This window comes from Trichosurus vulpecula, chromosome 8, assembly GCF_011100635.1.
Source record: "Trichosurus vulpecula isolate mTriVul1 chromosome 8, mTriVul1.pri, whole genome shotgun sequence".
In the NCBI taxonomy this organism is placed as follows: domain Eukaryota; kingdom Metazoa; phylum Chordata; class Mammalia; order Diprotodontia; family Phalangeridae; genus Trichosurus; species Trichosurus vulpecula.
The window spans coordinates 173,218,811-173,362,989 of NC_050580.1; the positions used below are offsets into that span (position 1 = coordinate 173,218,811).

The following is a 144,179-nucleotide window of genomic DNA, read 5'->3' on the forward strand; positions in this document are numbered from 1 at the left end:
ATATATCTTCTATGTACAGCCTTATTCATACGTTGTCTCCCCATTAGAATGGAGGTTCTTTGAGGGTAGGAGACTTTGTTGCATCTTTAGTACTTGGCACCATGCTTGACACAGAGTAAGCACTTAAAGATTTGACTAATTGACTTCAGAAGATGGTGGCCGAGCTGAACCTCGAAGGAAAGCAAGGATCCCAAAAGGCAGAATGGAGAAGGCAGTATACTCCAAGCACAAGAGATGGCCAGTGCACAAGCAAGGAGATGAAGTATTGAGAAGCAGCAAGAAGACCACTTGACTGGACAGTAGAGGGTAGGGAGTATATTAATGTGTAATAGGGCTGGAAATGTAGGATGGAACCAGGTTGTAAAGAGCTTTATATACCAAACAGATTATTTCGCATTAGATTCTAGACGGGCCAGGGAGCAACTGTAGTTTATTGAGTATGGATGTGATATGCTTGAATCTGTGCTTTAGGAAAATTACTTTGGTAGGCATGGTGAAAATGAATAGGAGTGAGGGGAGACTTGGGGCATGGAGGTCCTTTAGAAGACTATTGCAGGGGGCAGCTAGATGGCTCACGGAGTAGAACACCCAGCCCTGCAGTCAGGAGGAACTAAGTTCAAATCTGGCCTCAGACACTTGACACACTTACTAGCTGTGTGACCTTGGGCAAGTCACTTAACCCCATTTGCCCTGCCTTCCCCCCTCAAAATAAAATAAAAAATTTTTTAAAAAAAGAAGACTATTGCAATGGTCCAATTGATGGTCAATGAGGGCCACAATGTATAGTGTCCATGTCAATACAAAGAAGGGTATGGATACGATAAATGTTGTGAAATGATTCATTATCTCTCCTCCCACAAGGGTGCTTTCCAAACATACAGTGGGTGTCAGCAATTTAGTTCAAACATTCCCAATTCATTTTTTCCAGGAGAATTTTCCCAGCCTTATCCCTTTATTCTTTCTCATACTCTGCTCCAAGAAAGATTCCTAACTGGGATCTGTCATTATCTTGGTATATTACCCAGCTTCTGAGTAAGATGCCAAGAATACCTTTTTCAATTTGGTTCCCAGGGCAATCACATAGATGTACTGTGCTTAGAGCATTGATATGATGTTCAGTGATGCATAGTCCTTTCCATTCTAAAGGCAAAATTTGACTATTTTTAGAGCAGCAAGAGAGAGCTAATCCTTTCCTGCTGACAACATGAACTTATAAGAGATGCTCCTAGAGTGATTTTATTAGGGCCTGGGACCAATGCTCAACTAAAACCACTAGCTTATACTTAGTTCAGGTAGGCCTTAACAGGAGGTAGAAGTTCATACCATGTGATCTCAGCTCCAAAATGGTCTTTTAGTAGACCTATGGGGTCTACTATGTCTAGGATGGCAGAGGAAAAATAAAACAGAAAGACTTGGAATACTTGCTGTTATATCAAAATAGATAACAGTTGCCAGGGAACCTATAATTGTTCTCTGAGCTTGCCTAGAATGTAAATTTGCACCTATATATGGCTAAGAGGCATCCTATCAGTGATAGAGAGTTAGCCTAATAGTCAAGAAGCCAACAAGTCAGCAACCATTTATTAAGTCTATGCGCCAAGTACTATTCTCCACAAAGCCCTGATAAATACAATAAAAAGGAAAGATAGTCCCTGCCATCAAAGAGCTTAAATTCTAATGAGGGAAGATATCATATAAAACAGAACTGGCAAAGATGTGTGGGGTGTAGTTTGGAGTGGGGGTGAGGGTGGGGGGGAAGCAAATCCAGAGAGTCAGAAACAGAGCCAGGAGAGAAATGAAGGATGGCCGCCCTGGCTCCTTCCTCAAAATAAGGATTCCAGAAAAAACTCACTGGTGGTAGAAGGGGACCACGGAAGGGGTCTGAGGGGTGTTTTGGGGTGAGAAGACCTGGGTTCAAGTCCTGCCTCTGACACAAAGTGGTTGTGTAACTCTGGACAAATCACTTAACCTAGAGATGTTCTAGGCAACCCTCTAAGACCTTAAAATGGCAGAGCAGGAGCTGATCTATATTGGTAGAGGGAATATCCTCACTGGGAGTTTCTTATACCAATGAAATGATGGGTCTTTTAAAAAAATGTTCCGAAAGATAAAAAGAAATGAGACCAGATTGAATAGAGACTGAACAACAACACTAGAGGAGACATGATGAAATCATCTCTTTTTCTATGTCCTTTGGGGAGAGAAATCCATGTCATAAGCACAGATAGCAGAGGGATAAGGATTGGGGTCAGAAAAATTTAAAATCATTTTCCCCCCACAAGGTCGATCTATCTTATTCTTAAAGATGGCCCCAGATTCCCTCAAGAGCCTTTTCCCAGTGTTTTGCGGACAGGAAATTCTTCCTTATATATAAGATAAATCCCCCTAGCTGTCATTTAAGTCTATTTTGTGTTGCAGCACAGGATGAAACATTGGTAAAGGTTTTAGAGATAGGGTAAGGTAGGAAGTAGTGATAGAGATGTTGCAGGGAGGGTGGGAGGGGGAAAGAGTGGTGGGGAAGCAGAGTGACATTCATCTCTTAGTGACAGGGAGGAAAGGGTAGTGTCAGATTCAGACCCGTGATAGCATGCATGAAAGAAGAGGAGACAAGAGTGTCTCCAGCAGGGAGGTGAGAGAGAGAGGCTAGCCTGGAAGATAAGAGGCTGGATGTATAAGGCTGAAGTAGTGGGATCAAGTTAGAAAATGAGTTGCAGAAGCAGCTCTGACCTCTCAGGGGATTCTTCCAGGGCTTTCTTTCCCTTCAACTTCCAGCAAGGGGAATGAGGAGATTCTGCTGTTCCCTGTTGCCCACCTTCCCTCCTCCCCCAAGGTGATAATGGCAGCTTACAGCAGAAACATATGAAACCCTGAGACAGAATCTCGAATCCCTGGCTGTCTTCTTGCCTTTCCTTCCCTGAACCCACATGAGTAACTAACTTTGGTTGTAACCTCATGGGTGAGTAACTAGCTTTGGTGGTAACCTCATGGGTGAAGGGTTCCAAGTTCTGGATTCGGGCATCAGTTGAACTGAGGGAAGAGATTTCCACAGCTACACACAGAGGGAGGAGATCACCATTGCCAAGGACATCCTGTAGCTCAAATGACTAAAGGTTATGCCTTGGTTGACAAGGACAACGGGATCTCAGATCGTTAAGACAGATTAGGGCTGAGGGGAAAGGGAAATATCTGTTTATCAGGCCTAGAAAGTCTCCCCACCACCTCCCCCTGGGTGGGAAGAAGGGAGGGGGAGTAAAATGAATTTAATAGTTTGTTTCAGATGTTTACATCTTATATATTTATTCTTTTTATTTTTTTATTCTGAATTTGAAAACCAAAAAACAAACATTTCCAAATACACAGAACACAAAAAGAGGATTATATAGGAATCTCCATTTCATACCATTTGCTTTTCAAATATTTATCATTCAGTCATTTTAAGTCATGTCTGACTCTTTGCAACCCCACTTGAGGTTTTCTTGGCAAAGATACAGGAGTGGTTTTCCATTTCCTTCTCTAGTTCATTTTACACGTGAGGAAACTGAGGCAATCAGGGTTAAGTGATTTGCCCAGGGTCACATAGCTTATAAGTGTCTGAGGGCAGATTTTAACACATGAAAATGAATCTTCCTGACTCCAGCCCAGGCACTCTATCTACTGTATCACGTAGCTACTCCTGTGCCACCTATCTATATATCAAATTCCACATGTTACTTTCAAGGTTGTCCTGTTTGCCTATGCTTCCTTCTGAAGTTCCTTCTTTTCTATTCATTTATTTTTTTTCCACTGGCCCTCTTTTTTGGGGGAAAGGAACATCACTATTGATAATCTTCTTTCCCTCTAAAACCTGTCTCAAATTAAAGAGAGAGAGAGAGAGACAGAAAGAGAGAGAGAGAGAGAGCATACAAATAATCATGATCAATAAAAATCAGATCGACACAGTGGCTATAATCCAAAATGTGTCTTTTTCTGCACCTTGAGTCCATCACCTCTAACAGGAAGGAGATGGGCAGCATGTTTTATTATAGGTACTCTGGAGCTGTGATTGGTTATCGCTTTTTTCTGAGTTCTTAAGTCTTTCAGGGTAGGTTTTTCTTCACAATGTTTCTGTCCTTGTATAATTTTTTCTAGTTCTTCTCACTTCACTCAGCATCAGTTCATCCTTCCCAATGTTCTCTGATCTTATCTTTTTCAACATTTCTTACACTGCTATGATATTATATTGCATCCATATGTCACAATTTGTTCAGCCTACACCCATCTGATGGGAAATCCCTTAGATTCCAGGTTACTCCCTCTTTTGTTTTCCCTTTCAGGACCAGAAAATTTATTTTGCTTGTATCTGTTTCCTCTCTAATATTATTTTCCTTCTCAACTTCTCTATTCCCCTCTCTACATGTTTCCTTATTGACTTTGTTGTATTTCTAGTCCAAAGTCTGTGGTGTGTGTGTGTGTGTGTGTGTGTGTGTGTGTGTGTGTGTGTGACAGACAGACAGAGATAGACAGACAGAAAGAGAGACAGAGACAGAGAGAGAGAGGTTTTTTGGCCAAGGCTGGCTGGCTGCCTGAACAAAAGCAGGACGCCCAGCTCTCCCTTATGTACTCAAGCAAACTACCCCCAGGTCCTCTGTTTTTCTTATTTAACTCTCTCAGTGCCCCCCTTAAAAACTTTGCAGTTCTGAAGGGTCACTTGTTTCTTATCCCTCTACTAGAATGTTAGCCCTAAATCATCATTGCTGAAATAAATTTACCTTTCTAGTTTTCAAAGGTTCTACTCAGCTTGGGTCTTTTCATTAGAAATGCTTTAAAAGTACTGTTCTACTGATAGTCCATTTTTTCCCCAGTAGGATTATGTCGAGCTTTTCAAGGTAAGTTATTCTTGGTTGTAAGCCCATGCCTTTTGCCTTTTAGAATATTATATTCTAAGATCTCTCATTTACAGTTGAAGCTGCTAAATCTTGTGTGATCTTAAGTATGCTTCCTTGGTATTTTAATTCTTTCTGGCTGCTTAAAATATTTTTTCTTTGATATAAAATTATGGATTTTGGCTATAACATTTCTGGACTTTTCCTGTTGGGATTTCTTTAATGAAGTGATAAGTGGATTCTTTCTATTTTCACTTTGCCCTCTGGTTCTAAGGACAATTTTCATTTATGATTTCTTGGAATAGAATGTCCAGGATTTTTTAAAAATCATTTTCAGAGAGTCCAATGATTATTAAATCATATCTCTTTTTTTAAAGTTTTTTTTTGTTTTTTTGCCAGGGCAATTGGGGTTAAGTGACTTGCCCAAGGTCACACAGCTAGTACATGTGTCAAGTGTCTGAGGACAGATTTGAACTTAGGTCCTCCTGACTCCAGGGCCAGTGCTCTACTCACTGTGCCACCTAGCTGCCCCTAAATTATATCTCTTTGATCTGCTTTCCAGGTGAGTAGTTTTTTCCTAATCAGATCTTATTTTTTAATATTTTGGTTCTGTTCTAATATTTCTTGCTGTCTCATTGAATTATTGGCTTCTAGTTGACTTATTCTAATTTCCTGGGAGTTCATTACATAGGTAAGGTATACACCCTCTCAGTGATAAATTATTTATTCTCCTTCTAGTTCTTTCCTCCATAACTTTTATTTCTTTTTTCAGGTATTCATGTAGTCCTTGCAGAAAATCCTTTTTTTTCCTTTTGAGTCTCTGCCTGCAGTTATTATAGGGCCGTGTTCTCCTAGTTTGGATTTTTGTCCATCTCTGGATCTACAATAATTTCACATAATGGATGGTGTTATCTCTGGTCTGCTCATCTTTCCTGTGTTAGATGTGGAACTGGGGCTTTATGTTAGGATCAGATTGTCCCTACTATAGCACCTTTGGATGGAGTGGTCAGCCCTGCTTGTGCTTACCTTGGGTCACCTGGGTTCCTGCACTGACCTCTTTCTGCCATCGCTGAGGTGTAGAGTGATATATCTTCAGTGCACTCTATGACATCTCAGGTCAGGGTGCTAGGGACCATAGATCCAAGGACCTGGGATGTCCCAATCTGAGTGATGATCAACCACAGTAGTGGTTTGTACTCCTAATAGCTTCTAACACCCCCAAACTTGGTTTCTGATCCCCTCTGGCCCTTTTTAAGGAGTCTTCCTCATTTTCTGCTTCTGGACACAAAGTTCTCAAGACTACAGTATCTCTGGTTATTTTGGGAGGATGCAGGTTTGTTTGCCTAAGCTGTCTTTGCTAGTGGCCCCTTTCCTATTATCTGTGAGCTATTGACCGATTTTTTTGAGCAGTTTGGAAGTGTAGGGCATTTACTCTCGTTGGGTTTCTTGATCATAATTTAACCTGGTGTGATATTTGGGTTTTTCCTGGTATAGATGTGGGAGAGCTGCTCTTCCTATTTCCATCCATGTAGCCATCATGGACAGAAATTACTTCTGCATTTGTTCTTGCATTGGGTAGTCATCTTACACATTTTCTGTAGTGGAAGAAGTCAGCCACTATTCTACACCTTGTATCTATATTGTATATAACATACATTTTCCAGAGGGAACCTGGTTATGAGGAGATCCGAGACATGAGCCCATTTAAGCTTTATTTTAGGAACTTTCCCTGAATTCACTTCAGGGATGGAGACAGAAACAGGGAGAGGGAAATTTGACCTTCCTCTTTGGGGCCCCAAACCCTAGGAATGAATCCAATCTGTTTGTATCCAGAATCCTCTCTTCTCTGCCTTCTCTCCCCTAGGCGTCAGAGTACATCTATATCATTCATCATGTTATTCTCTTTGCTCTCTTGACATAGTTCAAATGCACAGGAATAATAAATTTGAAATTTAGAGTGGGTTTTTTCTTCTTTGTTCTCTCTCTCTCTCTCTCTCTCTCTCTCTCTCTCTCTCTCTTTCTCTTCTCCTCCTCCTCCTTTTTTGGGCCCATGTTGAAGTCACAGGTATGGTGGGCTTCTGTTGGCCTGGCGGTATATAGAAGGAAATTATTTTTTTCCTTTTCCTGCAAGATGGAAACTAGATCCAAAAAACCCTGGCTTACACTTAATGCTAAGCAGGCTAAGCTTAAGTTCTCCCAAAATAAACACATTAGCTTTAAAGGAGGTTATATGAGGCTCTAGAAATCCCTTATTTGCCTAGATGCCCACTTGAAGTAGAAATCCCTTATTTGCCTAGACACCCACTTTAAGTAGCACCCAAGTAACACCTGGAGAGCCTTTTATTTTGCAACTAACAAAAAGTAAGGGGATACCTTTAGTCATTTTTTTCTAGTGCAACTTGAATGGGGGAAGATTTCTAACTACATCTTTGGTGGAAACTAGAAAACTCCAAAGAGGGTGGAGTCTGAAAGAAAAAGCGCAGCAATGATTTCTAACCAAAACATAAAATATTATATTTGGAAAGGCCTGTTGAGAACCTTCTATTTTCTCAAAAAAGTTCCATTAAAAAAAATTCAACCAGGTGATACCAGAACATTAGAGAATATGTGCCTCTTTGGCATCTGAGAACTACCAGAGGCTTCTAGCTTCTGGAAGCCAATAGCACCATAGGGTCTACAACTCAGAAACCCCAGAGGTCCTGAGCCCCTGAGAGCCAGAGGCTTCATGAGCCCTCTGCCATGTCGGGGCTCAGAGCTGCTAAAGGTAAGTAGCTGAGTGTTTGTTGCACCTGAAGGTTTCTTTTAGCTGTGCCTCCATATTGGAATGAATATATAGAGCTAGGGCCAAGGATCGTGCCAGTTCACCTCTTGAGATTGCCTCTCTAGGTGCTGACTGATCTAGACACCAGACTTCATCTCAATGATAGTTTACCAGGGGTGGGGAACCTGTGGCCTAGAGGCCACATGCGGTCCTCTAAGTATGGCCCTTTGACTGAATCCAAACCTCACAGAACAAATTTGGATTCAGCCAAAGGGCTGCACTTGAGGACATAAGGGTCATATGTGCATCTCCCTCCCTGGTTTAATCCTTCTTTCCTTCTCTTCTTTGAATATAATGATAATTATAATAACAACACTAATAATATTGCTTTAAGATTTTCAAAGCCCTTTATAAATATTAATCCATTTTATCCTCACAATGGTAGGCCCATTTTACAGAGGAGGCAAATAAAGAAAAGATTAAATGACTTGTTTAGGGTCACACAGCTAGTGAATTTCCAAGGCTGGATTTGGCCTTAGCTTCCTTGACCGCAGGTCTAGCTTCTTATCTGGTGCACTGCCTACCTGCCTCTAAAAAGATACTTGCTGAATTGAATGGAAAGACAATGAATTATAAAGTACAATAAGTGAGCTCAACAACCATGCATTTCAAATTTCAAAACCATATCTAGTCCTGATTTATTAATATGTTTTAGAATTTAATTCACCCTTAACCAACTTATCAGCTGTCCACTAGTCTCAATTATTTAGCAAGTTAAATTGACACTTAATAAGTATGTAAATGGAAAGCACCCGAACCTACTACAGGTACCTTCCTAAGTGCCAATTATATGCCTCAACATTCCCTTCAATTTGAATGAGTTAGTAAGAATCTAATTACACTAGTTTATAGCTGATGGAATTACAGGAGAAAAAGATTTCTCTCTTACATACTTATTAGCCCTCAATAAGTGTTCCTTAGCAATCTGTTGCTATTCAATTACCAAGTAATAACTGTCTTAATGAATCTAATTGAAAGGCTTCTTTTGAGCACCTAATCACACACACACACACACACACACACACACACACAAAGACTTAACTTGAGTGTTTCTCATAGGGTTGGGCTGGCCTCGTTTGTTTACCCAGAACAAAGGAATCTTAGATCTTGCTTAAAATAAGACTGATGAGACCAGTAACTTTGGGCCTTATCACATCAGTCAAAAATTTGCAGCTCCCAGGTCATTTGTGTCCTGTAAAACAAGAAGAAGTAAGTGAGTAGAGCGCCGGCCCTGGAGTCAGGAGAACCTGAGTTCAAATCCGGCCTCAGACACTTGATACATATTTTAGCTGTGTGACCTAGGGCAAGTCACTTAACCCCAATTGCCCTGCCAAAAAGCAAAAAAGCAAAAAAAAAAAAAGTAGTACATGTGGTAGTTGTGTATTACACACTCACGCACAGACTCGGGGTTTGTGAGAAGTTACTTTCAGCCCATTTTTAAACCTGGCATTTTCTTTTTCTCACTTCATCAAACGAGTACCTTTTTATCACCTTCCTATTCTTGGAAACCTCGTAGAGATCACAGCTGCGTTCCTCAGGTTTTCATAGAGGTTCATGAAATCAGGCCGCTGGGAAGGAACTTCAGAGATCATCCAGTAGTCATAGGTCCAAAGTTTAGAGCTACGAGAGACCTCAGAGACATCCTAGTCCAGGGGTGAGGAGCCTGCAGCCTCAAGGCCACATGTGGCCTTCTAGGTCTGCAAGTACAGCCCTTTTGACTTAAGGGCCACACTTGAGGACCGAGAGGGCCGCATGTGATCTTGAGGCCGCAGGTTCCTCCGTGTGACCTAGCCCAATCCCTTCATTTTATCTATTTCTTCTCCCCCACACCCCATTTCTTCTGCCCTCCACTGCTATAGCACCCTCAGCGTGGTACAGTAGAAAGAGCATTAACTTTGGAGTAGGATCACACCTACTACCTATATGATGTTAGACAAATCATTAAACTTCCTTGGGAATCATTTTTCTCATCTATAAAATGACTGTTACACTAGATGGTCTCTAAGGTCCTTAAGGAAGCAGCTAGGTAGCACAGTGCTGGGAAGTCAGGAAAACCTGAGTTCAAATCCAGCCTCAGACACTCACTAGCTGTGTGACTATGGGCAAGTCACTTAACTTCTATTTGCCTTAATCCGTTGGAGAAGGAAATGGCAAATCACTCCAGTATCTTTTCCAAGAAAACCCCATATGGGGTCATGAAGAGTCAGATATGGCTGAACAACTGAACAACAATAACACAGTCTTTAAAAAGGAGGCATTTGAATTCAGGTCTCCCTGACTCCCAGTCCAGCACTTTATCTACAATGCTACACTGCCTTTTTAGTCCAGTGCCTCTCCTTCTATGAATGAGGAAGCTGAAGTTTGTATTGCTGGCCCTAGCTTAGTTAGAGAGTTAGTGTCCTAGATACAACTATAAGCCAAGTCTCCTAATTGTACATCAAGAAGACTTTTCTCTTCCCACACAGACTTTACTCAGGTATAAAGTTCCTAAGAGGTGCCCTAAGTAAAAACGCCTAGTCCATTCGAGACTTTTTTATTCAGATCAGCAGCTGGGTCCTTACATATTTTAATCTCAAACCTCATTGGATGCCACAAATACAGGCAGGGTGAACACTTGTTGAAGAAGTTGTTTAAATGACCTCATACCTTATACGCTTATAGGAAGAGACCTCATTGGCCATCTGATCCCACCCCTTCCTTTTATAGACAGGGAAACTGAGGCCCAGGTGAACTGACTTGCTCAAGTTTGCCCAGGAAGTTAGTGTCAGAGTCAAGAGACAAACCCAAGGCCCTTCATTCCAAATCCAGTGCTCTTCCCCTTCGAGGGAATTATTGTCTATGTATGGGTTGGACTAGATGGTCTAGGATTCTGTAAGTGTTTGCAGTGGCTGAGGAAGACTAAAGTTACTTGGCCTTAGAAGATGTACTGTATGTGATTTGTTTCTTGATTAACATTAATGGTGATGCATATATAACCTATGTTAAATTGTCTGCCGTCTCAATGAGGTGGTGGGGGTGGAGAAGGAGGTAGGGAGAGAATTTGGAATTCAAAATTTTTAAAACAAATGTTAAAAATTGTTTTTACACGTGATTGGGGAAAAATAGAATACTGAATAAAAAATGAATGGTGATGATGGGGATGAAGATGTTGTGGGGGAATGTGCCTTCTCTTTCTTTTTTGGAGATTTTGTGTATTGGGTTTTAATACATGCTTAAAATATCTATATATCATGAAACTCTAAGGCTAGATTTCTGAAAGATCTCTTTACTTGGGGTACCCAGGTTCATGAGTAATCAGAGAACTTTATAACAAGTTAATTGCGAGACCCAGCAATAACATTACTAGGCCCATACCCTAAGTGATCAAAAAAAGGAGGAAAATGTCCTAAGGGGACAGGGGAGGGAGGGAGTACCAATTAATTTAGAAGTGGCTGCCTAAATTATTGTAATGGAATAATATTGTCCTATAAGAAGTGCAGAAGGATATGGCTTCAGAAAAACCTGGGATGACTTACGTGGACTGATGCAGAATGAAGTGAGTAGAACCAGGAGACCAATTTATTTAACATAAATATTATAAAAACAAAGAAAGAATTAAGAACCCAGATCTAATGATCAACCATGAATCTAATAGATTGATGGTGAGGAGTACTATCCACTTTGTGACAGATGATGGACTAAAAAGCAGAATCACACAAACTTTGAGGGGAACATAACCAATATAGGATTTTACATGGATTTTTTACAATATACATGGATTTTGTTTACTTTTTTTCAGGTGTTTGGGAGAAAAAAATGAATGCTAGATAATTGAAAAAAAATAAAAAGAAAGTGACAAATAAAAAAGATTAATATAAATTTTAAGCTACCATCGGCGGAGCCAAGATGGCGGCTGGTAAGCAGGGACTAGCGTGAGCTCCATACCGAGTCCCTCCAAAAACCTATAAAAAATGGCTCTGAACCAATTCTAGAACGGCAGAACCCACAAAACAGCAGAGGGAAGCAGGGCTCCAGCCCAGGACAGCCTGGATGGTCTCTGGGTGAGGTCTATCCCACACGGAGCTGGGAGCTGGGAGCTGGGAGCTGGGAACGGAGTGGAGCAGAGGCCAGCCTGAGCGGCGTGGACCAACAAGACCATCAACCGGGCAGAGCATGCCCTAGCACCCTGAATCAGTGAGCTGCGGCAGTTACCAGACTTCTCAACCCACAAACACCAAAGACTGCTGAGAAGGTTAGTGGGAAAAGCTGCAGGAGTGGAAGGAGTTCCCAGTTCGGCTTCCAGCCCCGGTGGCAGCGGAGGTGGGGCAGCTATGGCTGTTGTTGCTTCCAGCTCCAGGCCCACCTGGTGGGAGGAAGTGGCAGATCAGAGCAGGAGTGCACAGCCTGCTGAAGATCTAAGCCGAGTCCGGGTTGGGGGTTCTTGGGGAAGGAGCAGTGCTGGTGCGGCAGAGCCGGCACCTCCCCTGCAAACGTGGAACATAGAACTCTCTAGTCTACAAGCAGTCATACCCCACTGAAAAACTCAAAGGTAAAGTTAGTTGGCTGGGAATATGGCCAGGCAGCGAAAATGCACTGAGATTCAGTCTCAGACTTTGCATTCTTTCTTTGGTGACAAAGAAGACCAAAATATACAGCCTAAAGAAGTCAATAAAGTGCAAGAGCCTACACCAAAAGCCTCCAAGAAAAACATGAACTGGTCCCAGGCCATGGAAGAGCTCAAAAAGGATTTGGAAAAGCAAGTTAGAGAAGTAGAGGAAAAAATGGGAAGAGAAATGAGAAGGATGTGAGAAAACCATGAAAAACAAGTCAATGACTTGCTAAAGGAGACCCAAAAAAATACTGAAGAATACACCGAAGAAAACAACACCTTAAAAAACAGACTAACTCAAATGGCAAAAGAGCTCCAAAAAGCCAACGAGGAGAAGAATGCCTTGAAAGGCAGAATTAGCCAAATGGAAAAGGAGGTCCAAAAGACCACTGAAGAAAATACTGCTTTAAAAATTAGATTGGAGCAAGTAGAAGCTAGTGAGTTTATGAGAAATCAAGATATTATAAAACAGAACCAAAGGAATGAAAAAATGGAAGACAATGTCAAATATCTCATTGGAAAAACCACTGACTTGGAAAATAGATCCAGGAGAGATAATTTAAAAATTATTGGACTACCTGAAAGCCATGATCAAAAAAAGAGCCTAGATATCATCTTTCAAGAAATTATCAAGGAGAACTGCCCTGATATTCTAGAGCCACAGGGCAAAATAGAAATTGAAAGAATCCATCGATCGCCTCCTCAAATAGATCCCAAAAAGAAATCTCCCAGGAATATTGTCGCCAAATTCCAGAGCTCCCAGATCAAGGAGAGAATACTGCAAGCAGCCAGAAAGAAACAATTTGAGTATTGTGGAAACATAATCAGAATAACCCAAGATCTGGCAGCCTCTACATTAAGAGATCGAAGGGCTTGGAATACGATATTCTGGAGGTCAATGGAGCTATGATTAAAACCTAGAATCACCTACCCAGCAAAACTGACTATCATGCTCCAAGGCAAAATATGGGTTTTCAATAAAATAGAGGACTTTCAAGCTTTCTCAGTGAAAAGACCAGAAGTGAATAAAAAATTTGACTTTCAAACACAAGAATCAAGAGAAGCATGAAAAGGTAATCAAGAAAAAGAACAAGGAAAAGAAATTGCAAGGGACTTACTAAAGGTGAACTGTTTTGTTGACATTCCTACATGGAAAGATGACAAGTATGATTAATGAGATCTCAGTATTAGGGTAGCTGAAGGGAATATGCATACATATATGTTTATGTATATATATGGGTGAATGTGTATGTATGTATATATCTATGTGTGTGTGTGTGTATATATATATATATATATATATATATATATATATATATATATATATATATATAGACAGAGAGAGAGAGAGAGAGAGGACACAGGGTGAGTTGAAGATGAAGGGAAGATATCTAAAAGAAATAAAATTAAATTAAGGGATGAGAGAGGAACATACTGAGAGAGGGAGATAAGGAGAGATAGAATGGGGTGGATTATCTCGCATAAAGGTGGCAAGAGGAAGCAGTTCTGTGGGAGGAGGGGAGAGGGTGGATGAGGGGGGAATGAGTGAACATTGCTCTCATCAGATTTGGCCTAAGGAGGGAATACCATACATACCCAATTGGGAATCTTACCCCACAGGAAAGAAGAGGGAAGAAGATAAAAAAATGGGGGGTATGATGGAGGGGAGGGATGATGGGGGTGGAGGTCATCAAAAACAAACACTTTCGAAAGGGGACAGGGTCAAGGGAGAAAATGCAATAAAGGGGGATGGGTTGGGAAGGAGCAAAATATAGTTAGTCTTTCACAACATGAGTATTGTGGAAGGGTTATACATAATGATACACATGTGGCCTATGTTGAATTGCTTGACTTCTTAGGGAGGGTGGGTGGGAAGGGAAGAGGGGAGAGAATTTGGAACTCAAAGTTTTAAAAACAGATGTTCAAAAACAAACAAAAATGTTTTTGCATGCAACTAGAAAATAAGATACACAGACAATGGGGCATAGAAATTTATCTTGCCCTACAAGAAAGAAAGGGAAAAGGGGATGGGAGGGGAGTGGGGTGACAGAGGGGAGCGGTGACTGGGGAACAGGGCAACCAGAATATACGCCATCTTGGAGTGGGGGGGAGGGTAGAAATGGGGAGAAAATTTGTAATTCAAACTCTTGTGAAAATCAATGCTGAAAACTAAATATGTTAAATAAATTAATTAATTAAAAAATTTAAGCTATCAAAAAGAAAAGTTAACTGAGGACAGGATGACAGAGCTTGATCTCATAACTTATCAGGGTGGTTTGATGGAGCGAGCACTGGATTTAGAGTCAGAGCAACTAGGTTCAAATCTTGGCTCTGCAATTTATTACCTCTGTGACCTTGAATGAGTCCCTTTATTACTCTGGGTCTTGCTTTTTCCATCTATTAAATGAAGAGGTTAGAATAGATGATGTCTATAAATCCTATGATACTGATATCTTCTGTACTGGTGAGCTTAGAAGCATTCCTCAGACAGCAAGCATGAACATGGAAAGTGAGCTTGAAGGAAGCATAGACTTTGAAACGAGAAATGGACAGTCTGCTTCTGACAGGTGACTAGAGCTAATACTATGTAAAAGGTAAAGATGGTGCTCCCTGTCAAGGTCATATTGTTAAATAGAAACTTGGCTAAGGTCCTAGGTTAGAAAAATAGGTAAATAAACCTAGTATTGGTCAGTTTTATTACTACCATGTTAAATTTAATTATTGTTATGTATAAATTATTATTTAATTTATTAGGCAATTTTGTTACTACCATGTTAAGTTTAATATGCACTTCGAAAACCAGAAATTTTTGGTTTTCTATACAATCTTCTTTTTTGTCCTTTGCACATTAAAATGTACATTCTTGTAGATGATAAATGCATAAGAAAAAGGAAGATTTTTAAAAGAAGTCTAGTATTATGGAAGGGTGAAACCAGCCTAAATAATGGACTAGTGATTATGCTTCAACATGAAAATGACACAGAGAAGTGGGCAAGGGAAAGGTCAGTCAATCAGTTGACAAGTATTTTTTAAGCAATCATTATCCATCAGGCTTTGTGCTAGGTTCTGGGGTTACAAAGACTGGCAAAAACAGTGTTCCAGCCCTCTAGGAGGGTATTCTCATGGGGAAGATAACATATAAATAATTATGTACCTCCAGGATGTATGCAGAGTAGATGGAAAGAAGGTAATGGGAAAGGGAGAAAGGAGATTGAGTTAGGGAAAGATCTACAGAAGTTTGATCTGAAACTTGAAAGAAAAAAGGAAAGCTAACAGGGGAGGTGAAATGGCGAAACGTTTCAAGCATAAGGGATGACAAGGACAAAGGTGCAGACTCAGGAAATGGAATGTCATGTGGGAAGAATAGCAGACCAGTGTAATGCTCAAAGGGGAGTAAAGTGTAAGAAGATTGACAAGGTGGAAAGGTCCAGGAACTATAGAAACTTAGTGGACAAGTGTCCTGTTAGGTCAAGACAAGATGACATGAAGCCCAGAAATGGAAATGTTGGTGCTCTGTAATAGCAATTTAGATTTAAAGATCTTTCCTACCCATTAATAAGCCATATGACCTGCTGACATCACAGGAAGCCCAAGTCACATGTGGTAGGAGGAGCTTCCTGACAGGAAAAGGAAGTCATGTCACAGAAAATGCTGAGAGGGGGAGAGAGAGAGAGAGAGAGAGAGAGAGAGAGAGAGAGAGAGAGAGAGAGCTGTTATGGCTGTTAATGGCCATTGTGACTGTTGGAGCTGAGGTAAAGCAAGTCGACCTCTGATAGCTGAACAGACTGTGACAGCTGTACTGTGAGTTTGTTTTTGGGAAGATGCCAGCAGGGGGTTGGAGAGGTTTGGGGATGACGAGGCTCAGGGTGGTGATACTATGTATCGAATGCTTTGCTGCTGTGATGGATTGGGTAGATGGCTTATGGGATATGGTTCTCTGGGGTCTGAGTAAGTGGTTTACTTCTTCTACCCTCTATGTGGTGAGTCTCATATACTTTGTGATACAGAACCACATAGGCATTTTGACAATTATCATCTACATTGTTATTATTGTCTTACTGATACATGCTCCCATGGAAATGTGCCTTCTACCACCAGGGAGGAGAGACCAGGTCAGTATCCAAGAAGGTCTAGGGTCGCTTCAGGACAGAGGCTCAAAATCCTATAGTTATGATCTGGGTATTACATGGGGACATAGAACTAAGAACAAGGTTCTAAGAGAAACTGAATATCCTATCTGTCCCAGAAACATTGATAGCTGAAACCTACCTAAGCTGAAAAATATATTACTTGGGTTTATCATCCAGACAATTCAGAAAACTGTGCTCAGTACAGATTCCTTCATTGTGCCTTTATCCGTCATATATAACTAATACTCTAGTCTGGTTGCTTTGCTTTGTCCTTGCAAATGCTTATGGATTTGTTAAGGGGAAATGGTGTTTCCATCCTGGGTCGGTATAGAGAAGGAATTAAAGTATCCCTGGTGTTTGTATATCCCCAGTGCCCAGCACAGTGTCTTGCACATAATAGATATTTACTAAATCTTGAATTGAATTGGGTTTGATGATGTTAGCAACTATGCTGGCATTGGAACATGGGGAATGTTGAAAGAAATAGGTCAGAGAAATAGAAAAGTCAAGCCAGATTCTCTGAAAGACTGTTAGCAATCCTTCTCTGGGAATAGGAATTGGACTTTAAGATCAGGACAAACTCTCCAGAGTATCCAGGCTAACATGACGCTGCCCAAGAGTATAACAATACGTTACTAAATTATATTCTTGGTTACACAGCCACCAGGGGGATATACATATATACATATATATCTATATCTATCTATATATATATACATATGTATATATATGTGTGTGTGTGTGTGTGTGTGTAACTTTCTTAGAAAGGTTAGTATTAGGAGCAGAAGAAAATTGGGTGGAAAAAATAAAGCAAAAGTGGAAAAAATACCATTTTAATAAAAAGTCATGTCATTTTAAAAATTAGAAAACAGAAATCTCTCACAACCATAGCTAGGGGCATTCTTAACAAATGAAGGATAAGGATGTTAAAGACAAAAATACACAAGATAAGATGAGGTAAAATACACAATTTTGGTAATACAGAACGAAAAAGTTTTTGCCATGAACAAAATCAATGCAACTAAAATAAAAAGAGAGATGGTCAATTGGGGGAAAAATCTTCCTAACAACTCTGAAAAGAAGACTGATATCCAAGATACATAGGGAATTGACATGAATATATAAGATCTGGAGGCATCAAGTAATGTGAATAAACAGTTCTCAAAAGAATTGCAAGTCATTAACAACCTATATGGAAAAATTGCTAGTAATAAAAAATACAAATTAAAACAACTCTGAGATTTCACCTCACACTCAGTAAATTGGCAAAAGATGACAAAATATAAAAATAATTCATGTTAAAGGAACTATGGGAAAATAGGCATGATAATGTACTATTGGTTGAGCTATGAATTGATCTAGCTCTTCTGGAAAACAATTTGGAATAGTTAGAAGTCACTAAAATGTGACAGTGTTATTGGGACTGGGAATATATACTCAAAGGTGGCCAAAGAAAGAAAGGGCCTATATATGTCGAAATGTTCATAGCTATACTTTTTGTGGAAAAACAAAAAATTGGAAACAAACTAATTGCTCATCAATCAAGAATGCCTTAACAAGTTGTTGCACTTAAATCTGGTAGGATATCATTATCAATCATTCAATTAAATACCTATTTGTCATGTACCATAAGAAATTATGAATATAAGGAATTAAGAATTCAGAGAAACTTAAAAAGACTAGTAGGAACTTATGCTGAGAAAAGAAAACAGAACTGAAAAAAAAAACTTTTAGTGATCCCAATACATGTTTGCATATACAAAGCAAAGGAACAATCAGAATTTGGAGTAATGTAGTGACAAATCGTGGTGCCAGAGGGCAGATGATGAAACTTATTTCTTCTTCTAATGACAGGTGGTCATCTACAGTTGTAGAATGCACATCTATATAGCCGAAACCAGATTAACATGTAATTTGGAAATATTTAACAAAATAAATAAAAATACAATAAAATGTAGATAATATTATCTTCTAAAACTACCTTGACAGATACAGTTGTGGGGAGGGGGAAGAATTTGTTTTATTTAACTATGTCTGCTATGAGGGAAGTTTCTATGAACAAGATAATTTTTGAGAAGTGACAAGTGATTTTTTTAAAAAGCATCAACAAATCAAAAATTTTAAAATAATTGTACTGTAAATCAGGAGGCTTAGCATCTGCTTCTTTTGTTCCTTTCTAACTAGCTGTCTGATTTAGATGGAGTCATTTTCTCTCTCTGTGACTCAGTTTCCTTAGCATAGAAATGAAGCCATTAGACTGAATATTTCCAAGGTCTTTTCCAGTTCTAATGTTTCATGACTCAGTGCACCCAATCTGGCCCATGGTTGGATGGCATTCCCTTTGAAACCAATATGTGCTTTTGGGGGAAGAGAGCTGAACATTCAAAGGTAGGCGAAAGAAGCAAATCATTCTCTCCTTTCCCATGTAAATATAAAGACCTTAGACGGTAAGCATCTAGAGGAGGGGACTATTTCTATGTATCTGTAGAACCCTATTTTAGGGAGCTTATTCTAACACCTCAAGAATCTATTATTTCAGTATTATGTGTATTCTATCCTCCATTACTTAAAAAATGACATGAAAATTGCCTGCAAAAATTTGCCCTCCAAACCTGGCCATAATGGAAGCTGACTGCGGTGGTGCATGAAGCAGGTACACCATGTAATCACTGTTGACAGGATGCACACATTAGGTGTTTGTAAAAATAGCAACTGTGAAAGATGAGTGGAAATTTAGGTAGAAAGGGATGTGGCACTTGAAAAGATAAATCTTGCTTCTGCTCTAGTTATATTTGGATGTAGTATAATGCAATGATTCACCAATTCAATTCAAAAATATATAGTGAGCATTTTATATGTGCAAGGCATGGTAAGAGATTCAAAGAAGAATAATATATGAATCCCTGTGCTCATAGAATTCACTATCCATAAAATCTGACCCATTTCAAGAATGTTGAGTCAATGTTGTAGACAATTTTTTTTGACATGGACATGGCTCTAAAGCAGAAGACATCAAACATACATGTGGCCCACAACCCTCCTGGATGCAGCCAGAACTAGATTAAAATGCAATTAAGAAATACAAAAGAAAATAAAAATGCAATAAAACACGGATAATATTATATTCTATAACTAAGTCAATACACAGCCCACCTGGATCCTTATGTTCAGTTTAATGACCATCATTTCTATTTCAGTTTGATACCCCTGCTCTACAGGATTCATGTTGTTTGCATTCTGATACTGAGAGCTATCCAAAAAGTGTCATTTTCTCTTTTGGCTCATAGCCTCCATCCAGAGTATACTGTGAGAAAATTTCCTAGTATAGCTTACATCTAGGTAAACACAAATGTGGATTCCAGAATTCCCAGATCTTGTGCAAGTAGTCTAGGTGACAAATGCATGATCAGTACAGGATAACCTTTATTTGATACCCTTGTCTTACCCCCTCAAAATGTATAAGGCTCTGAAAGAACTCATTGTAGTCCCCCTCATAAGGTACTAAACTTGACATTGCTATTGGGACAGAATTAGCATTTTGGTGGTTCCCTGGCTCACCCACAGTCCCAACAGACTCATAGTGTCTCCCAATGGTTGCATTTCCCTCTGCCAAAAAAAAGGCAAACACACTTTAGGGCTGTTAGATGGAAATTCACTTCCTATCAGATCTCCACTGCCCAAATAATAGGAGATGGTTAGCAACCTATATGGAAAAATTACTAGTAATAAAAAATACAAATTAAAACAACTCTGAGATTTCACCTCACACTCAGTAAATTGGCAAAAGAGGATAAAATATAAAAATAATTAATGTTAAAGGAATTATGGGAAAACAGGTATATAATGTAGTATTGGTTGAACTAAGTTATGGCTTTACCCCTCAGTGCTCTTCCAGTTGCTGAGGAATCTGGGCAAGGCTTTTCTTTCTCTAAGAAGATGCTACTCAGGAACTCCCCTTCTCTCTAGAAAGGCAAGACTTCTAACTCTTGAATAGAGGCTATTCTCCAGGCAACTTACAAGGCCATTACTGCCCAACAAATATCCCCAATCTGTCTATATGGCTAGATTCTAGAATCAGGCAGCATAGGAAACTGGTCCCACTCTACACAAAGGGCCAGACTTCAGGAACAATGTCCATGAAATACCACTTAGGCTGAGTGGGAAAACACATATCTACTTCTTCCATGTGCTTTTGGAGTTTTATCATTCCCCTTGGCTATTGCCATCTCTTGGGCTGGGAAAATCCACTCTTAGGTCTCCAGACCCTGGCCTGTGATAAGAAAGTTGTGGGTAAACACATGTAATTCCTGTGTGATTTTGTCCCAAAGCTGCCATTTTTCATTCCTAGAGGAAGAAACTATGTGTTAACACAGGTTCCCTGCCAACTTCCCTTTTCTCTTCTCCTAAGAACACAGGTCTTCTCTGATGCATTCCGGTATGTCCTCTGAACCTCCCCCACCCCGCCCCCACAAAAAATGAAAAAGAATCCAGAAAAAGGGCCAAGCAGATCTGTCAAATCACTTTTATAGTCTCTTCCAAGGAAGTGGCTCTTCCAATATGGATCCATCCTCTTGACCTCCAGGTAGTCAATCATTTCAAGGGGCAAAGTGAGTTACTAATACTCTAAGATGTATAACTCAGCTCCTGCTGGTCCTGGTGAGGCTAGTCCCAGATTTTGGTTACTATAGTCCCTTAGACATCTGTGAGTAGCCCTGAGTATTTGGGAGGTGTCTCTCCTAGGGCTATAACTCATAAGCCCCCACCAATATGCTTTTTCCCAACATTATCAGTTAAGAATCAATTTAGTCAGCCAGCCTTCAGTAGCTTTTAGAAAGCAGTGTTTATAAGGTGTTACAGTAATAATAGTTGTTACAATTTGTTATAATGCAAAACATCCCCTCAAAATCTCTGACACATTTTCCCAGTATATACAGAGGCCAAGTGAAAGTGGGCTCAAGGTAAGAGAACACACTTGGCAAAGTGGTAATTCACAACTCTTGGTTGCTGAAAGTGCTTTTCTATGTGGGTTACTCAAGAAGTTCTCCTTAAGCATAGGGTAGTTTCGATGCTGGGTTCTTTACAGAACTGTGAATCTGTGTCTAATTTGTCCTTGGCTCCCGATGCAGACACCACTGCCAGCCACTGCCATCCCATGGGGACTAGTGCTAGGATGCTGACGAGAAAATGGGAAGGCCAGAATCCTTCAGGCCCTTCAAAGCTTGAAAGGGCCTCCATCAGCCAAGTGGGTTAGGGAGTAGCAAAGAGGCCTAGGCTGAGGCCAAAGCCAAGGCTTCTCTTTCCTTCCAAGAAATTCTTTTTCGGGGGTTCTACTGAGATGTCTAACTTGATCCAATCTCTGGAATAACTCTGCTTCTCAAGCAGTTTGCTATTTTACAGATGACCCTCAGGGCATGACCTATCTGAACACAATTCTTGTTCATTCAACAATCTAAAGCAGGAGTTCTTCATCCCTTTTTTTTTTTGAGTCATTGACCTCTTTGGTCAAACCTATGGAATCTTCAGAATAATTTTTCTAAATGCATAAAGTAAAATGTATAAGTGTGCAAAGGAAGCCAATTATATTGAACTAGTTATCAATTTTTTTTCAAAACCTCACCAACAGGATTAAGAACCCCAATCAAAAGTGTAATTAATTGATTGAGACTTGTTCTCATTTCATTAAAGTATACAGGTAGCTTATCTCTTACTTTAAGTAAAATGGGCAAAGAGAAAGAGAATAAGCATTAATATAGCACCTACTATGTGCCAGAAGGGGCAGCTAGGTGGGGCAGTGGATAGAGCGCCAGGCCCAGAGTGAAGAAGACTCATCTTCCTGAGTTCAAATCTAGCCTCAGACACTTACACACTGCATCACCCTGGGCAAGTCACTTAACCTTGTCTGCCTCAGTTTCCTCAACTGCAAAATGAGCTGGCAAAGGAAATGACAAACCACTCCAGTATCTTTGTCAAGAAAACCCCAAATGGAGTCACAAAGAGTCAGACAGGACTGAAACAAACTGAACAACAATAAAAATGTTCTGGGCACTATGCTAAGTGCTTTTACAAATATCTCATTTTGATCCTCATAACAATCTTGAAAGGCAGGAGCTGTTATCATCCCCATTTTAAGGTTGAAGAAACTGAGGCAAACAGGTTTAGTGACTTGCCCAAGATCATAAATAGCTGACAGCCTCTGAGGCTAGATTTGAACTCAGGTCTTCCTGACTCCAGTTCCAGTGCTGTATCCATTGATTTCCTTAATCAACCACCATACCTCCTCCCCCTTACATTGAAATATAACCAAGTATTATCCCCAGCCTCTCAAAAAAAAATGCCGCTCTCATACTCTATGGATACTTGCTTTTCAAACCTCAGGCACAGACTCAAACTCTGAAAACTCATCAAGGTGATCAGAGTGCTCCCACCATCAGCCCTCTAGTCAAAAATAAAGAGCTCTTACTGATGGTAAATTTTTATATTCCCCATAAAACATACACCCCACAGACTCACCGGTGAAATGCTCTATAGCTCTTATGAGTTCTGATAGCTAAACTATGCTAGTGATATGTTGGTGGCCAAAAAAGTCATTTACTACGCCTGGCAATTCCCTTAAGAGCTGGTATCTCCTACAGTCACAGCAGTGATACAGCACGCTCTTCATTAGCTTGGCTCTACATTTTGTAACCTAGATTCCTTATTTTTTTCACTCTTATTCTTTTCTTTTGAACTTAATCAGAAAAGGAAGATTTCCATATACACAGTAGAGCCCAAGAGGATTATATATGAAATCTTCTTGCTTTTTTTAAAAAAAAAAGTATATGCTAAATTCCACACTTTCAAAACTGTCCTGCTTATCTGTGCTTCCATAAAACTTTCCTTCTGTTCTTTTCTGTGCATTAAAAAAACATTTCGGTGACGAGGGGAGGGGGGTATCATTATTGCCAGTCTATCCGTTCCTCCCCAACCTCTCCCCAATTAAGAGTTAAAAACAAGAAACAGCAACAACAAAAACCCAAACCAACTTACAACCAGTAATTATAATAGAGCAAAGCTGGTCATACCTAAAAAGTATTCTGTCTCTTTCTGTCTTGTACCTTGGATATACCACCTCTCTGAGAGGAGGCAGAGGACATGCTTCATCTTAAGTACTCTGGAAACATGGTTGGTAACTGCTTTGATTTAAGTTCTTTTTCTTTACAACGTTGTTGTCATTGTATAAATTCTTCATCATTTTCTGCTTCCTAGGATTCTATGAAATCCTCTCATTATTTCTTTTGGTGCGATAATATTCCATTCCATTCCAATATCAAAACTTGTTCAGCCATTTGGCAACTATGGGCACCTTCTTAGTTTCTAATTATCTTCTTTTTAAAAAAATTTTAACCCCTTTCCTCTTTCAGAATGAGGAAGGTTGTTTTGCCTGTGGATAGTCCCTCCTTGTACTCTGCCTTATTTATCCCTATCTGTTTTCCTGCTGATCTTAATGTATTTCTGCATCAAACCTGGTTTTTGTATGTATTTGTGTGTTTGTGTATGTGCGTGTGTGTGTGTGTGTGTTTATTTGTGTGTGTGTGTGTGTATGAGAGTGACAGGCAGAGACAGAGACAGGGACAGACAGACAGACAGAGGAGGCCAGAGACAGAGAGATGGCAAGGTTAACCCTCTTTTGTCAAAGTTAGGCAAGAAAGGTCATCTGATGTTTGCTCCCCATACTCCATACTCCCCATACACTTTTCAGGTGCCACAATGAGAAATAGCAAATTCCATTCCCTCATTCCTCCATTCTACATCTATACTGCATTCTTTTCTTTTAACTACCCTTTTCTTTTCCCTCTTGAAACTTGAAAAAAAATCAATCTATCCCCAGGTGTTCTATTTTTCTTATTTTATTGGTTTCCTTTAAAAAACATTCGAGTTTCAAAGGTGCACTTTTTCTCCTTCTTTTAGATTAACACCACATCATCATATAGGCCCTTCCAATTGCTCCAATAAATTTAGTTTTCTAGATTTCTTGATTCTTGTGTTTGCATTTCAAAGTTTCTATTCTGCTTAGGTCTTTTGATCAAAAATGTCTGTTCCATTAAAGGTCTATGTTTTCCCCCCATAGGTTTATATTCAGTTTTGTAAGAGTAAATTTTTCTTGGTTATAAGCTCATGTCTTTTGCTTTTTGGATATTTTATTACAAGATTCTCTCTTTAGAAGCTGCCAGATCTTGGTTACTCTTCATTGTGGTTAGTTGGTACCTGATGCTTGCTGTATTCTTTCTTTGATGTAGATACACTAGGTTTTGACTAACATATTCCTGCAGTTACTTAAAGGAAATGATTGGTAGATTCTTTCTGTCTTCACCGTTTTCCTCTGGCTTTAATAGATCTGAGCAGTTTTCATTTACGATTTCCTGAAAATAGTGTCCAAATTTTTTAAAATCATGGTTTTCGGGGAGTTCAATTATTCTTAAATTATTTTTCTTTGACTTATTTTCCAAGGGAGGAGGAGGAGGAAGAGGAGGAGGAGGAGGAGGAGGAGGAAAAAAAGGCTATTACCTTCATGTTGGGTCATTTTTCTAACCATTCACTGTCATTCAGTCCTAATTCTTTTCAATCCCACCCCTCTCTGTATCTCCCTCTGTTTCTAGGTGGCTCTGTCTGTAATTCTGTCTCTCTCTGTCCCTTTCTCTGTTTTTCTGTTTCTGTGTCTATGTTTCTGTTTCTCTGTGTCTCTGTCTACATCTCTGTCTCTCTGTCTTCCTATGTCTATCTCTTTCCTCTGTCCCTTCTTTTGCTTTCTGTCTCCATTTCTTTCCTATTTTAGGGGAAGGAAGTGGGGTATATTAGGATAGGAGTAAGGCTCATGGAAGTACAGGAAGAATGAAATTAAACTTGGATTCTTCCAAGTTTTAACACATTCCTTTTGAAAGACTCCCCAGAGGAATGAAAGGAGAGAGAAACATAAAAACCCTAAACCCACAAGCTCTTTAGTTTCCAGTTTCACTCTCAAATCTCCTGCTTCTGCAAAGCCCTTTCTCCACTCCCATCCCCAGCAGCCAAAAACACAGAAAGGGGTTGGGGGAGCTAGCCAAGCTAGAAAGTCAAAGCCTTTGAGAAAACAGCCTTCAGTGAATGTGTTTCCATATTCATTTTTTTTCTGTCTCCTTCATATTGCAAGGACCTGTAGGCAGTAGCTGTGTCTGTCAGAATCAATTTCAATAAGCAGCTGACACATTGGGGAACAGCACAAAAGCATGTGTCAATAATAATAACACATTTATAAAGCGCTTCAGTGTAGGGACAGGCTTTCTCTGTGTTTCTCCCTGGGGTTTTATGTTAGTCCTCACAGGAGTGTTCAGAGGGGACAAGATTTATTATATTATAAGACTCTGGCAGTGGTGCCATTTTATAAACGGAGGAACTAAGGCAGGCAGCAGATAACTGACTTGTCCAAGGTCCAGAGACTTAACCAGGAATTGTTTTCTTTGGGGCAAAAAGAATTGAGTGGGGTCAGTGGGGAGGGACCATTAGAGAGGGGAAAGTGCGACAGACAAGCCAAACAGAAGGGAATCGTAAGGAAACATGGATTCCATGAAAGGGGCGCTGTGCCAATGTGATAGGGTGTGTGTGTGTGTGTGTGTGTGTGTGTGTGTGTGAGAGAGAGAGAGAGAGAGAGAGAGAGAGAGAGAGAGAGAGAGAGAGAGAGAATAGAGAATGACCTGGTAGTGATTATGCTGCACAGTGGAATGGGTCAATAGAATATCTAGGCAAGGAGTAATTATAGTGGTCAATTCAAGAAGGAAGCCCAACTTACCTATGTTGGCAGCCTTGACAAAAGTTCCCTTTGTCCCTTGCTAGATATGCATCTGCCAAGACCTCATAGATGAGAGTTGTGCCTACTATTAAATCCTGGATTCCCAGATTCTCTCATTCAAGAAACATTAATTTTCAAAGCACAAGCCCAAGCAATTGAAAGGGTTGAAAGGAAATTAATCATATAATCAGAAAAAGTGGCCTCTATCCAATGTGTCATATGTAATGAGTAGAACAATTAAGAGGCGTGCCATTTCCAAAAAAGTTTCAACTTAGGTGTTGGCAATGTGTAGCTAACTGAACTCAGCTACTGAGGATTTGGAAATGTATAAAGGAAAGCTGCCGCTTGCCTAATTTTAAGATGTTGAGGAAAATGAAGTCATCCCTCTTCATTTTGAAAAAAAAAAGTATATGGCCATATCTGACTCAGCATCAATCTGAAACTAAAAAGATAAATGAACAGTAATGTGTTCATAAGATCATAGATCACGCATTTAGAGCAGAAGAAACTTTCCCAGGACAACTAGTTCCCCCTCCCCCCACTTCATGGAGAGTGGTCCAGCCAATGTCAAATATATCTCTCCTCCTCTCCACACCAAACTCCTCACTGGGGAAGTTTTCTCAGAGAATAGGGAAGCACTTCTCAGGTATGTCATATAGAAGGTTTCCTGCTCAGATATACATTAGACTGAATAGCCTCTGAGGTCCCTTCCAACGCTAAGCTTCTGTGATTTGGTTATAGGGTAAGTTTGCAGCTGTAGAGTTAGTCAAGACCTCAGAGACCATCTAGTCCAACCTTTTCATTTTACCAAGGAGGTCTGTACCATGTTCCCAATGCCCTGATTTTTTTTAATATATGAGAAAACTGAGGCTTGAAAAGGTTAAGGGCCTCAACTGTGGTCATCCAGGAGACAGTTAAATTGAGAAGATGAATATTCTTTCTTTAGAATAAAAGGAGACCCACACTTGCTAATAACAGAGTGGGAGTTCACACCCATGTCCTCTAACTACAAAACCAGATCTTTTCTCCCATTGCCATGCTATGTTAGAAATAATAAGCATCCTACCTACCTCCTAACAGAAGGGTGATGAGACATATTTTTTGGACATTGTTGGAATTTATTTGGCTTGACTATGCATACTTATTATGAGGCTTTTGTATTGCTTTTTTCTTTTTCCCAAAGGTTTCAGAGTCAAGGGGCAGAGATGAGAAACAAAAACAGATTTTTGTTAACTAAGAATTACATTTTTTTAAAAAAAAGAAACAACAGAGTTAGTTCTTCTAGACAGGAATACTGGTTTCTCATGAAATATCAGGTGTTTTATTCACCCTTTTATGTGGTGGGCCCATTCAACTTTCCAGCTTGATTTTTCTGTGTTATGAAATCCATATAATCATGCCATGTCAGAAATAAAAGCCCTTTGGAGAACATTTAAAATGACTTACCCAAGGTCACATGACTAATTTAAAACAACAAAAGTTAATATTTATATAGCATTTAAGGTTCACAAAGCATTTTACATCCCTTACCTCATGACAACCCTTTGAAGTAGGTATTATTGTAATACCCAGTTTACAGATGAGGAAATACTTGGAAAGGTTAAATTCTCACCCAACATCACATAAGAAGTGATATTTGAATTCAGGTCTTCCTGACTCTAAGCTCTAGTTCTTGAACCTAGGTTTTCTTGGCTTCCAAGGTAATGCTCTTTCTCAACCATTAGATTGTAAGCTCCTTGAGGACAGAGACTATCTCTTGCTTCTTTTTGTATCACCAGCACTTAGCACGGTGCCTGGCACACAGTAGGTGCTTAATAAATGTTTATTAATTGATTACTGATGGGTTGAACCATTGAAAAAGCCCCTCCCAAGTAGGCACTTAGAGCCTAAATTGACCAGTTTGGCTCTTTTTATAACGAGTTAAATGGTTAGTTGCTTTATCAATAATACAGTAGACATCACGGAGGACTGGAAAAGACATTAGAAGTCAAGTCAACCCTCTCATTTTCTAGGTGAGGAAACTGACGCCTCAAAAGTAGAAGCAAATTGTCCGAAGGCACCCAAGTAGTTAGTAGAAAAATTGGGATTCAGACTTAGGTCTCCTGATTCTCAATCCAATGTCCTTTCCTCCTTATCCCTGTCTTCAAGAAGAACACAGTTAAATTGAGATGAACCTATTTTCTTGGGAGGGGAAAAAAAATCCACAGCGATTTTTTGGAAAAGTGTGTTGTTTTCCCTGACAGCCTTAACTGGCATGCTGTCAAGGAAGAGAGAATTCTGCTGTACTAATTACCTTGTATTTTCACAAGTCGTCATTACCATAACAATCTCATTGTCCCACGCAGGCACTTGCTTCCTTGTTCAACTCTCCTCCCTACACCCTCTACATTTTCTGTAAGCCAAGGTAAGAGGAGACAAAAGAGGAAATGGCAATTCATTGCTTCTTCTATTATTGCCATGGGAGGCCAGAGGAAGCATAAACTGGATGTCTCCTTTCTTTGCTGAATACTCGGGCTGAACTTTCTGGAGTCTTGGGCACGCCTTCACTCTCTTACTCCCCAGTCACCTCCTGTCCATTTTTTTTTTCCTCGAGTAAAACCTCTTTTTCTGCTGTTCAGCATTTTCCCCACAATTTCCATTTCCCATCAGTTCAAACCAGACTAAAAAATACATAAATACTCCACTCAGACACTTAAAAATACGATGTACATTCAAGGTCAATGAAAATCACTGCCATTTCCCTTTTCACGTAATAAAAGCTTCTGCTGTTTTATTTTCTACGGTGACTGGAGAAGTTTTTGCTTTAAGACAAGATAATTAGACAAAGTTGGTTGCCCTTTTTCTAGATTTTTTTTTTTCCTGAACAAACCCCAAAGCTAAACCAGTGATGTACTGGTAAATGTTTTAACAGCCAGCTCTCCAAAAACCCACAACACACTTTGAAGCTTCATCTGCATTATTAACTTTTTTTTTCTGTCACCTTCTTAAATCTAGACCAGAGAGGTCAAACACATGGTCCCCAACACTCCTGAGTACAGCCTGAACTAAATTAAAATTTAATTGGGAAATATTTAACAAAAAAATAAAACTACAATAAAACAGATAATTTTAATATTTGGTTTTCTAAGTCAATATGTGGCATAAAATAGTCCTGTGGTTTAACGGATCCCATTTATATTTGAGTTTGATACTACTGGTCTCTACAGTCAACAAAACAACAAATCAATCCCTAATTTGTAGCATTTGCTGAATTTGCTCACACTGAAAAGTTCACAATCAGCTCTAGAACTGGTAAGTGCTGGCCCTAGCACACCACTGTGCTATCATCAACTTTTATCATATGCCTCCTCTAAATGAGTCACATTTTGAAATGAGTGTTGTTTATAAATGATTAAAACAAGTGCCTACTACGTATAAAGTGCTTACTATGTGCCTGAGACTGTACTTGGTGTTTATGATGAGCTATTTGTCACCAAGAGTTAATGGACTTGGAGTTGAGACTGAACAATTTTTTTTAAAATAAAAAATAATTTAATTTTAAAAAACAAAATGATTAATTTTATTAAATTAATTAAATTAAATAGTAAATAAATAATAAAATACATTAATTAAAATAATTAATTAATAATATTGAATTAAAAATTAATTATTGAGTATCTACTATGTGATAGGCCTTGGTAATGCAAAGAATAAAATGAATCAAGCCCTGCCCTCAAAGAGCTTACATGTCTCAGTTCCAGCCCCCAGACAGATTTGGTAGAAGGCAGTAAATCTGAAAGAGCAGTAGATTGGAAGCCCAAAGCACCCAGGCTCATTTCCTGACTCCTTCCCTTAAGACCTGCAAGACCATGGGCAAGTTGCTAAAACACTGGTGAACTTCAATCTCTTCACTGAGTGTGATTCAGTGAAGAAAGCAAACTAGGACTGAAGTTTGCAGGTATCTGAGGACCGGAGTTTGAAGACAGTAATTCTATTCACTTTCCCTTGCTATGCCTTGGTTTTTCCTCTGTGAAAAGGATTTGGAGTTTGCCTGAAACTCTAATGCAGGGGTGGGGAACCTGCAGCCTCAAGGCCACATCTGGCCCTCAACGTTTTCAAGTGAGGCCCTTTTACTGAATCATCCAAACTTCACAGAACAAAAACCCCTTAATAAAAGGATTTGTTCTATAAAACTTGGACTCAGTCAAAAGGCTGCGCCTAAGGACCTAGAATGCCCCGTGTGGCCTCAAGGCAGCAGGCTCCCCATCCCTGCCCAATGTCTCAGTTCTAAATTTAATGAAAATGATGATGATAATAATACTCCTATTCCCAACCTGGCAAGGTCACTGTGAGAAATGCCCTGTGCACAAAGCACAAAGGAAAGATGAACCGTTACTAAGGAAGCAATGTGGTATGATGAAACGAGTGTGAGGTTTAGAGTCAGAGGTGGTTTTTGTTCAGTCGTTTTAGTGGCATTCGACTCTTTGTGACTCCATTAGGAGTTTTCTTGGTAAAGATACCAAAGTGATTTGCCATCTTCTTCTCCAGTTCATTTTACAGATGGGGAAATGGAGGCAAACAGCATTAAATGACTTGCCCAGGGTCACACAGCTAGTAAGTGTCGGAGGTCGGATTTGAACTCAGTAAGATGAGTCTTCCTGACTTCAGACCCGGCGCTCTATCCACTGCACCACCTAGCTGCCCCAAGACTTAGAAGGCTTGGATTCAAATTCCAGCTCTGCCATTTGGTTTTCTTGTGACTTGGTCAAGTCATTCAATTTCTCTGAACCTCAGTTTCCTTATCTGTAAAATGAGGTGGTTGGATTAGATGATCCCTTTCCCTGCTTTAAGCCTGTGATCCTATTATTACTACTAGGAAAACAACCACAACAATATAATTTGCCAAAAAGGACAAATTGCCACCATGGGAGGAAATAGAATTTTGAACAGTGATTGAGGGTCCGCGTTTAATTGGCTGGGATGGGAGGCCCGACAAAGCTCCCTGGAACCAAAAAATCTCATGTCCTGGACTCGTCTCTTTGCAGATGGAGGGATCAGATGGGGCTGTCTCAGGCGGCTGTATGTGTTGTGTCTATCGAGTCTCCCTCGAATCAAGCTGAGATCCATCTTGGCCACACTGATTGTTCCACACCTGTCTACAAAGTGACAGACATATGGATTACCTAGAATAAGCAAAGAGATTAGAGCCCTAAAACTTGGAGCCTGTATCCTGGCCTTGGGAAGCACGGACCTTAATGGTCCCTAAAATCTAGATTTTCAAAATTGATAGAGGGCTCCAAGTCTCCACGTTTCTTTTCCACGCTTCCTAACAGACCCCAGAGGGAATATTTTCTTGAGCACTGATCTAGGATCAGAAGATCCAGGTTCAAGTCTTAGTTCTACAACTTGTTACCTATGTGACCTTGGGCAAGTCACTGAACCTTGTTGAGCCTGTATTTCTCCATCTATACATAGGGTACTTGTAAAGACCAAGTGAGGAAGAGCACTTTGTAAAGTGTGAAAGAGCTTTATAGCTATATTGTAATAAATAATAATGATGATGAAGAAGACTGGACCTGAGATTTAATTGGCATAGGAAACTCCCAGATGAGGAAATTTCTTTCACCTGTGCAAGTTGACACCTTCTTAGTAGTTTGTAATCTTAGAGAGTTTCCTTGGGTACTGAGAAAACAAGCAAGCTGCCCAGGGTCACACAGCCAGTATATGTCAGAAGATGGATTTGAAACTAGGTCCATCCAAGGCAAGGCTAGTTCTCTAACCACTATGTGCACTGCCTGTCCTTAACAATAATAATGGTGATGCTAAAGTAACACATCCAAGACCTTCGATGGAGAAAATTTGGTCAAATTGAATGTCTTCACCAGCCATACATTTGTTTAATGTTTATTAAAATATCATGTGGAATTAGTCCAGACTAAAATTAAAGTTATTTTGATAGACTTGTTAAGACAATCCAGTGATTCAACTGAACTCTTCACTCTTCTATTAAATATTTGGCATAAACTTCCACCTGCTATAATTATTTATAACATTTTTTTCTTTATTGTTTTACTTATTATACATGAAGTATTAGAAAAGGGCCATAGTTTCCGATTTAACACTTACTTTGCTTCTAACTTTTTTTAAACCAAATTGCTTGGGCTTGTATATACAGGATCTATATGTATATTAGAGGATCTATCTATCTATCTATCTATATATGGAGAGAGAGAGAGAGAGAGAGAGAGAGAGAGAGAGAGGGGATATAGAGGATATCTTGTATATCCTCTTATATGGAGGATAAATATGGAAATCTTGGGACTTCAAGGAAATGTGATCTAATAAAAAGGACACTGGACTGGGTGACAGGAGACATGGATTTTAATGATGGTTTTGCTATCAAGTTGACCTTGGGCAAGTCACTTAATTTCTCTAGGCTTCATCTACATGTAGCTTATGACCCAGGGCATTCCTGAACCCCAAACCCAATCCAAGGGCTCCCACAGAATTGATCCAATCTTTGGGGCTGACCCAAAAGGATAATTTTCTCATTTAGGTCATATGATCGCATACGGAATTCATTTTGTGAAATCTCCAGATATGAATTCCATGAATGCCAAAATATAAGTTTCTGTATAAGCTCTCAAGTTAATAAATACATATTAGATGGAGGACAACCTTCATTTCATCCCATAAAAAATGCAGAAAGTTTAGAGGACTTGTGGGAGCCCATAAATAGACACAGAAAACACATAAAGCACTCATTTTAGCTTCTGTTGGAAGGGGAATGAACTTGGTGTCATCAATAGGAAAATACCCAGAAACTCTTCCACAGAGTTCTAAACAGACTATTCGCTCCATGATCTTAATACTACCCTCTAGTATGGAATCCTTCTAGAAGGCAAACATACTTTGGAGTTGCCTATGAGAGCCCCTTTCCCATAGGATCTGCACTATTCTAGTAACTTATTATAATCTCAGGGAACAAAGTACAATCTTCTACTCCTGTATCCCTTGGCATTGTTCATTTGTTGATTTCTAGTCACAGTGGCCATTTGGATAGTCTTCTTTCTCCGAGAAACATATGATGCTTAGGAACTTTCCTTTTCTATCTTGAAAGTCAGATTTACAAATTCTTGACTTGAGGTAACTCTCAAGGCAGTCCCTGATATTGTTACCCAAGAAACCTTTTTCTCCCCTGGAAGGCTAGAGTCTGGGATCATGCCAGCAGGAACGATTGTCTTGCATTTTATACAGAAATCAGGGTTTCAAGAACACTGTTCATAAACTAGCTTCTTGCATCATGTGGGTATATATGTGGCCACCTCTACCAGGTACTTTAAGATCTAATACTCCACCTTCCCCAGAGGCTCTTACAGTCATTGGGCTGGGAGTCCTCTAGTCTCTAACTTGAGCTCTGAAAGGAAACAGAGGCAGAAGTTGGCCAGGAAGTTTAGTTCCAAGAATTCCCCTCTCAGGTCACCTAAGCAGCTCACCATGTGCTTCTGACAAAAGGCAGCCACTGGTGACTCCTTTTTGGGGAACCCACCCAACTTCTAAAGAAAGACACATGGAAAGAGATGATGAATAGCTAAGAGCAGTATATTCATTCTCTTTATATCCTGGCACAGAGGAGTGGTCTCTACAATCAGAGTCTGCCTGCCTATGAGTCCCAGACAACCAAATCACCTTGGGAGCAGATCTAGTCACCATAAACCAAGCAGGAGTTGTCTTGGTATTCTTAACAAGGTGCCCACAGGCACACCCACGCTCGAAAGGGAGAAGTTCTTATCTAACATTCTTGCTTTCCTTCCCTGGAAGCTCATCAAATTGAACTCATTGAGAAAAGTCCCTTAATCAACTCCTTAATCGGACTAAATTATTTCTATGGTCCCATCCACCCCTGAAATGTATGATTTGTGTTGGTGATGATTCTGATTTATATGATTTTAAGAAAGCTGGGTCTCAGTTTCATACCTCATTTTCTCCATAGACAAAATAGACATAATAAACCACGTCTCCTCTTAAAGTCATTTTGAGAATTAACTGATTAGGGCCCACCATTATAACTTCATAGGGGAAAAAACAAACTTCCACATATTTAGAAAAAATTAATGATCTCCTAGGGGCTAGATATCCTCTTAATGGTCTTCTCTCTGTTCTTCATACAGTACTTTGTCCCCTTTCTCTGTAACAGTAGATAATACCCAGGCATGCAATGTATTCACTCCTTACCTCTGCCTTATAGAATTCCTCTTTTCCTTAGCCTTTCCTGATCCTCTTAACTGCTAGTGACCTCCCTCCCAAGCAGCCTTGAATTTAACTAACTTGTGTATATTTATTCTGTGTGTATGCATGTGTGTATGTAATAATCTGTGTGTATTTATTATGTGTATGCATGTGTGTATGTAATACATATGTATATACGTATGAACGTAAAAATGTCTTCTCTATTAGAACATAAGCTCCTTAAAGCAGAGATTGTTTTGTTCTTTGGATTTGTATCTTCAAAGGCAGCTAGGTGGCACAATGTATAAAGTGCTAATGCTGGAGTCAGGAAGACCTGAGTTCAAATCTAGCTTCAGACACTTACTGGCAAGTCATTTAACCGCTGCTCGTCTCAGCTTTCTCAACTGGAAAATGGGGGTGATGACAGAACCTACCTAGCCGGATTGTTGTGAGGATCAAATAAAATAATATTTGTAAACCACTTAGCACAGTTCCCGGCACATAGTAGGCACTATATTCCCTGCTCTTCCTTTACCACTTCCAAGGCCTTGCACCATGCCTGACACATGGTATCTAGGTGCTTAACAAATGCATATTGATTGATTAGCATGGGGCCTTATTTAGACATCATGCATGTTGGGGTGGGGCGGGAAATGTGTGGATAGATTTCCTGAAAATTAAATTAAGTTATCCAGAGTCCTATCGTGTGTCCAGGGCTATGTAAGACTCCGTGGTGTAAACCATAAAAAAACAGAAATGTCCTACTGGTCTTAGAACCAACGAGTGCCTTTGACAACTGAAGCCAGCTCTTCCAAGGAACATCAACTCGATTGGAGAAGCAGGCTCAGCATTCAGACTCCAGATCACTCACAGCTACTGGCATAACTGGAGTAACTGATTTTCATACAAATTTAACTACCTTTTCACAATTCTCATGGCTGGCTGGTCTCAAGGTAATCTTTACAATAGCATTTGGGTCTGATATTTTCATGTAAATAAGGAAAAATCAACCGCAGCCCCCGCATTTGGTATATGTAATGATTTCTTACCCCCAGATGGAAGCATCACAAGAGGCGTGGAACGATGCATCATGAGCAGATTTGCTAAACAATATCTTATGCCTAATTTGAAAGAATGATTCAGTCGTTCTTCAGGGGCCAGTGTGTTATACACATTTATATGAGAATTCTAGTTGATTAATGACCTGAAAGCATAAGAAGACAGCAAACTTTTTCCCCCACTGAGAACTAAAGATGAATTTTATTAAAGGAAGTTTTCCACCCTGCTTTACAGTATCTCATTTATTTGATAAAGAAGGTAACATTGGCGAAAGGTTGAAATGCTTTATAGGTTATCTATGCGAAGAAGAGAAATGCCAACTACATATAAGAGTCAAATGAGGGCTTAAAGTGCATCCTTTGACATATCTAATTTTATTGCTAATCTCTTCTATACACCACCCCCCTTTACCCTACCCCAGAATATGCTTCCTACATCCACACAAAGCATGAAAAGCCAACCATTAAGAGAGTAAGTTTTAAATGTCAGGATTCATTACCTAGATCACTGAATGTCAGTCAGTGCCTTTGCTTCCCACATCCAGCATAGTGCCTTGCACAGAGTAGGCATTTTAAAAACGTTTGTTAAACTGAACTGAATTGACTTTAAAGGTCATCTAATCCAATTTTCTCATTTTACAGATGAGGGAAATGAGGCATGGAGAAATATTTTGATTTTCTGTTAGTAGCAGAGCCATGACAAGAACCCAGTTTCCCCTGATTTAAAGTTCATTCCAGACACAGTTTTAGAAAAGGCTCAAAGGTGGGAGAACTTTGGCATGTCTGGAGTGCGGAATTATGGACATTCATATTCCCTAGTCATCGTAGCTTTCTCCTTCCCCAAATCACTTTGCATTATAGATTACTAAAAAAACACAAAGTGCAAGCCTATGAGCAATGAATCACACATAGAGGGAAAGAGGATTCCCCAAATTTCCAGGTATATGGTTACTTAAAGCCAAGAATGGTGACTGTGATCATACTCCATGGGTGTGGGGGCAATGACCCCTAATACAATCAATCGATAAACATTTATCAAGTAAGTATATATATGCCAGGTACTGTGCTAAGTGCTGGGGATACTAAAAGAGGCAAAAAGACACTCCCCATCCTCAAGGTCATAGTCTAATGGGGGAGACAACATGCAAACAAATATCTACAAACAAGCTATAAATGATAATAGTTCACAGAGGGAAGGCACTGGAATGAGGAGGTGGGAAAGCTTCCTGTGGGAGATGAGATGTTAGTTGACACTTAAAGGAAGCCAAGAAGGTCAGGGAGAGGGAGAGTATTCCAGGTATGGGGGACAGCTATGGACAGAGAAAATGCCCAGAGCAGATAGATGGAAGGTCTTATTTGTGGAACAACAAGGCCAGTGTCACTGGATCAAAGAGTATGTGTTGGGGAGTAAAGTGGAAGATGATTGGATAGGTAGGAAGAAGCTAGGTTACGAAGGGCTTTGAATGCCAAGTAAAGGATTTTGTATTTGATTCTGGAGGTGAGAGGGAACCACTGGTGTTTATTGAGTAGAGAGGTGATATGTTTAGACCTATGCTTTAGGAAAATCACTTTGATAGCTGTTTGGAGGGTGGATTGGAATTAGGCAAGATATATTATGCATTCTATAAGGACTGGTCCTCATTGGCCAATCTCCTCATTGCACTTTCTTTGAGCCTGGGTACCAGGCCATTATATGTGGCATTACTACCACTATATACAGCTAAGGCATATTGAACTGACATGGAAGAAAGCTTAATGTGAATGTGGAAAAGCCAGCAACAGTTCTGCCGTCCAGCATCTTTCCTAGATGGATGTCCACAAGCAACTCTCAGACATCTATGACAAAATCAAGGCTCCACTCTACTCCCTCTCCATTGCCTCCGCCTTGACAGTTTCCTAGTTTCTCTCTCTTATGCTTCTTGAAGTTTCTGGTTTCCTTTGGGCCTCTATAAATTTGGAGTAAATTCAAACCTACTATAGAAAAGTTTGTGGCAACAACCTGTGTTGGGAGCATGCTCAATGGTTAGCCACTCTTCACCATCCAGGGTATAGTCTAGAAGGAAGGAGAGAATATGAGAGCAAGGCAGTAATACAGCGTAGAAAACCAGCCTCTCTCCATGTTCAGGAGCAAAGGCAGCTGCTTTACTTTGTTATAGCAAAGGGGAGAATTGAATGGAAATGAAACTGCTATAGAAAACCTTGTGGCCCCCAAGAGGGTGCATACTGCTTCTAAGCTAACTGTAAACTATAAATGCATAATTTCTCAAAGGTTTGGGAGGACATTCTCTGTAATATACTGTTGCGTGAGGGGTTACAGACTCTCAAAAGGGAATATCCCAGAGTTATAGGGCAAAGTTAGAAAATCTAAGAAGAAACTAATAATCATCAGCATAAAATGGATGAGATTGAGCATTTGCAGAAGTAATATGATCTATAGACTCCCACGATGGACCATTTTGAAAGAAACAAAAGCTGAATGTTAGACATAAATGCTAACCTTGTAAATTCTAGCACATTAATGACAAATATAAATGGGAGACTGGTAGTTTGCATAGGGACCTTCAGTGGGCGCCAAACTGAAATTGTCAACGTTCATTCAAAGTTATCCAGGGGTTGAGGACACCTCCAATATTCTGTTTGAAGGATGCATCTTGGCTGTGATTTTACTTCAACTTACTCACAAAGCAACCTGATATTAATTGAATTTCTGAAGTCTATTTTCCTTCCTGCTGGGAAAAGAATGTTGATCATCCGACAAAAACATTTTGATCTACTTGGCCATTATGTTTTTTATTGATTGATAAAGCCAGATGCCAATTTATTCATTTGCAGCTCCGTATGAGTTTGGTTGGTGTGAATCAGTTCTCTAGAGTCCAACAGTCCCCGGATGAATTGATAACGTCAAGATCACTAATCTGCAAAGCCGGATGGGAGGATGCAGGAATGTATGACAAGAAGGTTCTTCAAGAAGCCTGCTGCATCTGGGCTGTAGTGGTCTGGGTTTGCCTCCCGTCTATTTCATGGCTATTGTACGTGCTTTCCCTGGGCCAGACGCTGGACTTACACCGTTGATCCAATTAGAGCTAGAAATAATCTCAGTGGTCATCAAGTCACTAATGATGATAAGCTAACATTTATACGGCACGATAAGCATTGTAAAACACTTTATAAATATCATCTCATTTCATCCTCACAACAGCCCTAATTCTCATCAAATTATAATTCCCACAGAAATCCAATTTAGAAGATGTTGGCTTCCTCTAGTCTGAACTAAGGTGTCAGAAAAAAGGTTACGGGGTTGTATTTTAGATCACTATATCACTGATGTCACTACAGGGTTCCAGCTTGTTCCCTTTAATGGTGACAAAGAATAGGATTAACCATGCTGGTAATCAGGGTTACTAGGTAGCTCTTTTCTTCACATTTTCCTGAATATACGGCTAAAGTATTGAGCTTTGTTGCTCATTAAGAGACACGCCACATTTATAGGGAAATAGTGGTCTATAGACAAGATCTATGGGCAATGATAAGTATGGTGGGTCAATCTTGGCAACCAATCCATTTCCTTTTTCTAAAGACATCTCACAAGTCCTGGTACTCAACCTCTTCATGGTAGCTTGTAGCCCTCAGAGTTTCTTGAGTTCTCTTACTCCAGTTATTCTGGACCCTGTTTAGGAAAACTACACCGACCCAAATCTCATTCAATAGGAGTAATAATAGCTTCTATTTAGCAATGATGGTCCAAGGGGTTCGTGATACAAATTATTTAATAGTGCCTTAAGCAGTAAATAATTTTTACAAATATATTTTTCCTTTGAGACAATAAACATGTACTTGTTTAAAGTATTATGTTTGTTTTCGCAATGACTCAAAACCATCATGATCACATATGTGCACAAAGTTTTCAGTGTTTGTTCAGTAATTACGCCAAACTGACAAATTTTGACTAAGTGCAATGTGTTCTTGCAGTTCCTTGACCTGTCATCAAATTGTTTCCAAACCACCACAAGGATGCGATATTCAAATACAGACCAATTTTCAACAGATGGTAAGATGAACAAACACACCCTCATTTGCTTTCTGTACATTACATCAGAGTAGCTCCCTCAATCTTCTCTGTTACTGTATAATCATACCTCATCAACTGTATAACTGCATGCTCAAGATTTTATGAATATCTGTATTCTTGATGAGCAAATAAAGGCTATAATTGTTGGGGATGTGTATTATAAGCCATTTGATAATAATTTCCCTATGTATTATAAACCATCCTGGACCATCACAGATGCTCTACAGAAACAAACCTTATATTGTTTATTATTGAAGTATTAAGGCTTTTTTTCTAATTTATCCTCTATGTTACCATCTTCTATCTGGTGGATTTTCAAATGAATAGGTTGGCAATACTGCTCAATCATTCAGTAGGGTTTCTATGAGAGTATAACCACTGAGCCAATAGTAGAAGAGAAAAAAGTCATGTCTGAAGAGATTCTTTCCTTACAAAGGTTTATGTATAAAAACTGTTTAAAAAACAAAGCAATATATGCAATTGAACTTTAAATATATTTAGCATTTTATATAGTGCTTGTTATTAACCAGTAGAAAAGTAAATGCTTTATATATTACCTAAATATTTATTTTCTTGGGGCAGCTAGGTGGTGCAGTGAATAGGGCACTGGCCCTGGAGTCAGGGGGACCTGAGTTCAAATCCAGCCTCAGACACTTGACACACTTACTAGCTGTGTGACCTTGGGCAAGTCACTTAACCCCAATTGCCCTGCCTTCCCCTTGCCAAAAAAAAATATTCATTTTCTTTTTAGGTGACTAAATATTTTTTTAAAAAATCTTTCAGCAAGACAGCTTGCAAAATTTGCCTGCCATTTCCTGCCACATATTTGTGTGAGCAATCATTTTCATTTTGTTCTTGTCTTAAAATACAAAAATGAACTCTCTGCAGAACCAAATTGAAGATTGTATTAGTCTCACCTTGAGCCAAATATTACAGCATTGAAATTAAATTAAATGTGATTATTATGTTATGTTAAACATCTTCCAAGTTGCAACTCATTTCATTAAAATGTTATTTATATTCAACAAAATTTGTAACATGAAAGAATTTCATATGAAGCCTTATAGATAATAGTAAGCATGAGGTCTTGCTGTAATACTCTTAATTCCTATAGAATGTTCTACATAAAATATTCATAATTATTTTATAATTAGAGTTTTATGGTTTTATATTTTAAGTTTTAATAATTGTAGGTAGAATAAATATTTATAATTATATAATGTACATTTTGCTTTGGAGCTCTTAGGGGGCAAAAGTTGCCATTGTAGTTACTGTAAGCCTTTAGGGAATAAATATAAAAGAATATTGAGTACTATATTAAATTAGCCTGGAGGTTCACAATATTTGTTGTTATTGTTGTAAGGGTTTTGTAGAATAAAAATAAATTAGAAACCATTGAATAAGGGGATTATATGATTATAACCATGACAACTCAGATTCTACCCCTGCCACCTTCATATTAATATTCCCCACAAATATTTGTTTTCTACCGTCATCTGTCTGGCAAGTAAGGAGAATGGTTTTAAAACTACTAAAAAAAAGTCTTGAGGGGCTCCCTATTAGCTCTAGGATAAAATTCCAATTCTTCATTCTGGCATTTAAAGCTTTGAGTTGATAATTAATTTATGAAATTATTAAATGAAAGCAGGCACGCCCGGTTCTTTGGGTGCTTGCCGGGAAAGACCTTGATGGCAGTGGGAAACAGAGCTGTAATCACACTTTAATAACCACTGAGAGCATGGGGGCAAACAGCACAGAAGGGACAGAGAAGTGGCTAATGGGGATAGAGACAGATAGCTTGAGGTCAGGAGATTGGGTGGCGAAGGAAGGCAGGAAGCGGAGGGGAGAAGCAGAGACAATCACTCATGTAACCATGGATTACAGTTGGGAACACTAGTCAGCATGGAGCCTTGGAGAGGGAAGAGGGCTGGGTTTGGGGGAAGGACAGGAATTGGAGGTCTCATTTTTATGGTTTTTTGGGGTGGGGGGAAACAGACTCTCATCTGTGCCACCTTGGGGTTACTTCATTAACATATCCACATCATTCCAGAGTTGTGGGTAAAACTTAAAAATTAGCATGTTCACATGATCTCAAAATTATCAGTACCATTTGGTGACCTGCTTTACTGTCTGGAATTTGTCTGGGATTTACATATCACAGAACCAAAAGACCCTGACAGCAGAGCCCAGATGGCTCCCCCTGGTTCAGAGCATATTACTAGGATGTGAATTTTGGTTAATATATGATACAATTTGGAAATTATGCTCTTTTGATCTTTGAGATGACTTACAGGCTCCCCTTTGTAACCTTACTTCCTACTCTTGCCCCTTTATACTGTCTAGTTATACACTTACTATATTAACTAGAAATGAGAGAAGGGGAGGCCAGGGACATCAGAACAAGACGTAATGTTAACACAAGCCTTCTGCAACATGGCTCTCTTTCTAGTTATTTCATATTATTCCTCCCTCTTATACTCTGTCCTAATAAATCTGGTCAGCTAGCTGTTTGCCATCCATCATACTCCCCTCCTGCCCATGATTCTTTACACAGGTACAAGCTCCTGATTGCTTTCCCCCATAAGAACCACCCACAAGAAGAAGGGAAATAGGAAGAGGAAACACAGACTATTACAGCCAAGATGCCCCAATCTTCTTAGAGTCCTTCTCTTTTTGTGCCATGAACCTCACAAAATATGGTTCGAGTCTTGTCAGTGGTTCATTAGCATGGAAGACAGAACAAAGTGAATTTAAGTACCTGCTTTCTCCCCATCATGTGCATCCTTTAAACTGAATATCCCATAGGCCTCTTAAACTTAACATGACCGAAACAGAACTCGTTATCTTGCCGTCTACACCCACATCTTTTCCTATTACAGATATGGGCGCCACCGTCCTTCCTGTAATCCAACTTTACAGCTTCAGTGTTGTCCTCAAGTCCTTGTTCTCACTGATTCTGGTCACCTTCTTGCCATGTTCTCCACCAGCACCTCCTCTGGACTACCTGACCTGACCTCCAGAGACCATTGCTCAGAGAACTCTTCGGAACAAACTCCTGCTCCGGGACCCAGCTATCTGGATCGGTGAATCAATGAACACAAACTTGTGTAGCCAGCCATAGCTGGCCAGCCTCAGACTCCTGGACTATGCTTCCAGCTGTCCACCCTAGCCACCTTCTTGCCATCCACTCTGCTAATATGCACATATCCCTCCACATCCTACTCTGGGGACTGTGATTAAATCAATATTACTATTGCTTCTGGAAAGCATGTCAATTGGTTACTTCCTTATGGCTCCCCAATGGCTCCATCTCTACGATTTTCCAGACCAAAATGCCTTTCTCTAGCTATGACTTTCCCACGTGTTGTCTCCCACTATTAAAATGTAAGTTTCTTGAGAGCAGGGACTGTTTCGTTTTCGTATTAGTATCCTCAGCCCTTACCACAGTGTTTGGCACCTGTGGAGCACTTAATCCTTATTCATTCATCCTTTTATTCTTCGCACATGGCTTGTCATTTCTACCCCAAGAACATCTCATCTACTCCCTTCTCACTTCCCGCACAGCTGCCATCTTAATTTAAACCCTTATCACTTACCATGTGGACTATTGCAAGTCTTCTAAACAATTTTCCTGCCTCAATTTTTATCCCATTTCAATACATCCTCCACACAGCTACCAGCATTTTTCCTAAAGAGCTAGTCTGGCCCTATTATTACTCCCCTATGTAATAAACCTGAGTTCCTCCCCATTACCTCTAGGAATAAATATTAACTACTTTATTTGGCATTTAGGGCTCTTTACAACCTGGGCCTCACCTGTGTTTCCAGCCTCCTGCACATTACTCCCCTTCTCCCATTCAGTGGCCTTGCTGTACTTCATATGGCACTCCAATTGCTCTCTCTATAACTTCACCCTGGGCATTTCCCATCCTCAGAAACCCTCCATCTTCACACCTGCCTCTTAGAGCTCCTAGTTTCCTTCAGGACTCAGCTCAAATGCTACCTACTGCCTGAAAACTTTCCTGACCTTCCTCAGCTCCTGACACACATCAATCCCACCACATCACCTGGCTTCAACTCACTTTGCATGTAGCTGCATATGTATCTATTGCTTCCTTCAACAGAATGTAAGCTCCTTAGGGCAGGGACTGTTTAGTCTCTTCATTGTATCCCTAGGGCCTAGCAGTGCCCGGCACAAAGTAGGAGCTTAAATGTTTGTTAACTGACAGGCTGAGCTCATCCTCAGTAGTCTGGGAGTCACACACCAAGAAACAAGGACCATCAGCTTAAAGCTGGATGATACGTTAAAGGTCATCTAGTCCCACCCCCTCTTTTTAACAGATAGAAATCAAGACCTATGACTCAAGGTGGCACAGGTTAAGTGGCAGAGTCTTGAAGCCAAGGCCAGAAATCTTTCCTTTAGAGCATAAAGTGAGTCTTGGAAGTTGAATGCAATCAAGGTAGCAAATCTGTGAACTCTTTCAGAGATAACTTTTGGGAAATCAACCATACATGCCCTACTGGATAGCATGGTACTTACTAACATGTATCCCCAATGCTACAGAGGCAGACGTGAAGAACCTTCCTGCCCTTTTGGGATGATAACTATGAACAGCTCTAAATTTCTCTTTTTTGGTGAAAGAGAAAAGCAATGTTCTTGGAACAGAGAGAGGCCTGGGAGCTATGGCTCCCACCATCATGCTACATGCAGAGTCAAAGATGATCTCCTCCAACCTCTATCTAAACTACAGGGTGTCCCTGAAGTCTGGACACATAGGCAAAAATGCATATTTTGAAATATTTGGAATATTAATAGACCTTAGCCCCCTTGACTTCTTTTTCTGGGGTATGCTAAAGGAGAAGGCGTACTTAACGAAAATCACAGATGCAACACACTTGATTGAATGCATAAAGAGTGAATGTGCTAAAACTGACGGCAATGTGGAGTTATGGCATTGAGTTCATGTGAATCTTGCAAAGCTCATCAACCTTTACATTACAAATGATGGAAATCATATTGAAGTTGCTATTTTTTAATATTTGTTAATATTCCAATTAAATAAAATTTATTATTTATTATTATTATTGTTATCATTTATTAAAAACAGGCATTTCTGCCTATTGTCCAGACTTTAGGAAAACCATGTACATTCTTAATTACAAATTCAAGCACTCCCGCCTCTTTGTAAATGACTGCCAAATCTTTATTTTCACCACAACCTCTCATCTGCCCAGAAGGTATCTCCGCATAGATGGAATATCCATAGGAACCCAATTGGCCAGCTAGAATTTAGAAACGAAATTCCAAAAAAAAAAAAAATGTGCATGGGAATATCAGAGCACGAGTCTTTCAAAATGCTACATAACTATATCCATGACCCATGATTCACTGCTTGTGTCATACATCTGGCTTAATTTAGGCCTCTGAACAAAGTTACACAGTAAGAAGATATCTGAGCCATGATGGTAGGTCATGGTAGCATTCATTTAGCATGGTAACAAATATTCCTCATTAAGGAAATTTTTGATTAAACCTTTTTAATATATGCAGAGTTAAACTGTGACAAGTCCTTTTTGTTTCAAAGTACCACCATATGGATCAGTTCCATTATATAATATATAATATCCATTGCTAACAACTGAGGGGTAATGGATAGAGAGCTGACCTTGGAGACGAATTCCTAGGTTCAAATCTGGTCTCTGACAAGTGTGACCCTAGGAAAGTAACTTACTCCCACAGTCCCCTGAGCAGCTCTTTAAGATGACCTTGCAGAGAAGGTGTTGACCAACCGTTGGTAGAGGGAGTTTCTTCACTCCATACCAATGATATCACAGGTCCAGTCCCTATCCGCTATAATAATAACAAGCAGGATGTAATCGAGTTGAATATTTTATTTTGACTTTACATGCGGTGTTAAAAACCCAAAGTACATAGTATTTACACATCCACAATACAAGTTTACAAGATATCTATACATGTTAAAGTACTCTATAAAACAGTATAGAGTAACTTCAATTTAGGGTTACTTTTTTATGCCGTACCATTAAAAAAGATACAATCTGTGTTTACCTTTGCACAAATGGATAAAGCATTTAAAAAAAATTAAATTAACAGAATTGAGACTAGATTGAATGTTAGAAATTTCAACATAAATACTGATAGAACTCACATTACACTCTACAAGGCAGCACAATGTTACAGAAAGTTATCAGGGCTCACGCACAAGTATTGTTTCAGTTTTACACAAGTCAGGATTAATATTGGTAAAGTGAATTCAAACAAACATTTGTCGTGGGTGAACTGAGCAGTGTTTATTGGTAGTGGTTGGTTGATTTTATTCGTTATTAATCTACAATAATTTAGTTGCACTATCGAAGTGTTTTAAGAACAAAGACAGCTTTGGGGTTTCCAGACTTCTCAGGAAATAATGCTCTTTATCAAGCAATATCCTTTAAGAAAAAGAATAATTGCATTATTCTATATTGTGTGTAAAAAACAAAAACCAAGAAACAAAAACCTTGGCCTTCAGCAAATTCTCCTCCCCCACCCCCCACAATGTAATAGAAATCAGCTTTATCTCAAGATAAGTTGAAATTTTTTTTCTTTGTTCTAATAATCCATGAATGCTCTCTGCCTTGGTTCTTTCTACATTAGTTCCAATAAGCAACGTGTTAACTAAAACGGTCATCAGTGAGGCACATCCTCAACTGCAAGTGGTTTCAGTAAAACTGCATAAATGATCTCTTTTACAAGATCCCGGCAGGTGTCACATTACCCTGGAAACCTCATTTAATTTCACATTCTAAGTGTTTCATCTGGAGGAAAACAGGAGTGGAATGTTCATCATGGCAAAGGGTAGGCCGCAGCCATACGGTCGGACTGGTTTCTGTGTGTTTGTGTGTAAGTTTTAACCATTAATTTTTCTGGATCATTTTATGAGTTTAAAAAAAAAAATCTTTTCAGGTGCTGGTTGAGAAACACAACTGGCACTCAGAAAATGATGTGCGAATAGTGAGAACACCGGACAGATTCTAGTACTTTTACCATTCTCATGAATAAGGCACAAAATGCACAGATTCAGGTAAACCCACACATAATATTTACAGCAAATTGTCATAACCTGCATGACTTTGGAGAAAAATCTTCACATAACACAACATAAAGAAAGTGATTGCACTACTGGTTAAGTTTTTCAGACTGCTTCTGTAGGGCCAATTGTTGACTTTCTCATACATTTAAAAAAAAGGGGAGAGGTGGTGGGCATGAGTGGGGGTACAGGGCGATAGGAGAGGGAAGAAGAATTTTTCTACAAGGTAATATTGAACAGAACCAAAGCATAACCTTGCATGGGTGTGTCCAAGGTTTCTAGAGTGACTGGGGTTTGGATTCACAGTGGACAGGTAGCTTAAGCTCCCAAATACTGGTGGAAAAACCATGGACTCATCTTTAATACCTCTATCCCTCAAAACTGGCAAGATCATAATCGAAGGTTGGATGAATAGCAGCACAAAGTTCCTTAGGATTTTTACATTCTGGCACTGGGTCCCGCGTCATTCCAGCTAAATCACCCGAATCCTGGCTCCATTTTCTATCTCAAAACTCAACCCAGTGGACTGCTGTACAAAGACATTGGTGTCTGTTGTTCAGTCATGCTGAATGTAAACAATTCCATAGCATAAAAAAATGCAATGGGTACCTAAGTAGATCCTAGTGTATGCACAACACACACACACACGCACGCACACACACGCACGCACACACGTGCACAATCACAACACAGTTTGTTGGTGGCACAGACAAAATGCCACACATGAAAAAAAAAATGCTACAGTTGGGCCAGAGACTGAATTTTCAGCAAATTGCTTGGTAACCTAGAAGTTCATTTCTTGGAGACATTACCATCCTTTTTTTGACATTTGTGCAAGAGGCAAGGTGAATGCATACATATTAAATGTTCACATTTAATGGGAAGACCACGCGTCACGGCAGTCTAAAATGAACCCATTTTCAAGTATTTGCTTACAGATTCTTCTGAGTACTGTATTCGCTATTTATAACGGTAAAGTAGCCCCATTGCTACACCTCCTCAACTCCAAACAAAAGAAATGGAATGACCAGCACCTTCCTTTGTTTTTTGTTTGTTTGTCTTAAGCAAGTACTTTGAAGCCTTGCAGTAGCTACATGTGGCAAGTTCTGGTGTTGCCAAAGTCAAGCAGTTTCTTTGGCCACTTGGTTCTCTTTAAATACAAGTGAGTCTCTTGTCTTAAGGTACCCACCTCCCAACATCATCCCTACAACCAGCACAGGCTAAAACACCCAGGAATAGAACGCATAAGTCTTAGTAGGTGTATTTGTTCAGTGGTCTGACTGATGTAGTCTGAGGAACGAACGAGGGTTTTGGTGGCACATCAGGTTTTAAGGATGGTGTCCTCTTTATTCCCGTCCGAGGGAGGGTGCCATTACTGGTATAACTGCTCTGTCTGGAGAGAGAAGGCTGCAGATGAACACTGACTGGTGTTCCCTGCATGTAGTCCATCTTCGCACCTCCTGTGGCAGGCATATATCCTCCACGACTAATACTAGGCTGTCTCGATAACAAAACACCATTTGGTGAGTTTAAGTTTTTAGGCATAGCTGATATGGAGTGCCTCTGTGAGGAATTTTTGTGATAGCCCCTTTGTCTTTCCAGAGAGGTCATTGGGACCCCAGGAGTGGTGGGCACATCCACCCGCTTTGTTGGGCTATTTCTCGGGAGAGTAGAAGGAGGGGAGTACAATGATGCCTCCCGGTTTGGAACCTTAGGTGGAACCTCAGACATATTTCCCATTGGATCCAGCATTAGGGTCTGGTGAGCCATTTGGATATCTCCCATGATGGCTTTGGGGTTACTACTTGGGTCACTAAGATGTTTCAAGAGATCATTGAGAGTGTTTCTGGAATCAACAGAACGCCGGTGATCTCTTTTGCTTGATTTGGTTAGTGGGTGATCAATATTTTGAAGCTTTTTCTCAGCTTTATGAGCATTAGAATTTGAGAAAGATGTGTTATAGTCATGGGTAGCATTCGGGAGAACGATAGCACTGGGGATATGCCCATGACTTAGTGGAGAGTGGGGAGGGGGGCTAGAAGGGAAAAACTGAGGAGTGTCTTTCCTTGAAGCACCATGTGCCTTATCAGACTGGCTTTTCATGGACTGTAGGGTCTTCTGCTGGAGGACAGGGGTGGACTCAGGTGTAGGAAGTGCAGCTAGCTCAGGAGGCTGGCCTCGATGGTCCATCATCATGGATTTCGTATCTCCATTGGGCGGTAGCTCTTTACGACTAGTCAGGAGGTTGGTGTACAGTTTGGGCGAATCAATGTTCTGTTGATATTCCTTGACCGGGCTATCGAATAAACCGTTCAATTTAGCAAAGCTCCCGCTGGAGTCCGTACAGGACTGAGCAGACTCAGCATCTTTGTGGATCTTTCTGGATTTCCGAACAAACAAGTCACGGTAACAGTAAACCGCCACGCCGGCAATGAAGGCGCCCAGAACAAAAGCCGCAAAGACACAAGTGATGAGAACATTCATGTGTACCATCTGGTTGGAATCTCCAGATTGTACTTCCCACCTTACGCCTGGAATAGATATGCAGAAAAGAAGTTAAGGGCCTAGTAAGTCTTCCATCAAGTAGCTTTGAAAAAGGATTACTGTCATGTTACAAGCAGAACTACTTCCATAGAGTTAACAAGCTTGGTCTGGAGTGACAGCTCCCACAACTTTTCATCTCTACTATGGGATTCCCAGGTGAGAGGATCACCAAGGACTGTTTACATGTGTAATGTGAATTACACATCCCTGCCTATTCTTAGTTACAAGGCTCCCTAATAATCCAGTGCCTGTCTGTCTACCATTCTCCAATACCTCACTATTTATCGCATAAGCGGTTTATGTAATCATAGTAACTTTAAGGATTTCTGCCAGAAAACTGGGGTTAGAAGGTGTCTATTGTCTAGCTAGGCAATTAGTGAATCGCAAAGGGATTTGTCTCACATCTTTCTTCCTAACCCACAAATCCATACCAAAGGGCAGCCGGTATTACAAAAAGCCATGTATGAAGTAACATAAATGTACACACCATGCTAATAAAGTCATAATAATTTGTTAGGATTTTTTTTAATATAGTCACGCATATTTTGTTCACACACTAGAAGCATTCATTGGGCAGCTGTGAGTCACTAGTTTCCCCGAGTGCGTTTGCTCCATCTCTCTCTCTTTTTTCTTCCTGCCTAAGGAGTACTCTTGAATTATACACTCCTTTAAAAATCCACAGAGTCTAGTAAAAGGCACTATGTACTAGTGAGGCAACAAAGTACAAGAATCAAGAGAGATAGTTAACTTAGACCTAGAAGAAGAAGAGTGGATTAGTTGGTAATTGTTGGAATTTTTAATGCAACCACAGACATCCCATAGTCAAAAACAATGTTAGTCTAAGGAGGAACCTAGCTCTGTTACATGCACTAGATACAACTATCCCAGAGTGAGTGAAGATAAGAGTGAGATTTTAAGATCTGCTCGCTTTTGGTTAGTTACTAAGGCCTTTGAATATTAGTTTAGGGGTCATTTTCATGGTTATTATAGATTGCAGTGGCATTGTGTAAAAGACTCAAAGAGAAGGTAAGAAGAAGAGATTACTAAAACAAGAGGAAAAACAGAAACTAGAAAAAAGAAAAAGAAACTTATGAATGACAGATTAAAAGGAAAACATAAAATCCCAAATCAATAAATAGAAATCATAAATGACAATGCACTGACAAAAAACAAAAACTGTTTGGAAACCTGATGTCATGTTAAGATAAATAGTACAGTATGGATTTTTTTTTCCAGTACAAAAGGATCCAGCAAGAATTCTTTAAATTATTTTTTGCAGCAAAAATGACATGTATGGAAAAATGGTTGCTATCCTTTGTTGGTTATGATAGCCATACTAGTAAATGCTCTATAGAAATAAATATATGTACATGAGTGTGTGTATACACACATATACATTTATTTAAATACTCACATATAATGTAATATATTTTATTTATAATATTCAATGTTTAATACATAAATGTTTTATATATTTATTTCTATAAATCCTTAAATAGTATGGCTATTATAAGCAAGGAAAAGTGTGTACATTTATAAGTATATATGTGTATATATATGTGTGTATACGCACATTCGTATATTTATTTATAAGAAGCATTAACTAGTAGGGATATCATAAGCAAGGAAAAAAATGTGTGTGTACATATGTATATGTGTGTGTGTATATGTGCCAAAATCAATGTAGTAAGGGTCTGGCTGCTAGACACAATCTTATAACAGCCTTTAATTTAGTGGGGACCAATTAGCAAGCTTTGTTTTCTGGTGTTGCTTGAAGGGCCTTCCAATTTCTTGGCTGATCTCTCTCAGACCATTGAGAAATCCAATGTATCAGGACCATGTGCATGGCTGTTTTTACCAGCCCTCTCTTTATGAACTGTCTCCTTTTGTCATCTGTTAAAGAACACATTCAGACTTAACCTAAGGAGACCCGACGGCCCGAGAGGAACGGCAGCAGAAGCAACGACACACAAAACTTTGCCAGTATCACTTCTCAAGGGCCATTAAGAGAAAAAGGAATTAAGGCACCTTCAGGACCCAGTGTCCCTGCACTGAGAGCCCTCAAACATCAGGTTTCCACTCAGTGTGTGATGTATTCCCTGGTAAGGCCTTACCCTTTGGGATACCTGATAAAGGATCAGTAAAATCGGAAGTGTTTGGTTCATCTTGAACTACAAATTTCCGGGAGCTCGTCAGTTTAGGTTTCCAGGAATCAATCACTTTAGGTGTTATTTCTGGGATACTTGCCATTGTGGTAACAGAAGATGAGAATACCTCCATGTCTGTGGTGGCAAACAGATTTTTATTAATGTGCGTGTGTAGGGGAAAGAAGAATATTTTTCCCCCTCACTAGTCTGTGGCATTTCTTAGCAAATTGTAAATGATATTCAAAGAAAGCTTCTTCTAGCTCTTCACACAAACGCATCTGAGGAAACTAAGTAGTCGAATCCCTTCCTTTCAAGGGAAGAACAAAAATAAAAAAGCAAGTATGAAACAACACTGAACAGGTTTCAAAAATAAACAAACAGAGGAAGTTCCCATTGAATACCCCATGGCCATTCATGTTATCCCAGGAGAGGGGAAAAAAGTCATAGCCTTTTTTAATTTCTATTTCCTTCCCTTGAGACAGCTATTTAATTTCCTCTTGTTTTTTTTTTTCTTTTTAAAAGCATATTCATGGAACGTTTTAAAATGCATATTATGTAGTCCAGATATTTCCTTATGAAAGCCTAATATGCATTTTTTTAAAGCTCATAAATCTCAACCAATAATATGATTGGCTTAGAAGTTAGGTACATTTGAAAAATAGATTTTTGACCCATGAAATGAAGGGCACCCACAAGTTTTGGTTATGCTCTTCTTAGGTGTGAATAATTCTTGGTTTGTAGCTCGTTCACCCCTCCCTCCAGAGCGATCATGGCCCACGGCAGAACCCTGAAGAAACAGCTAGGTGAACTTTGCTCAAGGTTCCCCCCAGATCCCTGCAGACATGTCTTCAGAAGAGTTAAGAGATTCATGCAAAAAGAAATGGAATCCACAAGCAAAACAAGGACCATTCCCCTCTAAAACATGCCCTCCTGGATCAGGCCTGCCACCCTTTACTCTGAGAAATGAAGATGCCAGGGAGTTTTAGAAGTGCCAGTAGGAGCAAAAAAAAAAAACCAAAAACCACTTAAATGTTTTAGCATGCCTAGAACAGAAAGCAGCTAAGTGGATTTTCTGGAAGTTTAGAAAACAAAACACAACAAAAGATCAAACTTCTTTAGGTGAAGACCTCGAGGATCACATTTCAGACTGGTGCAAATGGTCCCTAGGTCAATTCACCGTGACAAGATACAAATGCAGGTGTGGAAACAGCCCACTGATATCATAATATATCAGGGCCTGGTTCCTGTAATCCATTAGCTAGAGCCCTCATCAGGCCACAAGACCTGATGATTTCCATGATCACAAAACACTCTGTAACATTTCTAAAACTTGTAAATACACATTTTAGCAAATGTGTATTTGTTTTGTAAGTCTTGGGAAAGGTGGAGAGAGAGAGGGGGAGAGGCAATGAAATTCTACCATCCATTGGGCATAGATGGCCGAGTGAAACATTCGCAATGCAGGAGAAGGGGGGAAAAAAGCTAGGTTGACTTGCGTGCAGCTGAGATGCAGTCTATGTTAATTAGCCTTCTTTTAAAAAAAAATTTTTTTAAAGGATGTGTCTTGGTCAATGATAAACTGTTAACATGCGGCTACACGGGGGTGAGGTGTCCAGAAAGACAAAAAGTCTCTCACTACCATCAGTGGGATTATGAGTCAAAGCACAAAAATGAAGGGTTGCCAAACTGCGCAAAAGGAGGGGGGAGAGGGGCTGAAAATGCTGAACTGAAGGAAAGAAAAAGTCATTAATTCAAAAAATTAAAAAAAACTAACCAGATGTTGGACCGCCAAATATTTTGTAATCTGGTGTAGTTGAAGTAGGCAAAATTTCTAAAAGAATTAAAGGAACAAGTAATCAGTGCAAAGTAACCAAAAGAAAGCAAAAATTTATAAATTCTAAGTAACTAAAAAAAGTCAAATTAAAAGACTGCAAATTCAAAAAACAAAACCAAAAACCAAAAACCAAAAAAACCTATTCCAATACCTTTCTGTAGATTTCCTAAGCAGTTTTAAGAGGTGAAGAGAAGAAAAAAAAAAAAAAAAAAGGAAAACTTCCCTATTGAATCCCTAAGATCAAATAACTCGGTTTTTGCGAAGTTTTAAGTTAAATGCTAGGTGGTAAGGTGAACAGTGTCCTTAATAAAAGGTTGATCATCGAGTAACGTCCACATGCGAATGTGGCAGCAAGAGGCCCGAGGGGTCTCGTCTTACCATGGCAGTCCCCAAGTTGTGCTGTGTTGCCATATTCTGTGTCTTGCTCATATCCTCCAGCACTGTGGTTATGGGAAGCAAAGAAGTCCTCAGTTAACAACCTTCATAGGAACACAAGTGATAATCAAAGCAGAACCAAGAACATAAAACTGGTTAGCGAATAGAGGACAGGGGAAGGTTTCCAAAAAAAAAAAAAAAGAAGCAAACATTACATACAAATATCCCCTTGCTACAATGAATGTCTATGCTGAATAGCTTGTTAATGAGGCTGATTAGGATAATGAAACTGTATTTAGTTTTTCCTCCACACACATATCCCTTTTCTGGCTGTGGTTTTCCTTCCCTTGTCTTCAGATCTATCCCAATAACAGTAGAAGAGAAAAGTTCTTAGAACTTAACTAGAAATCAGGGCCTTGGCCTGACACACCATTGAAAAGAACAATTGAAATTTTGTCTAATGTGACAATGGGCACTTACAGCATCCCAGGCTTCACACGACCACAGGCTCCCTGGCTTAACCAGCCACAGTATGGGTCACGAGATGCGATGCAAGATCTGTATAAGAAATGAGAACAGAAGGTAACATGGGTTCTTCTCATCACCCAAAGGTCTCCACATGGGCAGCTTCCAGGTTAAGTAGAAAAAAGAAAATCAGCTTACTTTTTACATGACCCATAACGCTCACAGCGACTGAGGGGAATTCTAATAACGCAGCTGGAGAAGGCTACGTACAGGGCATGATGATCTTGATCCAGCTGCAGGGAGATAACCTTTCTGTCCTCTTCGCTCTCAGCATTACACCTGTTTGGTAGGAAACATTTTAAAGTTTTAAGTTAGATGCCATGTGAGCTGGAGAAGACAGGCACTTGGGTTTTAGCTGTCTGCTGAAACTGGACAGGTCTTGAGGAATAAATATTCTCTGCAGAAATCTAGGCAGATGTCCATCTTCTCTTAAAAATAATAATTCACATTCTAACTTTTACCGCTCTGAAAATGATCGAGCCCAAGCAAGTAAAGTTTAAGGCTAGATAATGGGTTTCTAAAAACAGGAGAAGCTTAAGAATTTGATGATACATAATAACTACAGAATCAGAATTTCTGCTTCTGAAAGGGAGAACACAATGCTTTGGAACAAACTTCCTGTGTATGCAAGAATATGAAAAAGCGTCAGATGTAGGCTCTGGGTTTGAACCACAGCTTTGTCACTCAACCATCTTAGACAATTTACTTAATGTCTCTGGACCCCCGTTTCCTCACCTATAATATCTAACATTTATATACTACCTACTCTAGCACTACGTTAAGTGCTTTATAATTATTATCTCACAACAACCCTAGGAGGCAGGTGCTCTTATTAACCCCATTTTGGTAAACAGAGATTAAGCAACTTGTCCAGAGCCACACAGCAAGCAAATGTCTGAGGCCAGACTTGAACTCACAAAGATGAGTCTTCCTGACTCCAGGCCCAGCACTCTGTCCACTGTACCACCTATAAAATGATGGCACTATGCTAGATGAATCTGAAGTCCCTATGAACTCACCTCTGGATTTTTCCTTAAGTTCAATTAAAAGAAAGTTGGACTCATTTTCATTGGAAAAACTAATAAAGATGCCACAGGACAGATTAGGAAACATACCTCTGCCCATACACCAGAGAGGAAACGGGACATCATCTGCCTTGTCAGCTTGGTCGTGGTATCAGATGTTTTTGCTCAGGCCTTTTTTTATCTCATGGGTTTCAAAGGTGGTGTGTATGTGTGTGTGTGCGTGTGTGTGTATGTGTGTGTGTGCATGTGTGTAACAAAAATCGATGTAAAAAAGACTGATCCAATTTAAAGCTAGTTAAAGGGTTCTGAAAGATTGTCAGTTTTCTGGTTTGGGTGACATACAATAGAGAAACATGACTTTTAAAGGGAACAAGGAAAGGAGTTTATACTTCAATGCATATATTATCTCCATTTTGGAAGGGAAGCAATATGATAAAGCAGAAAGATTAAAGGTTCTGAAGTTAGAGGATCTGGGTTTGAATCCCCATACCACTATGGTAAAAGCATCCTCTACAATGCTTTTATCCAACTCTTTTGTTTTGGTGGTTCAAAGGACCTTATTTCATAAGGGGTTAAAGAAAACACAGAAAAAGATGTGTAAAAATTCTTTTTTTTTTTCACTTGTAACTGCTGGCTAGCATGTGGCGTCCTAAAATACCTCAGCGATGTAACAGGGGTGGTGTTAAAAACTTCTCCCTTTCCCCAGGTGAAAGCAAGAGTGGATCCATTTATAGTCTGCTCGATAGTTCACCTTCCCTCCCTTCGTGTACCCAATAAAATGACAAATATGGGGGCATTTTTATTGAAAGAACACTCCCACACCAAACTATAACTAATTTAGAGGTCTAAGAGGAAAGGCTGCTGTTATTCACTTGACTCTTTGTGACCTCGTTTGGAGTTTTCTTGGCAAAGATACTGGAGTGGTTCACCATTTCCTTCACTGGCTCATTTGACAGATGAGGAAACTGAGGCAAACAGGGCTAAGAGTCACATGGCTAAGTAAGTGTCTAAGGCCAGATTTGAACTCATGAAGATGAGTCTTCTGACTCCAAGTGTAGCACTCTATCCCCTGTGCTATCTGTCCCCAGGAGGAAAGGACTAGAGGAAAAACACTCTGGAAGTATTTGGGCTGTGCGGGAGAACAGCTCTTACAAAATATACCTACTTTGCATGGTTGTAAGCATCAATCTCTTCCAGTAATACGCTGTCATTCAAGGAGAAAGGACTGGTCTTTGCCAGGATCTTAAGTACCACTCCTGCTTCTGAGCCAAGGAATATGACTGTGTAGTTTTGGTGTGGTCCAGCTGAATGATCGACTGCAATAGCCGTCAACCTGTACCTACCAAAGGAGAGAGGAAAAACGGTGTGGTTAAGTTGAGTGCCGAGTCAACAGGTAAAAGCAGGTAGACACGGCTGTAATTCCCTGCACAAGCCTACCTGACACGAGTCTTTGTGAACCAGGGCTCCTCGATGATAGATGGGACAGCAGAGTCCATCAAAGGATGTGATTTGATGAAGGACAAGGTTTCATCAGGGAAATCAATTGAAGTTTTATAAGCCTCTGCAAGGCCATGCTTTGCACAACAGCCAGGCCTGAAAGGACCAACACCAATTAATTTTTCTTCCACTAAAATCCAAGTTCTGGCAAGATAACAAAATTAATAAGAGAATGTGTAATAGAGAAATAAGGATGTTATCTTTATTTGGGGAAACATATTTGTTTTCCTTGGCCTTAGAGGGCAGAACCAGGTAGCAACGGGTGTATGGAGCAGAGAGGCATATTGAGGCTTGATATAAGGAAATACTTTCTGACAGTTAAAAATGTTCCCAAATGGAATGGGATGCCTCAAGAAGGGATAGATTCTCCTGTCCCTGGAGATTTTCAAAAGGATCCTATATGAACACCTGCAATATGTTGAAGAGAATGTTTGGGGTTTAGGTATGGGATGGACTAGATTGGGGTAATGGACCTGGGGTCCATGGGCTCTGAAGTAGTCCGTCAATAGACTTCAGGTCTGTAATCTGAGATGTGGGGAAAATTACACCTATACTTCAATATAAGTGGTTTCCTTTGTAATCCTATGTAATTTATTTTATGCATTGAAAAACCATTCAGAGAAGGGTCTGTAAGTTTCACCAGACTGCCAAAGGGGTCTGCAACTCAGAAAAATAATCACAATCCCTGGACTAGATGGCTTCAGAAGCCCATTCCATAGAGGATATTGGGCAATTTCATGATTCTGAAAGGACAACAGAGAGACATGGGCAAGTGCTGAAGAGTCACAAAGGAGAAATGCTATTTCCACTTATATGAAAATCCCTTCATATTTCATAGCTTGCAAAGGTGCTATTCACAAACCAATTTTACTGACAAGTTTACTAAGGGTATTGTAGGGGGAATTCCAGACTTATGTGGGAAATTGGAATTGGAGGCTCCCTTCCATCTCTCCCAGAGCTAAGATTCTACAATTCTATGATTCTTTACTGAGTCAGGAGTAAGACCTCTACCTCAGCTATTTCCTTCTTTTTTTCTTTCTTTCTTCTTCTTTTTTTTTTTTACCTTGGCTTTGGGACTTTGTCCTCAGGTACTGCTGTCCAGACAGAGTCTGGGGTCTTCTGTTCTTTAAACCTTCCTTTGAATACTTTTTCAATGTCATCCATGCTGAAAGCACACACAGCTGAACCAGGGATGCTGTAAGAAAAGAGAGAGAAAAAAAAATCACTCGGAGATTCTAACAAGGAAGCCAAGAACTTCTCTGAAGGTCAGGCACTGAGTCCCTCACCTGTTAAGCTGTGTGGTAAACACGCCGACCACAGTGGGGATGCCATTGATTTGTATGATGTCCGTAATGGACTGAAGGACATCAAAGTAGAAAAACGAATCCCCGGGGACAGAACAGTTGAGTCGGGCCTTGAGGAAAGAAGTCCAGTGTTTCTCCAGGACACGCTGGGAGCCACCCATGTCATTCTTGCATATACGGGCCACTCGAGAATAAACAGCCTGTCCAGATGAAGAAGAAAGAGCAGCAGCGGCATGAATGTGGGGGAAAATCAGGAGAAAGGAAGCTGCTTTTCAAGAGATCAATACAAAATGGGAAGACTGTCTGGTTTAGAGGAAGCCCTTTCTTTACAAAATGAATTCACACCAGACTAAACAAATCAGAGAGAAGGGCTATCTTAGTAATAATAGCTAACACTTATTTATATAGTGCTTTAAGATTTGCAAAACACTTTATAAACCTTATCTCATTTGAATCTCACCACAACCCTTGGAAGCAGGTGCTGATAATATTCTCATTTTACAGATGTGGAAACTGAGGCAGGTTAAGTGACTCGCCCAGACTCACACAGCCAGTAAGTGTCTGTGGTCATATTTGAACTCAGGTCTTCCTGCTTCCAGATCCTGTGCACTATCCATTGAGCCATCTAGCTGCCTCTCCTGGCCCTGACCTCCTAATTGTTTTCCAGATATTCATACTGTCCATGGAATCTAATATTGGCAGGGAAGTGTGTATATGTGTGTGTGTGTGTGCATGCATGTGTATGTGGGGTGGGGTGGAGACAAATCTTAGTTAATATAGAAATACTCATTCTTAAAGTAGCCTACTTTATTTTTAGTAGCCTATTTTTGAAATAGCTTTGTGTCATTCAGAAAAAAAAAGACTAGGTCTAGAGAGTTGAGAAATCAGAAAAGACCAGGGTTACTTGTAGATAACTACCCATGAAGACAGAGAAAATGAGAGTCTCAAAGCTGATCTTTCTATTCTGGACATTGTTCAGGTCTCCCCAGGAGTCACTATCATAAGATGATAGCCGTCTGGCTTGAAGGGACCTGAAGAAATCAACTGAGGCCCAATGCTTTGCCCAAGGTCACACAAGTAGTAAAGAGGCAAGGCGAGCTAAAATTTGAACTCAGGTCCTGTGACTCTAAATTTAAGACTCTTCCCAAGATAGCGAAAAAAAACCCTCTATGGATGACATACAATGTACCCCTACAGGAGGAAGATGTCACAACGATATCACTAACTCTCCCAGATCAGCCTCTCACTCCCACACAGTGCCATATAACATAAGTCTGTTATCATATACTTGCCTTGCCTAAATTATTATGTTCTACAGCAATTTCTCGAAAGAAGAAATAAACATAGTTTCCATATTCTATGGCATGAAGAAAGTGTGGTTCTGAAAGAAAAATTGAAGACAAACTGGTATCTAAAGGAGAATTCAATTAGTATTAGACACTGAGTGCTATGAATGACTGACAAATGTCCCTTAGTTACATACAAACACGTCAACAGGAGCTCTGATATGCCGAAGATTTTAAGGAGTTCAAATATGGGTGTATTCAAGCTTCAATGAACTTGGAGTCTTTAATGTCAGCTAATGGACTGTAAAAAGGCCTACAGGGAATTATACTACAGCAAAGGTCTTTGTTTCTACAGATTTATTCATTAACCTATTTAACTAGGAAAGAAAAACTCTTACACTCGAAATGAAACCTTGCATTCCAGGTCCAAAATAACAAGTTCAGTTATCTCAGTTCTTATGTCTGTAGACATTCACCAAATTCATCCTCAGTAGGATTTTATGCAAGGATTTGCTGAGGATCATATGAAAAAAGAGCCTGGCTGAAGCCAGACTCCTGATGTGAACTCTGGTCCCTTGACTCCCAATCAAGGGCTCCCCTCCCTAGACTCTGCCAGAAGCAGAGAGTAATATGGCTAAATAAACAATGCTCTGGTACCGGACCTCCTCCCTCCCAGGGCCCTTGGCTGGGTCATCTTTGGCTCTAAGATGCCTCCATTTTTCAAAGGTACCTTTTATCCATTTGGAATCATATTTTATGGTTCGTAGGGCAGATCCGTCGCCCATGCTCCGATAAATGACAGCATCACTTGCCAGGAAATCGGCTACTGTTGCAGAATACAGCTTGCCATCTGAAACAAGAGTTCTGGATTTGGTATAGCAAATGAATAAAACATTAAGCACCTACTATGTGCCAAGTGTAGAGATGGACACAAAGGCCAATGCAAAGATAACTGAGAGATCCTCCCGTTTCTCAGGGAGCTTATGATGTTGTAGTCACAATAATACTTTGCATGTCTGTTATGTGGCCTCAAAGTCCACATCTGAAAACAGTGGCTGGCTCAGATGGTCTCTAAGCTATAAATTTATGTTGATACATGCAAAAATCCTTTGAGATAATCAGGGCAAATACTAATAACTAGCATTTATTTAGGGATTTAACATTTGCAAACAGTTTACATGCATTATCTCATTTAAACTTCCCAACAATATTGGGAGGTAGGCTTTTTTTGTTTTTTTTTTTTTTTTTGCTTTTATTTGGACCCATATGTGCATCTATGTGGAGAAATCTTGGTGGGAAAACACCCCCAACAGATGCAAATCAACAACTCCTCTATAACTTAAAGTCTTAGAGAGTTTCCTGGAGGCAATGAGAAACTTGCTAAGTCATTCATCTAGTTACAGAGGCTCCCAAAGTGGGTGATACCACCTGCTGGGGGTGCTGAAACAATCCAGGGGGATAGCAGTAGCCTCAGGTGCAATTGGGAGGCACTGAATAAAAATAAGGGGGCTGTGGAGGCATAAAGAAAGAAGAGAAGAAAATTCTGAAAAACCATTCATACGTGTTTCATCTGTTGTGGAACAGAGCTAAAGTCATAGTGATTACATTGTTTTCCAAATAAACACACAAAATGCAAGTTATAACCAATCACTACACTGACAGATCACAGTCAAGTCCGTCGACAGGTCTTAAAAATCAAGTGTTGGCAGGCGAATGTGTCACATATTGTCGGGAAGTCCAGCATGCATCAGCAGGAATACGTGTGTATGAATGGTTGAAAATATGATAGTATATGGTTACATGAAGCAATGCTGCATCACCAAAATTTCAATGCAGGAAATAGTCCACAAATTTATGATAAATTATTAAATTTAAGATGCACCATTTTAAAAAAAAATACATTTTTTTTTAAAAATGAGAATTTTTTTAAAAATTAAAGGGTTAAAGAAAGCAGATTTCCAGGGGGGTGCTGAATATTTTTTTTAAAGGGGGCAGTAGGCCAAATAAGTTTGGTAGCCTCTGATCTAATGTATGTCAAAGGCAGAATGTGAATCCAGGTATTTCTGACTCTAATGATGGTCTTCTGGTCACTGTACCTTGCTGCCTCTCATGATGTAGTATTATCATGCCCAGCTTATATATGTGGAAATAGATTCAGAGAAGTTAAATGAGTTGCCCATGATCACACACAGCTACTAAGTGTCAGAGGCAAGTTTCAAATTCAGGGCTTTTTGAATTCAAATTCAGCATATAAATCTAGCAAATCTATCCACCAAATCACACCACCCTTCTTGTACTTCACTTTCATTTTACAGATTAGGAAACCGAGGCACAGAGTAGTTAAGAAAATTACTTTTTCAAGTTCACACAGCTAATTACATGGCAGAGCTAGGACTAGAAATAAGATCTCCCCGCTCCACATAGAGCAATCTTTCCACTATAATACAAACAATTTGCTATCACCTAAATAATCACTTCTTTTTTGGAATTATTGTAACTTTCATTGAAAGAATTGCACTCCCCATCAATGTCTTCTGGAAATCTATTTAAAGATCTGACTTTACACCTGTGTCCAAATGGCATAGGCTGTCCTGTAAAAAATCCTTCATCCCTTTTAATGTCCTAGTCATTTGGAATCATGACTAGAAAAGATCTTACCAGCAAAGAGGGCAACATTGGTTTGTCTGGCATCAAACGGGCACCTTGCCAAGCCACTAATTTCTTCCCCATCATACTCTAAGGTATTCAACTGTAGAAGAAGAATAAAGAGCAGGCATCACATCTGTTCTATGTACCAGCTTGAAGGCAACTGTGTCTGACTTCTGTTGTAATTCTATATGACAAATCCTGTCTGTCTCTATTCTTCCACTGCATTAGAGAGAAAACAAGTCACTGGGGTACAGAGTAGAAAACTCAACTCTGACACTGAAACAGTGAAGGTTTAAAAGCCTATAACAGTAACAGACAAATCGTATCATATCTAACGTACTTACCCTATAGTATCTGCACATGGGATTAAAGGCATTGGTGCCACAGACAAAAACCATCTCATCGTTTCTTGGAACAAACACTTTAATAAAGTTGTGGCACTCATCCTAAAAAAAAAATCGAGTTACACATTAACAATCGATTTTTCACATGGCTCTCTGAGAGAATACCCCTCTAAAAATTAGAATTACTCCAAGCTTTCTACAGTTGAACTTACTTTGTGTTTGCCTTTCATGGCACAGTTTTCTCGATCCTGTTGCCTTGACCTCCATGTTAATTTCTGTTTTAATTAAATAAAAAAGAGACAAATTTTTTTTTACCTTGAAATGTTTTCTTGGAGATGGAGGATACATGGCAGTAGGGGCGGGGAGGGATGGGTAAATTCAAATAATTTTCATGAAAAAATGTTGCTTACCTTGCTTGGTATCACTTCTGCTTTGGGGATTTCATTTAAATTTACAGTATAAACTTGATCCCTGTTGGATATAAGGGAGTAGGCCATGTTATCAGAAGGAATAAAAATGAGAACCTTTTTTCTGTCGGTTTGGGCTTTTTTTTTTTTTTTTTTACAAATCTGTCTCTCTACTATGTTGTAAAGCCCTTAGAGGTTGCTTACCCTCTGAAACAATTTAGTCAACAAAGGGCATGTTTTCATTAGTAAGATGCCATTGGATCCTTTCACTAGTCACGGAGAGGTGTTATCATGGTAGTTCAGAGTATAAGCATAAACATACTTATGATATTCAGCTGGTTCATTCCAAGTTAAGAAACAGGGAAGAATTATTTCTCAGCTATTTTCAAAAGTTTTCAGAAAGAACAGTCCAGTGTGAGGCCTTAATGGCTATAGTAACAAAGTGCTGATGAATGCTTCCTCTCTGGATGTTGTCCCTGCTACAGAACTCTGGGAATTTTCTGGGTAGCTTGGTTCCCCCCCTACTCCCCTTTTCTCCTGCCTCCTTCTGATTTTTGACCGCTATCTACATATTGCTTTTTCATGAACTAGATGCATTAAAGCATGCACCACTAGAGAAAAGAATTTTAATCTAATAAACCAATGAGAGGAAAATTACCTGCCAGCAATATAAAGTGTGTCTCGAATTTTCAACATCAGCTGAAAGTCCAGCCTGTGCTGAGATTCATTGCCTGAAGGGCGTCCTCTAAAAACTGGATACTGCCTTGAATCTGCAAGTAAAAATGGCCTACACCATCAGTCAGGATTATGGAGTTGGAAGATCAATAGACAGCATTGATTAGCTGTATATACTAGTTGTAGAAGGGTTTTAACTAAATTCCTCTGGTAATGTCCTGAATGTAAATGAATAAAAGATGGGAAACGTCAGCAAATGGTCTTTTTTTTAATACCAAAATTACACGACTTATTTCTGATTGCTTTAGAAAAGGACACCTGAACAAAGCTGCCTAATTTTGTGGTTTAAAAAAAAAGAAAAGAAAAACCTAAGAAATAATCAGGGATAAATTCAAAATTAAAAAATGCCTTACAAAAAAAAAAAGCAAATTAAAAATGCCTATCTCTACAAAACATGCCAAGGAATTGAGAACCAAAGTGCCTTTTTCTCTTGAAAAAGGAATCATTCTATGGCTTACTTACAGTGGTAATCAACGGTATTGATGGGTTCATCGTCCTCAGGAAAGCTGACTGCCCTCAACTGGGAGATGGTTATTAACAGTATATATGCACAAAGCAGGGGGGGCCTCATGGTTGGCCAACGGGGAGTAAAAAAGAGCAGTGCCTCCTCAGAAATCCTGGTTAGCTACCTGCAAAAAAGAAACAGGTTGAAAATATTTCTGAGCTGTGATAAAACTGTTTTCTCATTTGTAATCAGCTCAATTTCTCCCTCTCTCCTTCCCCTCCCCATAAATGCTGGCAGTTCTGGATGAGGCACCTTTACAAACACAGGGAGAAAGTGGCAGCATTCCAGAACTGATTAAATTTAGCATCTGGGAAGCGTATGGATGTTTGTGAATTTTTTAGGCAAATTCAGTGTCTTTTTTTTTTTTTTTAGGTAACTATGTATGTCATCACAGCAAAGTCACAAGAACCACAGACAGAAATGCAGGCTGCTGACTTGGCAAGACAGTGAAAGTTGGGATTAGAATTTTAATTAAACTGCAATTTCTTTCCCTTCCCCCAAGCCCCCTGAAAAGCATCCAATACAGAATTTCCCTCCATCCCATAAAATGCCTAAGCTGTCCTCGTAGATATCCAGAGAGATAATGATGGCCGTCACCCTAGTAACCTATTGGCTGGAGATGATGCTATGCTTTTGCTGTAGGCATAATGAAGAGTTTAAACCCAAAGTTTGTAAGCAGTATTGGTTGTTCTGTTTTGTTTATCCTGGATGTGGTGGTAATCAAAATATGGCAGCCATTAAATAGATAAGCCTTGAATACAGGTACAGGTGAGATGGGTAAGAGAGAACTGAAAAAAAAAATGTTCCCTGTATAATGTAGCAAAAAAGATTGTGGAGATTAGACAGGTGAGTTGATAAGTAGAGGGATCACCCAAGTATAAATATTTTTAAATGAAAGCCCCCAGACATGTCATATTAAAACATATTATGTAGACCTGGCTTCTTATAATATTAGAACTCTAAGTTTTGAGATCATCTCACCCACCTCCTTAATTTTCACATGAGGAAACTGAGTCCCTGAGAGAGGAAGCTACTTGCCCAAGGATACATAGCACGTTATACAGGATCATAGATTGGAAACTAGAACAAACCTTAAGAGGGGATCTTGTTCAATCCCTTCTTCACCTCATTTTTTTTTAACAGATAGAGAAAATGAGAGCCAATGAGATTAGGTGTGTCAAACAAGTAGTAAGATGTAGAAATGGGATTTGAACCCAGGTCTTCTGATACCAAATCTTGCGCTTTTCCCAAAGATAAATTAATTAAATGGTTGTACATTTTTTTTCCCTTCCTTACACAGCATGAAGATAGTAATAGCTGGTCTGCTGGGAATGTTGGAGATGGGAACCATCCATTGGGTAGGGGTTGAACCACATATCCCCTAAGGCCCTTGAGATTACAATTCACCGAACAAAAAAATTTACTCCGGAGGATGTTATTAAAGCTTAATTAACTTTAAAAACTAAGCGGCAACCAAAACCCCAGGGCCACTCTCTTGATAGCTCTCAATGGGATGGATGGGTACATATGCAAAACTCCAAAGACCCCACTTTGCCCAAACTCTCTCTGCCAATTTGGACTGCCAGCTACTATAAAAACACCTGGATTTTCTCCCCACTGAGAGGCTAAAATGAAGGCACGAGATCATTCCAACTCCCAGGGAACTCCAACCTCCTGGCCAGAGGCAACAAGATTGCTGCTTACACCATTCTTAGGACAATCATACAAGTAAATGTGAGTTTGGGGAATGCTGCCATTGTAAAGAGAGAACAATACTGGAATAAATATGTTGGGGCCCGGATGAAAGGTATACTAAGCCTCCAAAAGCTTTTGCTAAATGGAAGACAGAGGTAAAAATAAACAGGAAAGTGTTTTAGAAAAACTGGGCAGGGATTGGGGCGGGGGCGGGGGTGGGGGGTGAAGATCAGAAATCAGGATGATTATTAGGGTCCACTTTAAGCATGGAGATTTAGGAAGGCTTGAGAAGGAGGGCAAAGATCATCTTATACAATCTGACTAGGAAAAAGAGAAAACTAGAACAGAGATGCCTATAAGGAGAAAACTAGACTAGGAAAACAATACTGTGCAGGATGTAAGGAGACTGCCTGAATTCGATCCAGTCCTGAATCTGAATATAATGTACAGACAAGAGAATCTTGCTTATATAGTGACGAAGAGACCTTAAAGGGAAAACTTTATCTGAGCTAAGGGCATAAGTGCAGGAGAAGAGAGTCATAAGACGGGGAAACACCAATAAATAAATAAATATATTTATTTTAAAGCTATTCTTATATATTTAAAATATAAAATAACATTTGTTTTAACTACATTAAGTATTTTAATATGTCTTAAATATAAAATAAATAAATATATTTATTAAGGTATTTTAATACATCTTAAATATAAAATAAAGATGCTGGATGAATTCTAGCGTTGCAGAAAATAAATAAATATTTCTTTTATATTTAAACATATTAAAGTATTTTAATATATTTTAAATATAAAATTAATAAAATGAAGAATAACAGTCTCTGAAAATCCTACTTAGAATATTAAATGGAGTTAAGTCATACTGAGTCAGAGGACAGGGGGCTTATAATTTGTCTAGCTATATAACTATTTATCTATATAGACTTGTACCTGAGCTCTTCAGAATCACTGAAAGTAGAACTCAACGAGACCTCGAGATTATCTAGGCCTCTCTCCTCATTTGACAGAATAGGAAACTGAGGCAGAACAGGAAACGGAGAAGGCAGCAACATGCCCAGGGTTATGCTGATAGTAAGATAGCTAGGAATCAAACTGAGACCCTCTCACTAGTGCGCGTTAGGCACTGTTGAAACAGTGTTGTGCACCTCAACTGGCCGAGTGTGAGTGGTGGTGAAGACATTGTGAAAGTTCCTACCATGTGCTAGGCACTATGCTAAGCCCTTTACCAATACTATCGCATTCGATCCTGACAACAACCCCTGGGAAATAGGTGCCGTTATTATCATTATCCCAATTTTACAGATGAAGAAACTGAGGCAGACAAGTTAATTACCCAGAGTCACAGAGCTGGCAAGTATCTGAAGGTGGATTTGAACTTGGCCCTTCTTGGTTCTAAAGCCCAGTGTTCTATCCATTTCACCAACCGACTGCGAGATAAAGGGCAGTAGTTCCAAGATCGAGGTCTTTGGCAAAGAACCACCTCAACCCTTAAATGGTGACTTCAACCCTAGAAATTCACCCAGCAGCAGTTTCATGTTGAGGGGGGCCCAGAATCTTTCATGACAATGGCCTAAAATGGCTCATTTGCTGGGAAAGCTTACTTATCCAGCATTGCCCTCGGGGTCTGAGAAGGGGTCTGGGAAATCCCATGTCCTACAATCTGAATCCTACCTCAGTCGATGGCCTCCTCTAGCTATAGCAAAAATCACTCCGCTGCTCTGGGGCTAACCTAGGCTTAGGTGACTGCATGAGCCTGATGGAGGAACCGAATGACCTCTAAAGGTCTTACACCTCTACCGAGGTAAGTTCTTCCAGCCTCACCTTCCTCACAGGGGGTTATCAAATTTATAAGGCCCTTTGAAAAGGTGAAGCATTATGTAAATAGGAGATGCTCTGGTGATGATTAAATTATGCTAGGGCGCCAGAACTAAGACCTTCACTACTATAGATGGGAGAAAAGAGTGGATCTCTATGCTACGATGAGATAAAAACTAGAAAACTTTCCAATTATCTGGATACTTACAAACACCTGGATGAACAAATGTTAGTCAGGAAAGCTCTTTGATAGCCATGAGGAAACAGCCCATTGGGGGCCATCATACGCATTATAGGCTACATCAGATTTCTCCCCTGTGTACTAGTGTTTCATCAAGAAACAAAACACTAAGTATAAAGTATATACAGACACTACTGAAACGAATAATTAAATACATTATAAAGCTTACACAAAAAAGAAATTTTAAAATGATGAGACAAAGATGAAATAAGGTTCATTCCTATTGGCTCAGGGGGAATAAAATCAGTCAAGCACCTCAGTATTTTGCCCAGGAATCTATTGATATCGTGTAGACACGGATCTGCTGTCTTACAGAGAGTTGGACCAGGTACTGCACCTTCTTGGAAAGGGTATCTTTTCAGTAGTTGTGACCCTAGCATCAAGGTTGAAGACTGAGTCAGTGCTGACTCATAGGAGAGAGGCTAGCTGCCTAGTAAGCTATCATTTCCTGTAATTCATTCATCTGACACTGCATAAAGTGATTTCTCTTCAAATTACAACCCCCCCCTTCCCCCCACAACAACCACATTCTTCCCAACAGAACCAATGCTTCCTGTCGGTCACAGCACAAAGTCATCTTTAAACTCTCTCTCTCTCTCTCTCTCTCTCTCTCTCTCTCTCTCTCTCTCTCTCTCTCTGTTTTTCTCTCTCTCTCTGGTCCAGACAAACTGCCCACATCTTGTTATTCCTCACATGACGTATATTTCACCTCCTACCTCCATCCCATGCCTGGAACACACTCCTTTTCCTCAAATCTGCCCCCTTTCTTCCCCCCAAACTCAGCTCAGATGCCACTATCTACATGAGGGTCTTTCCGATCTCCTCCAACTGCTAGTGCCTCTCCTCCCACCTAAAAAAATTACCTTGTTTATTTTTTATTTTATATTTTGTAATATTTATGTTTATATTATAATTATATTGTTATATAGATTTATATATTTTATATATTATATATATGGATGAACAGAATGACCTCTGAAGGTCTTATACCTCAATACCAATACCTTATACCTCAATATCTTTTATACCATTGGATATATATAATTATAATAATTATATTTATAATATGTAGCATTATAATAATTATATTTTATAATATTTTAATGTGTCCATGTTTCTGCCAACAGAGTAAAAGCTTCTAGAGGGCAGCAGGTACTTTCATTTTTGTCTTTGTATTTCTAGCACCTAGCAAAGTGCCTAGCACAAACTATGTGTTTAATAAGTGTCTCCTGGGTGGGTGGGCGGGGTGGGGAGGCACCATTCTGGAGACCACTTCACTATACCACACAGACTCTCAATATTAGGCAGAAATAGGTGATGGTTTGTCCAGGAACATTTGTGTTTTGTATCCAACTATATACGGCTGGCCTCATCTTCTAGTTTCTTCTGAAGCCTTTTTAGCTGCTAAGCTCCAGCTACCATAAATAACACCTCACATTTATGGAGTTAGTATTTGGGCAAAAGGGGGACAAGAGGCAGCTGGACCTGCACTTTCCTTGGTACAAGCAGGGCTTCTTAAACTTTTTCCACTCATCAGCACTTCTTCAACTGTAGTTCGTGACCCCTTGGGGTCGCGACCCACAGTTTAAGAAGCACTGGATAAAGAACTCCCAATAAGGAAATTTCTTCTACCAGCACAGATGAGGACCAGCTTCACAATCTGTAGTGTTAGAGGGTTAACCTGGGGCACTGATAGGTTAAGTGACTTGTTTTGGGTCAGCCAGCCAGTATATTTCCCAACTACAACAACATATCCATGATATAAATATATTATATCATTAATAATAAATTTATTGCTATAAGTTTATCTGTTATATTAATAATAAGGGTAGTGGTGGTAATAATGGCAAAATTATTTATAGACATAGAATACTTTAAAGTTTATAAAGATACATTATCTTATTTTATGTAGAGATATGCATTATCCTCATTTTACAGAAAAATGATGCTCAGGAAAATTAAGTGACTTTTCCATGGATACACAACTAGAAAATGTAGCAGCTGTAACTTGAATCCAGGTCTCTAGACTGCCGAGTCCAGCGCTATGTCCATCATGCCACCCTGGAGGCTTTTCATGCAGTCCATTTAGCATCAGCAAATCTCCTCCTGTTTTTACAATTGCTTTCCTATTGCCTACCCACAAAGTCCTTGGTATCCCCCCAAGGCCAGTTATAGCCTCTGGATGCTACGAGAAACACCTTGGCGTCACAAAGGTTCTTCACCCGCTGTAAAAGATGTAGCTTTCAGAACCACTAGTTGTGAATAGCACAATGCTCACATACGCTACTAGACATGCCAGCAGGCACTGTGGTGCACCATCAGTGTTTTAATCTCCATCCTTTGAACTCCCATTCAATAATTTAATTCGACAAATATTGATTAGGCATCTGCTATGTATGTGCGATGTGCTATGCCAGGTGCCCAGGGAGATACACAAAGGCAAATAAGACACCTCTGTTTGTACTTTTCTTACAGCACTGTCTCTGCCTTAGTCTTACCTGCAAAGCCCATGGGGAAGAGGAATCATATACCCCATAGCCCTTGCTGGGCGTTTCCTACTGCTTCTAATAACACAATTATTATTATTTTATTTTATTATTATGTTATTATATTATATAATTATAGAATTATCACATCATATCATATTATATAACTGGGACCAGGAGACCCACCTGGAGGGCAGTGCAGAGGCACATGGCTATAGGAAGCATCAGTAACCCTTTTCCTTTGATCACGTACTCTGTGTATCTCAATGTGCTGACACTACTTCAAACCTGAACAAATTCTGGTGACTGACAATTTTAGACTAGGACCCTGATATTATGCCTCAACTCTGTTCACAAAAGGTAAGCCTCCTTCACTCATCAGGACCCAGGCTGATCTCTAGCCATGTTAACTGGATCCTACCCTCACTCTTACATCCTTAATAACCTGACTGTACCCTCAGGCCAATTAGGTTCCTAAGGCAGCAGGTGGGACCAGGCAGCACCATATACACTGTAGGAGCTGAGCAAATATTTGACGAATCGGTGTTGGTATGTTTGTTATTTCTCTTCAATTTCCAAAGCTGTATCTTGCTGCAATTTAACGAAAGAACCCCATCAATATATTTTTTAAAATAAACAATTAAGGGCTGCCCTTTGCCTATTTGACTGACAAAATCGGTGACCATATTTTTAATTTTGTTTTTTCAATCAACAGAAATTGATTTGTTTCTCCCTCACATCCCCATCCCCTTGGGGATAAAAAAAGGAAAACCAAAGCCCCTCTAACAAATATACATAGTCAAGCAAAACAAATTCTAGCATTGACCACATTCAAAAAAAGAGATGCCTCATTTTGCACACTGAATCAATCACCTCTGTTTGGAGGTGATGCTTCACCATCAGTCCTACAGAGTAAGAGTCATTGTGTTGATCAGAGTTCTTAAGAGTGACCCCATCTTCCAAACCCCAAATCAATAAGCCTGGTTAAAGGATTTGGTTGTTGTTGTGGCAAAGCCTCCCAGAAAGTATACTTTATTTTCCTGAATTGAGACTGGGCCAGAAAACCTTATTTATCTTTGAGTCTTTTTTAAGCACTTAGCACCAAGATTTGCCAGCGGTAGGCATTTAACGAATATTTGTTGAATTGATATACCCAACATAACACAGACAATCAAATCAATAAATTGTTCTTTTGCCCCAAACCAAAAGGCAACAAAAGAGAAACACAAGCCATCTATAGCTACTTCCCTTGAGGTACTTTCCCCTTTCCAGTTTTTTCAAGACAAGAAAGCCCATATGTGAGGCCAAAGTCAGGCTTAGGAGTTGGCGGATGCCTGAAGAGGTGTGATTTCAGGGTTCTGGCCAAATACAGAGGGCCAGCTGTCCCAGACACTGGTCAATTTTTTGAATTGAGATTCATTTCTTTGATTTAATATTTTTTTCTTTGTTAAAATATTAGTATCCCTGGGAAGTTAGCATAATTAAGACATGTCTCAGTTGAGGCATTAAGGTTACATTGTGCAATTTTTCCCTAGTACAAGGGTCATACAAAGAAAGTCTTGAGAAGTAGCTGCCCTCCAGGAGCTTACCATTGGCTAGGAAAGATAAAACTGTACATAAATAAATGAAACAGATTAGAATATGATAAGTGACTAATAAGATGGCGAAGTGCTATAAGATTAGATAAGGAAGAAATCGGCCAACAGGAAGAGTAAGGATCAGGGAAAACTCTCCTGATAGCTCATTCTGAAAGGGTCTGAAAAGGTCAGGGGAAGATGAGCACCTTGGATGTCATAAGAAAATGTAGAGAGGAAGAAAACCACAGAACAGAAATTCTTAACCTTTTTGGTGTCATGGGACCTGAATCCCTTTGGTGGCCCACTGAAGCCTATGGACTATTTCTCAGAATAAGGTTTTTAAATACATAAAACATGTAGAGTTACAAAGAAAACCAAATGTTGGTGAAAATAAAAATATAATTTTTTTTCCCTATCCAAAATCATGGGACTCCCTTAAATCTATCTATGGACTGCTTAAAGGGCCATAGGAGAAGGCCTGAAAGACAAACTTTGCTTATTTTGCAATCTGATTCGGGGCTGGCCCAATCTCTACATTGTTTTTGTAATGGATGGGTTCCACAAAAGTTAAGTATAAACTAATTTTTTTCTTAACTCTAATTATATTTTAGAGGAATTATAGACGTTTGGTATTTAAGGGAACTGTAAAATATTCCTTGTTATATAAGTGGGAGGGGGGGTCAGTTTAGGTGATGTAAAAACAAAGGATCTCAATAAAATTTACTTAAACTATAAACTGAAGAATCCACGATAAAGTAAATAACCACCTATCCTACTCCCTGGATTTTTGTATATTGCATTTTCTTAAAGCAAAACACCTACACACTAAAATTATCAGCCCTTTCAGTAAAAATGTCAGTGACTCATTGGAGAACAAGATTGAATTTAAATGATCCAGGCAAAAAACAGAGACACAAAAGCAAGATGTGACTAGTTCTCTCTAAACTGAACACAAACTCCAGAGGATCTAAGGAGCTAAAAACTCTGCACAATGACTCTGGAGAGAAAACACATACACACACACACACACACACCCCACAAATGACATGGTTCATACAAGTTTCTGCCTGTCCACCCAAATTCAAGTCAGAAAACGTGTTGGAGCCAAAGTGTCCTGAAAATGAAGTATGATTTAAAGTGAAAATGATGTGGGAAGCTAATAAGAGGATGATCCTCGCGTAAGATGGCCCTCTCATTTGAAAAGCACTTCCTATTAGAGAAGAAGAAAAGACAAATTCATTTCGGGGAAGAAGAAAAGACAAATTCATTTCGAGGAAGATCTCAGAGGCTCAGGATTAGCTTTGTAAGAATATAAGCATTAAGAGAAGCAGTTGCAATCTCTACCCTCCCCCCGCCCCAATAAGGACATGATATGTCCTATGACAGAAGTGAACACAGATTTATCTGCTCCTTTCTCTGTGAAGGACAGAAGGTCTTTCAAGGTTAGCTATTGACTACAGAAATTAATTTTTTCTCTCTCTCTCCTCCTTCCCCCCTCCCATATTTCAAGACACATTAGAAAACCTCTTCACCCTACTCTCCACCTCTACCCCCACCCCATGGGCTTTCCAAGCAACTGAGTGAATCTAGATAATTAGCTTGAAACTCCAAGGTAGGAACGGGATGCCAAGAGATTCGAGCCTGTCTTTGAAACATTGCCTTAGTGGGCCAAATGACCTGCTGGGGTTGCCATATGGGCCAAGGCTGACATTCTGTTCAGGATAATAGGGCTCTGGTGCCATGCCTGGTTCTGCTCTCTATGCTGAGATGACAGAAGTGGTGCGTGTGTTCGTACCAAATCTGCCAGATTGACTGATGCAGTCTCTAAGTGAACCTTTAGCCTATCTCACTCTCATTGTACAGAAGTACCTTTCTCTAGGGGATTTAAATTGCTTTCAAAACACTCTTGCAATATTCTGGAAGGTGCAAAATAGGATAATGATATTAACGCCAAGTAAGAAAGGGAGTCAGTATAATGACTTGTCCATTTAGGTGTGGACTCAAGTGCATGGGATCATAGTCTTAGATAGGCAAGTTTCCTGACTCAGAGTCCAATGTTCCATTACTTACTCTTCATCAGCATTAGCAAAGCCTAGGCCTCTATGTGTGAAACTCTCCATCCCCCTTGGTGGTTAATGAACTCTCCTCCTTCAAATTATCTTGTATTTATTTTTCTGCGTACACAGCTCCTCCCCAAGAAGGTAAGTTCCTTATGGACTGAGACTGTTTTACCTTTGCCTCTGCATTTCCAGTGACTAGAACTATGCATTGGTCATAGCATGTGTCCAGTGAATGCCTGTTGAACTGAACTGCTCTAAATAATACAGAGGCGGTCAATTTACCAAGCACATGTGACTCTTCAAGAGAATGCTGGAGGTTAAGCCATATCTTTTGATGCCACTGAAAGTCTAGAATTACTTGGCACTATGTAAAGCATGTCAAGAGGACACACTCCCAACTGGAAATCAAGAATCCAGGGTTTAAGTTTCAGTGTTGCCAATTCCTATTACTACTACCATTAACTACTAGTTAGTGTGTGTGTGTGTGTGTGTGTGTGTGTGTGTGTGTGTGCATGTGTACATATGTATATATACCTACATATCTTTTCATTTATTATCTCATTTAATCCTCAGAACAACTTTCCGAGATGGAAGCTATCATTACTTCCATTTTACAGATAAGAAAACTGAGTCTAGGAGAGAGTAAGTGCCTTGACCTGGTTTGAGTCATTAGAAATATGATATCAGATTAAAAATGGCTACTAAATATATTATCATGTCCCATAAAATGGGAATGGAAATGGCTGCCTCCTACCTGCCTTACAGGAAGGCTACGGGGAAAAAATTTCCAATAGAAATCCAAAATATACGAAGGATCTGTTTTAGTTGTGCATAACAACTTACAATCGTGAAAGGAAAACTCACTGGCTATTCATTAACAGCTAACTGTTTTGTTGTCAGAAGCACCCAGGCGGCCGGTGAAGAGCACCATGGGCTTGAAGTCAGGAAGGCCCAAACTCAACAATGGCTGTGTGACCCTGGGCAAGTAACTTAACCACTGTCTTCCTCAGTTTCCTCATCTGTAACATGGGGAAAATAATCGTACCTATTTCTCAGGGTTGTGGTGTGGATGACATAAGAAGTGAGAACACTGTTCAAGTAAGAGTGGAGGAATCATCTTGGGTTCGGACCAAGCTGCTGGTGAAAAATGGAGCCTTGACCAAGAATGCCACAGACCGAATTCTATGGCCAGAAAAAGTATTACATAGCAAGGGCGGGCCTGAGAGCATGTGCTTCCAAAACCGAGCACTCCATCACCAGGAGTAACGAGGTCAAGGGTCACAAGCAGCGGCGTTTCTCGAGATACCGTTTAGATGGGAGTGAGGGATGGATGAGACAACGGAGTCCGGCTGGATTTTACAGCTCTGCACAGGAGAACGGCACTAAGGAGGCCTGCGAGGCAAAAAGCATTCCTACGGGGCGGTCTTTGGTCCTGATGGCACCACATGGGTGCCCTAACTGTTGGTGGAAAAAGCACTCATCCCGGTTTCACAAAATCATACCGTACCATCTTTATTTGTATTTCTTCTCAGTTCACCCCGTAAGTCCCAGTCCAAACACATCAAAAACAAAAACAAGTTTAAAGTCCACCAGCCTGCCCAGGATACAGCGCTCCACACCAAAGGCATAATCACTTCCGACTCAAACTTGTAATTATTCTGAAGTGCCAGAGCTCCCCTAATAGCAGAGGTACCCGCTCTCCACCTTAGTTGTCCAAGCCAGGGGAAACAGAATACCTGCAGACACGGCCTGTCATCTCCAGGGCCAAAATCCAAAGGGATTTTTCGTTCCAATTTTACTTGATAGGGCTCCTCTGGACACAGCTAGGTGGTACGGTGCTGGGCCTGAAGTCAGGAAGACTCCTCTCCATGAGTTAAAACCCCCAGTCTCAGACACTTACTAGCTGTGTGGCCCTGGACAAGTCACTTAACCCTGTTTGCCTCTGTTTCCTCATCTGTAAAATGAGCTGGAGAAGGAAACAGCAAACCACTCCAGTATCTTTGCCAAGAAAACCCCAAATGGGGTCACAAACAGTCAGACATGACTGAACAACAACTCCTCTGGTATTTAAGGGATGGGGCATTGGCACGGTGGTGCTGTTAGCAGAAATGTGGTTAGAATAGCACAGATGTTTGAGCTGGTTTTCATTGAACTGTTGGTCACAGTGAATGATGATCCTCTTAATTTATTTATTTGTTCATTCTTCCCTTCCTTCCTTTATTTATTTATTTTAGAAGACAAAGTCTCCCTATCTCACTGAGCCTGGAAATGTAGATTATTGACTTCCTTCAAGTCCTGGCTAAAGCCCACCTTCTACCTTTCTAGATCCTCTAGTTCTAGTTTCTAGATCCTAGTTCTAGCGTCTTCTCTCTTATTTACAATTTATCCTTCTTTGTACATAGTCATCATTTATGTGTCGTTTTCCCCATCAGACTGTAAGTTCCTCAAGACCAGGGACTGTCTTTTGCCTTTCTTTATATCCCCAGTGCTTACTTAGTACAGTGCCTGGCACATACTGTAGACAAGGGGTGGAGGTGAGAAGAGAGTCAATTCTAGCCATAGAAGACTCTGTGGTAGAGAAGGAATGTCTTCTACGAGAAACAGCAAATTGCCTTTCTGAGCTAGAAAAGAGTATTTATTTTAAAGTTTAATGGTATTTTATTTTTCCCCCCAGTCACATGTCAAGCAGATTAGAAAAGAGTATTTAAAGGCAAGTAATGGCCTAGAGCCAGACTGTGAAAGATATCTGTATTTTATCCTAAAAAACAACAGAAAACCACTGGAGCCTTTTTCCCAGGGTCAAAAAGCTAATACTGGGATTCAAACCCAAGTCTCAGATCCAGGTCCAGTTCTTTTTCTACTATATGCACTGCACCCTAATGCTGAACTGTTGGGATGAGAACCCTCTGTCTGGCTTTCAAAGCCCTCCACACCCTAGCCCCCTCCTACCCTTCCAGTATCTTTATACCTTATACCCTACCATGTACTCTCAGTCCAGTGACACTGGCTCCCTTGTTCTTTCTTGAATCAGATACTCCCATCTCCCAACGCTGGACATTTTCTTTTCTTTCTTTTTTAAGTATGTTTTTAATGCCAACTTCTGTTTTTTTACATCATAATAATCATCCCGAGTATCTTTCCCCCTCTCCCTTCCACAGAGTAATCCTCTATAACAAATAATATTTTTTTAAAGAGAGAAAAAATTCAGCACAACTGATCAGTAAGTTAACACCTGCAGACCCTCCCCTTCCACAATGGGGTAGATTGGATGTATCTTCTCATCCCTTCATTCCAGCAATGCTTGATCTTTTCAATGCTGTTATATTCACTTTTAATTTTTTTGGTGTATGGTTATAAAGCTTTCCATTTACATAGCTGTAGTTACCGTGAATACTGTTTTCTTGGCTCTGCCCCCTTCGCTCTGCATCAGTTCATATAGATCTTTCCATGCTTCTCTGTATTCATCACACACATTATTCCTCACACCACATTAATATTGTTACATTTATGCACACAATTTATTTGGCCATTCTCCAACAGGTGGGCATCTACTCTGCTTCCAATTCTTTGCTATTACAAAAAGTTCTGCTATAAATATTTTGGTGTATATGGAGACTTCCTTCTTGTTGATAGCTTCCTTGGGATATAAGCCCAACTGTATATGCTTAGCCCAGTGCCTGACACACAGCAGGCACTTAATAAATGCTTGCTGACTAACTGACCAGACAGGAGACCAATAAACAAAATGAAAATACTGCCTAGGTCTATGCTGCTTCTTAGTATGACAGACCCCCAGGTAAGTAGGTAAGTTGTTTAATTCTAGGCCCCATCCTTTCTAGTATTCTCCAAATATACTTTTAGGAGCAGAGTAGATGCTGCTAGATGGAGGCAACTAAGTGGCTCGGTGGATAGAGTACTGGGCCTGGAGTCAGGAAGACCTGGGTTCAAAGGTGACCTCTGATACTTACTAGCTGTGTGACCCTGGACAAGTCACTTAACTTGTTTGCCTCTGGAGAAGAAAATGGCAAACCACTCCAGTACCCTTGCCAAGAAAACCCCATGGACCGTACTGGCACGGTCCATGGGGTCATGAAGAGTCAGATGTGACTGAACAAGAAGCTGTTAAAAGGCACGTCTACCAGGGAGGGCAATAAAGCAAAAGCAAGGAAGAAGGTTAAGCCTTCTGCCTCTGGAAGGTTTCTCTCCCTTTTTAAGGGTAAAAGGAAAAGATGATACTCCTAGATATTCCTCAATAATTCAACATGGCAAAAATTCAATCACGTACCATGTGCGTAATACTATGCTAGGCCCTAGGGGAGATAAAAAATTTAGATAAGAGGGAGGAAGCCATGATCTCAGTAACTTTATAGTTTAGCAAAGGTACATGAGAGACATGCAATTTTTTTTTTTTGGTTTCTTTGGACCAGACTTGTGATCTCAGTGGTAAAAGGAACTCCCTTTGCTAATGAAGATTTACAACACACGGGGTAACTGAATGATCTTAGTAAACTGCCTAGAGCACTGAGAGATTTGGTGACTTGCCCAGGGTCACGTATCCAGTACGTGTCAGAAGCTGGAGTAGAACCCAGGTCTTTCCAACTGAGGTTCCACCCATTAGGCATTATACCTCGCTCCCTTTTCAGATAAGAACAATGCTAAATAATGCACAAGCAATGCACAGGAAGCTGCAAAATAAAGGCTTGATGAGCCCTTGGAGGAGAAAATGGTTCTTTCTCAGCGGCCCTGGCACGAAACTCTTATCTGCAACACCTTTTAACTGTCGGTTAGGAAATCTAGCCAAATGGCCATTATCCCATTTTACAGGTGGGAAAACAAAGCAGAAAGGATTGGAAGGTTCTTCCACCGCTAATGGTAAATGGCAGGGCCAGTAAGTGCTGAATGGAGACGCTGACGGAGGAGGCCTGGCAATGAGAATGCCCAGACTCTCTTCCTTCCACACCCAAGAACCAATGCTCTTCTGTGACCTGGAGGGGAAAAGGCATAGGAGATGTTTCATTTTTTACGACTTAAAGAAATTATTCAGACTCTTCATTGGAAGGACAAATGCTGAAGCTGAAGCTTAAATACTTTGTCCACAAAATGAGAAGACAGGACTCATTGGAAGACCCCGATGTTGGGAAATGCTGAAGGTAAAAGGAGAGGAGGGCACAGCAGAGGACAAGATGGACCGATGGTGTCATGGAAGCTTGGAGCTTGGACATCCTTTGGCAGACAGTGGAGAATAGAAGGGCCTGGTGTGCCATGGTCCATGGGGTCACGATGAGTCGGATATGCCTCAACAACAACAACCTTTAAACTACTAGTACCCTACGTACTACTCTAACTAGTCCCTCTTAGGGCTTCAGTTCTTCATCTATAATATGAAAAGGTTGGATGACCTCCAGGGTTCCTTCAAACCTCAGTTTCCTCGCCTGCAGAATGAAGAAGTTGAATGAGATGATTTCTAGGATCCCGTCCAGCTTTACACATCTCATACTCTATTATGAAATTACTTCAGCCTGCTCTCCATCCAATTTTTCTCTTCAGATATTTATGGCCTGATAACATATTTGCTCTATTCTCCAGAAAAGGCAAATCTGGACAGAGAGATCACAGATTAATATGCAGAATGAGACATATGTTTTTGGCCATGACCAATATGAGAATCTGTTTTTTTTTTAATATGAAAAAAAAATGAAGTCAATGGAAGAACTTAAAAAAGAAAGAAAAGACAAAGAGAGAAATGGGCCCTCTCTGGCCAATATCCCTATTCCTGGTTTTGGATAAGAACACACTCAGTTCTCCAAATTGGTAACCAGGAAAAATTTTCAAATGTGGGGTAGCCAACAATGAGAGAAAAAAATGGAATTAAACCTAATATAAATGACAAAATACACCCAAGGAGATTGTTTTCCTTGATATGATCTGTACATACCCTTCCCTGCCTCTAATATCTATACTAATAGGAGAGAATGATAGCAATGATAATTATAAAGGATAGGGAACTGGATGCCGTGGTGTGGTGAAGGATGGGAAACGTGCCAAGGGGCCCACGGAGATGGTGGGAAAAGCAGTCACGAGGCAGGCATATATGGACAGAGCATTGGACCTGGAGACAAGAGAACAGGATTCAAATCCAACTTTGCCTTTGTTTACCTTTCACTGATTACATTAACTGTGTAACTTTATCTCTAAAATGAGGATCAAAAGTATTTGCAACTACCCACCCAGGTTTGTCGCAAGAATTGAAATGAGAATATGTGAAAACATTTTATAAACCTTGAGGTAGTATATAAATGTATATACTACTATATATGTGTACATATGACAGTATATACTTGAAATCATCCCCATATACCCCATATATCTATGGGGAGGAAAAAAATATATCATAGGATCCTAGCCTGAGAGTTGGAGGGACATCAGAAGCTGTCTAGTCTAACTGCCTTATTTTACAGATGAAGAAAGTTAGGCCCAGAAAGTTAAATGACTTGCCCAGGGTCACACTGGTACTGAAACTTGGAGGTAGAATTTTAACCCAGTCCTGAGTTCTGTCCTCCATAGCACTTCTGTGGCATAATGGACAAGAAGACTGGCCTTGGAAGTCAAGAAGACTTTCATTAAAGTGCCACCTCTGACATTTGCTGGCTTCATAATCTTACTTCTCAGGGCCCAAGGGAGCTCCCTCACCCTGGAAGTTGCACCTATATTGATGGAGGGAGTTTCCTTACTTAGAATTCCATGCATCAGCAAAATCATATGTCTAGTCCAAAATATATTTATATAAATGCCCACTATTAATTAATATTAGTTCCCCTTTGCTGGAGGTGGTCACGCAAAGGCTAGGTGACCATTCAGAAAAGCTGTTCTAAATTTCCATGACCGGTAAGTTTTCTTCCAATTCTTTTAAGATTATGATTCTAGAAGCCATTGGTTACATGGGGGATGCCGTATTTGGGCAATTAGTTAGTTGTGGTCGGTATCATCAAGGCAATGGGTTGAGTCAGGTTCTGGACCCTCCTGATGGCAGGGGTAGAAAGAATCTGATAACCATACTCCCCTCCCAAATTTCAGAGTATTCCCCTAGGAAGACAAGGAACTAGCTTTCAAGTCTCCCATCAGGCTAGAGGACCCCCTCCAGCCCCCATACCCCACACAGTCTTCTCCAGTTACACTGTCTTGAACTTCCCCTTTCTTTTATCTCTTCTAGCTAGACCCAACAGAGGCTCAAAATTAGCTGTCAGAGCTAAGCATACCCAGTAGCCACAGGGAACCTTTGATTAAAAGGCAGAAGTTCTAACAATTCCCCTTTGTCTTTATATTGTATAAGTGAGTGTCAAGCAGTCCAGTAATTGTCCCTGAATGTCTGGATGGGCCAGTCCAGTTCTGCCATTAAGAAATCATATATGAAGTTAAATGAACTGGTTTGTGACTTGCCGGGAATGCGCCGCCTCACTACTCCTAACATCCTGTTATTCATCCAGCCTGTTTTATACAAGACTGCTCTTGGAGATCCCCTCTATCTCGGGGCCAGAGATCAGACTATGCCAGAGAACAAGACCTCTGTTATTGGAGAGCTCAGTATTCACACGCTGATTGCTCAGTGATCCATCATGCAATTTATTTCTGTTTGAAATGCAAGCAGTGCCATGCCATTTAGCAGAGTCAGAGGGTCTGGGTTCAAATCCTAGGTCCTACTCCTTACTTCCTGTGTGAACTAGGGCAAAGCACTGTGTCCTCATTTGCAAAAATGAGCTACTAGGTGGTCTTGGAGGCGCCTTCTAGCTCTAAATCTATGATCCAAAGAGATTATTTAAAACAAAGTATGGGATATTCTTTTTCTTTCTTATCCACTATCGTACCTACTTCTCCCCCCAGCAAACACCCCATCCAACACCCTCATTACTAAACTAGATCTAGCAAGAGAGATTTCGGTCATCGATACCAAATTTCTGTCCTCTTAAACCAAGTAATTGGAACAATGACTTTCTGCTTCGAGGTGAGTAGGCCGAGAAAGGCATGGAGAGCTGAGTTGATCTTGCTGTGGTTATTCACACTTGGGGCCATCTCTACACCAATGGCAGGGCAATGGAAAACTGAGGTGATTATTTGAATTATTTCAAGGGTGTGGGTAAAAAAATAACCAACGACTTCAATAAATCTACAAATTTCCAACTTTGCTTTAGAGGCAACTGGTAAACTGGCAATAACTTTATTAATAAAAGCCCTGCGTTGTTTATATTCCAAGCTCTCTTGGTGGGATGGGGAGGGAAGAGGAAAAGAAGCGTTTGAATTAACCCTTTTTTGGAGGGCCAGAAACATCTGGGCTATAGAAACAGGTGAAAACATTGGCTCTGAGGGAATTTTTATTTGGCTCAGTAACTAAATGCTGAATGGCAGTGTTCACACACCAATTTCTACAGCTGAGCTCTTTATAATTTACACTGAAAATAAGACCCTCACTGAAAAACTAAATCTGCTTCTGAATTTGGGACCATCCAACCATTTTTGCTAATTATAAACTAAAACGGGGATAAGAATAGTGCTGCATCTAGTTGTTATGGCAACAAACCACTGATTTTAAACTATCTCTGTGGCCCTCTTTGAAATCAGCCTCCTTGATGCTAAGGCAAATGTAAATGTATCTGTCAGCCAACTGCTTAGGAAATATCTTACGGGCTGAAATGTAAACTCCCATTGGGTTCCAAGGCTTCTAAGCATCCCACTGCTACAGAAGAAAAACAGAGGGGAACCATGTTGTTCTCCACTAAAATTTTGTTAACCCCTAAACCAGAGTGCTTTGGGCATACCCAGGGGCAGGATACTAATGGACTTGGAAAGAAAAAAAACTACAATTTTTGCACTCCATAAAATGAAACTATTTGACTTGTTTAAAAGAATTTGCATTAACACCTCCTGATCTGTGTCAAAGTAAAAAAAAAAAAGCCTTCATATTTAAGTGATGAAACCTTCCTACTAAGTATCACAGCTTTGATCTTAATTGGCTTGTGGTTCTGCTAGCTACACTTTGGTTGTTTGCAGGCTTTTAACATTACAGAAAGTACTCGCCTCCCTTTCCCTAAAACAAGCTGACAGAATGCTTGTAATGTCGAGTGGCTGACTTTTAATGATGCAAACTGCTTTAGGTTGGATGATTAGAGAGTTTGAGGACTGAATTCTCTTGTGATCTAAAATTTGCTGAAGTAGAAGGTGGCTTCAGGCAGAAAGGGAGGCCTGTCCAAAAAAGTGAGGATTGTGATAATCGAATCTTGTTTAATTTGGGGTTGCTTATTTCCTCAGAGATGGCTTTCATGTTGCAATTTGCAAGTGACCTCAACGTGAAGGAAAACAAGCCAGTATCTGAGGCTTAGATCTGCCACAGAAACAGTTGTATATTCTAAAAGAGATCTTTTTTTTTCTGTTAACATGAGCTCTGCTAAAGTGCCAGATTAACTGAATTGGCCACACAGGCTCAATACTAGAAGGACTGGACTTTGAGAGTATATGGAAGAATTAAGCAAATTTTTGCATCAATTGATGCTCCTGGTCCTTCTAGTGTCAGGATAGAGCTTATCTGTCCACACCCTTCAACGACTGGATCTTTGGGCCTCAAATGAAGAAATACTGGATCTTTTTGTAGGAATCAAACGGAGGAATACAACAAACTTTTAAACCAGAAAATTCTCAAGGATGCCAACGTTTATATTAAAATCCTGGATGTAGATTTTTTTTTAACTGTGGCAAAAGTACTGTAAGTGAATTAAGTTTCCCCCAGGAAATTAAGGTTAAACCTACAGAGAAGAAAGGACAGATCCAGAATTATCTGTGTTTGATCAATTTGATTTTATATTGTAAAACCGTCAAGATCCAAGTTAGTTATCTGGTACACAGAACACTGGCTACAAGTCCAGATTTAGATTATATTATAGCATCATTTGCCTTTTATCTTATTATGGAAGAGTCATGTCCGACTCTCCATTATCCCATCTTGAGATTTTCTTGGCAAAGATACTGAAATAGCTTGTCATTGCCTTCTCCAGCTCATTTTTCAAATGAGGAAACTGAGGTAAATAGGGTTAAGTGACTTGCTCAGAGTCACATAGCTAGCGAGTATCTGAGACCGGATTTTAACTCATGAAGATGAGTCTTCCTAATTTCAAGCCCAGCACTCTATCCGCAGCACCACTTAGCTACCCGTCCTTATTTACTAAATAGAAATTTGAGAGGACAGAGCGGTAGACTAAGAGAAGGACCTGGGTTCAAATCCTGCCTCAAACACCTATAAGCAATATGACCTTGGGCAAGTCTATTAATTTCTTTAAGCCTGTTTTCTCATCTGTAGAATAAGGAGGCTGGACTCTAGTCTGAAATCTGTGATCCAGCTTTGTAGGTAAAAGTGTTTTGAAAGACGCTCTATTATTGTAGGTTTAATCCTATCAATCAATTGGTCAACTGTCAATAGACAGCCGAGCCCATGTGAAAAAGTCTCTACTAGGATGTATAACCATTAGAGAAACGAAAATTAAAGCAATTCTGAAGTTCTACTTCATTGCTATCACATTAATAAAATTGACAGAGAGGATAAATGACAAATGTTGGAAGGGAAGTGGGAAAACAGGCACGTTACTGCACTATTGCTGGAGCTGCAAATTGGTCAGAACATTCTGGAAAGGAATTTGGAACAATGCCCCACCCCAACCCCCAAGTTACAAAACTGTGCAAACCCTTTGACCTAACGGTACTATTACTACTATTATGTCTATACCCAAAAAACATCAAAGAAAGATAAAAAAAGACTCATTTGCACAAAAAATATTTATAACAGCTCTTTTTGTGGCGTCAAAGAACTAGAAACTAAGGGGATGGTCATCAGCTGGGAAATGGTTGAACAAATTATGGCATGTGAATGTAACAGAACATTACTGTGTTATAAAGAATGACAAAGGGGATGGTTTTAAAGAAATCTGGGAAGACTTCTATGAACTGATGCAGAGTGAAGTGAGCAGAAGAATTTGAATAACACTGCAAAGAGAAGCAACTTTGAAACACTTAAAAACTGATTAACACAATTGGTCCAATGATGAAACATGCTATCCAACGTTCAGTGCAGATTAAGCCATATATTATTTGGACAAAGCCAATAAAAGGAATTCATTTTGCTTGATTATGCATATTTGTTACACAAGGGTTTTCTTTCTTTTTCAGTAGGGGGAAGGTAGAGGGGAGAGAAAACAGATTGGTGTTAATTTTTTAAAAAGGTTTAATTTTTTTAAATGGTAAAAGTAGGGAAAGAGAATCTATTTTTGCACATTGAAAAAATAAAATTTAATTATAATCTAAAAAGAGACTATGCTTCCATGAAATATCTGAACCTCAAATACTAGCTTGTTTTCATTCAAGTTGAGGTCGCTTGCAAATACAACATGAAAGCAATTTGGGAGAATGTTTTTTTCTTTTACTGTTAAGAAAACATCATGATACAGCAGAAACAAAGCACTTGCCTAGGAGTCAGGAGACCTGAGTTCTTTCTTGTCCCCATTCTGCCACAAACTAGCCTTGGGACCTTGGGAAAATCAGTTGACAAAAAAATTAAAATTTGATAAGCCTCTATTCACTGTTTACTAAATACAAAACACCACTAATACCTGAGGAATAGGTACCGAGATAAATAAGTCTCTGCCCCTCAAGGAATTTAGAAGCAGGGGAGCTAATACATGTTCACAAATTGGAAATCAGAAGTAACCGAGAGGTACAAACAAATAGACCATGAGAGTTCTGAGGATGGAGAGAGACCACTTCCAACAAGATTCAAGAAAGTCCTCAAGACTCAAAGGTCAAATGCTGCCTCCAGGGAGGGGTGAGCTGGGACAGGGATTTCTACAGGTAAGATGGGTAAGGAGGACAAAAGATGTGATATAAACAAGAACATGGGTGAGAAAGAGTGGAACAAGATCAGTCATAAGCGAACAGCCCAGTTCGCCTTTAGATTAAAGTCAGGAGAGCAGTGAGAAATAAGGACAGAAATGGAACCTCTCTGGATCTTGGATGCTTTGTCAAATGAGGGGGTTGAATTGGATGACCTTGAAAGTTCTTTCCAGACATATCACTGTCTCATATCAGAATCTCATTAATCAAGAACTGAGGGGGACCTTCCAGATTATCTCACCCAACCCTCACTTTCCAGATGAAGAAACTGTGCCCTATTGAGATTAAATGGCCTGCCTGAAGGAGACAGCCAGGGCCTGGAGTCAGGAAGACTCGTCTTCTTGAGTTCAAATCTAGCCTTAGACACTTATTAGCTGTGGGACCCTGGCTAAGTCACTTACCCTTGTTTGCCTCAGTTTCCTCATCTGTAAAATGAACTGGAGAAGGAAATGGCAAGCCACTCCAGTATCTTTGCCAAAACCCCAAATGGAATCATGAATAGTCGGACACATAGGCCACATAGGTAGGAAGTGATAGAGAAAAGATTCAAGCCCAGATTCCCTGACTCCAAATCTGGCGTCTTCCGCTACACTAAAGCCACCAAGGTTGAAACAGAGTAAATGGTGAGTTACTGCTTCTGGAATCCCCAAAAAGATGTTTTTATTAATGCTGGGGCAAGACGGTTAAGTCAAATCCTCTGTTTAGCATTCAAAGCCCTTCGCAACCTTTCCCCTCCAACCTTCCAGTCTTGTGACACTGTACATACCATCTTACCTTCTTACGGTCCAGTGACACTAGTTTCCTTGCTATTTCTAGAGCAAGATACTCCATCTCCTAACTCTGGGCATTTTCTCTGGCTATTCTCCATGCCTGGAATGCTTTCCCCTTCTCACCTCCATCTCCGGGCTTGCCTGGCTTCCGCTACCTTCTACAGGAGCCTTTCTCAATCCCTTAATTCTAGTGCCTGATTATTTCCAATTTATCACAGAAATATCATATATACCCTATGACATATGATATATACACCCATATATTATATAAACACACATATAATACTAATATATGTATATAATAATGTGAGATATACATATATATGCTCATGTCATGTGATATATACCATATCATGCATGACACTCATACAATATGTAATGTGTGCCCATATGCAATATTCCTGTCATGTGTGTTATGTGCACATATTATATATGATACAGATATCATGTGTGTATCTGCATGTGTATATATATATACACATACAGATATAACTGGATTGTATCTTTTTTTTGCAGTTTTCTCCCCCATCAGGACAGTGAGTTCCTTGAAAGCTGAGGCTTTACCTTTCTTTGTATACCCATCTTTAGCACTGTATCTGGCACATAGTAGGTACTTGATAAATATTTATGGATTATTGACAGATATATTACTTCAACGCTTCAAATGATTTGTGATATCCTTGAAGTGAGTATTCCCTGAATCAATACAGACTGCAACTGCCTCATACCTTAAAAAAAAAAATCACCGGTGGCTAACTTTCTGTTGATTAGACTCCCTGAACTTAGGTAGGCTGGTCACCAGAGAACAGTCTATCTTAAGCTTTTGCATTACTGGCATAACCTTTGAGAAGTAAGAGTCAGGCATCATGATTTGAAAAAAGCTTTAAAAAATGATTCAGCCGCACAACACAGCTATGACTAAGGGGATGGGAGAGCTGAGACCATGTCACAGGGCCTTGTAGATAAGTACCTTGGCTAGCCCTGGGTAAGCGCCACTGGGGCATTCAGAGGATGAGAAATAATCAATTCTAGTCCCAGAAATGTTCTGGTTTCCTCAGTTAACCCATACATTAGAGGCTACCCTTGGGACCTTCAGCACCTATCCCTTCACAAAATCTATATTGCCCCTGTAATAGATGGGGCTTGACATAAATCCCATGAATTTTGGATTCAGGGTATTTGGGTTCAAATTTTGGCATAGTCACTTCCTACCTCTATAACCTTCAGGCAAGTGGCCTAACCTGTCTGGACATTCATTTCCTCATCTATAAAATGAGAGAGGGGTTAGACAACAAAATGGCCAGGAAGAAAACAGCTGGATGTCCTTCACAACACTGAACATCTATAGACTGTAGAATAATATTGGTCCTGTAGGCTTTAATAAATGTTTGTTGAAGCTTGTGTGGGAATTTGTTTTGCTTGACTATGCATATTTATTACAAGGTCTTTGTTTTTCTTTTAACAATGGGAAGGGGGAGAGAAAAAGATGAGGGAGAGGGGGGGAGAGACAAATGATAGACTAGCCAAAAAAAAAGAGGAAGAAGAAAAGAAAGTCATTGGGGCATCTTTAAAGAATGCACAGAAGAGAAGAGAAAGAAGGAAGGCCAGAAAGAGGTACAAAGCAGAACAGCTTTGAAAACTACAGGTTGAATTTATTACTCACTTTAAAAGAAAAACAAGCTATATGCAATAGAGCTGAATTTCATGTACAATCCTCTTCCCCTGCCCCCACCCCCCATACTACTAGGCATATGGAAATGTCATTTTATTTGGTGTTTGTTAAAGTCAGAATAAAAATAATACTTTTTTATAAAAGGAAAAAAAATGTTTGTTGAATGATAAATGAATGATCTTCTTTGAACCTCTGAAGACATGTGGACTGTGATGATTTAGGACCCTTGTCCCCCAAGAAGAAAAGTGACCCAAGGTAGATCAATATGTCATTTTGATCCCCAGATTCCCAAAGCTCAAACAGCCACCCTAGCTAGCGACAGGCATTATCACCAAGATGCTCCAAAGACTGGTTCCAGAAGAAAAGACACTGAAGGGAAACTGGCTTTGTCAAAAGGCTTGGCTGTTGATTGAGGAAGCAACATGGTCAGAAATGCTTTCTCCTCCCCACCTATGCCTGTACCATTATGCTATAATGATACCACACTGTACTGATTTGAACACTGCCCTCCCCAGGGGTTCCTCCTTCTATTTCTCCACCGTACGGGGAAACTGAGGCTTTAGGGCATAAAAGGAGGGCAAAGGCAAATAAAGTGTGCTTTCTCCTTCGTCCTCCCACCCAGGACTGTCACACTCTGCAGTGAGGGACACACAGGGAGTAGATCAAACGACTAGCCTTAGGTATATGAAGGCTTCATACTGGACACTCACTTAAGTCATATTTGCCCACAATTGATCACCCTGGCTTCTTTCCATTTCAGAAAGGCAGCTATTTGGAAATGATTAATGGTCTCCTCTGGGAGGGAAGACAACAGTGCTAGGCTGGCACTCATAGAAGAGGAGATACAAATACACAGGAAAGCTCCGGTTTGCAAGGTTTATGTAATAAGGAAGCTGCCAGCACTGAACCCGCTGCTGCAAATTTCTTTCTAAGGCCCGCAGTGTTCCAGTGACTGGGAGTAGGGAAGGGGCGAAAAGAGGTTTTAAAAACTTTTTGGCCCCGAGGGGCTACATTTTAATTTTGTAAAGCCAGAGGGCAAAGCAAAGGCTCATGGGGGGCAGGTAGGGAATGTGACCGAGTTACAAACAAGGACTTACAAAGAAGAAATCAGAGCAAAATAAATCATCAAAGAAATGGAAGATGGGTGGGTAGCTAGAGTGGGAGGTAACCAATAGACACAGTGACATAGCGCATGGACTCCCTTGGTATTCTCTCAGTGTTGAGAGAAAGCATGGAAGGTCCCCCAGAAAATTGGGTGGACTCCAGTATGGTAAAAATTATAAGATAGCGCAGTGGATAGAACATGGTGTCTAGAGTGAGGAAGACCCAAGTTCAAAGCTGACCTCAAACACTTAACTGGCTGCGTGACCTTGGGCAAATCACTTAACCTATGGTGCCTCAGTTTCCCCATCTGTAAAACAAGAATAGTAATAGCGCCTATCTCCTAGAGTTGTAAGGATCAAATGAGATAAGAATTGTAAAGCATTTAGCCCAGTGCCTGCCTAACATTTATATAGTGCATACTAACACAGTGCTAACATAGTACTAATATAGTGCTAACATGTTACATATATATATACAAAATATATATATATATATATATATAAAACAACTAACATTTATGTGCTTACTAACATAGTATTAATATAGTGCTAACATTACAAATATAACATTTATATAAAACAACTAACATGTATATAGTGCATATATACATGTATAGTATATAGTAAACACCATATAAATTTTAGTTGCTGTTGTTAGTAATGAGAAGAAGACACAAGATGAGCAGGTATGGATGGGTGGCCACATATATGGCTGCAAGGAATCTCCACATTATTGAGAGCAAAGGTCTTTTTCAGTAGTTTAATACAGCCAGAATGAAGGCTAATTCCGGCAAAAATGGAAAAAGTGGATTCTCAGAGACCATTAAGGGACAGGCAGAAGGCATGTCTCCTCTTGCACTTCTCCAATCCTCTTCTCTCAGCCTTCCAGTATTCATTTCTTCCACACAGATATTTATGTCCATGTTTTGTTCCTCTTAGAAGATTATATGTTCCTTGAGGGTCTATCACAGTGCTCCACACCTAGTAGAAGCTCAATAGTTTTGTTGAATTGCACTGCTGTAGCCCAAGGCATGGATAGGCGCTATCTCCATTCTCAGAGTTTACTGTACCCCAGGACTTATGGATAATTTAAGTGGATTGAATTAGGTATGGATGTCTTAAAGCTGACACAAAGGAGAGAGAGTGGAATGGAATGAAGGGTGGGAAGCTTTATTTAAAAAAAAAGCCACGTAATGCAATTATAATGCATCAGACTTGGAGTCTGCCATTTCCTGGCTCTGTGATAGAGGCAAAAGTCACTTAACCTTTCAGATCCTCAGTTTCCTGAGCTATAAAATGGGCAGCATAATACCTGTACTGTTTGCCTCAACAGATTGTTACGGGCTAGTATAATTAGCTAGCATTTATGGACAGCAGCCCTGGGAGGCAGGAGCAAGATTCCTGTGCGGTGCTCCATCCCTCACACCACCTAGGTGACAGCTTTGTAAACTTGTAAAGCCCATAATTTAGGATAGCAACAGACTCAGATTATACAGAAATAGCACTCACGATGGGGCCCCGTAGGGATCTGCAAGACTTTCCAAATGGGGATAAGACTAAGTAAATACAACAGAAATGCAAGCAACTCGCCTTCAGGGTTTCAAGAGCATTTCAAATCAAATACAAAGGACCCTATGAAAGAACAAGCTATCTACCTCCAGAGGAAGAACTGATAAATAGAGAAGTATGTATTGTATAGTATGGTTTATACATACATACACACACACACACACACACACACACACACACACACACACACACAATATGCCACACACCCCTGCCCCCACCAAAAAAAAATAGAATAGGAAAGTAAAGAAAAAAAAACCCACAGTACTAAGAACTGGAAGAAATTTTAGGTTTTAGGGACCATCTATTCATCAGATTATAGAGTTAAAGACTATCGTGTGTGTGTGTGTGTGTGTGTGTGTGTGTGTGTGTGTGTGCGTGTGTGTGCGTGTGTGTGTGTGTGTGTGTGACAGTTTAGAATTTAAAATATGACAAAATTAATTTAACTTAAAAAAAATAAGTTTCTTGAAGCAGTCAAGCCACAATGCTAGACACACAGTAGGCACTTAATAAATGCATACTACTTTACTGAGCGAACACTAAACCATGGAAAAAATTGGCTAGGTCGTAGTGAAAAGTCTACTAGGGATGAAAAGAAAAAGAAGTTTGTATTCATGCTTCTCCCTTGCAGAAGATGAAAATACCTCAATATTTACAGCCTGTGTTTATAATGTCTCCACGTGATCACTTGAGGTCAAGGGGGAAGAAGGAGGAGGTCCCTTCTCGTTTAAGACAGACTACAGAGAACACAGAAGCTTGGTGAAGGCAAACCGGTTTTATAACTTGTTCTAGGCAGTTCTTTTGAAGCGCTGCCCTCAAGTGCAAAGACTCTTCCATTTTTAAAAAAAAACTGCCTAATCAAATACAGACTCTGTTCCAGTCGCGCTAAAATTTTCACATAAAGACGGAGTAACTTTTCTCCGGAGCCACGCACCAAGCATTTGGATCCCATGCTTCTACTTTTACAGCTTGCATGAATGCATGAACATGTGGTCAGTAATATGCATTAAGTGTGGACACATACCTAGGCACATGTATACATGCACACACGGGGAAGATATACATGTTTACCTAGGTGGCTGCAGATATGGATCTAGAGACTACTAAAAATACTTTTGCAAAACCTTTCTGCATCCTACAGTAAAATGCTGGCAAGTAGTTGGAAGGTAAAAATGGTAGGATCGCTGCTTTTACTCCCCATATCAACCATAACAACACACACGATACGGCAGAATCTAAGTACAATGATCATTATGGTTTTTCTCATCTGGGGCGGCCAGTGAGCGTCTTCTCAAGGGGGAGATTACTCCAGCTCCCTCCTTTCTCACTCTTGGCTTGGGCATTAGCCCAGGTGGTACCTCGGTGTAAGATAACTGTTTATCGGCCCAGTGGGTGAGATTGCTATGGGGGAGCTACGCATCTCAGAACAAGGCAGTAAGTGCAATGTACCCACTTACATGAGACTGCTCTTCAGGGCTAGCATAACCGAAAATTATGGGGATCTTGGGGGGTGATGATGATAGCGTAAGTCCATGAATTCCAAGAGAAATGTGATTATTTCCATTTGAAAACTTTTCCCAAGCAATGAATTTCATTCATGGGCTGTACCGCACATCTGGACCGTACCCCCTCCTCACCTCCACCTTAACATCCACCTCTTATTTCTTTCAAGATACAACTCAAACATGACCTTCTCTGCACGAAGTCTTTATTGATCCCCCTCCATCATACTGTCCCTATCTATGTCATAAGATAGTCTAGATATATTTATCTGTATATATGTTGTCTCAGAGGCTCCTGGAGGGTAGGATTTCAATAAATGTTTTTTAATTGATATATTGATTACATTATGACTTTACTACGTACAACGGTGTCCTATGGAGTTACAAAGACAAAGATGAGATACATACGGCAGCTAGATGGTGTAGGGGATCGAGTGCCAGGCCTAAAGTCAGGAAGACTCATCTTCCTAAGTTCAAATCTGGTCTCAGACACTTACTGGCTTTGTGACCCCCGGCAAGTCACTTAAACCTGCTTGCCTCAGTTTCTTCATCTGTAAAATGAGCTGGAGAGGGAAATGGCAAACCGGTCCAGTATCTTTGCCAAGAAAACCCCAATGGGGTCAAGGAAAGTCAGACATGACTGAAACACCTCAACAATAATAACAAAAGACTAGATAGATAGAGCATGAGCCCATATACCCTAAAAAGGGAGAACGAGACTAATACCCGAAAGGATTTGTGATCTGAACCTTCTGTAGGAGGTCTTCCTTGGTTCCCCCAAATGCTAGTGCCTTCCCTCCTAAGGTTACCTTCAATCAACTCTTTACACATCTTGTATATAGTTTTTAACTTACATGTTGTCTCCTCCATTAGAACCTAATCTCAGTGAGGGCAGGGACCATGTTTTTGTCTTCTCCTTGTATTGTCAGCACTTAACATAGCACCCTACACATCTTAAGTTTAATAAATGCTGGTTGAGCGATGTCGCTGATATCCATACTCCCTCCAACGAAGCGGATGGAAGCTTATCCATCTATGCTTGTCCATCCTAGGACACCTGTCCAAATTCTCCCAGAAATTCATGAGGGGTCTATATAAATATACCATAATAAAAACAGGCTTGACCATGTATCTATCTACAGTGACTCCAAAGATTAGAATCACTGTGGGATTAGAGCCTATTAGCTGTCCAATTCAATTATATGGAGACATGAAAAGCATTTTACCAGAGGTCTCATGTTCTGAACTTCAGAACTATACTACCATCGGGGCACTACATCTTAAAAGACGTCAGACAACTTTGTACTGGGATCCTTTGTAAATTGATCAGACCCATTGGCCACGTTTCTTTGATTCCCTAGTTGGCCTTCAGGCATACGGGTCTAGGAAAGGTGGTTTGATCTTTCAATTTAAAGCTAGACATAACAGTATAAATTGGAGCAGGACCCTGGCACAAGGAGCAATATTCACATGTCACAGATTTAATGTTGGAAGGAGGCTTAAAAGATATTAATTCCTCATTTTACAGATGAGGAAACTGGGTCACAAAGAAGTTAAGTGACTTTCCCAGGGTCATACAGTTAGCAAGGCCTGGTGTACTATCCACTGGGGCTACTTCCTCTGTCAACTTTCTACAATGATAGCTTGTTGAAGGAATAGAACTCAGGAGGATCTTGCTCACGCAGGCTTCAAGACAAACCTCCAACCTTTGCCTTTACCTCCAGCACCCCCTACGTGAAGAGAGGCTACAGAGATCTGTATACACTTCCTTAGCCAAGCGTTCGCCACCTGCATTTGAATATTGCCTCTGATTCCAAAATCCAAAATTCATGATTCTAATATGAGAGCAAGTTTTTTCCCCAAATGTAATAATATACAGATGGCTTTTCATTTGTCCGTATTGATTCAAATGAGAAGATAATTTTATTAACTAGTAATTCCATAAAAGCACAGTTTGCCATATAAGCATCTGGACCTGATCTGTGTATATATACCCATGTGTATTGGTGTATATGTGTGCCTGTATGTACTTACACACAGCACATATGTATGCACACATAACATATATATACCTATACATATCTATATACGTGTATACATGCACAAATATATACATGCTACCGTATTTGGTCTATGTCTCTCTTAAAGTGGTCAAATAAAATGCTGATGGGCCATCTCTTCCTGGAAAATATCTTCCCTATGATGGTTCCATCCTAACAGGTGGGGTTCTCCTAGTCCCAGATCTATAGGGTGGAGCTAACTACATTCTTTAATGTATCTACTCAATTGGGCAAAGCAAAAAGGGAAAAAAAATCCATTCTGACTGTAGCAGACAATCACCTTATGCCCCGAAGCATGAAGTCTGATTACCCGTACCTCAGTTTATCATTAAATCAAAAACTGTTGCTATAAATACTGGCCCAGGACTCCATTTATGAAATTATACAGGCTAGTCAGCAGAAATAAGCGGCTGCCCTTTTGCTTCCTTAATTTCTGTTTCCCTGTGAAGATCTTTGCTCACTGAAAGAAACCATTTAGCTTGGAGCAGGCTTTATTACTTGATTCACTCTCTCCCGGGGCAGCTAGGGATGTTTTCTCTCCTATAACCATTCTCCCTGTTAGTTAAAAGCAACAGGCATCCTAGCTGCTAGTTATCTTGCAGCATGAATCAATGAAGATGGTAACTCAGGGGCCCAGGAAACTAAGCCTTAGTCCTGACCAGAGAAGCTTGAGGAAAATCTATGAATTCTGGCCCCTTTATGAAGGCTTCTATCAGCCTGCAGGGTCGCCTCGGTACAGAAAGCCCTGCGAAATAGTAGACGGGAAGGGAAGACCATTGCTAACACTGTCTCTTCTGTTTCAGTTGGGTAGGCTAGAAGACGGGTTTGAGGCCCATCTCTGATGCCTACTGCGTGATCCTGGGCAAAGCATTTAACCTCTGGGTGTCTGAGGCAGAATTGCTGAAAATGTGGAACGAGTGTTGGCTTGGATTAGGAGAGGGAGTTTTCTCCAAGTTCACTGCTAATGTAATCATGGGTCTAATTTCTTCTTTTTTTTAAGTATGGAAGAGGGGTCAGAAAGTTAAATCTGAAATCAGGAGACCTGACTTTGTGTCTGATTTCTAACCCCAACCATGTGACCATGGATGAGACTTCAAGTAACCTTGGAGACACAGCTTCCTCACCTGTAAAATGGGCTTGTTAATACTTGCCCTGCAGGGCTGTTTTGAGGAAAGAGAACATTTTGTAAACATTAAAGCATGATATTAAAAAAAGGGGGGGGAGTTATTATTGTTGTCAGTATCTCCTCCCCAACCCAGTCATCTGAAAAATTCTGAGAAATGGAAAGCAATCCTTCCATAAACAGAGGGAAAAAAAAAAGCCTCCTGTCCTATCTCCTCCACCCCAACGTAAATACATAGACCTTCCCCATTCCCAAGCTGATGTTGTTCAAGATCTTTTCTGGGGTTTTAGACCAGTCTGGTCTGTTTTTCAGGACCAGTCTAGAAATGGAATTCTACTTCTGGGAGGGTGAGGCAGTCACTCCATCAATCTAACAGGCATTCATGCTGTGCCTAGCACCATTAACCAGGGACATTAAAAGACAATAGGTGTACCTTGCTTTTATACAATAGATGTGCTCCTGAAAAGCTGCCAGTATTGGATTTTTATAAACAGTATCCTATTTCTCCAATGGCTCATTTTATAAGTTCAGAGAAGCTTTGTCTTCATTTCTGATTGATCTTTATTTGACAGTGCCCCAACAACTGGGCAGCGCAGGCTGTCTAGAGGAAGGAACTCCGGGCTGGCAGACAAGAGACCCTGGTTCTCAGCTAAGCCTCGCCACTGAATTGACCTTGACCCCAAAGCCCAGCTTCCTCATCTGCAAAAAATGCTCTAACATTCTTTAAGTGTCTCTGCCCTTCTGTCAAGTAGTAAAGGATCTTTCAAGGTCTTAAAACATGAACTTGGGGAGCTTATATTTAAAATGCACTCTGGGCTCATATACTACTTGTAAAACAGATGGTTTAAGTAATTATCCCCTAATTTATCTGTTTTATAAATTAATTTTTATTACACTGAATTTTCTTAAAAACATTTTTTATAACAGGGAGAAGTGTTCCCCCTTCCATTCTAAAGTTGGCAAGATTTCTACTTCTAAAATGGAAGGACCTGATCAGGCATTAAGAAAAATAAGGCTAGAACTACATAGTGATAATCTAGAGGCCTAGACCCATACAGAGATCTTGAAGCCTTACCTACTGGCCCTTCAAAACCGGTCGCTGCTGTTACAATTTCCAGGAGGCAGAGGGGCATATGCAGGGGTGTTATGAATTCAAATGAGATAATGATTATAAAGCACTTTGCAAACTGTAAAATGCTAAATAAATGTCAGTTAACATTATTATTATTAGCTTAGGTCTCTGGTCTGATGATGCCTTTATTACCTGGACCTTCTACTTTACTCCTGCTAAGCTCAAGCAATGATTACAGAGCATGCAGGTGTGTGCTTATAAACGTTTAACAACCATGCTCTCCAGGAAAAAAAAAAGTATGCACACACTCAAATTTAATTTGCATTATTAACACTTTCTTAAGTCTAGACAATTAACAAAACAATAATTCAAGCCCTGATTTGTAGTGTTTGCCAATTTCTGAGGTTTAAATGCATACACTGAAAATGTAATGATAAGCTCCCACAAACTGGTTAGAACTGCCTCAGGCACACTCCTAAACACAGAACAGCAGCCCCCTCTTTTCTTTCCTCACTCAAGACCTTCGCCTTCAGCCTCCTCTTGGTATATCAACCTAGACTAGCTTTATTGGTGATCCACCATTGGTGGATGGCAGCCTGTGCCTTTCAATCAGGAAAGGAATGCCTAATCACAGAATTTAAGACATGAGAAGGACCTGGAAAGCCATCTAGTCCAAATAAGGACCCCCCTCTATAACAGACACAGAACTGCAGACATCCCATTTTGGTTTAAAGGTTTCCCAAATCCACTATTTCTAAAGGCTGCCCATTCTACTTTGGGACAACTCTAATTATTAGGAATTTTTTTTATTTTATAACAAGTATAAACATCTCTTCGCAATTTCTACTCAGAGCTCCCAGTTCTATGTTCAAAGGTCAAGCAAAAACAAACATATATGTATATGTCCACCCTTTTTCTCCCACCTCTCAGTCTTCCTTCTCTTCTTTGGGATAAATATCTGTTGTTTCTTCAACCAATTCTCATATTGCATGTCTGCCAAGCTCTTCATCATCCTGGTCACACAACTTTGGAAGTTCTCCTGCTTATCAGTAATTATTTTATTATTAATGATCAAAGGGTCATACCACCACATCTTCTGAGGACTCTTGTAGAATTCTGACATATTTATGCAAGACACTGTTGGAAGAAAGCCTTTAAAGTATTTTACTTGACTGAGTCATATGCTTTCTTATAGCCAACAAACAAGACAGCACAGTGTGATTTGTATTCTCTCCATCAGTTGACGGTAACGGTAATGATGTGGTCCAGTGTGGAATACTGTTTAGTAAATCTTGTTTATTCCTTTCTAATAGCCTCATCAAGAAGGCCCTCAATGGGCGTATAAAAATTTTCCATAGATAGGAAAATCTCTTTAAAGCCACCACTCTGATGGTGATGTTGTCTCCTTACAAGTCATAGAATACGAAAGCCTCCAAAGAATTAAAATTAGGTTCATTCAAAGGGCAATAAAGAAGCATATCCCAATAAAATGAAAGCTCCTTAAGAGAAGGGCAGATTCCATTTTTTTTTCCTCTTTGCATTTCTTTAGTCTAGCACAATGCCTGACTCATACAGTAAGCACTTAGTAAATGCCTGTTGATTGATTAATGGTGGACAAGACCAAGCTGAAAAGACATTACAAACAAGGTATTACACAGGAAAAGTGGAGGAAAGGATATCGAAGAAATGTTGGATCAAAAAAGAATATGGGGCAATCATGGAGTGAAAGTAGGTGATGACCACTGCCTAGCCGCATGTACATTGGCGTCCTTATGTTAAAAAAAAAATGAGGAAGTCCTTTGAGCATACCAGATGTAGTGAACTCACATGAGAATATGTTTAAGAATGGCACAGAGGATGAGCCGGCACTTCAATGAGATCACAGACCCTTTTTTAGTACTGGAGTTAATTTCATTTTATTAGATTCAGCCTAACATTCTACTCAAGTCAAGATATTTTTGGATCCATTCTCTCTGACATCTAATGCGTTAGCTAGCTTATGTCTCCAAGCTCTGTATCATCTGCGAATTTGGTAAGCATGCCATCTATAACCTTATCTAAGTCACTGACAAATTTTAAATAGCACAGGTCCATGTGACTGACATGAGAGACCTTCTTCCAAACAGATACTGAACCATCAATGACTTTTTTTTTTGGTTTGAGACTTTCAACCAATTTCAAGACTATCTCACATCTCTCTGTCTTATCCACCAGAATAGCATAAGAAAGTCTTGTCAAATACTTGGCTAAAATCTAGGCAAATTCAGATAAATGAGTGAATGAATGAACAAATAAATGGATGAATGAATAAATGGATAGATGAGTGAATAAATGAATGAATAAATCCAGGTAAACTCTATCTCCTGTATTCCTTCCTCTGACCCATCAGTCTCATAACCTTGTCAAAACGGGAAATGAGGCTCATCTGACATAACCCACTCTTGGTAAAGCCATGTTTGCTCTGTGATCACTGGCTCCATGTCTAGATCTTCCTTAAGCTTAAAATCTGTCTCTTTAACCTCCACCCATGGCTCCTGGCTCTGCCTTCTGAAATCAAGCAGAACCAGTGTAATTCCTCTTCCCCATGACAAGCCTTGAAATCCTTGAAGATTGCTATTATGTTCCCAGCTGCCCGATCTGCGTACGGCATGCTCTTTCTCACCAGTCTTTTCACCATACTGGGCACTCCCATTCTGGGGTCTCCAAGAAGCATCTGATGGCAAGAATTCCAAAACCAGTAGATCTTAAGCTAGATCTTCAGCCTTCTCTTCCCCAACCCAGGTGCTCTTGGGTTTCAGAGAAATGAAAAGCATCCAGTTCCCATCAATTACAGTCTGAGATGTGGTTCGGGGGCCATGGTGGGCCACATCTGCAATGCATTCAAGTTAGAAATTTATTTAACTTTCACACGGGGCAGCAGGATGGTACAGGAGATGGACAGCATTTGACTTCGAGGTGAGGAAAACCCGACACTTTATCTTTCTGCCTCAGTTTCTTCCACTATAAAATGAAGATAATTATAGTACCTATTTTACAATGAGATAATGTGTACATATATGAATCTATATGTGTAGGTATACACTTATATTTGTGCATATGTGTGTATATCGACACATACTTGTATATATGTGTGCATATATATGTATATACACATATACGCATATACTTGTGTATAAAGCAAACCTTAAAGCACTCTATCGCTATTCAAATACTACCTATTCACAAGATTTACTTGTGTTAGAATTCTTCACAAAACAAAAACAAAACCATCCTACAGGTGTAGGTTTTGCTGCCTTCACTCTAACTGCCCCCCCGTGTCTAGAATGCTTTCTCTCTTCACTTCCACTACATAGAACCCTTGACTTTCCTTCAAGACTCAACTCAGCACCCATCTTGAGTTGCCAACTGAAAGGCAGGAAGCCTTTCTCAGTTCTCCCGGGTGCTAACCAACAGGTTTCCCCTCTAAGGTTTTATTATGGAGGCAGCTTGGTAGAGTAATAGATAAAGCACTGGGTCTGCAATCAGGAAGACCTGAGTTCAAATCAGCCTCAAGATGATGTGCGACCCTGGATAAGAGGCTTAACCGCTGCCTTGGTTTCCTTAACTGTAAAATGCGGATAATAATAATGGCTTCCCAGAGTTGTTGTCGGTATCAAGTGAGACAACAGTGGCTTCTTAATAAATATCTCCTTCCCTTCCTTCCTCTTTCTATGTATCTTCTATGTACATATATATATATACACACACACATGCTGTCTCCCCTGTTAAAAAAAGGAAGCTCTTAAAGGACAGAGACTGCTTTTACTTTTTCTTTGCTCAACCCAGTGCCTGGCACCGTAAAGACTTAACAAAATGCCTTTTGGTTAAATGACTTGGATTTGTTAAAGTCTCTGTATCACCGGTCCTTTCAAGTTAAAAAGGGATCATATGTGAAGGAAGCACCAACATTCAAGGCTGGCTTTGTTTCCTATCTGCTTAGTAGTTCTCCTGACTGGTAACTGGAGGTAAAATGTTACCTTTTGCCATAGTTATACGTAGCACTGAATAGAAGCTGGCTCGGGACTGTGTTTGCCAGTCACCAAGCAAATCATTGCACCTTAAACTCAATCACCCCCCCAAGGTGGATTCCATTCACTCTGCCTTAAGGATGGTGTGCTTTCAAAGCCTCTGCCGCCGGCTGCTCCATGACTAGCCATTAAGGCAAGCTACAAAAAAGGGAATCGATGACAAATACTGCATTTACTGTACCCCAAAAATGGAGCCTCTGCCTGCCCTACCAACTACCCACAGGATTTTCAGGAACTCCGATGCTGATAAATGACGGCAAAGAACAAACTGAAAAGAGCTACCAAAAATCCTTTTAATAGCATTGAGAGTCCTTGGCCAGCAGCAGGAGCTGCAGGGTTCTTATCTGCTGGGCCGCTGACAGCCTAATCCTAGAAAATGAATATGTTATTTTGGTCAGAGTTTCATCTGTCCCAGAGCATAGGTGCCCTCCTCCTTCTCTGCTGTGCTGCTACATGCCAAAGGAGACACATGGTATAGTTCAACTCCCTCCTTTAAATTTAAGTACAGACTACAGTAATAGGGAAAGTAATTGCAGCTTTTTCTGAGGTCTTATTATACACATACAAGAATCCCAGGACTTTTTAACCCATGATTTTCTTTCCAAAATGTACTTAGAAAGACTTAGCATGACAAGTCAGCATTCTGTGTTAGGGTTTATTTTCCAAATACCAACCTTTAATATAGAAGCATCTAACTTACTCTAAAAGTACCCCCTCCTGCTCCCCCCCCCAAAATCCCCAAACAGCCTAGTTGGCAATTTCTCAGAGATGGATCTGATTACTCATACAGGCAAAAGGACGCTTTCATTCAACCATAACCCAGAAAAATATATGTTGTAACACAGAGTGAAACTACAGTGCTACCCTCTCCATGCTGATGCTACTAACGTTTGAACATCTGCAGCCCTTGCTGTCTTTGCTGATGGGGCCAATAAAATATTCTTGGGAAGTGGGACAAGGATACATAATGGATCTTCACCTGCCAAGATCTGGGAAATGAATGTCAATCACACCAGAAGCAAAAACACATTTTGAAGGAGAGTGATAAATAACATCATTTGTCCTATGCCACTGTAATCTTGGACAGGGAACCCTAACAAAGAGAAAAACTGCAGGACAAGATACTTCTCTGGCATACTGTGAAAGGGGCAAGATGTCATAATTTGGGGGACAGAAGGGGGAAAAATTGAAGGACAGACAGCAAGAGCATGACTTAGAGAAAAGTTATCTGATGGTGATGCTCTATACATACTGTATATATAGTATTATATAATATGAATTTGTTATAAAAATAGTATCTTTACCCTCTTTGATGAAAACTAAGGCCAGAAAGATCATGGGGCCAGAAGATGATAAAGCTAGATTGTTATTATCAAAGCTGCTTTGGGGCTAAATTAGCATATAAACAGTTATGAAGAAAGAAATGTCATATGCCTGTTTCAAATAATGAAGACCAGTACTACTGACTCTAGGACCGCCTTTCGTTTCTCTATTTCAATATCTTCATACTTCAATAGATCTGTGATCTTATACACTGGTGCAAATGACAAGTCATCCACGACTTTCCATCTTGTGTGACTTACTATACTTGTTTTTAATTGTTCCTCCACAGAGGATGCTATTGCTTTCCTCTAATCCTTTTACATATTATAAGCACCAGTGGAGCATTAGTAAAGAACTGGGGCTGTCCATCTGTTACTCCCCTAGTATGCATTCTCTCTGTTATCCTTTGATCACCTGCAATTTTGATTCCTTGCGGACTGGGGTGTTCCGTGATATACAACCATACACCATTGCTGCTAGAACACTTAGGTTAAAAAATCTGGGCACAGTCTTGAGATTGTTAAAAGTTCTGTGCTATTTTCCAAATGCTACTCTACTTTGCTCTCTCTTCCTTCCCCTGTTTCAATTCTGGGCGCGGCTCATATTCTACTTGCATTGTCTATCCAAGATATACACATACACACCCATGCTCAAACTCACTATATACACACATATACCAACTCTATGAACCAACCATCCAACTGAATGCCATAGTTGGATAATGGGCATTTTTCATCCACTTCATTTTCCTATTTGGATTGTTAGGCTGATTTCTTTTGAATAGTCTCAGATATCAATCAGCTGGGAAGCTTGGTAAACCTTCTGGAGCTTGATGCAAAAAGCAGTCATCTACAAACAGGAGTATCAGGAAGAAAGACCCCCACTTTCTATTGAGAAACCTTTCAGATGGATTTTGTGTAGGTCATCCTAGAATCACTGTTGGTTTATATCTCCCAATTTTATACATTTTTTCATAGTAATAATCAGAAAGTCATTGAACAGAGTTTTCTCTGTGGTTGCATTTATCAAGGAAATCTAATCTTAACATACAAATGAGAGACTCCTTAGAATTCCAGTTCCCTCTGAACTTCAGAAACTGTCTTCACATAGCTGTCAAATGGGTTTTCCTAAAGCACAGATATGACCATGACACTTCCCCCCACCCCCAACTCAAATGGCTCCCAGTTACCCTGAGAATCAAACATAATCTCCTTTGTTTGACATTTTTCTAACTGTATTACATATTACTTCCCTCTACACACTTTACAATGCAGCCATACTGGCCTTCTTACTGGTCCTCACACAACATATTTCATATCATATCTTTATCCCTTTTCATTGGCAGTTCCCCGTCTGGGGTACTCTCTCCCCTCCTCACCTTTCCTGCCCCTCTCCCACTATAAATGTCTTCTATCTGCTTTGTGTGTGTTATGTTTACATATATAACATGTTTGCATGTTCATATATATATATATATATATATATATATATATAGAGAGAGAGAGAGAGAGAGAGAGAGAGAGAAGTGAACATGTTAATTAACAAACATTTATTAGGCACCTACTATATGCCAGGCATTGTGCGCACTGGTATAGGAAGACAGAAAAAAAAATCTCCCCTAAAGCTCACATTCTAATGGCAGAGATAGCATGTATGTGTATATAAACATGCATGGGTACATACACATACATACCTACACACAATATTCGTACACATATATACACATACGAATGCCTTGTATCTGTTTTGTATTGTTATATCTGTGTGTGTATGTATGTGTAGCCTCAGCATCATTATATCATATGTCTCTGCCATATACAATATATTTTATATATATATATAAAATACACACACACTAAACAGATACAAGGCATTTTTGTACAGTATAATATGTATTTGTATGGTATAAGCCATATACTGTACATGCATATATGCTATCTCTGCCATTAGAACAGGAGCTCCTTGAGGGGAGGAATTTTTTTTTCTATCTTAGTATCACAGTGCTTGGCATGTATACAAGAGGTGCTTAATAAATATTTGCTGATTAACCAATGTTCTCCTCTAACAACAGAACTTTCTGATTTTAGAAGGCTAAAAAAAACTCCTTGAAAACATAGGTCAGAAAAGGGTTACAAATAATCAACCTGAGTTTATTATACTGATTCATGCCTTTCATGCCTTAACAAGTAATAAGTTTGTACTTTTATATCATTTTATTGCAAAAAGGGGAAAAAAATTCTTGCAGAAAGCATCTGGTCCAGCTATTAGACATGGGGCCCAGATTTAGCTAAATCACATGTTTGCCTTGGTGAAAAAAAAAAAGATGTAGCAATAACATGTGTAGTTCACCAAAGAATTAGCCTGGGTCTTTCTGTTTTCTGTCAAGTGGAACTGCAGGCTATAAACTACTTTAATTTCTTTCTTCTCCTTTTCAAAATATACGGTATTCTCAAAGTCCAGTCTGAGTGGCGTCTGGGCAGCTCCTTCTAATTCCATTACTCAAGTGGTTTAATAATCAAGCCTGAAGAGGCTACATAGGGATCTATGTTAAGGTTAGGGTGATTCCCCATTTAAAAAATGCCCAGGGTTGCCCCTCCCCGCCCCCACTATGACTTTTCTGCAGGTGTGGGCCCCCTCCCCCACCCCAAGTTGGTTGAGGGAGGGGCTTGGTCCAGGTTGGCAAACAAAAAAAACTTCCTGTTCTGGATGTTAACTTTAGTTACCAAAACCAGACAATGATGCCAGTAGTGTGGAAGAAAAAATTGCTATAGCCAGCTGTGCTGTTCACAGTCGGATGAATTCTGTGTAGCTCCAAATGGTTATGGAGCCAGTAGCCTGTTGTGGCCAAGGACAGAATGATGGATGATATACATACTGTGTCCAAGTCGAAAGAATGGCAGAAGTTCACTTCAGGGTTGTTAAAATGCTAATCTGGGTTAGTTAACAAAAGCCTAATGGAAAAGAAAAGTTTGAGAAAGGAGGACACCTCATGTGCTCTATACTGTGTCCCCGGATTGGATTTCACTGCTTCCATAAACACTTGCTTTTGAAAATAAAGACAATCTAGCCGTTTTCCCATTTGACCAAATGGAAGTAACTCAATTTTAGCTACGCTACCATTGTCGTCAGTCTGAGGAAGGAAACTGAAGACAATCAGTACCCACAGCAATTGAGAATGGTATTGTCAGGTTGCTACAGTAATATGATTTTCATTTCTTACATATGACATGGGAGCAGATCAGAACACACTTTCTTCTGAATTTGAAGCTGGCAGCTGTTCTCAAAACAAGCAACAACTTAATAAAGATGGCTCAGATAGATTTTAACTCTAAACATACTAGCTTAGGAGAGCCTGGGAAAAGAGAGCACACCTGCTTTAACAACCATCATAATGAAAGAAACAACATATAAGTTTTACCAGCAAGGGCTGAAAACCTCAAGGAGCCTGTGAGGTAGGTATTGTTATCCCCATTTTATGGAGGAATAAACTGAGGCCAATGGTCAAAAAATAAGTGGTGGAAGCAGACTTCTAAGCTGGATGTTCTTAACTCCAAGTCCAGTAAGTCCACTGGGTTGGTCCTCTATGTCTTTAATCTTGTTTTCATCTTATTCTGAGATAAAATACTCATGTGACTCAAAAGGCAGATAAGCATGTACTTTGTACTTATGTGGTGCGATCACCAATTCTCAATTAAACGAAAAAGAAAGAAAAAAGAGCTCCTTCATCTGACACCATGATCTAGCACAATGCCTTTGAGACTGATGGATCAATGGCCTCAAACTCCCCTTCTCCCCTTCCTCCAATGTCTAGTCATAAAGAACATTAATTTACAGCAGCCTGGCACAGTGCCTAAAGGAGAAAGTCCTGGAGTCAGGAAGAGCTGGGTTTCCAGGATCACTGGACAGGTAGAGGCTGTTTGACTGTAGGCAAGTCATTTTACATCTCAGTCCCCAGCAATTCCTTAACAACTGAATATAGAGGGAGCTAGGGATTTTCATTCACTGATGAAAATCACAGGTCTAGACTATTTATCTATCTATCTATCCATCTATCTATCTATTCATACACACACAACAACAACAAAAAGATACAATTTTAACCTGTAATGTCATAATGATTAGGCACATAATCCCATCTTCTACCAGAAGCCTTTCCTGATGCCCCCTTAGTGCCTTCCCTTCATTATTTCTAATTTATCCTGTCCAGATCTTGATTGAACATGGTTGTTTGCATGTGGTCTCCTCCATTAGACTGTGAACTCATTGAGACCAAGCATTATTTTGGCTTTTCTTTGTATTCCCAGTGCTTCACACAGTGCCTGGCACATAGTAGGTACTTAATGACTGATTGACTATATGTAATATTCCATATGGAAACTAAGCTGATTTCATATTTTTCCCTTCCTGCTTCTTATCAAAAAATTATATATTTTCCTCAAGAACAATGACTAAGCTACTTAGGAGCAAGTGCTTTCCAGGGATTATCCCTACCAATTTACAGTAATATGAACAGTATTAGCGGCAATCTTTAGGTGAAAGTTTCTGGGGTTTAGTTTATAGAGTTTTGTGCATCTCAAGTAATAGATCCCAATGAATGTAACAGAGGGAGGTCCTCAGTCATACAGACTACAGGCATAATAACCCACTAAATACAAATAAAGGGGCTAACAGATCCAGATAAGGGCGATCACACGCTCTCATCCCAGTCCAGGGCATTAACTTCTTATGGCTCCTGGATACCTAAACTGTAATCATTCCAAGGACTAAGGAGTTTACTGCTGTCATCTCAGATCATTCCACCCAGTAAGGAAATGTCCAGATGGTCCAGTTGTGAGGGGGGAGAAGAAGGGAAGCAACCTTAAATCAAATGAGAACTACCTAGGAGATGATAGGGCAGTTACTATATTCTTACCATACTCTTCTGCATCACTGAACTGTTTTAGATGATGTGAACGATCTTGCATCCTTACTAGAAACAAGCATAAGGCAGTGCTATCCTACAGGAATTTTTTTTTAAGTTGTCTAAGCTAACTAAAGATACAAGCAGAAGTGTCTGGTCTCCTAAATAAAACATTTGGAAATCTTAAGTTTACCTTATATCTATCCTTCTCAAAGTACCTTCCCTTTGAGGTAAGGCTTAAAGACACTTTAAAAACAATTCAAAGCACAGATTCTACACAAGTCTTTTCTCCCCAACGTCTTCATTACAGATGAACAATATGTGAATTTGCTGTAAAAGGCTTAAATTAATGTAATAGAGACCAAAATCGAAGAGCTCAATTGGCAAGTTCTATTTATCTAAGCCAGAGTAAATGTTTATATAATATGCCTGTCACTCATTCATTACATTAAACTCGACTACATACAACTTAATTTGCTGAATCAGATACATACGCTAAGGAGGTGGGTAGTTTTTTTTTTTTTTCCAGCATGAATAAAGCAGCATAAAATTGTATTCTTTCACAGCACAAAAGAATAGCAAACCCTCTCACACTGAGCTTCCTGGGATAAGATTCCTCAAGAAGAGAAGGAAGGAATCTTAAAGAACCCTCTCTACAAATATTTTTCCTAGTCTTATATTTGCCCAGAAGTTTTAAGACATATTTCATGAAGACCCAAAAGCTGAAATGAGGGAAGAGCCAACTTCATTATCCAAAAGCAGGAGATATCCAAAATACTGATACTTTCTTTTTAAAATAAAACTCAAGATTCTTGGCAGGAAAAGACAGCTTCAGAAAATGTCATGACAGTTTTGAAATCACAGAATTTTTAGAGATCAACTAAGGTAATGTCCTCATTTTGGATGAAAAAACCCGAGCTCCCCCCACCCCCACCCCAGCAGAGACTTGTCGAAGGTCACAAAAATACTTTGTGCCAATGCTATGATTTTAAACTTGGGTTTCCTGACTTACCAATCTTTTTTTCCCCACCATATTGTAAACACCTAAGATACGACCACATATCTCTGTGTGTATACACACACATATTTTAAAAATGCAGTAAGGGTTAAGTCCATTCCCTCTCCCCACTCCCATCTACACATTTACAATGATAATGTATCCTCCTTCCAAGTAAAGAAGACACTACTGACCTACTGTCAGTAGGTCATGGGCTTTGAGATGTTTTTCTATAAGTGGGAATGAACTTGCCCTGAACCATTCACACTCCCCTATCCAATCCTGCCTATGACCAACTGCACTCTCTCACTGCTTCTAAAAGCAGGCGTTCTAAATTGCACCCCCACCCCCCACCCCCTTCCCCTTTTTGGCTTTTGGTGTATAGTAGCACAGAGCAATATAGAGAGAGTACTACTGGGTGGTCGGAGTACTATGCAGTATATAGCATTGCTAATAAGCTGATGACCATCGGGACTGGTCAAAATGATTTTCTGAAAGGATCCAATTAATACCCACACTTATTTTTTCCCTCTCCTTCCATGACATTTATCTCTTAAGTCCAGGATTATTTTCAATCACCTAACAGCAACGGTTCTGGGAGTCAATTTGCGAGGAATCTTTCAAACCCAGGGCTCATCTACACCTCCAAGTCCTCTATGACCTTTCATTTCAATCCAAGAGTTATAAATAATAGAGGAGCCTTATTTAAGTCCTTCCAAATTACCCAGTGTGAGCTGCTGTATCAGTTTCTGCAGAGCTGGAACAAATAGATAATCACCGTAAAGAAAGGGGAAAGAAAGTTTTCCTACCTTCCACTCCCCCATCCCCCTCCCCTCCGTCTTTCCCCCACCCCCCTATGCCAGTTGTCTTCAAAAGAAGAGGCGGCTCCAGGCAGGAGGACGCCCCTCGTCTTCGCGAAGGGACTCATGCAAAATTGACTCTTCCTTATTTGTTTCCATCCATAATTGATGGGTAGATGGAAACCTAACACATCCCAGTGCCGGGCTCTTACAGCCTGGCGGAGGCCCCGTCCAAGAAGCTTCTGTAAATCATTTCGAGCAGAACAAAGCATTGAAAGTTACGGAGGAGTGGGGAAGGGATGGGCTGGGGTGGCATGGGAAAGGAAGGAGGGTAAGGACCCCCCAACCCGGAGCCCCGGGCGCTGCGGCAGGCTCCGGCACTAGGGGTGGGCTGGAGAGGAAGGGCTGCGGCCCCTCCGTCCCTCGATGGGATCACTTGGACATGGGGGGTCGGGGCCCCAAGGATTCTCCTAGGAGGGGCCGCGGGCGTGCTCAGGCAGGCTGCGGGAGCCGTCGGGAGTCCGGCGGCGGCAGCGGCAGTAGCAGCCAGGGCTGCAGCGCTCGGGCCGCACGAACAGGTAGCCCCCGTCGGGTGACTGGCTCCGCCGGTCCCGGCAGCCGAGCTCTGTCCCTGGCTGCAGGCTGGCCGCCGACCTGGGGGCTGGCGGAGGCTCGTGCGTCCGTGCGTCCGTCCATCCTCCAGCCTGCGGTTCTTCCCCATCCTAGGCTCCAAGCCAGAGCCGTCTGGGAGCCCAGCCTGGGGAGGAGGAGGAATAGGAGGGGTGGGGGTCCCTAGTCCTCACCCTAGCCTCGGCTCTCAGTCCATCGCTGGAGAAACCATCCGTGCCCAGGCACCCCAAAGAACCCCGGTCGGATTGATGGCGGAGAGGGGAGCAACGTAGACCTAACCGTGGGCAAGCAACTTTTCCCCCTCTTTCTGCCTTTTATTTTTGGGGGGTTAGAGTTAGGTAGCGGGTGCGCTAAGATAAGAGTACCTCTTCCTGGTCCAAGTTTCCCCTCCCCCCCCAAACCTCAAGCAAAGCAGAGGAGCCGGCCACAGGCGAGTACAAATAACCTCCCCTACTCCGACTCGGTGTGCTCCTTGCACGCCAGGCTGACAGGGTTCCTCGCCAAAGAAATCAACTCTCCAGCGACACTATAAATATCCTTCTATCTATAAGCACACACATGCAAAGAGAGAGATGCACGGCTGCGAGTCCGGGGATTGGGGGTCCCCCCACCCACCCACCCCTTTTGGACAGTGGCAAAGATTTTTTTTTTTTGCTTTTTTTTTTTTCCAAAGGGAGCGCTTACCTCATGGGGGGAGGCTGGCAAGGAAGCTTGAAACCCACCAGGGTAAGAAAAATATATATAAGAGGGGAGAAAAAAATCCGGTCTTCTTAGGTTTTGGTTTCCTCGGTATAATCCCGAAACTCGCCACCAGCCTTTTCAGCAGCGGGACAGAGCAAGAGCAAAACAAACCCAAGCACGGCAAATGGTGTAATTCGATCCATCTCCAATCAATCCATCCAGAGAGCCAGGGAGGCTGCTTTTCCCTCCCAACAATCAGACAGCTCTGAAGCTCCAGTCCCACCCCCAAGCACGAAAGAGACGCAGGCTGGGGCTGACTGCACGCCCTCACTGGCGGATCAGACGCTGCCTCCGAAAGGCCCCCTCCCCTTCTCCCCGCCCCCGCCCCCGCCCCCTCGGACTGGGCGCCCAGTGACCCTTCTCTGGCCTCCTGGCCTCGCATCCCCTCCCCACCTCCACAGAAGGGCTCCTTCCAGCAACTCGGGAACACCTCAGTCCTCTCTGTGTGCTGCAGTCTTGCTTTCTCTTTGCTTCCCTCTCTTTATTCAGGGTTTACTCCAGGCATCCTAAGGACAAATCATTACTGCCTAATGGATCTGCATGCGCAGTGGTTGGATAAAGTTCTGCCTTAGTTGTTGGATTTTTTTTCCCCTTCCCCTCCTGGGGTAAGGGACATTTTTAACACACAGAGCCACCCCCAGCTGTCACCCCCAAAACACATACACACTGTCTCTTTATAACCACTAAGCAAAACAGCTGGGAAGAGGCAATCAAACATGGCTTTATCTTTATAAAATACAGAAATTGCCTACTAAAAATCCCATTTCTTCTTTGAATGAAAGTCGTTCAGTACAGTATAATTTTGCAGGCTAATGAGCCAGTTTTACAGACAAGTGTTTCGTGTAAAATGTTGTGGGAGAAATGAAAATGTCCTTGAAGTGACATCCTTTAAAAAGAGTATTAGAAAAGAAAGGGAGGGAAAAGTAACATATTCCAAAAGAAGATTTTAATTTACACATTTGTTCTCAGAAAAAGATGTTTTATTAATTTTTTCAGAAGAATTATGAATTGCCCAAGGCTTAAAGTGGTCTGAGTAAAGCACTGGAACCCCGTTTGAAAGGAAAAAAAATTGAAAAGGACTTTTCCTCCAGATTTTAAAATTTTCATTTCATCCTTTTACAAGATGAAAAGGAAAAAAAGGGATTTAATTTCTCTGCTTCCTCCCAAAGACTAAGTTATATGTTTACACTTGTGAGGGGGGAAATACCTTTTTCCTTCCAATTCTGAAATTTCATTGGCAGCCTTGAAGCAAAACTAAGAATACACCCTAAGGAACCGCTAAGAGCTCATGCAGAAAGTTGTTCTACTTATAGCTGGAGTTAACACTGGGAGAGAGAGGGAGAGGGGAGGAAGGGAAGAAAGGGACAGAGACAGAGACAAAGAGACACACAGAGAGAACTTACCAAATATAAAATAGGAAAATCTCTTCCTGGTATTCTTCTTGTGTCTTGGAAATACAGGACTTAAAGTTTGGGTTTTTTTTTTTGAGCCTTTTGTGAGTTCTCTGGTCCCTAGTGTTTTCTGATGGTGCTGGGTTGATGGCTCTGACATCACTGCAAGTTTCTTGGCAGTCAGAGCCCCACCACAGCCAATTCCTGACCCAGAAAGTTGTGCCTGCTTTCCTGGTATCAAGTCATCCCTTATTTTCTCCTTCAAGGGAGCCACCCCCCACTGCAGGCACAGGAATCTGTGCACTGCATGAAGATGCTGGGGAGGTGATTATTGGCTTGATTAGGAATCAAATTGCCAACCCGAGGGCAGAAAGCTTGTAATTTGCAGAGTGGCTGCAACAGTGAAAAGGGTTTAGCTCACTGGATATTTCTGAATTCTTTGTGCTTCTAAAATCTAGAATTTTTTTGCTTTTCAAAGACCACTCTCTGGGTACCCAAACTGGAATCCTAAATCTAATAATGAACATTTTCCTGATTTTGTATTTGGCCAATGGGGCATCTTGAGCCAAGATTTTGAGGTGTTTCCATTCAAAACACCATTCTGGACCTCAGATCCAGAGACTTTCTGTGATGTGCCAGGAAAGTAAAGTCTTAGAAATAAGGTGCCTCTGACCTGAAGATAATGGAGTCCCTCTTCCTTTTGGTCAGACTCAAAGCTCTTCTGTCAGCAGGGGGTGGAGGGAATAGATTGCAGTTTCACTCAAGACCTGAACTCTGCATGTATAGCGGGAAAGTCAAGCATCCTAGGACCATAGATTTAGAGCTGGAAGAAACCTCAGAGGCCATCTTGTCCTTGTTTTCACACATGAGGAATATACAGTCCATTGAGGTTAAGTGACTTGCCCAGGGTCGGGTAACAAGTGTCCAAGGAGGAGTACTAGTTGTGCTTTTAATAACAGTCTTATAAAAATCACGCGTTGGTCATGCATGGCGCCCCTACTCAATTTGAATACAGCACCAGATTTAGAAAGATTATGTTCAAATCATTCCTCAAATAATTACGATTTGCCTAATTGCAGGCAAATCAGATACCTTCTCAGCCTCAGTTTCCTCATTTGCAAATAAGCATAATAACACCCGTGTAGTATCTACCTCACAGAGACGTTGAACAAATCAGATACTATATGTAAAGCGATTTCCAGACCCTAAACCATTATCTAATAATAAAAACAATTGCCAGCATTTATAAAGCTCTGCAAGTTTTGCAAAGTACTTTACAAATGTCACCTCATTTTATCCTCACAACCCGGAGAGACAGGCGCTATTATCTTCATTTTGTAGATAAGGAAACTGAGGCAGACAAGAGTTAAATGACTCACCCAGGGTTACACCGATAGCAAGCGTCTAAGGCTGGGTTTGAGCTGAGTTCTTCCTGACTTCAGCTTCTGTTACGATGCTGAGCCTGAGGACTTTCAAACTTCGGAGAGGCAGTGTGGCACAGTGGAGTCAGAGGACCTGCATATAAATCAAGATTCTGATTATTTATCCTCCTTTACCCTCACTTTAATCTCCCTGGGTTTTTTTGTCTGGAAAATGAAAGGGTGGACTTCCGTGGCTTCCAAGGTCCCTTTCAGCTCTGAAATCACAATCATCGGATCTCTGGCGTAGGTAGGGCTGAAATCATGATGGGTTTCAGTAATGTCACACAGCTGTTCATGAAAGAGAATTCCCTGAAAAGAATTTCCAAGGTCTTAACAGCGAATCTCACTGCAGAGGGTGCATTCATATTATCAGGGACTAACTTGTCACTTGCCAGTTAGTTGGCCATACAGTTATAGAATTCTAAGAAATATGACGATTACAGAAAGTCTAGAGGTGATCATGTGATTTCATAAAAATCCATACACCAAAAGGAAAACCGACATAGTAGCATAAAATAGATTTGGATTTAAAAGGGACCTAGATATTGTGGTCCGACCTCCTCATTTTTACTGATGGGAAAACTGAGGTCCACGTAGGTCAAGTGATTGTCTGAGATCACCAGTGGCATAACTGACATTCAAACTCAGGTCCTCTGATTTCTAAATCTAAATCTAAATCCTAAATCTAAGTCCTTCCACCGTCACAAAGCAGGTCAGTCTTTGCAGAACTCGTTTCATAATCAAAGATTCTGTGAACACCATTTTATTCATGTACTTAATTGTTAATATTGATTTAATTATTAAGTTCTTTCTTGCTATTTTTCAAAGAAGTTAAGAGAATGCATGCCAAGGGGATTTTTCTCAACTTAGACATTCAGACGCCGAGGTTTTAAAATATCACAATCTACAGAAAGGATGCCTCCTTTTTAAAAATAATACTAGCATTTTCCTAGATGGTGGTTTAAGGTTTTGCAAAGCAATTTACTACTACTACTACTACTGCTACTTCTACTTCTAAATAATAGCTAACATTTGTACAGTACTATGTGCCAGACACTGTGCTAAGCACTTTACAAACATATTAACTCATTTTATACTGACAACGACCCATTCTTATCTCCATTTTACAGATGAGGAAACTGAGGCAGACTTCTGTTAAGTGACTTGGTCTTGGTCACTCTGCTGCTGAGTGTGGGAAGCCAGATTTGATCTCAGGCCTTCCTGACCCACTTCTTGATCATATAGCTTTGTACTGAATCCCTTATATTTATAATAGTACATACTTGTAGTGCTCTCCTCCACGAAAGTCCTTCTCTGACACCTCATTGAGATAGGGTGAGGATTCCTGAAAGCTGTGCCAACTGAGTACAAACTCTGGCAAGTCCCAGCAATCTGTGAAAGCTGCTAGTACCAGCCAAGAACAGACTGTGTCTGCTCTCGGAACTAAAGAAGACCATAACCAGATGGCTACAAGATTATGAACTTTCTGGCCACGGTATATCATGAAAAGAGCTGATGACAGTGTAGAGTGGATACAGTCTGAACCACCTTTACTGACGGTGGATTCTTGAAGTGCTAAAGTCCTTTACCAATAAGGATGTTTCTAAAGATCCATGAGCATACATTCTTCCTTTTCATTTGATGCAAAATAAGATTTTTAAAGAATTTAATGACTAGCACAGATTGAGACCTATATTTCATTTTTCCAAAATAAAACTACAGAGGTATTTAAATTTAAAAGGTGCCTGCAGCTCATGTGATTACTTTAATTTGGAATACACATACAGGATTACTTGTGCATGCACATTAAAGAAAGAGCTTTTTGTGGCAAGGGAGTTCTTTAAAAACTAATCTCAGCCCCATATAACATAATAAATCATTAATAATATACAGACTATAAACTCTGCATATGCATTGGCTCAAGTGGCCACTACTGTGTCTGTAGTCTGCATATGAAAATGACCCTGCCAAGATATTTCAACTTAATAAAAATAATTTGTCATCTTAAATCTTATGCCTCCAGATTTTGCTGATGTAATTTATAACTATTAGTATGCATTATGAGAATACACTCATATAGCTCTACCTGTTTCTGAGATGGTTAGGCTTTTGAATGAAACTAATTTGTCTGCTCTCACATGAATAATTCTTGTTGGTGTGCCTTATTAAAGAAAACCAATGATGGACTTAGAGAAAAAATACATGGTTTTTGTATTCTTTCTATTGTCATCATGAAAACAAACCACTACTGAGTCAAGTCAGTATGTATTTACTTGGCTCCTATTATATGTCTGGCTTTGGGCTAAACACAGGGGGATACAAAAAAGGGCCAAAGATAGTACCTGCCCTCAAGGAGCTCCCAGTCTAACTGGAGAGACAACAGGCAAACAACTATGTGCAAATGAGATACATACAGGATAAATTGGAGAAAATTTCAGATGTAAGGTACTAGCATTAAGGGGGAGAGTAAATGTTTCTTATAAAAGGTAGAATTTTAGCTGGGACTTGAAAGAAGCCAGGTGAAGAAGACTAAGGTGTTTGAGGATGATGCTCAGCAAAAAAGGCAAGGAATCATGCCTTTTAAAGCAGATTAACAGAGCAAGCCCTTTTAAAAGGAAGAGAGGTGTAGTGGAAAGAGGACTCACTATAATCATAGGAAAAATCCATAAATAAGCCAGTAAACTCACTGACTGGCCAAAATGTCTCTTTTTTAGGATAAACAAAAGCAATTTGGGGTGGAGGGCACCAAATGGGCACTTACTTCTGCTCCCTCAGAATAGGATTTTAAAAGGCAGTATAGAGGATATATGGATTTTATCTTATATCCTGATAGGAAGGGAACAGAGCTGTTTTGTCTTCCACCCTGGGAGAAAACCCAGGAAAAGCCTTCCCTCCATGAATTTATAATAATCCAACCTTTGGCTTTTAATAATTGAGAGAGAATTAATAATCTGAGAAATGCACAATTCTTGATTTGCTGGTGCAAGCTCTCAGAGCTCAGGGACCAGAGCCACACGTAAGAATTGTGGCACCAGACAGCAAATTTAGTTGAGCAAAGAGGTAGGCCAGAAGGAGACAGAAGCCTGAGGCTTTTTTTGCTGGGGAGGCTGGCACACATAGCTATTATCTCTGATCCTGGGCACCCTCCATGGCTCAGGTCCCCAAGACTGGCAATGTGTCACAGGCAGTCTGTTCGAATTGGGTGTAGTTGCACTAGTGTGGCAGTTAAAAAAAAAAGCCAGGCCCTGAGGGAAGGGCATTATGTCAACAGGAGGGGTAGGGGAGTGATGGCCTGGGCAAGGGAGAGAAGGTAGGGGTGGTACTAGTGGAAGGCCAGTAGGGGGAAATAAGCATAACCTTTCTCCCCCATGCCAACATCAATGTGGGGCAAAGCCCTGGTTATCACATGATAGTTCAGCTACGAAAGGGTCTGCTTCTCAATTAGGACAAATAGGTGGCACAGTGGATAGAGTGCCAGGCCTAAAGTCTTCCTGACTCATCTTTGTGAGTTCAAATCTGGCCTCAGACACTTAGCTGTATGACCCTGGGCAAGTTACTTAACCCTGTTTGCCTCAGTTTCTTAATTTGTAAAATGAGCTGGAGAAGGAAAAAGCAAACCACGCTACTATCTTTGCCAAGAAAACCCCAAATGGGGTCACAATGAGTCAGAAACAACTGAACAATGACCTTTGAATCTCTCCTAACACAATGCTTTTCAAATAGAAAGTATTTAAGTTAATATGTTGACTAATGTGTGATCTATCCTAAGGAAGGAGTATAATAATGCCAATGGTCAAAAAATGATAAATAAATAAAAGAATAACTGAAAATCTAATATATTTTTATAAAGTCTTTTTAAAATCATATTTGCCCCCCTCATTATGTTTTGCTTAGGCTAATACTAAAGTTAAAACTGGTTGGGGGCACACCAGTATATACATTGAGACATAGAGAATATGGTACGAGATTAAAAGAAATGAGTATTAAATAATCCACAAAATGGTAAATCCACATCCAAATAAGTAAGAATTGTCTTTAAAGAATTCTTCAAATCTCTGGTTCTTTAAAGGTTTTCCTAGCCATATACAGAATGGTGTTGATAATATTCCTGCAATGGTCTTTGTGGGATGGACTAAACCCTAAAAATCCTTTATAAGAATTTTAGAATCTGTTAGTACATTTTTAGAAGTGTTTAGAGTATTGAATTAATTTCATCACATACAAATGGTATTAAAAAAAACTTTTAGTTTGGGTTATATATTCTATTCATGACCAGAGGCCTGATTATGTTGCATAATATATTTGAAGACATTTATTTATATTTATAACGGGAGATGATTGATTCACATGCTATAAACACTACTGCCACCTGTTGGTTAAAAGAAATGAATGGCATTCTGGGTAATTTACGAGTCTCCAAATAAAGGTACAAAAAAGACCAAGTCATTTTGCCATAGGATCAGAGGTTTAGAGCTGGAAAGGACTTTAGATATTGTCTGGCCCAACCCTCTCTTTGTATGGCTGAGGAAACTGAGTATCAAAGGATTTGCTTACACAAGTAGTAAGGGGCAGGGCCAAGATTTGAATCAGCTCTCCCAACTCAAAATTCACTTTCATTGTCTTGCTTGTTCATCTTTTTGACATACAAGAAAAGATGCTTATCTTTACGATTTGTTAAACTGAAATTTGTATTTACATTACATATGCCATCTCAAAAAAATCAGTCTGTCAGCATCTAAGGGAATAGGAAAAATCGTACATTTTGGCTTAAGATAAAAATCAATATAAAACCCTATTGGTACTCAGATGTAATAAAGAGGGTTGTCTAAAGCCCCAAATGCCCAATTAAACTGGGGTGAAGAATCAAGACCCACCAAGATATTTGCAAAATGTGTTTGGCTACTAGCCTTGATGTTGAAATCTGGGCCTCAGGTAATGTATGACCTGAGTCAGCAATGGGGAGGAAGAGCTTGAGACAGCAGACAGAGTTCCCTTTGCTGGTTCTGATATCACTGGCTTTTTATTTGCCGCCAGGAAGGTTGGAGTTTGGAGTTGAGTTGAGGCTTATTGCTAGATATCTACATAGCTCTCTACCTTTGTTTTCTATACCCATCCAGGCTGGACATACCAGTCCAGGAGGCAAGTAAAGAAACAGTGAGGCCTATAAATTTTTATAACAACCAGCTTACCCGGTTTAAAAATAAACTGAGTTAATTTTCACCATATAGTACAGGGTGAAGTTCATCTTATCATTCTTGAGAGAGCTTGAATCGTAAGGTAGACCGAAAGAGATAATTTAGTTTTTATATCCTAAAGGAATGGCTAAGAAGGAACTTCACATTATTTGTTATTGTCTGAATTTGTGTTTAAATTAAAAAGTTTAGAGAAAAGGCAGCTTAGCCAAGGGTACTTCAGGGGCAGAATAGATGCAGAAGGACTATTTTAGCAACTCTGTGTTCTGTGACCACATTATATATCTTTTAAAGCTAGGATGCTGAAATCATACTGCAATATTCAAGAGTGAGTTCCAGCTTGTTTATATCTTCCTGAAATTCAGGTCTGATCATATCACCCTACCCCCCAACTTCCTCTACACACACTCTCTTAGTGTGTCTCTCTCTTGTTTCTCTCAACTCCTGTGGCTCCCTGTTACCTCAGAGATCAATATAAAACCCTCTCTTTGTTGTTCAAAGTCTTCCAAACCTCCCTCTTCCCACCCAACCCCACCTTCTTAGTCTTCTTACACCCTAATCATCCCCTTGTACTATTCGAACCAGAGACATTGGACTCTGCTCTCTCTCAGATGAGACACTGTTTCTTAACTCCAGCTATTTTCACCTCTCCCTAGAATGCTCTCCCTCCTCACCTCCTCTTCCTGTCTTCCTTAACTTCCTTCAAGCTACAATCCCATCTTCTACAAGAAGTCTTCCCCACCCCTCTTTAAGCTAACACCTTCCCTCCCTACCTTGATAACCTCCGATTTTTCCTTTAATATCTTCTTTGCACCTAGTGGTGGGCCTTCTGTCTCTCCCATTAGACAGTAAGCTCCCTGAGGGCAGAGATTATCTTTGGCCTATCTTTGCTGTGGAGGAGAAAGTGAGGCTGGTGACCTTGCACAGCCCTCCCTCACTCAGATCAAAGTCAACTGCAAGCCATGTCATCATTTCCCTGATGTCATGGTCCTCTTTGAAAGGGAAGGACAAACACAACCTGTGAGTAGACCCAGCTGCCCTGAAAGGGGACCCAGCTAGTTAGGTAACTCAGCTTGTCCTCTCCTTTTCCCTCTCCCTCTCCCTATCCCTCTCTCCTCTCCCTTTCCCTCTCTCCTCTCCAAAGGAAGGTAAATTTTGATGGCCAGAAGCTACCCACTTAACTTGGGGTTTACTGGCTAGATTTCTTTCTTTCTCTTTCCTTTCTTTCTTCCCTTCCTTCATTTGTTCTCTTTCTTCCCTTCCTTCCTTTCTCCCTCCCTTCCTCCTTCCTTTCTTCCTCCTAGTTCACTATGAAGCTCAAAGATTGGACCACAATAGGTCCCTGCCCAGGCTCCACTTAATGGCTGTATTTTGGGCACTCCTGCCTTAGAATGAATGTCAATGACAACTAGTTCTCTTTAGAACAGCAACCCCTAGGGTCTTTACCTCCAAACATGACTTGTTTTTCTTTTTTTCTAATTAAAGGGGCTATCCCTTGACTTGCTTCTTAAAGAGGCCTATTCACTGAATGGGGTTACCTCACTCTAAGTGAGTACATGAAAAGGCCTGAGGCTAAAAGCGCCAAGGTCTCCCATTGCATCCTGGGTCATCTCCAGTCATCCTGATGAATATCCGGTCCCTGGACCTAGATGGCTCTGCAGGAGAAAGTGAGCCTGGTGACCTTGCACAGCCCTCTTTCACTCGAATCCAAGTCAACTGCAAGTCATGTCACCATTTCCCTGATGTCATGGTCCTCTTCAAAAATGAAGGACAAACACAATGTTTGTTACCTCCAGAGCTCAGCACAGTGCCTGGAACATAGTAGGCACTTAATAAATGTCAATTGACTGACTCACTCCTGCTAATTTTTTAACTTTGGGCATGGCATTTAAGCTGCCTAGGCTTCATTTTTTTCACCTCTCCCTAGAATGCTCTCCCTCCTCACCTCCTCTTCCTGTCTTCCTTAACTTCCTTCAAGCTACAATCCCATCTTCTGCAAGAAGTCTTCCCCACCCCTCTTTAAGCTAACACCTTCCCTCCCTACCTTGATAACCTCAGATTTTTCCTTTAATACCTAGACTACTGCTAAAGTTCTGAATGTTAACATTACATGTATTCAACCAGCATTATACAATCCTACTTTCCCCCTAAGAGTCTTTGGATGAGAATTTTGTTCATTTAGTTCTCTACTTCATGAATGAAGGATTAATGAATTTTAAAATGTAAGAGACCTTAGAACTAATCTAGGTGAGAGGTGTCAAATTTACTACCCAGTGAAGCCCATAGAAGATTAAAATGTAACTGGAAAATGTTTAATAAAATAAACAAATAAATAAATATAACATAGATAATGTTAATTTGTGGTTTTCTAAGTCAATATGTGGCTTATGAGGATGTATTTCTTTTTTAGTTTGGCAACACTAATGGAGGCCAGTTTATAGAGGACAAGACTATGGTCCAAAGAGGTAGTCAAATGAGATAACAAATGTTTCAAAAAGAAGGATTTGTCAACCTTAAAGCATTGCTAAATGTTAGTTATCACACTGCTAAATATTACCTATTACTCCTTTTTTAAAAATCTCAATTTGAGATATAAAATAAGCATTTCTATAACATAGAATAGAAAAAAAAATGATTGCACTTGAAACTACAAATCTATTATGTACAACTGGCAATTCCTTTTAAACAAATAATAAGTATATCATGTAATTTTCTTCCCCCCCTCCTTTTTTCTCTCCCCCCAACCCTCCCACCATGGGATACATACACACACAAATTTTGTATATATATTACATATATGTAAAATCATTCTACATAAAATTCTATTTATCAGTTCTTTCTCTAGATGCAGATAGTGTTTTCCTTCATAGTTCATTTGTAGTTAATTTGGGTATTTATAAATAGTCAAAATGACTTAGTTTCTCAAAGTTGTTCTTAAAACAATACTGCTGTTGGTATGTACAATGTGCTCTTGGTTGTGCTCATTCTGCTCTTCATTATTTTGCGCAAGTCTTGGTGTCAGTAATTAAGGTGGGACTTTCTTTTACTGTTTTCTCTTTTAGCACTTATTTAATCAAGTGCCCTTGATTGGCCTTCGTTTTGGTGACTTGCTTGCCTCAAGGGAAAGCCTAGTTTACATGGGTTTGAATCACATGTTTGTGATGCTTTTAGGTCATGTGAGTTTGAGTTGCATGTTGTGATGCCCTCTAACCCTGAACGGGATATATAAACTCAAAGGTTCGAGTTTTTCCTTGGGGCTCTCACTCACTGGAAGAGGGGAGTGTGACTTGAAGAGACCCTGGGCAGCCTTTGTTAAGAGCCCCCTGGCTTGTTAACCCAGATGTTGATGCTTTCCTGGTAGCTATGAATTGTGATTCTAATCAGACAAGGTCTGTCTGTTGATGTTTGTAATTTGTTTGTATTTGCTCTGAAGTTCAGGTTGCTGGCTTTTTCTTCTGAACTAAGAGAGTTTATATATGTATGTTTGATTAAAGTGAGATTGTTAACGCCTTAAAGTTACTTTCCTTAGTAAAGCAGATCAAAAGAACCTGCGTTGGCAACCTTCTGTGTGCTGGTTGTTGTTGGTTTTACACAGCCACAGCAGCTACTGGCAGATTGCTGTATGGTCTTTCCATGTTTTTCTAAGATCATTGAGCTGATTATTTCTTATAGCACAGTAGTATTCCATATACCAGAACTTGTTCAGCCTTATTAAAGGGTCATACAGGTAGTAAGTATGGGATCAGAAATTCTACAAAGTTCCTCTGACTGCAAATCTACTGTGCTTTTCATTCTACAAAGCTTCCCCCTCTTCATTAAAAAATGTTCATTATATCAGACTTAGAGCTGCAAGTGACTTGAGAGGTCATTGGATCCAGCTCCCTCATTTTACAGATGAAGAAATGGAGACCCAGAGAACTTCCACCTAAAATATCCCACTGATATTCATAATACTAGAATGACAGGCGCAAGAACATCATGGATGGAAAGCTAGCCTCTGAATCAAGAAGTCCTGAGTTCAAGTCTCTGCCTCAGAAACATAATTATTCAATAAACTCCACTAGCTCCCTATCATCTTCAGGATCTAAATATAATCTCTGCTTGGCTTTTAAAGCCCCTCACCAACTCAACCCTTCCTACCTTTCCAGTCCTCTGATAACTCACTCTTCTCCAAGTACTCTGTGATCCAGTAACACTGGCCTTTTTATTGTTCTAAACACTCCATTTCCTGACTCAGACTGCTTTCATTGGGTGTCTCTCATGCCTGGAACTCCCTCTCTTCTCGTCTTTGCCTCCTGGCTTCACTGGCTTCTGTCAGATCATCTAGAGTATATCCTTCTACAAGAAGACTTTCCCAGTCCTGCTTAATCTCAATGCCTTCCTTTTGAGATTATCTTCAAAAGTGTGCTGTGCCTGGAGTCAGGAAGGCCTTTGTTCAAATCCAGCCTCATATACTTTCTAGCTGTTTGACTCTGAGCAAATCACTTAACCCTGTTTGCCTCAGTTTTCTCATCTGTAAAATGAGCTGGAGAAGGAAATGGCAAACCATTCCAATATCTCTACCAAGAAAACCCCCAAATGGGTCAGGAAGAGTCCAAACATGATTGAAAACCATTCAACAACAACCAATTGATCTTTTATATATCTTGTTTGTATATAATTGTTTGCATGTTGTCTCCCTCATTAGTCTGTGAGTGTAAAGACTGTTTCGTTTTTCTTTGGATTAATGCTGGGGTACAGGATCTTGGGGCCTCTTTGAATTCTCTTTGAATCTTCCCACTAGATGAGGTGCTTGCCTGAGGCCATAAGCCTTTCATTATTGCTAGGCCCAAATCTCTAGGTTATTCTTAACCTAGCCTAGCCCTCTGGCTAGTTTCCACCCCTGATCCTACCAAAGTGTCTGAGCCCAAATCTGTTACCCTTAAACTAGCCTAGCCCTACTTGTCTGTTATCTCCAGGTAGCCTTCTACTACTTTCCCACCCTTAATCCCATTCTTAATTCCCATGCCTAAAGTCTGACTTCACCCCAGTCCCATCAAACTCTTCCTTAGACTCCTCTTCAAGACGCTCCCTAAACCCCTCCTCCCATCACCCCAGGACCACCCTAGATCCCTCCCACAATCTTTCTGTATGTAAATCTCATCTTGCCCCCATGAAGGTGCTCAGTTTCCATCTACCTCACAGGTGAGCTTCACAAATGGTGAGATTTCTTTAGACTACCCATCAATCTGTAATAAACTTTGTTTTTCTGTTTGGCTGAGGAGGCTTAGTTAAATCCACTTGAGCAGGACCCAGCGTGTTGATAATTTGGGGTCTGGAGCAACCTGAAAGATATATGGTTCTTTGACCTCATCATTCCCCTTAGTAAAATTCCTGGCCCAAAGCAGATCCTTGTTTTGTGACTTGATGACTTGATTTAGACGACCCTGGGAGATTCACCTCACCCTTTAGTAATTCAAGTAACTAGTTTCCCATAGCAAGGAAATCCGAAGTTTAGACCAAACTTAACAAACAAAAACCCCAACTGGAATAAATACATTTGCATCTTGATATCCAGGATTCCAATAATGCAGTTATTTGTTAAAGCACCAAGGATTTTTGGTAATTGTTAATGTATTCAAAAGTATATTTCCTAAAGAGATATCCAGTCTTTTTAGATCTCTTCCCACAGGCTCTAACCAACGTTGCATTTGGAAGTCTTTGACCTCATAGTTTTGATGTTGTTAAAAGAAGGAAAATAATACTTGTCATCTCCCTCACAGAGAAGTGGTAAGGATTAAGAAGATAAACTAGGTGTCTATAAAATGTCAAGTAAAAAGTTGGAGGTAAGTAAATTTTAAAAGGTCAAATCAGCCAAACTGATTTCAGCATCACACTCAAATGTCAGTTGATTGAATTAAAGGCTTTATTTTCATTCTGATCGCTTGATAATAGTAATTTGTCTGATTGGCCCACTCCTTATCTAATGAGTGGGCTCTCCCCATTGTTTAGTTTTCTCTACCAACAGAGGATATAGAAAGGGATTATTGGGTTACACACACACACACACACACACCATGCTCCCAGAAGATTCTATACTGATGCCTCTTTGTGACCTGAAGCTGGTGATCTTGGGTTCTTGGCCAAAGGTTCACCACCCCTGGGTTAGGCCAACAGTAGGAGCGGGCAGATTCTCTTGAGCTAAAAGGGCTTTGAGTCCAGCCTAGTGAAAGATTATGGCACTTATTCTAAAACCAGACCACCTTTGGTTGGAGGGTCTCGTTATCAAAAGTTTGACCACCAGATAGACAGAGTTTTTGGCCGCAGAAACTCGTCAAGATGCTTCCTCCCTCTTGGTAGCAAAGTATACCTGTGGAATGAGGTTTACTTTTCTAGACAGGACAGATGTATTGTTATGTTTTGCTTGACTGTAGCTAGGCGGCAGCTAGGTGCCCCAGTGGGCAGAGTAACAGGCCTGGAACCAGGAAGATCTGAGTTCAAATTTGGCCTGAGACACTTACTAGCTGTGTGACCCTGGGCAAGTCACTTAAGCCTGTTTGTCTCAGTTTCCTCATCTGTAAAACGAGCTACAGAAGGAAATGGCAGACCACTGCAGTATCTTTGCCAATGATGCGGTTTGGGGTTGAGGTGTGCTCGAGACCCCAAAATACTGACACGCCAGGTCCTGCCGAAAGCATTCGACTCAAGCCTTCTCAGCCAAGGAAAAAGACAAAGTTTATTAAGGATTCGCCATAATGGGTTGTCTTAAGAAATCCCACCATTTATGATGCCTGTTTTCACAAGGGGGCCAGATTCAATCTACTGAACTAGATTGAATCTGAGCGCCTTCATGGAGGCAAGATAGAGATTATATACACAAAGATTGTGGGAGGGATTGAGGGGTGGTCTGGGGTGACTAGAGAAGGGGTTTAGGGAGGGACTTGAGGAGGAGTCTAAGGAGGAGCATGATGGGACTGGGATGAGGTCAGACTCCAGGGTGGGAAATAGCTGAAGGCTACCTGGAGATGACCGACAATAAGAGAGCTAGGGTATGGATATCTTGATCAGGATCAAGGGTGGGTAACAGCCAGAAGGCAATCCAGAGGTAGTCAGACTATGGAAGGCCGGGCTAAGCTAGACTGGACTATTTGGGCATGAAAAGCCAGATCAAGTGGGAAGAGTCAGGGTGGGGCTCAAGGGGGTTCCCACAGTTTAAACCTCATCACCAAGAAAACCCCAAATGTGGACATGAAGAGTCTGACACAACTGAAACAACTCAAAAACACTTATTCGTTACAAGAGAAGCTCCTATTGCGTGGAAGGGGGAGGGGAAGTCAGAGGGAAATGAAAGCGATAAAAGAAAAAGAGAAAAACACAGCATCAAAATACCAATAAAACATTTTAAAATAAACTTAAAAAAAGGCTATGAAGACTGTCTACAAAGTATGGATCTCCATTGGGAAAGAGAGAGCTCACACTGATGAAATCACAGACCTTCAGAAGTAATAAGGGGCATTGCTTGGAGACCATTAGTTGAACTATCTCATTTTACAGATAATGAAACTGAGGCCCATGGGGCCCAAAGTCTCAGTTAGGAAAGCTCCCCACAATCAGGATTTTAATCGAGATCCTAAACAAATAGATTGCCTCTTTACGTGGGTAAGGGGCCAAACTATTTGTTTGCACCTTGTAACTCTTTTGGGAAGCAGCTTCTCAAGAGGGTATTTATTCCTAGCTTGCCCAGTAGAATGTAAGCTTGTTCAAGGCAGAGGCTGTTTCAATTTGTATTTGTATCCTCAGGGCCTACTAGACTACCTTTGAAGTAGTAAGAAATTAGTAAAAGTATAACTGAATTAGCCTCCAAGCTACCTTAAGGCATCTCAGTGTCTGCAAAGAAAGGGGTTGTGTTTACCTTTAGGAGGGGCTAAGCAGAAAAAAAGAAAAGGTGAATCACTCCTGCATCTTTGCCAAGAAAACCCTAAAAGGGGTCTGGAAGAGTGGGACAGGACTGAAAACCTGAAAACAACCAAACAACAACAAAAAGGCGAAAGCTTAAAGCGTTCCGACTCTCTCCTCAGCTTTAATTGAATATTTTGTTGTTGCTAATATATTTTGCAACCTCAAGGAAAATGGGCTGAATTCAAATTCTGACTCAGGTAGCTATGTGACTCTGGGAGAATCACTTTCTCAGTTTCCTTATCTGTAAGGCAGTTCAACTGGATCACCTTTAAAGTGCCTTGTAGCTCTAAATCTATGATTTGGTGAACACTGGACAAATCACATGGAGCTCCTGGGCCTCGTGTTTCCTCATGTACAAAATGAGGGAGGGTGGGTATTTGAGTGGGGTGGACTCACTAAGTGGTCCCTGCAGACCCTTCCTCTTCTAATATATATAACTCTAAATACATACAGAATTTTTTTAAAAAATTAAGTTTTCTGTTTAATTAGCTAGATTAATTTGTCTGCCCTCTTGAGCGAGCTAGCAAAATGCCTTTAGGGGTAATGAGGGAAAGAAACACTTCATTGTCCATACTTCTGGAATCTTGACTCCAATCAAACTAAAGAATTGTACGGCCTAAAAATGCAATAAGAATAAAGAAATAGAGCATAGTTTTATTCCCATTTACCTCAGGGTGAAAGAAAAAAAAAAGCAGCAGCTATAGAATTTCATCACATGTTCACTAATAACTGCCCAGTAGCAGCTTTGAAATCTACTTTTTCAAAACATGCTGATCTATGCCATTAAAACTTTTTGCAAAACTATCTGAAATCAGTATTTGCTAACTGCAAAGGGAATTAATTTCAGGTTTTATTCTTTCCTAATTCAGAGGAGAGAGACTTTTTTTTTCATAAACAATTGAGCTTTACTTATGCAAAACTATTATTGGACTTAATTGGAATGAACATATAACTACAGGAACACAAAAGAAACAAAAATTAAAGGGATTCAAATAAAATATAAATTAATTGCCACTGGACCACAACAATATCTGGTATACACAGACACAGATACACATATATGTGTGTATATATGTATATATTCTACTGTACAAGGGAGACATATTTGGAAAGACTTGTTTAAAAGACACCCTTACCCAAGACAAAATTCAGCAATCTTAGTCTCTAAAGAGCAGGGTAACCACAATTTATAGGGAACAAGTCTTCTGAAAGCCTGTGTAATCTTGGGAAAACAATGTTTAGTGGCTTCTCTCAAGGACCTCAGGCAACAGGAATATCTTTATTCTGTTTCATTTTAATTTTTTCAAAGTGAAATTCAATAAAGATTCTTCATCTTCTTGTAAGAAATGCTATCTTGACTTGAAGCCAGTAAAATTGCAACGATTTGGTAATATCAATTCTTTTCTAAGGAGGAATCTTTAAAAAGAATCATGGTTTTCATTCTTTGAACCAAGCCCTATTTTCATTTAAGGAAAAAAAAGATTTTGAAAAATGAGTGAGAAGAGTGCCATGGATGCTATAGTATTCTTTAATGTTCAATGTACACTTTGAATAATTGTACATTGAAGGGAATCTCATAATAGGAATGTCTATAGGAATGACAGAAAGGAAAGAAACTTTTCCTTTCTATTATGGAGATTAGCTTCTCTGTTTATTTTATGGCATTTACTTATCATTTGATGGAGTTTGCTCCTAACATCTAGAGTAAAAAGAGAAAAAGAAAAGCAAGGGAAAAAGAGAAAAGACTAATTAAATTTAATGGCACATTTCCAAGACAAAGATAAAGTCTTTAGCAACATCTGCAGTTTCAATTTCTGAACTGCAGGTTCATATGTTGGCAGGAATATATCTTTTTTTTTTAATCATTAATGGGAGGAAAATTTAACAGATAGGGGCATTCGTTAAGTTTCTGCAAACCCTTTCAAATTACACAGGATGTCACAGAATATATGCTTAATTACAAATAGCAACCTTTGTATTAAAAAAAATCACTTTATTACCCTCTATAAACATTTTATGATTCCGTTTAGTTTATGGTTGAATTAAAAGAAAATGAAAGCCTGAGACAAACCTCAGTGAATTCTTCTCTTTCTTTTTTTAAACTGCCTTCATTAGAAGCATAATTTAGTGTTTTCTGTAACTGGGTAAAGAGATGGGACAAATCTACTTTTATTATTCAGTCAAATGTTGAAAAGTCGCTCTTTGCTTTTGATGAATTTTTAATATTCCAGAGAACTCTCAAGATCCCACTTTAGCTATGAGATCCAAGCTTCAGCATGGATTGAATTGCTGATCTGCCTCTGCTGAATTTTCTTTAATGTTTTCATCCTCTAAGTTGCAGAGGGGCAGAGAAATAAGATTTCTGCATCCCCATCTCAATCTTGTAAGAAGCACTCTCTAAAAACTGTAGTTAAGAAAGAATCTGAGACCCAGGCTGTATCTGCTTGGGACAAGGCTGGGGTGCTTCCCTTTCCTCCATTCAATGGATAGCAATAGAAACATAGCATCATAAGATGTGGAGCTGAAAGGCACCAACAAGATCATATAGTCCAATATTATCATTTTACAAATGAGGAAGCTAAGGATGAGAGTTTAAGTGGTTTGGGGAAAAAATGGCTTTTGCTTGGGAATGTTAGTGTGGAAAGTTTCTCAAAACGTGCTTTTTCTCTTTCATTTGTTTACCTCCCTACTTGTTTACGGTAAGTGGCTTGAGTATCATCATAGAGATAGATCCATGGCCCAAAAGAGATAGGCTAGGATGTAGTGATCAAGGGAGGATTGATGGCTAGTCCGTGTGATACACTCCAGGAATGTCGAGACATCCAGAACAAGGGTTCTTAACTTTTCTGGGTCATGGATCCCTTTGTCAGTCTGGTGAAGCCTATGGAACCCCTTCACAGAATAATGTTTTAAATGCATAAAATGAAATAAAAAATAAATCGTTAATATTGAAAAATAATTTTATGTATTATATATAGTCAGTAAATATTTATTAGGCCTCTATTATATGCCAGGGGACAGCTAGGTGATAGGACACCTGGCCTGAAGTCAGGTAGATCATCTGCCTGAGTTCAAATCCAGCCTCAGACACTTATTAGATGTGTGACCCTGGGCAAGTCACTTAATCTTGCTTGCCTCAGTTTCTTCATCAGGAAAATGAGTTGGAGAAGGAAATGGCATATCAGTTCAGTATCTTTGCCAAGAAAACCCCAAATGGGGTTACAAAGAGTTTTACATGAATGAAAAACGACTTTAATAACAACAATATACAATCGTAGGATCATAGATTTAGAGCTGGATAAAATGCGGGGCCTGCAGTCAGGAAGACTTTGTTCAGTCCCTCCTTTATTGTCTCAAGGCCCTTTGCCATCCTTTGTACCGTTCTTCGGATGCTCTCCACTTTGTCACTATCTTTGCTAAACTATGGTGCTTAGAACTGAAAGCAAGAAGCCGAAAGTGATCTAACTAAGGTAGAATACAGTAAGATTGCTACCTCCAGTATTCTAGATCTCTCTCTTTTCATTCTAAGATTCTGTTAGCTGTTTTGCTGCTATGTTGCATTATTGGTTTACGTTTAGCTTTTTGTCCACCAGCATTCTGAGATCTCTTTTCCCCCCACAGAAACAACCTGCCTAGTCTCCTGCTGTATATAATTGGTGAAGTTGATTTTTTGAACCCAAGTGTGAGACTTCACATTTAGCTCTTCAAAATTTCATCTTATTATATTCAGTCTGCGCTCCTAGCTTGTCAGGATCTTTTTGGATACTGACTCTGTCATCCCTACTATTAGCTGTCCCTCCTGGCTTTGTGTTGTCTGCAAATTTCACAAATATGCCATATAGGCCTTCATTCAAAGTCACTGATAAAAACATTGAACAGCAGAGTGCCAAAGATGAAATCCCTGGGCACTTCACTAGACACATATCTCCTCCAAGCTGACTTCAAGCCCTTTCATGACTACTCTTTCAGTCTCATCATTTGACCAGCTCTAATTCCAGTTCACAAAGCCTATTTTTCCATCTTATTCACAAGAATGTCATAAGAAACTAGTTATATCCTTCACATTCTTGTTTCAAATGTTTCACTGAAATCTAGGTAAACTATGTCTACAGAATTCTCCTTATGGACTGGTCAAGGAACCTTGTCAAAAAAAGGAAATGGAATTAGAATGACACGACCTCTTCTTGATGAAGCCATGCTAGCTTTTAGTGACCTTTCTCCTCAGATGTTTACAAATTATATATCTCTTAAAGAATGTATCCTAGAATTTTATTTTACAAAAATAAAAAGCGAGCTCACCAGTCTAGAGTTTGTAGTTTTGACTCTTCATTCCTTTTTTAAAGATCAGGGTATTTGTCCATTGTTAATCTTGTGACACTTCTGCCCTCCATGTACTTTCTCCCCATCTTATTTTTTTCTTTCCTTCCTTCCTTCCTTCCTTTCTTCCTTCCTTCCTTCCTTCCTTCCTTCCTTCCTTCCTTCCTTCCTTCCTTCCTTCCTTCCTTCTTTCCTTCCTTCCTTCCTTCCTTCCTTCCTTTTTCTTTCTTTCTTTCCTTCTTTCTCTCTCTCTCTCTCTCTCTCTCTCTTTCTTCATCCATTTGTTTATTAATTTACTCATTCATTTATTTGCTTCATTGCCTTTTTGGGTTTTTTTTTTGCACTTATTTATGTACCTGCTTATTTGTTTAATAATAGTTAGCATTTATATAGGTTTTAAGATTTACAGAGCCTAAGCAGCTGAACCTAGATAGTGCAGTGGATAGAGTACCAGACCTGTGGTCAGAAAGACTCATTTTCCTAAGTTCAAATCTAACTTCAGACACTTACTTGCTGTGTGACCCTGGGCCAGTCACTTAACCTTGTTTGCCTCAGTTTCTCATCTGTAAAATGAGAGGCAGAAAGAAATAGCAAACCACTGCAGTATCTTTGCCAAGAAAACCCAAAATGGGGTCATGAAGAGTTGAACAGAACTGAAACAACTGAACAGCGATAACAACAACACCTTGACTCCAAGACCAATACTCATACTCTCTACTGCACCACATAGCTGTGATCGTTCTACTTGACAGAGAAAATAGAAGCAGTCAATTGAATATTTATTAAGTGCCAACTATGTGCCAGGCACTGTGCTGGAAGCAAAATAAGAGTTGAGTAGTTCTGACTTCTTTCTGTTGTCTGTGGTCATCATCCCATTCATGCTGAGTAGTGGTCCTATCCCTTCTTGGATCTCTCCCCACCTTTTTTTTAAACCAATATAAGCTATTTTAAAAGCCCTTTTTGTTGGCATTCATTTAATTTAATTCTTTCTGAGCTTAGGTGCTATTCTGGTTATTTTTTGAAATTATAATTGAGTTGATACTGCTTTCATATGTCTTCTCCATAATCTGCTCTTATTTCTTTCTTCTGTACATGTCTCTTAAAAATCTAAATTGTTAGATGAGCTCTCAACATATCCACATTGATTTCTTTAGATAGTTCCCCATTTTTGTACCTTCATCAGTTCATTCTTCAGACCTTTCTATGCTTCTTGGGATGACTTCCCCATGAAGAATTTTCATCCATGGGATTCTACCACTTTTTTCTCTGAAATATTTGAAATCTGATCTTTTAAAATCTAGAGTCCAATTCTGGTCCAACAAGAGAGATGAAGAAGTATTTCCCTCTTCTAGGTAGAGGGATGGACAGCTGTGAGTGTGGAATGTTGCATACACTATCACACACACACTGTTATTTGATTTTATAGAATTGTTTTTCTTTGTTAGAAGGAATGATTCATTAGGGGCTTGGTGGGCTTATTTTTATGTGACTGAGGTAAAAAAAGATGTCAATAAAGCTTATTTAAAAATCTGGGGCTCAGGTCATATACCGTGTTTGACTTTCCTCACCCCTCATAGCCAACCTGCTTCCAAGGTCTGCCCCCCATATGTCCCCTCTCCCATTTTTTTCCTCTACACCACCATCACTCTGGTGCAGCTTTTCATCTCTTCAGGCCTGGACTATTGCCTGCTCTTTGGTCGGCTTGCCTCTCTAGTGCATCCTCCACTCAGCTGTTGAGAGCTGACAACAGCTGACAGCTGCTCCTACAGCCCAGGTCTGACCATGTCACCTCCTCCCACCCCCACCCCCAATCCATTAAACTCCGATAACTCCCTCTTACCTCCAGGATCAAATATAAAATCCTCTGTTCGGAATTCAAAGCCCTTCATAACCTGGACTCTCTCCTACTTTCCCAGTTTTCTTACTTTGTAATCCAATGATCCTGGTTTCCCGGCCATTCCTCCCATAAGACACTCCATCTCCCTACTCCTGGCTATCTCCCATGGCTGGAATTCTCTCCTTCTCTATCTTCACCTCCTGTCTTCCTTCACCTCCCTGGCTTTCACCAAGTCCTTGCTAAAATCTCTCCTTCTATAGGAAGCCTTTTCTATCCCCCTTAATCCTAGTGCCTTCTCTCTGTTGATTATTTACAATTTATGCTGTATATCACTTGCTTGTACATAATTGTTTGTATATTTATACTGTATATTGCTTGTTTATACATAATTGTTTGTATTTTGTCTCCCCTGTTAGACTATGAGCTCTTTGAGAGCAGGAATTGTCTTTTACTTTACTTTGTATCCCCAGAACATAGCACTGGCACATAGTAGGCACTTAATAGATGCTGATTGACTGAATGATTTACTACCATGAACTCTGGAGTAATGGTCACCTTGCCCCAAAGTTCCCAGTGTTTCCATCTTAGTAGCCAAGTCTGCCTTGTGGGTGAAAAGCAAGGTCCTTGGCTTCCTCCACTTTTGAAGAAAGAAATAGCCATTAAGGGCAACCAAGAATTCATTAGTTGTTCATCTTTTTGGGAAAGAGAGAGAGAGAGAGAGAGAGAGAGACAGATAGACAGACAGAGACAAAGAGAGACAGACACAGAGATAAAGGAGAGAGATATTCAGAGACAGAAGGACAAAGAGATTCGCAGAGAGACACTGAGACAGAGAGAGAGAGAGAGAGAATGAGAGAGAGAGAGAGAGAGAGGAGATCTGGCCAGATGTATGGATCGTTGAAGTCTCCTGTTATTTTATTTGTCCATATCCTTTGTCTATGCCACTCTTTAACTTACTAGATGGAAGACAATGGCAATCAATGAACAAGTATCTGTTAGAGCCTACTACGTGCCAGGCATTAGGCTAGGCACAAACGAAAGAATGAGACAGCCCTTGCCCTCACACTTAACCTTTGAACTTCAGCATAATCATCCTAAGATGGGATGATTATTTACACTGCCTACTTCACAGGGCTGTTAAGAAGACATTGCTTTGTAAACCTTGAAGCCCTACAGATGTGTGAACTCTTATTAGGTCTGTATAAGCTAGTAGGTAGGCTGGAAACCTTTTTCAGGTCTTCTGACCCTAAGTCCGCTGTACCAAAAAAAAAATTGTGGAATGGGAATGTTGGAGAAAGGGAGAAAGAGGGGATATGCAACAGATCCCAGACACTAAGGTAAGAATCAAGTTCATAAACGTTTCTCATTAAACAGAATCAAAGTTTTAGGTCCCATCTCTAGGGCAACAGTTTTTCATTTTCCCTCTAAGAAGTTTTCCATAGTAAGAAGATTTTAGTAGCTGGTCCCTTGAAAAAGGTCTTAAGAGAATTTTCGTTTTATTGCTAGAGGTTTTGCAGTAACTGCATAAACCGTTTATAAAATTTCATGCTTGCCCTTGGAAAGTTCAATCATTTCCTCTATTAAATAATACCAAGGCTCAAAATGACCCTCTTTTTTTTTTCTTTTTGTTTGCTCACTCCTTCCCTCAGTGATATCACATTGGAGACTCAACACCTGAAACAGTTTTCGTTTAAATGCTCACTGTCCTCCCACTGAACCCTGTTAGTGTGCCAACTTTTCGAGATTGGGCACAAATTATGTAATGCCAGAGGGACGCACTAACCACATATCTACAGGATGGGAAATAACCAGCTTGAGGACAAACGAAACTTTTCATATGACATTAGTGGCATGTCTTAATGATCAAAAATAATATCAGAGGAGACATTTCACAAAACCATGCTACCCAGAAGCCATTTCATTCTTCTGAATCGAAGGGTTATTTTCAGCTAGATGAGATGAATTAGTGTGTGTTAATTCAAAACAAAACATTTGATCTATCTAGGCTCTAATCTAGGCTCCTACATAGGAAAGGTACTTTAACTGGAGTGAGTCTTGTCTGACTCACACAAGCCCATGGCATCAACCTGACCTTGCCCTGATGGTGCCCCTTACCTGACTTCTGAGTCCCCTATTCATGGCTTATATTTCCCCACCCACCCCAACGTGACTTGCTGTCTGTCATCTAACTCATTTTCTCAACCCCAGTACCACTACCAAGCACATTATCTAATGGGGGAAAGGAAGGAGAATAAGCATTTATTAAGCACCTACTATGTATGTATAAGGCACTTTGCTAAGAGCCTTACAAATATTTTCTCATATGATCCTACAACAACCCTGGAAATAGGTGCTATTATCACCTCCATTTTATGGAAGAAGAAACTGAGGTTAAGTGATCTGCCCCAGGGTCACACAGCTAGGGAGCATCTGAGACTGGATTTGAATCCAGTTCTTCCAGCAAGCCAAGTGCTCCATCCACTGTGCCACCTAGATTATCCAATAAGCAAAAGTTTTTTGTTTTTTAATTGAGCAGGAAGGAACCTTAGAGATCAATTTGTTTAATGCTCTCATTTTTACAACTGAGGCTTGGTGATCAAATGACTTATCCAAAGTCACACAGCTGGAAAGTATCAGAGTCAAGATTTGAATCTAGGTCTTCTGACTCCAAGTCTAGTGTGCTTTTTCATTAGAGCCAGAACCCTGACATCCTGGCTCCTCATCTAGTGTTCTTTTCACTGTACCATACCTTTTAACAACTACCCAGGGCACCGGCGAATAAAATAGGTGGCTCGTCCCCCCTTTCCCCTTCTTCTCCTCCTCATTCCTGCTGGCATTTCTCTTCAGCTGTCATTGGCACCCCATTACCTCACTTGCCTCTTAGCAATGCCACGAGCCCAGAGCAACAGGAGGAACAAATATAAGTATTACAGGTGGGGGGATGGAGACTCCCCTTGAAGTGAACAAGTCCTTCGGTGACCATGACCCCACAGTATATCATTGTCTTCCAGCTCCTCCACGCCTATGATTGGATGTCTGAACCATATGGGATAGTTATGGATCTCGTCTAGTCTTTGAGCTAGAATATATTTTAGAAATTATCTAGTCAAACATCCTCATTTAAATCTAAATTTTTTTATTGATATATTTGGTTTTGTCATTGATTTCATTTCTAGATAGATTCCTCCCCCATCACCTACCTAGCAAGTTATCTATGATATAACTAATTCCTATCAGGGTTTCCCACACTCTCCCCATTCCCCTAATGGATTTCAGTTCAGTTGTGGCCAACTCTTCTTGACCCCATTCGGGGTTTTCTTGCAGAGATACTGGAGTGGTTTGCCATTTCCTTCTCCAGCTCATTTTCCGGATGAGAAAACTGAAGCAAATAGAGTAAAGGGACTTGCCCAAGGTCATATAGCCAGTAAGTGTCTGAGGCCAGATTTGAACTCAGGAAAAAGAGTCTTCCTGACTCCAGACCAGCTACTCTATCCACCTAGCTGCCCTGATTAGTTTTCCCTAAAAGGCAACAGAACTGTTCCCAGAATCTGATTGACCTCTGCCTTCCTTTTTGCAGTTTCCTGGTAGCTTCCTGCTATATTGACATGTTTCCTGGTTACCTAAGGGCAACCACATGGAGTACAGATCTTCTGACTGGGTGGATGGCTAGAGAACATGGGAGTCCTTATGCCCTGCCCTGCAGACAATTTGCATGTGAAGACAAGGGAAGCTTCTAGAAGGTTAGTGCTATGTTTGGGCTAAATAAACCTCCTTTTGTCAACCATTCAGTCACTTATGAGTGCTTTATTTCTTCCCAATCACCTGAGGCCATCTCCAGTCATCTAGATCTATATCTTGCCACTTGACCCAGATGGCTCCAGAGGAGAAAGTGAGGCTGGTGACTTTGCACAGCCCTTTCTCACTTAAATCCAATTCACTTGCATTAACTGGAGTTATGATGTCATTGGTCCTCCTTGAGAACAAAGCACAAACAACAACAACAATCTTCCTGACCTCAATTAACAGTACACCAACATCAAGTCTGACCCTAACATTATCCCTTGAAACAAAGAATTTTTTAAAAAAGGAGAAAAGGAGGAAAAAAAATCAGTTCAGCCCCACCACTGCAAGGAAGAGTCAGAAGTACCATTTCTTATTTCTTCTTCTGGGACAAGCCTCTAATACTATCCTTTAACAAAGGAAGAAATAAAGTTCCCAAGGGATGTAGTGGCATGCCCATGGTCACCCAGCTAGTAGGTGTCAGAGCTAGGGATCCAGCCCGAGTCTTCTGTGCACCCTCTGTGAATACTGCCTCTCTGAAGCATCCTATTAGAAGTGGTTCTGAGTACAGGTGCTACCTTATCTCAGTAAAACCCAGCTTAACACCACATGATAAGAGATCAAAGGCAAATTCTCACAAGAGCTTAGGGGATGAAGGGTTCTGGATTTTTCATTCTCATCTCACTGATAATCATTCAGCTCATTCCCTAAGATGCACCCCCTCCAGCCCAGTTTCCCTCTCTTGCCATAACTCCTTGGTGAGTTCTACAACCCTGAACAAGTCTCTAAACTTCTGTAATGACTCAAGTAATTCTCTAGGAATGTCTCTACAATCATAGGTAGGTTGTGATTTGTTCACATGAAAACTAATTTTACTGACTTTTTTTCCCTTTTCTTCCTCTTTTTTTTCCCTTTTAAAAACATTTGTTTAAAAAAAATTGTTGTAAGAGATGGCTTTCTGGTAGGGAAAGGGGGTATATAGGAGGAAACCCAGACAATGTAAGTGTAAAAGATATCAATAAAATCTCTTTTAACAAAACAGAACAATTGAGTCCTTTGGAAGAACTAAGTTGCTGGCTGTGGAAGAAAAGTTTTCTTCTCCAATTCCTCACCTAAACGCAAGGAGAGAATGTAACAGGCATGATAGAAGTCTGTTTCCTCTTCTGGACACTCAGGAAACCCAGGTTCATAGGATCAGAGAATAGAAAATAGAACCGGGAAGCTAACTCAATTTTTCTTTGCCTCAAGTATTTGCAAAACTAAAATTACCAGCAGTTGATTATATCATTTGGTTGCAGGCATCAGTGGTTACCAGATGTGCCAAATGTTCCCTGGTTACAAGTAAGTTAAATTAGCTTTTCAACAGGTTGATATCCCATTATATGTGTCAGCATATACAAAATCTGATATGAACCAGCAGGCTGTCAAATCTCTGCATTCAAATCCCATACCAATGTTGACTTCTGATAGTGTTTTCCATTTGTCACGAGTCTTTCTTCTCTTCTCCCTACTACTCTAGAAACCCGAGTGCTTTGGGGTTTTAAACACATTTTATATTTTGGTATCAGTAGATAGAAAATAAAAAATAAGGCCTATGTTTCACTTGCACTAAGAAGTTTCGCCTGCTAATATTGAGGACATCTGATGGCTTGAAGAATCTCACGGAGTGAGTTGTCTTTTACACCCTTCTTCACTCTCCACACACCCTACCACCCCACCCCCAATTTGTAACCATATGGGCATTCTCGGATCAAACCAGCAGAGCCTAGTGATCGAATCTCTTCCTGCTGATTTTGGCTGGAACCATCACACCTCCTAAGAAGACGGTGATGACAATTCCCCTCTATGATGTTTACACTTATAACCTGTTAGGGCCTGATCCAACCCAGAATTGAAGGGAACACGGCTGACAGCACTGCAGGCAAATTAGTCACCTTTCAAACTTTTCATCTTCCGTGCTTTAAGAACAGAATTTGAGGGCTTGGCCTTGATAGGATCAATCAGTTTGAGTCTAGATACTTTGATTTAGAACATAATTTTCATTTAGACACAGAAGAACCACATCAGCTAGTTTGCCCCTCACCCCACATGAATGTGGACGCACAGAGCGTTTGGCATCTTTCTATACGACATTTCGATCCTTTAGGGCAGACTCAGCACCTTGTTATCACTCAGTGAATAATAAAAATCATCATCAATCTTGATTTAAATTATTGCTCGGGGCAAAGTTCAATAGGCTACCTGGTTTGGGTCTTATGCTTTCCCTTCCCCACCCTGCTTCCATCCAGATAAATCACAACCTACTTCCTTAATTCTTACACTTGTAATTGGCCCCAGATGTATCCTAACTGCTGACTTCCTCTGCGTAACTTTTCATCTTTGCCATGTCCATCTAAAAAGATTATGCTGATATTCAGAAAATAACTGTCTTCTTCCTATGCCCTCCTGTAAAAAAATAACTTGCCATTGACTGACTGCAGCAGACACATGCCTTGATCTTTTCACAGCTGGACTATTTGAATCCATATGAGGCTAGCAAATATACATACATACTTATATATATATATGTATATTTGTATGTGTGTGTATTTGTATGTGTTTGTGTATATATATGTATACATATGTATGTGTGTGTGTGTGTGTGTGTGTGTGTGTGTGTGTGTGTGTAGTCACAAGCCTACTAACCTTGGCTAAATGCTTGATAGTCATTCATTGGTCTCAAGGTAGAGATATCACCTAAGGAGCCCTTGCTTGGGGTGGGGTGGGGCGGGCATCATAATAAGGTACTGTTCCTAAAAGTTTTCCTTGGTCTTTGAATTTAAACCCATGCAACTATCTAAAAGCAAATCTTAATGCAAAACTTCTTTCCTTACTTCTTTCTTTTCTTCCTTTCCTCCCTCCTTCCTCCTCTCCTTCCTTTCTTCTCTCCTTTCCTACTTCTTTCCCTCCCTCCTTTCTTTCCTTCTCTCCTTCCCTTTCTCCTTCCATTTTTCCTCCTTTCCTTCCTTTCTCCCTCCATCCCTTCCTCCTTCCCTCTCTCTATCTCTTTCTCTGCCTCTCTTTCTCCCCCCCATCTTATTATTTGTCCCATAGAAATTGTTACCATCAGTTTTTCCATCTCTAGCATCAATAAGGTGGATCTGTTGCACAATCTCTAAGAAGAGCCCAGTGCTCTGATAACTTGATTTCAGTTGGGACCATGTGATCAGGTTCTAGGTTGTGTAGTAACAGTATGGGAACTTACAGAAAGAAGGGAAGAAAGGAAACTTTCACTTTCCATTTCCTTCAGGGGCTTGATTCTCCCTCCAATTCTGGGGACTTGAAATTGAACTAGTTGGGAAAATAAGAAGGGTCTATAACGAATACCATTTCCCCACAAACCCCACCCTACCCACTAAGCCACCTTGCCTTTTGGATCCTTCTTTGGTTTTCCTCTCAAATGGTCACATTCACAGGGGAAGAATCATCCTAATGCACTTCATGTCCTCTGGCGCCTTGATTAACTCCAGCCTTTTCTCATGGTCTTTTCAAGATAACAGCAATAATAACTACGTCTTCTATAGTGCCTTATCACACTCTAAGGTTTGCAAAGCACTTTAGATCTGCTACCTCATTTGAGCCTCAGAACAACTCCGTGAGGCTTCTGTGAGGTGGGAACTATAATCATCCCAGTTTTGTAGACGAGGAAGCAATTGGAGAGAAGTTAAGACACTTGCTCGGGGTCAATACAACTAGTTGGTGTCTAAGGCTATATTTGAACCTGAGTCTTCCTGACCCCAAGTCTAGCATTCTGTTCACTCTATCACCTTCCTATCTCTAAGATGGTGTGGGAGTCTGGCTAAATCAGAGGTTCTTAATCTTTTTTGTGTGTGTCATGAACCCCTGTGGCAGTCTGGACCCTTTCTCAGAAGGATGTTTTTAAATGTATAAAATAAAATACATAAGATTACAAAGAAAATCAATTATATTGAAATAGTTATTAACATAAAACAAATTGTCATATATATATACATGTATGTATATATGTATTATATATGCGTGTATATATGTATATATGCATGTATATATGTGTATATATGTATGTATATGTACAAAGCTGACAATCTAATAACTACAGTAATTTTAAAGTACTGATGAGTATAAATGATATTTCAAGATATCTGCAACAACTATAATACGATTTGAAAATGTTTGTGATTTCTATTGATGATAAAGTCATAGGTACTGCTAATACTATTGGGGTTTGTTGCCCACATTCAAAATGAAAAGAAATGCTAAATTTCAGTTAGAAGTTAGTGAAAATAGCTAATTATTTTTTCTATCCAGGTTCAAGGACCCCTTGAAATCTGTCCATGGACCCCTTGGGGGTTTCTGGACCCAGGTTAAGAATCTCTGGTCTAAATGTACCCAGAGCAGTCTCAATGACCAGAAGAATTTCTGAAGAGCAGAAATTCCATTTCAATTCACTTTTATTAAGCATCACCTATGCACAGGACTGTTGTGAGACTTGGGGATGCAAAGTAGTCCCTAACCTCAAGGAGTTTCCTTTTTACTAAAGAGTTTCTATTTGTACATTGACAATACAAGACGGGGGCAGGGAGGGCAAGGAGATACCACAGGTGTGCTCAAGGAATATTTGAGGAGGACACTAACATTTAGAGGGGGCATTAAGAAAGGCTGTGTGGATGAGGAGGCTCTTCCATTGAGGCTTGAAGAAATTTAAGATCAGAATGAATGAATTTGGGAAAACAGCCAATAGTCCAGTTTGGCTGAAGTGGATCTATTAAATGAAGTTAAAAAGGTAAATTTGGCCCAGAGGTTCTTCAGTGCCAGGCCCTACTCAGTTCTATATCTCCAAACAAAGTTACTTTACCCAAGGAAAGGTTGAGCCTTCCCCTCACACTCAATAGGTACCAATTCTTGCCCCTTATGAGAGGATCTGACTCACTAGGCTTACATGGTTCACTTTTCCGCTCCAAGGGATGGAGAATCAGGCTTAATGTATTTTTCAGGTAACATCACAGTATTTAAGATACTAGACAATCTTGTCTCACAGATGAACTCTCTGGGCTAAAGGTTTGCAACGTTTGCGACACACACCTAGGGACTTTTAGCAGAGCAAATTGCATAATTGGCAAGTGGACCTTGGCAAGATCATTACTAGGTCGGCTGAACAGTATTTGGTTCAGAAAAAGAGGGAAGTCAAAGAATGAAATGTGGGTGCAGCATTAATATGTTCACATGCTCGTGGCTGAAGAGAAAAAACTAAATGGAATAAATCATAGAAAACTACAACTTTAAAAGGAATTCAGGGAAGGAATGTTTCCCTCCCTAACCTAATGTATTGGGGCAAAATCCATATTTTTGGGGGGCAGGGAAGGGCATCATCATGTACTAAGAAACATGGGTAGCATGAAATATCTTATGCAAATGAGCTTTCTGAAGCTTCATGGGTCTGAATATAGGCATCTTCCAACTTAAAAACATCTTATTTGCCACCATGCTGCAGAAATAAGTGACTGCCCCTCAAGAACAAGAAGTAATACCTGAACTACTGTTTTTCCTTCCTACTGTGTGAGCTGATGACTTCGGCATGTGACTGAGGGTAGAGAGGAGATGTATTCCCAATAGGGGTGGGTCTAGATGACAGGAGTTGGGGGAGGGAAGGATGAAGTCAGTCAATCTCTATGTGTGGACCATCTTCCTGTCCAATTTCCTTTTCTCCCACTTTTCCCACTATGTTCCTTTAGCTAGTCTTCTAAATCCCTTTAGTTCCCTGCAAATCCCACATTCAACTCAGTGGGTACATCAGGGGAAGAGATGATAAAGATTCCTGAAAACTTTCCTTTGAAGGCATTTTCCCACCAAAAATTGCTTTTTTTCTGATAGCATTGTTTTCCATTGTTTTTGCTACATATGTGTTTCAGTTACATAGGATTTCTGTGGGCTGGTCTTGGACTCTAACCACATTTATAATATCATTTCTATGGGAAAACATGTTCCTGAACTCCATATACCCAATTTACAAAATAATTTTTAGAATGGAACCTGTTTGTAAACTGGTGATTCTGCCTATGTTCGACTGGTGTTGCTAGAAACCCATATTTGTGATGTCCTTGGCTTTTGCATATTGCATGCACAGTATGGCACTGGTTTGCGTTCATTCTGTCTCCTTATAGGGAATTAAAAAAGGCCAAATACAAGAGTTTCCAATGTGGGGTCTATGGGGTCTTTCCACATGTAAATAGAAGGAAAAATCCTAATTTGACTTTCCCAGATCTCAAAAATATTCAAGGGGAAGTTGCTAAACACTGTACTGAGAACTGGGGATAAACACTACAGCCAGAAAGAACCAGGTCACAGACACCTGCACAACATCTGAACTATTTCCTAAGATTTTATGAAAAGTGTCTCCTGCCAGAAACATGAAGGCAGAGGGGTCCCTGAAAAATGAGGAAGAAACAACTCTTTTTCTTTTAACCCATCCAATAAAATTAATTAAAGAATTTTCTTCTCTCAGCATACGTCTAGGAAAGGCTCAGAACAATTTAAGAATAATATTTGTAAGGTCAATTTTCAATGTTTCTCCATGATATGTATTATATTTCATATAATAACATAATAGAATAGAATAGAATAGAAAATAATGCTATAACATTATAATACAATATAATATAATAATATAGCATTATAATATAATATAATATAATATAATATAATATAATATAACAATATATAAAATATAATATAATAAAATCTCAATTTCTCCATAATTTGTAGTAGCAAAGAACGGGAAACAAAATGGATACCCATCATCTGGGAAATGACTGAACAAATAGTGTACAGTTAAAGTGCTGGGCCTTGAGTTAGGAAGGCCTGAGTTCAAATGTGACCTGAGACACTTACTAGCTGTGTGACCCTGGGCAAGTCACTTAATCTCCATCTGCCTCAGTTTCCTCAACTGTAAAATGAAGATAATGTTAGCACCTAGTTCCCAGGCTTGTTGGGAGGATCAAATGAGATAATACTTGCAGAATGCTTTGCAAACTCTAAAGCTCAATGTAAATGCTCTTTTACTGTTCTCGTGTTGCAAAAAATAACAAACGTGAGAAATACAGAGAAGCACAAAAAGATTTACATGAATTCATACAGAGTGAAGTAAGCAGAATTTGGCAAACAGCTACAACAATGTAATGGAAAGGGCCACCACAAAATAATCACTGTTAACTAACTGGATATTGCAGAATTATAAAGAACGGTGTTTGGTCCCAAAGAAGAAACATGATGACATCTATCCCTGCTCCTCTGTAGAGGCTGGGGTCTGTCAGTGTGGAACAATCTATATAATGTCAGATTTTTTTTTCAATAGAGCGATTACTTTTGCTGAATTTTCCATCTCTTCCTCTTTTTCTTTCTTAAAAAAAATCATTTATTATAAAGAATGGATTTCTGGAAGGTAAAAAGGGGAGGGATGAAGGAGGGAATCTAAGCAATATAAAAACAAAATACGCAAATAAAAATCTATTTTTAAAAAATGTCAGTGCTGAAAGAAATATCTTAATGGAAGATCACCTCTATTTTGTAGGCTTCTGGATAGCTGGTACCCATCTCCAATTGCAGCTGGCCTCTAACCTCATACATGGGCACCATGCCATCATTGCAGATGGTCAGCACAGGATCTAATTGATAGAATGAGTCTGGCTTTTTCTTTTTGTCCATATGACAGCACCACTCCATTTAAGAGAGAAATAGATGCCTATGGGCATAGGAGATGCTTTTTAACAGTAGAACCCGGCTGCCCAGCTATTGTGTTTCAGGGAAACACTTTGCTCTAAATTCCTGTTTTCCCAACTCTGCAGCCAATTTTTTTGGTGCCCAGGAAATCCCCTAGGAGTCTTGAACAGGAAAGCAATGATGATGTGCAAACTAGGCATACCAAAATGCCCTGTGCCCCAGAAAGCTTGCTTCATTAGACTATTGTGGAAGTCAAGACTCAAGAGAGAGGAACTGAGAGATTTCCAAAGAAACAGTGGGGATGGGTGGAGAGAGGGTGAGTTGGCAAGGTAGTTAGGAAATAGAGAATCCTCTTCCCAGAAAATGTAACCTACCTGGTCTGCCCACGAGTGTAGGATTAAGCTACCCAGAGAAGTAGGAACGTGTTTGAAAATATTAATCAAATGGTCACATTCTTCACTGTAGCTAGTGGGGGGAAAAGCTAGGGTTGAGGGATGGGATCAGAAGACAAGGCAGAGTATTTGAGAAGATAAGAGGGACTAGCTTTCCTCTCTTCTCTGCATCATCCATAGTGGTCTAGGTTAAGTATTTGGGCTGCAGCATGGAGCTAAGGAGAGGGAAATGGC

General features: G+C 40.1%; 1 protein-coding gene across 1 annotated transcript; it reads right to left on the bottom strand.

Annotated features, from left to right (window-relative positions):
• Positions 1-45,412: 45,412 nt before the first annotated feature.
• Positions 45,413-110,085, bottom strand: SEMA6D (semaphorin 6D). Its single transcript, XM_036735428.1, has 19 exons — positions 109,887-110,085; positions 63,761-63,927; positions 63,222-63,333; positions 62,567-62,627; positions 62,369-62,431; positions 62,157-62,258; positions 61,822-61,912; positions 59,894-60,013; positions 59,170-59,258; positions 57,860-58,077; positions 57,637-57,768; positions 56,514-56,669; positions 56,242-56,415; positions 54,190-54,330; positions 54,007-54,084; positions 53,530-53,630; positions 53,092-53,148; positions 51,285-51,452; positions 45,413-49,157 (listed from the first exon to the last, which is right to left on the bottom strand). Exons 2-19 carry the CDS (start codon positions 63,867-63,869, stop codon positions 47,878-47,880), a joined length of 3,252 nt encoding a protein of 1,083 aa, XP_036591323.1. The 5' UTR covers positions 63,870-63,927; positions 109,887-110,085; the 3' UTR covers positions 45,413-47,877.
• Positions 110,086-144,179: the final 34,094 nt, after the last annotated feature.

Excerpts from the sequence above, each read along its gene's own strand:
- SEMA6D (XM_036735428.1), bottom strand. The coding sequence starts at position 63,869 with ATGAGGCCCCCCCTGCTTTGTGCATATATACTGTTAATAACCATCTCC. Across the intron at positions 53,631-54,006 it reads CGTGTGAAGCCTGGGATGCT|GTTGTTAACTGAGGACTTCT; the intron begins GTAAGTGCCCAT and ends GTTCCTATGAAG. Across the intron at positions 51,453-53,091 it reads ATTTGGCGGTCCAACATCTG|ACATGGAGGTATTCTCATCT; the intron begins GTTAGTTTTTTT and ends TTGCCACCACAG.